The following is a 144,179-nucleotide window of genomic DNA, read 5'->3' as shown; positions in this document are numbered from 1 at the left end:
CTTCGAATGCTCACTTTCACAAAAGGATTTCAAGAAAGTTTTGCCAATTTGTCATTAAATATTTGTTGATTTCAAAAAAATATTTATTGCACAAAATTATTACTTCAGAATACCTCCACTATTACTTCCGAAAGGACAATGCTTTCACGAAAAATGATTCAAAGTTCAAAATCTTTCTATTGGCCAACCAAAAGGATGAAGAATAAATCCGCGATATGGTCAGTAAAGAAAACTCAATGATGTTGCAAAGCCATAAGTGATTGATATTGATCGCAGTCAATGGCACATTTTTAAAGACCATTCTTGAAAAATAAAGCAGTCGAAATATCCTGGGTGATACAGAAAAATCCACTCAATCTCCATATCTCCTCAATCACCTAAGCTGCAATTAAATATCTGCAAAAGGGATCTCTCAATTGTCGTCAAGATTAAGGCGAATTAAGCGAGTCGACCCCCGGGGCCAAAGAAGATTTGGATCATCTCCAAGATGACGGAGTTTGTGACGGATCCTTCCAGGGAAAGTTCAGATCACCGTCGAGATGAAGGCGAGTGTGATGAGCCTACCGACAAACCCTAAAAGGTATTTAATTTTTGCTATCATCAAGAGATTCCCTACCAAAGAGCCAATAACTATCAAGATAATTCCTGAGAGAAAAGAAGGATCTGAACATCTCTGAGATGAAGAAGTTTGTGACGTACCCTTCCAAAAAAAAAAGAGAGAGACAAGTCAGGACATCTCCAAAATGAAGGATGATGTAATTCCCAAAAAATCCAAGAGAGCTCCAATCTGCTAAAAAGAGAGTGCAGAAAGATCATCATGAGAAAAGAATCCCAGGATATCAGACTGCCGAATCTATCAAGAATCTTCTTTAATTTTGTGAAATTCTTTTATCAATATTCTTTCACCAATAGCTCTCGCAATATCAAGAATACTTTCTTTCTCGTCCATATCAAGGAAATTGATAGCTTCCTTGAAAGAAAGCCAATCGCAAGCAATTTGAATTCGAATCTTGATTCTACGGAGTTAAGCCCAGTCGGAGGTAATACTTTAGGTAGAAAAGAGGGAATACTTTCAAAACAATGCGCATCACTTTCCATTATTTTGAATCAACAATAATTTTCAACATTTTAACAATATTTTCTAGATATCCTGGCGTGAAGCGAGAGCTTGAGGTTCATCTTTGGCACATCCTGACATCAGTTGTTATCCCTTTTAGGACTTGATAACGGGAGTTTTCAAGATTCCTTCCCTTCTTTAGTAATCTGAGTGCACGGGCTCTCAGATTCGCACACTTCCCTGTGTCCCCACTGTCCCACTATAGACAGTCCAATTTCAGCTTGAGGTTAAGCCACCAATTTCAGCAAAAGGCAATTTCAAAAGTTAATTAGTCTCAGTAATGAGGCGCCCAAAAACAAACCCTTTTCAAGCTTTAGGGACCCCAATTTCCTTCCTTTTGCAAAACCCCTATCGGATTCATTGTGCGGAAATCCGAAGGTTTCATCACGGTCTCTTCTTTCGAGGATTCCGTCCATTTTTTGCCCGATCAGGATAAGGGTATAAACCTGAGCCTCATTTGATGAGGTATTTCATTTTCTGCCCGATCAGGATAAGGGTATAAACCTGAGCCTCATTTGATGAGGTATTTCATTTTCTGCCCAATCAAGATAAGGGTACAAACTTGAGCCTCCTTTGATGAGGTATTCCATTTTCTGCCCGATCAGGTTAAGGGTACAAACCTGAGCCTCCTTTGATGAGGTATTTCATTTTCTGCCCAATCAGGATAAGGGTACAAACCTGAGCCTCCTTTGATGAGGTATTCCATTTTCTACCCAATCAGATTAAGGGTATAAACCTGAGCCTCCTTTGATGAGGTATTTCATTACCCGATCAGGTTAAGGGTACAAACCTGAGCCTCCTTTGATGAGGTATTCCATTTTCTACCCGATCAGGATAAGGGTATAAACCTGAGCCTCCTTTGATGAGGTATTCCATTTTCTGCCCGATCAGGATAAGGGTATAAACCTGAGCCTCCTTTGATGAGGTATTCCATTTTCAGCCCAATCAGGTTAAGGGTATAAACCTGGGCCTCCTTTGATGAGGTATTTCATTTTTCTACCCGATCATATTAAGGGTACAAACCTGAGCCTCCTTTGATGAGGTATTTCATTGCCCAATCAGGATAAGGGTACAAACCTGGGCCTCCTTTGATGAGGTATTTCATTTTCCGCCCGATCAGGTTAAAGGTTAAGCCTGAGCTTTGTTCCATACGAGGTATTTCTCGTCCCATCCAGGTTAAGGGCAAAACCTGAATCTTACTTTCTTTTGAAATAAAATTTTATCCTTATTCTTCATTTCATATCTATCATCATCACTTGGATTAATTCTTTCATACCCAGTGAGATTTATCTAACTGGGGCATTTTTATGGTTCAAATTTGGTATGTTTTCTTTGCCACTAAGCTCGACTTTCAACCGGCTTAGTAGCAAAGAGGGGCATCTGTAAACACCCCAAATTTTTATCCTCATCCAGTGTTTGTCCATTTCATAAGTCATTGCATGTCATTGCATAGCATTGCATGTCATTACATCTCATTTTCGAGATCCAGCACTCCTATTTCAAAATATTCAATCCAGATTTGAATTTTAAAGCTTTATTTCAAAATCAATTTCAAAACCTGGGTTTTTATTCAACACTCTGTCATTTTCCAACCCCAGGACTTTATATTTTGAAATATTTTCTCAAGAAAACAATCTGGATTTATTTCAAATTCAAATTTTAATCGATTTCAATTCACAGAGGAGACCCATTGAGGTGGTGTCGCTTCTGAATTCCTCTATTCATCAAATTTCTCAAATTTTTGAAAGTTTCAGTCCGATCAGGACTCTGTCTCGGAGTCCTAATCCGGTCAGGAGTCTAGTTTTTAAGTCTGTTTTACTTTCATTTTCAGTCTTTTTCGATTATTTTTAAAATTTAGATCATTTTACAGAGTCCAGTTAGTTCAGGACTCTATTTTAGAGTTCGGTCGAGTTAGGAGTCTAACTCTGACTGTGTTTTCTGACTTATTTCATCATTTCTTAATAAAATCTTTTGAAAATTCTTTCATTTGGCTTTTAAAATCTAAAATCTCAGAGTCCTAAGAGTTCAGGACTCTAACCCGGAGTTCCAGTTCGCTTGAGACCCTATTTTCAAAGATCTTGAATTTTAAATGTCGATTTTAACCCTTTTTCAAAGCCATTTTCAGTGTTTATTTCAAAATTTCTAAAACTCGATGTGGGCCCACTCAGTTGGCGCCACATCCAGAAGAGTTCTAACCTAGTTAGGACCCTATGCCATTTCAAAAATTCTAATTTTAAAATTGCTTTTGAAAATCCTTTTGAAAACTCCTTCAATTTCAAGTTTTAAAATCACTTTTTGAAAAACTCAAGTAGGGCCCACTCGGGGTGGCGCCATATTCAAGTCAGTCAGGGCTAGACTAGGGTTAGTTGATGTCTTGGTTAGTTTTAGAAGTTTAGAAGAGTCAAAATCTATTTTGAAAACTCATTTTTAAAGTTTGGTTTTAAATTGTTGTTTTTAAAAGTTTTAGTTAAAACTTTAAAAACCCAATGTGAGAAAATGCCAAGTGGCGCCACATTTGGGGGATTCTTAGGTTTAGTTAGGGGTTAATTAGGGATTAATTAGGATAATTTAGGTCAAGGGCATATAGGTAACTCCACCCAAAAATCGCCCCCCCCCCCCCCCCTTAGAGAGTCCAAAGTTTTCAAAATTGTTGATTTTTAACCTAAAAATTTATTATAAAAAGAGGCTATAGGGGGGACGATTTTCATTATTCACTAACCTTCAATTCTTGGAGCTTCTCTCTCCTCTCCAGCCCTTCCTCCATTGCTGCAACTCCAAGGTATGAATTCCTTTGCCTTTTTCATATTTTATTTAATGATTTTAATGTTTTAAACCTAGATCTAGGCTTAGATACCCCTCTTTATGGAAGATCAACCATGGTTTCACCTCAAGAACCATCAAGAAACAGCAAGAACAATCCAAGAAGGTGATCTAACCCTGTTTTGGGTGATTTACAGAGATTTTAATCTATTAGAATTGATTTTAATATGATTCTTTACATTATTAACCAATAAAATATATGATTTACCCTTTTTAATGGGTTAAATGTATGTTTTAAAGGTGAAATCAAATTCCAGCCATTGATTCCCTATTTTTATTTTATTTTCATGGTTTATTTATGCTTGTTTTACGTTCTATAAAATAGAAATAAGTTTTATTTTCTGTTTTATGGTTTATTTTATTTATTTACATTAGTTAATGCATGTTTTTTCAAGTTTCTTAAATTTTTGTGTTTTAGGTTTAGAACAGTAAAGATAATGTTATTTCGGATTGAAGTACTTATTGTTTATTTCTGATTTTTTTATATGTGGTGTATACATGAGTTATTGAGTTCCTGTAAAAAAATCAGAGGTTTTGGATCTCGGGAACCCTGTCAAAAAAATCAGACATCAAATCGGGTTTTTAAAGCTTTAAAATCGTGGTTAAAATCAAGAAGGTAACTTGCTGTGATGACATTTCTCTCATCTTATATCCGATTTTAGATCTGTAAAATGATATGGATTCACATTGAATAGATCTGTCTTCTGTGAAATTTTTGGATTTTTTGATCACTATTTAGTATTTGTTCCCCTTTTAGAGAATCTGTTTTTTAATTTAAAGTTCGTTAGGGTTTACCAAAACCCTAATCAGACTTGTGTTAGTCATAAATCCCAAACCACATATCCGATTTTAGATCTGTAAAAAGTGAGTATTGTTATTTTTTTGTCTACTATTCACCAATAAAATGTTATATATTTTTGTTTAGAATTTCTATTTATGTCTGTATTTTCAATCTGAAGTAGCCGTTTTAATCTCTGTTAAGAGCGATATATTTTAGCTCAGATTTCCGGAAGGGTTTCTCCCTAACCGGAGATGATTTTTCCGATCTGTAAATTGGGAAATCTCTGTTTTTCTTCTTAGTTAGTCTCTGTAAAATTTCATAAATTTTCATGGAGATTTGACCCCTGGTTCAGGTCTTGGACTGAAATTGGTTGGTGAATTATGTCAAAAATAGCATATTTTTAGGGTTTAATGCAATTTTCGGATTAATTTAATGTCAAAAAATTATTTTTATAATTCCAATTCGACATTAGGATTATAACAAGTGCAGGTACCAATTTTTATGGATTTTTTAGTCCATTTGATGGCTGAAGTAAGCAAATTGCAAAACCGGGTTCTTGAAAGATCCAAAAACACTGCTAAAATCACAGTTTTTGTGATATTATTGGATTTTCGTGCATAAGCATATATTTTTAGGGTTTAACCATGTTCATAATCATATTAAGATGCTTTAGGTTTAATTTTGTAGTTATTTGATTTCATTTAGTGCATAAAACCTAAATTTTTACCAAAAATCTATTTCTAAAAACCCTGATTTCAAGGCCATAGTCTTGCTATCGGGGGCAATTTGGTCATTTGACCTAAATTTCGAAATCCCTAACCTTAATTTTCATATTTTTAAGCATGTCATATCATATTTAGCTTAGTTTATTCCATTCAAATTTCAAAACTTGCATTTTATCAAAATATCTTTCTAAAAACCCTAATTTCAAGGGCATAGTCTTGTTATTAGGGGTATTTTGGTCATTTTGACCCCAATTTCGAAATTTCATATCTTATCATCCTTATTTATTCAATTTTATTTCATATTTTATCATTTTGATTTAAGGGAATCATGGCAAAAAGGCTTATATCTAGCAAAATCCAACAATTTCCTGATATTGTTGGATAAATCTAGAAAAGACAACATATATTCATTAACCAAGTTTTCTAGTTTTGCAGGTACATTGAAGACTTTATTTTTCATGTATTTAAATTTCAATAGTGATGTAATTTGTAATTAAACTTTGGAATAAGAATTTACATTTCCTGCTTAGCTTAGGTTGCATTGCATATAGTTTATTTTTATAATTTTATTGTGTGATGGATGATGATTCATGCATATTTTTACAAATTCACCATGGTCTACACGAATGGCACATGCACCAGCTTCTATGAAGTTTATAAACTTGGTGGAATTTGTATTTATGGCCATAGTCAGAATACGAATGATACTCAGATTTATAATCTTCACATTAGCCACATTCAGCCTACACTCTTAGTCTAACTTCAAAAATGCACTGCATTTCTCAAAAATACAAAAAGTATTTCTCAATTCCTCAAATCCGTATTCATTCATTTCATGCATTTGTCAATTCAAAGAAGTTCATTTTCTCAAAATCTCCTAAGCCTTATAGCAAAATCGATTTTCCAAAAAGCATTGAATTTCAAAGAATATTGCAAGTGTTTTTCAAGTTCATAAACTCAATTTTCCAAAGTTATGCAGTCAATTTCAAAGTTTGAAGTTAGGATTTTTCTAAGTCTTATTCAAAAGAATAGGGATTTGCCAATGATATTTCAAATATTTCCCAAGTTCCAAATTCAAATTTTCTAAGTTAGAATTTCAATTTCCAAGTTTGAATTCAGAGAAACCAAGTCTCTCAGAATCGATTTTCACCAAATGTCAAGGATTCCTCAAAATCGATTTTTATTTCTCTCAGAAGTATATTTCAAATCCCAATTCATGATTTTCCATATGATACCTATTCTAAATATTTCAATCATTCAAAGCAAATATCATGTTTTCAAAAAGCGCATTTTCTGAAAATTCATAGCACATGCCTGATTCTATGTGCATTTAGAAATTAGAATAAGATTTAGACAAGTTGAATAGAGTAGAGAATAAGATTGATCCTTGGTTCAATTACCCCTGTTAAAGGTGGCAGGAACGGTTGAACCTCGTACCGACAGGCGAGTCCCATTCTTCGGAATTTTCCCGCATTTTAAAAACGGAGGCGAGTTATTTTCAAAATCTTTTTCAAAGGTCAGTTTGATTTGCAAAAGTTAAAAATTTTGCGATGATAACACGTACTCAGAACTGAACCCATGATGGTAGAGAGTATTGGCAAGGATGAAATAGCGGGCCGACTTGCGCTAGATCACACGTTGCTCATTTCTTGGCATCTCCGATGGGAATTCACTGGTTTCAATAAAGTCTTTGATGTCTTGGTACCAAGGCTTCTCTTTCTGAGTGACTTGGTTTACTTGTTCAGCTGAAATAAAGGCAGATTGATCAAGTCTGCCAATCTCGAAGGAACGACATGATTCACTGTTTTTGAAAGACAAAATGGAACCCAGGCAGGCTAGGCCATCTGCGATATGATTATATTCCCTCTTGACTTGGTTGAGCTAAAATTCTTTAAAGTTGCCTATGAGAGCTAAGGCAATCTTCTGATAGGGGATCAATTTTGAATCCTTCACTTGTCATTCTGCATTAACTTGACTGACAACAAGCAAAGAATCACCAAAGACATGTACTATTTTGATGTTGAAGTCTTGCAAAATCTTGAGGCCCTGTATTAGAGCTTCATACTCGGTCATGTTATGAGTACACTGAAAGTTGAGCTTTAGAAAATAAGGGATCATCTCCTTTTCGGGAGTGATCAACAAGATCCCAGTCCCTATGCCGGACATATTTCTGGCTAGATCAAAGAAAAGGGTCCAAACTGGGGACTCCTGAATATTGCAAATGCGATCATCGGGAAAATCATCTTCCGCCTTGATCTCTTCTGTCAATGAAAAATCTGCCAACTGATCTGCTATAGACTTGCCTTTGACCGACTTTTGAGACACATACTCTAAGTCATACTGCATCAGGAGGACTTGCCACTTCACAATCCGTCCAGCAAGGAATGGCTGCTCAAGGATGTACTTGAGAGGATTGAGCCTTGACAAGATTTTGATTTCTGACGCCAACAGATAATGCCTCAGCTTCTAACACATCCACACCAAGGCTAGACATGTCTTTTCTATCTGAGAATATCTCTTCTCATAATCGATGAAAGTCTTGCTTATGTAGTAGATGGCATGCTCTATCTGGTTGCCTTTCTCGTACTGCGCAAGAAATTCGCCACAAGCATTCTGGTTGACAGAAATGTATAAGAGAAGTGGCTTTCCAAGTTCTGGTGGCTTCAAAACAGGTGGATTAAGGAGATACTGCTAGATGCGTTCAAACGAAAGCTGACATTCTGGTCCTCACTCAAATTTCACTTCTTTTGTCAACAAGTGATTGAAAGGCTTGCATCTCATGGCCAAATTGTTGATGAAGCGACGAATCGACTGAATGCGCCCTTGAAGGCTCCTCAGTTCTCTGAGATTGTTTGGAGGCAGCATATCAATTATCGCTTTTGCCTTAGCAAGATCCACTTCTATACCTTACTTGCTAAACATGTAGCCTAGCAGTTTGCCTGACTCCACTCCGAAGACACACTTTTGTGGGTTGAGTCTTAGCTTGTAACGGATGAGTCTTTCAAAGACTTGGCCGAGAGCATCGAGATGATCCTCTCCTTCTTTGGATTTAACCAGGATGTCATCCATATAAACATCCATGTTCTTGTGCATCTGGTCATAAAAAATAACCGCAATTGCTCTTTGATAGGTTGCCCCAGTATTTTTTAGCCCAAATGGCATGACTGTGTAGCAAAAGGTACCCCAAGGCATGGTAAAAGAAGTTTTTGATTGGTCACGAGTGGCCAATTTGATTTGGTTGTAGTCTGAATATCCATCCATAAAGGAAAACATGGTGTGGCCCGCCATGGTGTCGATCAAAATATCAATATTGGGGAGTGGATAATCATCTTTTGGGGTGGCCTTGTTTAGATCCCTAAAATCAATACAGATTCGGACTTTGCCATTCTTTTTGGGAACTGCTACGATGTTCGCCAACCAGTCTGGATAATCAATAGTCCAGATGAATCCTGCCTTTAACAACTCCTCAAGTCCTTCTTTAACTTTCGGTGCTACTCGGGAATCCATTTTTCTTAATTTCTGCTTGACTGACTTAAAATCTGGCTTCAGCACAAGACGATGCTCAACCAACTTGGGATTCAAACCTGGCATATCCTCATAAGTCCAAGCGAAGACTTTTTGATGTTTCTTGAGAAAATGGATGAGCCTTTCCTTCTCATATGAACTTAAGTTAGAGCCAATCTTGAGGATTTTTGGGTCATCTTCTGAACCAATATTGACATCTTCCGTCGGATCCTGAACCAATGGCGATGGTTCATCCTGCTTCTGAATACTGGCAAATTCTGGGAACTCTTGAATTGTTGAGTCAAACTCTGCTACCTTTTCAATTTGTTCTACCATCTTGCTGACTCTTCCCCCTGCCTTTGCCTTGCAGATTCTGGTTGGTTTTGAATTACTTCTGGAAAAATTTTGATTGATAATGAGCCTTTTGAGCATTTTAGGAGCCATGATTCGACAATTCTGAAAAGCGCAAAGAAGGTTTTTGAGAAAAAGGTAAGAGATTTTAAAAATAGCATTTTGTACAGAAGCAGAGAATGATGCCATAGACAAAGATATAAGCAAAGAACCAGGTACGCCAAGATGTGAAGAGGAGATCAAAATTTCATTGATTGAGCAACTTTGATATTTACATATGATTTGAACGAAAGGACTGGGACTGGGTTGTCCCTACAAGATGATAGAAAAACAAGAAAAGAGAATAGAAAACAAAGGCATTGTCTTCACTCTGCCTCTTTGATGAAGGTAGTTTCTCTGCCTGATGACTGACCTGTGAAACCCAGACCTGCACTGGTAATCTGTCGAGCGGGAACGATCGGTTCCATTATGTCATCCTCATTCTTTCCAAGGCCCCTGAAGGGCTGGTAGCCATGCTTCATTAGAAGATCGAACCCTTTCTTGGCTTTTGAGAATTGCGGGAATAGAGGGTGATCTTTAAAAGAAGCACAATCGAGGTGCCCACTCAGCTTGAAGAAGTGAGGTCCCTGCCACTGGATCACTGCTGTGACATTCTCTGATGGCTGGACTTTTTTTAGTTTGAGCATATCTAGGCTTTCACTAATATTGATTTCATTAACTTCCTGAATGCTTGGGATGTCTGCAGTGAAAGTAGGACGAGGGATCATCGGTTGCGGGAGCCTCTCTTCAGGATCTTCTCCCAAGACTGTGGTAATCATGCCTCCTTTTGACCACTTTATGCATTGGTGAAGAGTAGAGGGAATAGCTTTGGCATTGTGAATCCAAGTACGTCCCAACAGAAGATTGTATGTGGGTGGCACATTCACCACATGAAACAACACAGTGTACACCAAATAATTGATGAAGATTTCAAGAAAGACCTTCCCCTTGGATGTCTTCCTGTGATTGTCAAAGTCGTAGATTGTTATCGGATCTGGGGTATATTCTTCTTCTTTGAGGCCCAAGGCCGTAGCCGTCATTTCTGGATAGATATTGAGGCTGCGACCTCCGTTCACAAGCACATGAGAGATAGTCATGCCCCTGGTCCACACCACTATGTAGAGAGCATTGTTGTGGAATGTGTGAGGCTTTGGCAAGTCCTCATCTGAGAAAGTTATTGGTGCGATGGTCATTGCTTGATTAACAATCTGAGCCATGTCTTGCGGGGTCGTGCTTGGCTTGACCTTGATCTTTCATAGTAGATCATCTAGTACTTGTCGGTGCTAAGGAGAAGCATGAGTTAAATCTAGGATGGAGATGTTCGACAACGTCGTGATAGGCTTCTGAACTGATTCTGACATTTCCCCCTTCTTTGAAGCTGACTTAATGAAGCGTCTTGGAATCCTGGGAATCTGCCTGGTGGCTTCTACTGTCACTTTTGCCGGCTCACCGAATGGTTTCTTGAGAATTGAAGTGATATCCACCCTCTTGATGGAAGACTGTGCCTGACGCAACACGAGGACCTGATGATGATCATAAATGTCCTGGCTGGAACATAGCTAAATACTGCCTTGAAGGAAAACTGCATGTTCTGAAATTACTAAAACTGAATGTTTGGGGAAAGGCTTGGACAAAATCTCAGGCTGCTCTTCGTCCTCATCCTTGATCAACAGATTTTTGTCGATACAATCCTGGATGATATTCTTGAAGACAAAACAATGCTCTGTGTCATGTCCTACAGTCCTGTGGAACTTGCAGAATTTTTCTGTCCATTTACCTATAGCAACTGGAGGATCCGCCACTTTAGGGAGTTTGACCATCCCTTTAGAAAGCATATATTCTAGGATATCCTCGCGGGATTATTCTAGAGCTGTGAATTTCCGATCATAACTCCATCCATCATGCTTTGGTTTCTCTTGTTGCCTGGCTTTAGGCTGTTGCGCTGGATGAACAGACTGCGGCTTGACGAACTTTCCCTTATGGTTTGCAGAGTTTGTTCTTTCAGCCTTGGAGCTTCCTAAGTTTTTGAGGTGGTTCCTTCTATTTTTCTTGCCGCTATCATTGTTGTTACTTCCTGAAAAATCGTTGGAGTAAGCAACGTGTACCTTCTTTTTCTGCTCAGGGTTACCTCAGACGAATGGGTAACCTTCATAGAGACCATTGTCCAATCCTGTTTCGAGCCATTCGTCTCTCTCGATCAATTTGATGAACGATTTTGCAGGAGACGTGGAGATGAGATTCCTTAGAGGTTGGGAGAAGTTATTCAGGATGATCTATAAGGTGTGTTCCTCTAGAATGGGAACCTTCATTTTGTTACAGGTGCTTCTCCACCTGTGGATGAATTCTCCTCTTCTTTCATTTTCATTCTGCCTTAGATTATACAAATGGTTGAGAGTCGGCGAGGCCTCAACATTGAACATGAAGCTCTCGATGAACAAGTTCACCACTTTATCGAACTCTCGTAGTTCGATAAGGTTGATGTGGTCTGCATACCACCTGGCTGCTACTCCTTCTAGACTACGGGGGAAGCAGATAAATAAGGCCCAGTTATTTTTTCTAAAACGGCCACATTCCGCATAGAATGTGGCTAAATGAGCTTTTAGGTTGCCCGTTCCATCAAATTTGAGGAATTTTTTAGGAAGATTTTCCATATTATCATCCCCGTCTAGGCCATTATAAAAATCTTTGCCTGAATAGGTTTGTTTGCCCTTGCTCTTAGCCTGAATATCTTTGATTGCTCGAGTCATCTCCTTCAATTGCTCGTGCATTGGGTCCTCAGTTGGGATCCCAATTTTGGGCTTATTCATAGACTCAGGTTCTTCAATGATCTTTACGAATTGTCGCGGAAGATTTTGACTAAAGACAAATTGTTCTTCTTCTTCTAACTCTTCCTCTGTTGATTCTGTGTCCTCAGAAGTAGTGTCTGGCTGAACTTTCTTTCTGATAATCTTGACTTGTTTTTTCACAGCCTTCTTCTTCAGTTTGCTTTTTGGAACGACCTTTTTCAGACTGGCTTCAGCTTGTCCTGACATCATCCTTGCCATCATCTTATGAAACAGACCATATATGGCAGGATCGATATCATCTCCCTTGTACTGACTCTATTCTCTGACTGACTTGGGAGAATTCATTCCTTCCGCCTCATTGTCACTATGCTGAGGAATTGTTTCTTTTTCAGTTCTTGTCTGAACCATTCTGACAATGTTAATGCTTTTCTCGGGAATAAGAGAATGGTTTAGAGCAAGGAAGAAACTTTTTCAAAACAACAATTTTAGAAAAAAATGGAAGACTTGGTAGACAATTAAAAGGACTATCCCATTGCCAGGGATTGGGTCGGCATAAGATTTGTGACAATTGCGTCATCATTTTCATGACAACAAAATGTGCCTTGTTACCTTGGCGAGGTCGTCAACCATGATAAAAAGATATTGAAGAAGAGTGAGGAGAATATTTAAAAGAACATCCCCATTGCCGGAGATAAGGTTGCCACAATCATCGTGGCTATCTACGCTCAAAATAATATTTGGCCCAAAAATGCTTGTCAGCAAAACAAAAAGTAAATTTTATTAAAAATAAATTCAAAGACAAAGAGGGGGTTGGCAGACAGTTTGCCACCACTCTTGATATTCAGCAGCTACATTGGGTTCAGAAAATATAGATAGAGAAATGAAAGAATCCCAAGTGTATTTGGTTACATGGTATGCCCCAGACCACTGATCCGACTGTAGATCGAATTCTGGCATGTGGCTCGTCGGGAAGTGAGTGTTGACACGAACTTGCTGCTGCGAGAACTGTCTAAGACACCTCTCTATCTGATAGTCGATACAAAAGAAAGGACCAAGCAATCTGTAGCGCTTGCTACGAGCATAAGTGTAGCGAGGAACTGATTCTTGCTTGTCGAAGTAATCCCAAACGATCTCCTCCTGATGCAGACTCTCGATCAAGGCTCGACACTGAATGGCAGACTTTCGCTTCTTACTGTTGAATCTGAAGGAACTGGCTTTTGATGGCACATGTTGCAGGAACCAAGATTGCAAGGCATAAGTACATCCTTCCACTAGAATGGTTTCTCCAAGGGGAAGCGAGCTAAGCCTCGGTAGAGAAAGGCTAAAGCTGCCATGGAGACTGAAAGTTGACGGGTCTGCTTGCTTCCCCATCTGCGAAAGAATTGGGCGACTCTGACATCGTTGAAATTCTGACCGTTCTGGAAGAATGCTAATCCCACTGTGCATAGGACCATGACATGCTGGATTCTGTCTTTTGCTACTCAGAACAAGGTGTCAACTTCCTCGTAAGCTCTGTACTTGCGATATAGCCCAAATAGGTCAATGAACTGACTTTCGTTGATCTCAGTGAGAGGCCAAGATCTGCTCCATGTTGCTCTGGCTAATGCTTCTCGAACATTTACCCCCTTGACGTTGATCAAGAACTGTTGCTCGACCGGATCATCTAGCTGACCAGTTGGTTCTGGCAATCCTATGATGTCACTGAATTTGTCCATCAGCAGAGTCATCTCTCCCCATGAAAACCAAAATGCGCAGGTATGTGGATTCCACCGCTCTGCCATAGCCTGAATCAGACTTCTGTTGATGATTTGTTTGCCCATTGTCGATGCCATCTCCAATCCACAGTCATCCAAGTGGTCTGGGAACATACGCGATAAGGTAGCGAACCAAGAATAATACCACCGAGGGAAGAAGAGATGAGTCTGGATAACCCAATGATCTAGGGATCCATCATTTATCTGATAGAAGACATGATCTCTGGGAAAGACAACATCAAGGGAATTGGACGCCATCGAAATGATATTGGGGCAAAGAAGAATAAGGAGAATTAGATAGACTGCAGGACATACAGATAGACTCCTGAAGAAAAGAGAATAGACACAAATCCTGAAAATTTTGGAAGATCAAGGGAATAAAAAATAAGAAGAGATTTCCAGGGTTTTTAAAGAAAATTTGACACAAAAGAGAAAAGCAGGTAGGTAGAGGAAAAATATACACCTGGGTTTATGAAAATAAGAGGAAATTTTGAATAATATACTCAGGGTTTTAAAAAGGTTTGATATACATAGGAGAAATACAAAGTATTGCATAATCACAGTTGCACAAACAAGGATGCGCAAACAGCACTCCCTAAAGGTTGACTCTAAATGCAATATTTTGAAATGGCTTGTAGGACCTTAATCCTAACTCTATGGTTAAGATCATCTGATTCCAATCAAGGTACGCCGATATACTCAAGCCGAAGCTCGAAGTATGTGGCATAGAAATATTTCTCCGGTTCTAAGGTAATGGCTTCCCAACATCCTTGAGCACCTACTGATATACCTTGGACTATGGCCCTTAGGTATGTGGTATGAGGGCGCAAACCCAAATAAGTGGTCCAGTTGTGTGGCTCTCTCCTGAACTATGGTTCAGTGAGACAGCCCAACAATGTGAAGACTGGGACAATATAGGTAGGGATGTTTTCAAAAACATGTTCAACATGCAATAAATCAGAAAGCTCTAATGCAAGTTCTAAAGAGATAAACTTTTTAAATGAAGAGAAGCATACACTTGCATACATTATTTGCATTCAATCCCTAGAATTAAGGAGAGTTGTATTTCAGACCTAAGTCTAAGTGAGCATGAAATAATCTCCTCAATATGGTCCTACCGAACCATACTTAAATCCTATATGTCATCTAGGACAGAGTCTAGGCTCCTAAGGTTTGTATGGAAATGAAGCTGACATTTGGAAGAATAAAGATTTAGATAATATCAAAGCAAAGCAAAAAGGCACAAATTCGACCGGACGAAGATGGGTCCCATCACGATCGTCAACTTCTGTGATCATGCAAATTTTTTCCTCTCGGTTCTCCTCTTTTCCTTCTCTTTGTCTTTCTAGCCTCTATTCCCTTTTGAAGGGGAATAAAACATAAAAAAGAAGAGAGAGAAAAAGAGAGAGAGAGAGAGAGGAACTCTTTTGCAAGGTCTCATTTGACCTAAGAAATGTTTTGAAAATCACTCACCTCCGTTTTGAAAATTTACGGAAAAAATGGAGAGACGGGATTCGCTCGTTGGTACGAGGTTCGACCGTTCTTGGCGCCTTTACCAGGGGTAACCGAACCAAGGATTGAATTTATGCCTTTTGTTTTGCTAAAATATCATCTAAGAATTTATTCTAAGTCTAAAATACACAAAGAATCATGCTTGTGCAATTCAAATGCAGAAGTGTATGCTTTTGAGAAAATACTTTTGGAAATCTGAGATTTTTCAAGTGATTCTAAAGTAAATGTGATAATGGAATGAAGGAATGATTTTTGAAAGTTGAATCTTACTTAGAGCTTTGAGATAGATTTGAAAAGATATTTGAAGTTCTAAGTTTTTGAAATAATCAGAGTTGGGAAAATAAGTCTTGAATTGAAAAGAATGAAGAGAAAGGGGGATTTGAAGCTGAGATAGAAAAAAATGAAGTTTCAAAGTTAAAATGGACTTTGAATTTGAATTTGGAATCTGGATTTCAAAGTGGAGATGGAATTTGAAATGGAATTGAATTTCAGATTTAACGGTCGAAATCAGGATGGAATTTTGGATTTAAGAGATCCAAATAGAATAAAAAATAGAATTGGATTTTAAGAAGTCCAGATGTGATCTGAAAATGGAATGGGTTTTGAAATCTAAAATTGGGAATGGAATTGGATTTGAAATATGGATTCCAAGATGGAATTTAAATCCGAAGTTTGAATCTTAAATGGATTTGGATCCGAAATCTGAATCTTAAATGGAATTGGATTCGAAGTCTGGGATCCAAGATGGAGTTGAGTCCAAAATATGGAATCCTAAATGGACTTGGATCCGAAGTCTGAAATCCAAAATGGAGTTGAATCCGAAATATGGAATCCTAAATGGAGATTGGATTTGAAAAATCCAAATGAGACCTTGAAAATGGATTTGGATTTTGGAAATCCAGATTTGAATTTAAAAGTGAGCTTTAAACTTTAAGGAAAATCAGATTTTGAGATTTAGAATCAATCTCAAAACTTTGATTTTGAATTGAGAATCAAGACTCAATTTTTAGATAGAATTTTGAAGATTTTTTTGAAAAAATAAAGAATAAACTTGAATTTAAACTTTTAATTTTGAAATCAGGAGATGAATCTGGAAATTTTAAAGTTGAATTGAACTTTGAAATTTGATTTTGAATATTAAATTAAATTTTGAAATTGAATCCTAATCTTTGAAATGAATTTGGAATTTTAAAGTTGAATTGAACTCTGAAATTTGATTTGAGTTGGAAATTGAATTTTTGAATTTGAAATTTTAAAGTTAAGTTGAACTTTTGAAATTGGGATATTTAATTTTGAATTTTGAAGTAAAAATAGAATTTAGAATATGAAGATGAATTTGAATTTATAAATAAGAATTGAAGAAGATATTTGAAGAATTGTCTCAAAATTACTTGGACTTTGAAAAGAATGATGAAAATATGATACAATTCTATCCTAAATGATAAATAAATTTAAAAGAATTTGAAATTGGGTTTTGAAAAGCATATTTCATTCTTTAAATAAATTAAAAAATGATTAAGAAGATAATACATCTTTGACTATGGTCATAAAACGTATTATATAATAATCATATTTAAATTCAAATGAAGAATAAAACATATTTTGGTGTCTTTATGAAATTAACTCTCAATATATTCTGACTGTGGCCATTAATATATATTTTGAGTAAATTTTAAGTAAAACTTTGATAAAGAAAGAAAATATTTAGAAAAATATGATGATTTTTGAAAAGGATCTAGTGTGGATCCAATGTTATTCCATAAAATATGAAAATCTTAAGTTTTGTTCACATCCTGACTATGCTCATTGATGCAAATTGTCAACTTATAATTTAATCACCTTTTATTAGAAAGATGCATGTGCCATTCGTGTTTCCATTCGTGAAATTTTAAAAAATAAGGGTAAGATAGTATTGAACAAGCAATTGATGATATTTATAATGCTCATTCATTCTATCTAAAAGCTGGAAATGTAACATTTAATATCTAGCTATTACAATTCTGAGATTGAAACTTGAAGTTATAATTCTTAAACTAAAAGAGAAGAATGACACTTTCCACATGTTTCCTGCGAAAAAAAAGGGTGAGTTAGCCATAAAACAAAGTATCAAACATGGAAAGAAGGTGTTAAATTGAAACTAAAGGGATATGTTGACAAGGGGACATATATGGTAAGCTAAGCAAATAAGAAAGTAGGTATAGATATGATATCCTAAACTGAATGAAATAAACACGCATATGTATCTAAGCATAATATTTACACTAAATGAGGCAATGCACATGTATTTAATTGAAATGCTTATGAAAGGGTACCTGTGAGAATACATGAATGATGTTCATGCTGGGATACACATGATAACATATGTATAAGATGCAGGAAAATATAATGGATAGTGATGGTAAATGTACAAAAAATGAATCTTTAACAAATGCCTATGATGATGTGATGAAATTCCAATGATATTGTGCATTATAAAGTGTAGGAAATGTGTGTCAGGGCATAAATGGTAAGTGCAGGAATGAATGTGGCAGGATGTTACTATAGTGTATAGTAGCTGAATGTAAGTTTGTGAAGGTGTTCAACAGAGGTGTGACTGTGGGTGAAGATTGATGTGTTGTGCAGTGGTGATAGGTGAATTAAGATATAAACAGGTGAAGATAGGGTACATGGTAATGTTGTGAAAAACAGTGTAAGCTAAGCAATGTTGGGCCGGTTTGGTCATTTTTATCACAATTTCGAATTTCCAACTCTTTATTTTCATATTTTCATGCATTAGTATCATTTATTTCTCGTATTTATATCAGGGAGGTATGAATTGGGTTTATATCTGGATAAAATCCGATAATTTCTCGATATTATCAGATAAATCCAGAAAAACCTACATATTTGTACTAACCCATTTTCTAGTTTTGCAAAGATATTCAAGTGGAAGATTTTATTCATTTATTTCTTTTTCTTATTTATTATTTGATGTAATATCAGATGTAATATTGGAATAAGAGTTACATTTCTGTATAGAATAGGGTGCATTGCATATAGCTTATTTTCGTATTTTTCAATATCTGATGAATGACAATTCATGTAACTTTTTGGAATCCACTATGGTTGACACAAATGGCACGTGCACGAGCTTTTATGGAGTTGAAAAACTCGGTGGAACTCGTATTTATGGTCATAGTCAGAATACAAACGAGACCCAGATTTGTCATCTTCGTATAAGCCACATTCAACCTACACTTTTAGGCTATTTTGAAATCCACTGCATTTCTCAAATGATTTTCTCAAATTCCTCAAAAGATATTCTTTGAAGTTACATTCATTCATTCATTTCAGTTATTTCACATCATGAAAATAATTTATAAGGCTACATGCCTATTTTCTTGCATATATTTTCCAATTTCATCAATTTCCTCAAAATCGTGTGATATTTTCCTTGAAAATCAAATTCTCTCAAAATTTATATCATTTTCCTCATAAAGTGGATTTCTCTATTTTCCAAGGAATGTTTTCTAATGAGATCCAATAAGAAGGCATTAACATTGTACAGGGCACAAAAGTAGGCCACACTCAAGCTATCAGATGAAAAAAAACAAAAGAAAAGAATCTGAAAGATTAGAAAAATAAAAAATCCAATGAAAAAGAAAATGAGAGCTTAATGAAAAAAATTCATTACTTAGACAAAGAAGGAAAGATTGTGCAGAAAAAGATACAAGTGATGAAAAATGAACAATAACATGACAATACACGATGTTCTGAGAAACAAGCATAGATAAATACAATTTTTAGAAGAGTGTAAGAAAACTTTTTATCATGGAGGCATATAATCTCTAATCATGTTCTGAGAATGAAAACTTTAGGAAAATGTCTGCTAAAATTGATTTCTGGAATTGCCTAGCCTTTTAAAAGAAATTTTTGAAGTTCTGCATGATTTCTGATGTTTGTGGGTAGCATCTCTGCAAACACTCACAAGACCTTGCTCGTCCACTGAAGTAACCTAGGGGTTTAAAGGGCTTGTTGCATGTGCTAAATGCAACCGTGATTCCTACGAAAGTGAGTTAGTTGTTTAATAAACTTGCATTTTATTCGGGTAGTCCATATCCTCATTGCAAGGGTAAGGTATATTGCTAGGGACTAGCAATTATTCTAGCATTGGGGTATTTGATGATGCATTAATTACTCGTAAATATAATATATTTTTATTTCATAAATGCATTATTTATAGGTTTAGAATACTCACTTAGATGCATTTAGGTGTCATTGAGCTATGGTTCAAATCTCGTTCGAATCGAACTTAAAACGAGAGAGATATTGCATTTTTAGTGAAATGGGTCGGATCTCGGGGCGAAGCGGGTCAAAAACGGATCCAATTGGCCCATCTGGGCCTTGGATCTGAACAAAAACTCTAGGATCCAACCCACTCCTGCCCCAAATTCGTTTTTTGAAAAGAATTTCTAAATACCCCCTCTCAAAATGGCACCCAGTAAATACTTTCTTTTTAATCTCCTTTCTGGAATTTCTAGAAAGTATGGTTTTGCATAAAACGCATAAGCAAACCCTAGGCAAAGGGTCTCTTGCCTGGGAAACTATGACCCTCAGCCCGATTCATTTTCCAACAGATCCAAATGGATACCGAATGGATCGATCTGAGGCTGTCAAAATTTATTTTTGATATTTTTGTAAATTTTGGTTTAAAACTTGGATAACGAAGCTCACATGTAGATTTTGACACTGGATCCGGATCTGAAATTGAGTTAAATGTAGAAAACAGATTTGATTCCAGTAAATCTGAAGAATAACTGAAAATTAGATTGAAATTGACTGAATTTTTTCAGAAAAATAGGGCCAAGGGCAAAAAGAAAATATTTGTAAACTTTTGAAAAATTTGGGGTGTTCACACATATGTGTTCAATGATCTAAATATATCATACATGAATACATGCATCATGTATTTCATTAAATTGGATTTATGCAAAGACTTGTGAGTCAATGCATAGGTGCATACATGCTATGTGATCTATTAAGTTTGAGTCTACGTTAACCATGTATGAATATATTTTTGCGAAATGCAAGACTTACATATGAAATGTCTATATTTATGCCAAATGCAATATGACAATTGCACATGAAATATCTATGCTTATGCCAAATTGCAATAGAACATGATTGTTTATGAAATGTTTATGCTTATGCCGAATGCAATATGATAAATTGCATATGAAATGCCGATGCTTATGCTGAATGCAATATGACATGAAATATTTATGTTTATCCCAAATACAATATGTCAAAAGTGCATATGAAATATCTATGCTTATGTTGAATGCAATATGACATGAAATGTTTATGTTTATACTAAATGCAACATGACAAATTTGTATATAAAATGCCTATGTTTATGCTAAAATGCAATAAGATAAAGTGCATATGAAATAAAGGTTATACTTGTTTTGAAAAACTTGCATAAGCTTACATAAATGGCATATGATGCATAAAAGCATGTGATAATAATGTTTCTTGTTATTGATATGAATTGTTCATGTAATTTGTTACCTCACGAATTGGCCATAAAGCCAACATATATATAAAGTACATAGCATGTTGTAGAAATGCATCGATATTCATATGAAAGTTATGTTTCTTTTGTGCTATGACATGAAATATTGAGTAGGGGTGGCAATCGGGTCGGGTTGGCGGGTCGGGTTGGCTGGTTGGCGTGTCAGCATACCTCAACCCGAACCCGACCCGTTTATTAAACAGGTCGGTTGTGGCAAACACGAACCCGACCCGTTTAATAAACAGGTAACCCGACACGACCCGCCAACCCATTTAATAAATGGGTTGGGTCGGGTAAACGGGTTTTCAGGTTCGCGGGTCAGGTTGGCGGGTTGACAGATCGAGTTGGCAGGTTGGCGGGTCGGGTTGACGGGTCGGGTTGGCGGGTTGACGGGTCGGGCAGGCGGGTTGACCCACCTGCCTAACCCGTTTATTAAACGGGTCAGCCGGGTTGGCGGGTTGGCATACCCCCAACCCGAACCCGACCTGTTTAATAAACGGGTTACGCGGGTCAACCCGTTTATTAAACGGGTTGGCTTAAGCCCAACCCGAACCCGCCTAAGAGGCAGGTTGGCGGGTCGGTTGGAGGGTCGTGTCAGAAATTGCCACCCCTAATATTGAGGCATAAGTGAACATCATGGACTTGTGTGTGGACATTGTCTGATATATGAAATAAATATTAAAATGCATAGCTAGATATAGCTCTCTTGTGAGCTTGGGTGGGCTTTGAAGCCACAATTGTGAGAGAAAATCTCGCTTTGCATGCATACATCTACACATTAAAGATCCTTATCATCGTCGGCACTAACGAGATGCTCATATAGGCTAAAGGCACCAAAGCACGTGAATTGGCTTGGACAAAAACCATGTCATGACATGTATATTGCTTTGAGGAAGGTATGCAAGCTATTGAGCCTATATGTCTCATGAAGTGAGGGCACAAAGTATTAACTACCCTAATAAATATTATATCATTCATGTAACCCATCCTCAATGTGGTCTACCTTAGAGAGGGTACAATAATACAACCTCGAGTGATGATGTCACATGTAGGTTTGATTTATATGTCATATCGACTTGAATTAAGCAGCAAAGGCATCCATAGACCTCTAGTAACTCAGAGTTAGGGAGGTCAGAGTTGCCCAAAAGTGGTATACCTCAGTTACTGTAGTAGTAAGCATTGCAATTTGGTTTATCCTTGCTCAGAAAGTCTCTCAGTCATGGACCATTCACCTAGGTGTGTTTATCTAGTCTGTAGGTACTACAACAAAAATATAATTGGCATAATGAATATCGTAGTATACTCTAGCAGACACGATGATAATTACCTCTGCATACGTAGAAGTATAATCAAAGAGAAACAAAAGTTTACTAACACTGCTAATTGTCTAACTTGATTACTGCTTATTCATGTTATCAATGATATTTATTTACTTGAGATTTCATGTTATGATGTTCAATACTAAGGCTCATATGTTGAATTATCCGCATTTATATGATTGTTAGAAAGCATGTTATGATATCTATGATAGATGCTTGATATTTATCATTATGCATATGAATGTGGATTTGCTTACCGGCTCGCAAGAGTTTTGACCTCGTTTCATAGGGTGTAGATGATGAATGAAAAAGCGGTGCAAGAGAGCGATGTGACGGCGAGGCTGAGAACCATTATTTTCTAATAGTCTTGGCGATCTTAGGACAACTCTTGGGTGTCTCAATCCAATTGAGATATTTTTTTTACAAAACTTGTATTTTCATTTTCTGAACTATGTTATAAAATTGGAATGAGATTGGTTTTCTTCATTATGTTAGTAGGGGATGGATCTGGTTCTAATGGAAATTGAGTCCAGCCTTATTCAATTATTTCATTTTTTAAACCCACCATAATTGTTAGACTTTTTAAAACCCAATTATCTTCGTTGTGCTATCGCTATTTAAAAAAAATAGTTAAAATTTTATATTTTCCAAGTTAAAAATTTTGGGGCGTTATAGTTTGAGTCATGAATATGGGAATGGACTGTTTAGTCATGCATGAGGGGCATGAACTATTGAATTATGCATGAGGGCATGAAAGGGTTATCATGTGAGATAATGGCACTGGAATGTGTCCTATGACTTAATAATAAATATAACCCTAGGTCCATGGATCCAATTGAGGTGTCAATGATGTTGGGCTCTTAGAGATGGTTGGGTTCATCCCAATCTCTTGTCTTTCTTAGAGAGGGAAAGGCAGTATAAACCTCATGGGATATTTTGAGAGTTGAAGGACTATGTATGCCTCATCCCTGCTCCACGGAGGTTAAGGAGACAGGCCTACCAGGAGGATCCAAGGGTAGGGCCAAAAACTATGTAGAGTATAGGAAGACGTTCCCTTTTGTTTTAGGCTCAGAAAGCATACACGAGCACCTGTATAAGGACTATGTGTTCATCAACTAATTAATACATTATAGGATTAACCATCTGGGGTAGACCCAGTTAAGTCATAGGAGAGAAAATAAAATATATAAAATAATAAATACTCTTATGGTTGTTTCTAGGAGGCTATACTCTCTTTTGTACTAGATGGATCTGAATAATCAAGAGAAATAATGCATTAGATTTATAGAATCACTGCTATCATGTGCATAAACATATAGAGGTATACATGTAGGATTTTCTAATGTTTACATATGTCTTTACATATGAATTTATATGTGAATGAAAAAGATATGTTTAGGGTCATGTGTTTGACATGTTGATTCAAGTCATGGACTTGATTGTTGCATGTAAGGTGCATGTGTGTGTGTGATACACGAGAAAGATCGAGAGTTAGAGTCTATTTCACATTTGTTTAAATGTAAAAGTGCATGAAATGTCCCAAGAACAAACCTGATGATTTGATAAATGCAAGAATGCATAACATAGTCATGAGATGGACATATGTATACTCTTTTTGAGAAAAGAATGTGAATGTTTACATTTTCATAGATTGTTATGCCTTATTCACTTGAAAAACATGTGTGTATCAAGTACACTGGAATGGTCGAATGAGACTTCGACCTGTTTATCATATGCAACTTTTTAGAAATATATGCTATGCTTGAGAGGTACTATGATGTCTTGAATTGTTTAAAAAATGTGCGTATATTTCATGCTGAACATGGTCGAATGAGATTTGACCTATTTATATTATGCAATGATATGTGGATTGCTTAATTAATATTCATTTTTGTAAATGAATGTCATTGATGTAAATGAATGAATGAATGCCATGGATATGAATGAATTAATTAATGTTATGTGAATGATTATTGTTGTGGATTTCCTTGAACCATCATTTTATAAATGATGGGAATCATACTTTAGTTGTACCATTATAAACTTAATTTATATTCTTCAAGTTTGGTTTTAGGTTTTCTACGGGCACGTGGTTAATGCTTGCAATATTATAGATATTATCTTGGAGGACTGAGCGAAGGATGGGTTGCTGCACATTTGGAGGGACCACTCTTACATATGTACAATACTTTGGGGATTCAGACATTTTGATTTTTATAAACTTGTAAACAATTAAACTATGTTATTCTAGATCTTTACTCTTTAAGGACTTGTAAATATTTTATAATAAGATTTGCTTATAAATGTTCTCTTTTCTTTTATGTAATAATTGTGCTTAAGATTACAAATCTCAAACTTTTACATAACTCCTCAATTGTCTTAACCCTTAAATAAATTTTGTCTTTCACATTTTTTATATGTGATGGTCCCTAGAGTAATCACTTTAATCAAGTTATGTCTAAGGTTGATTTATTAGTGTATCTGATACTGGGAGGCTAATATATGTTTGTGCTTGTACTCAAGTGGGTCGTCCAATATTTAGAACGATTGGAATATGGTTATAGATGAACTCGTTGACACATTACCCTCGGGAGTCATTTAAAACTTTGTAATAATTAAAAAATAATAATTTTTTTAAACATTTTGAGTTTTGATAAAGTTTTAAAAGTGTTGGATATTTTATGGATGCTACTACCTTGGAGAGGGTATATGGTACAAACTTTGTTGGGTTGTTATTGTTGAAACATAAAATATTCTTATCATGCTACGAGCGGTAATGGCTTGATGGTCCTTCACCCACAGAATTAGAGGACCCAAACTACCAAAACTAAATCCTAAACAGGTAGGTCATGAACCTTCTGCAAAAGTTGAATGCATCATGTTATCTAGGCCTTTAGGGGTTCTCGAACATTATACCGCCCCTTTTGGAGTCCGATTTAGATAGTTAATTAGGGTATTAAATCACTCAAAGAATAATAGATCTCTAGTTGATCTCATCTGTCTCAACGTATTCAAACTGACATACTCACATGGGGATAATCAAGTGAAACATAATCGTTAATGCACAGTTTTACTTTTTGCACATAACAATATTTACGTGAATGAAAGTGATTTCTGTTAGGTGTGTGTTAAATATTGTTTTCTGAAATCAAATGTATTACTGTTTATATAAACTCCATCATGCACTTATGTGCTGGCACATTACTTATGTAACTCCCCAAAATCCCAACTTGGAAAATTCTTTAGATTTTTAGGGTAAATGTTTTTTTTTAAATAAGTTGTGCAAAGCGGAAAAACCAAAAAGGGAAAACAAGTGGAAACTCTGGGCGGGTTACAGAGTGAGCAACAAGGAGAAACATTTTATTTAATCATAGATTACAAAATGATAAAACATTTCCCTTTGTAAAGGACAACTGCCAAGATCTCCAGGTTCTAGAGTGTGGGTTTAGTCCTCCGTCGCACATCGAGCTCTATCGCACACTCAGAAACCAACATCTGCATCCAAATAAAATGGGTTCACTACTTTTGCGAGCTGGTGAGAAATCAACTACGATAATCCATTTGCGTAACACAACATTTATAACATGATATGCATCTATTTACATAAATAATCAAAGTAGCAGGACAAGTAAACATATATGTGTGTCGTGGTGAAACTGTTATATCATCTGAAATGATAAAACAAAAAAAACTACAACAAGTGAGAAGCAGTAAAGGACAACACTAAGAATTAAATGACAATGCCAAGAACTAACCTACTTACGTAGGTACATCAATCATTTAAGCAAAAGAGCAAGAAGATACAACTCTAGTATCATAATCAAAACAAGCAATAAGATCATGTTCAAGATTAGCATGATTATGGAATCATCATTAACATTTAATGGCAACAACGAATATTTCAACGAATATATATATTCAGAGTAAGACATCTCTAGAACCATATCACATGAGATATGAAAGTACGTGAGACACCATATTTCTGACATCAGTGAGCTTAACTCAAGAGGTGGGTCTATTGCCTACAATAATTAGCCAAGGAGTTCTATCAACCACGAGTCTCTATGACATGGGTATTTCCATTTCATCGACATGTCTAATACGTAATCAATCATCGCCACATGCCATTATCCCATGTTATCTTACATTTGAGATTCACTGAATCTACACAACTAGAAATCATGTGCGTTGAGAAATGTGAAGTGTCAAGTGGCATGGACATACGTTGGGAAACATAGTACACAGATTATTGAACTATTGATTTCAAATAATTCCAATTAAGTGAGAAAACATTAAGCAAGTGGCTTCCTTGTGTTCTTTGAATCGTAACTTTGCATATGATATTAATTTGTTATTCGTAATTGCAAGCCACACAATCGCATCTTATCGCGTGTATGGGAATGAAATTAGCATTTTTATGGCAACTAGGGAACATTTGCTAAATTATGTCGTGGCAAAAGTCGTCGTGCTTTGAGATGCGTTACTAAACCAAATGGCTATTGAGGCCACAACATGGGAAAACCGCAAAAATAACGAGGATGGAGGCCAGCAGCATGCTGCCCCCAACAGCTGCAACAACACCACAAGGAGGGTTGCACCATGTCCATGCTACGGCCGTGAACTGAACATCAAAATCCCAGGCCACCGACCAAAACACCGCAACTGATGCACCCGGCATAGTTTGAGAGTGACACCTCCCAACTGACCCTCATAAAGGGTGCTGCCACATACCTCGGTCCCACAGTCCACTGGTATGGACAGAGGTCCAGACCCACGCAGCTGAACCAAAAAGGCTCACAAAAGCTTGGCTGAAAGTTTGGACTTTCGGTCCAAACTTGCTCACACGCCGACACCCGCAGCATACCACTTGAACCGGACTCAGTTCAGGTGTTGTAGCATCTGACTCAGGCTTGTCACAGGCCTGAGCCCCCCCCTCCTCGGGTCCTGAGCTCGGGTCTGGTCAAAGATGGCCAAACCAGCAAGGGTGCAGGCTGCACCACTCGCACAAAGAGGGTGCTGCAGGCTAGCACCTGCTACCCCGGGTACTCGAAGCCCCAACCACCCAAGTGCATAGCTAGCACTCGGTGCTGGCCTCGGCACGACTAAAGATGCTCCCCCCCCTGTCCAAGCCTTGAGCTCAGACCGGGGGTACCTCCAGTCCAGTCTGAACCATACTCGGTTCAGACTGAGACAGGCCGAGAGAGAGAGAGGTGACGGGCTCAGTCTAGGTGCTAGCCCGAGCCATCACATGAGCTCACCAAATGGAAGGGGGTAGGGTTGCTGCCAACCCTTCACCCATGAGTGGTGGCTGCAACACGGCAGACCACACTCACAATGCCAAAACCTCAACGGAAAAATGAAGAACAAGAGTTCCAAAAATGTAGCATCGAGAAAAAACCAAACATAAAAGGAAACAACATGCTACTCTCACATAGAGATGTTGAACAAAAACCTACAATGGGGCAACCGAGAACTCCCTTGCACTCCACGAAATGGAGAGAGGTGGTTCCGGTGCTCAGGCTTTCTTAAACCACTAACACTCTCATATCAAAAAAGAAATGATGAAAGTAGGTATGAGAAAGCATTTCTAAATCGTAAAACAAGCATGCAATATCTAATCCGCCGAAAACCTCATTGCATGCCATAGATGTAAGGTGGTTCGGCATCATGGAAGAGTCTCAAACTTCACCTTCAAAGATAACACCGTACAAGTGAAAGAAAATTCCAGATTTATATTCCAATCCACCGAAAACCTTCATGCATATCATAAAATGCATATTAGGGATTCAGTTTCATGCCTTTAAGAAGGAAGGTACAAACATATACATCTTTTGAAAGAAAAACAAAAACATGCAAATGGAAGATGGTCAAAATCTCACCTTGATGCTTCCAGAAAGATGGAGAGGATCTCCTCTTGCTTGGGCTTGTAGGGTGGAGTCCCATGTGGTACCCAACCCTACACACTAGTAAGGAGGAGAGGGATGAAAGAGGGTGTACGGTCGACTAGAGGAAGAGCCCCACGATTTTGGGTGAGAGGGAGAGAGAGAAGAGAGAAAGAGAAAGAGAAAGAGAAAGAGATGAGAGAAATGAACTCTCTCTCTCCTTCTTAGGGTTATATAGGTTAGGGTTTTAATCTGACAGTTGAGACTTAATCTGGAAAATGGATGGATATAGATCATTTACTTAAGTGTCACTTTTGTAAATGACCCTTCCCTCCCAAAATGCCCCTATAGGCTCCTTTCTTTTGAATTTGTTTGAAAATTCTTTCAATGATACCCCTTACACAGCCCCCCACACACCCCTCTAGGGTTGAAAAACTTTCAAAAATGCCCCCACACACCCACTAGAGTGAAAATACTCTTATGTATTTTATTTATTCGAAAATAAACCTAAGTTTTAGAGAACATCACTCTAAATCACCAAAAAACCCAAATTTCGATAATTCTCTCATCTTAATTTACTCAAAGTGGGTTGAATTTAGCCAATTATAACTAAATTTTGCAAAGCATATCTTAAAGTTTTCATCTCTTGCGAAAATCGCTCTTGTTATGACTAGTGTTCTATCGATATACGCTTTGCAATAATTTACATGAAATAATGAGCTTTTTTCCTCGTTTGGGTCTCAAATTTGAGGATTGACTAATCTAATGTATTATGAATTTAACTTAAGGTTTTTAAAAATTAATGTATTATAGATTGCCATCAATCATGCCGTACATCTTACTTACGCAATTTAGGGTCTCGTATATTCATACTTATATACATATACATATGTATAATGCATAACTATATGCAAAAACCTCATAATTAACACAAGCAATTTTCCATCACTGAATCACATCATGCATTGCCTCTTCTCAGAAAAAAAACTTGGGTCTTACATTCTACCCTCCTTAAAAAGGATTTTATCCGCAAAATCACAAACATCAAACAATGATAAAATGACCAGATCTCCTCTGACGGTGCCTAAACGGTAATAACTAAGTCTCTTGTAGACTTCCTCAGACAAAACTTGGCGATATGCCTTGGTTGTTCACACTTGAAATATTTGCCATCATAGAGAGGGCAAACTCTGAAAGGGTGATCTTCGTCGCACTGTCGACACTTTCGCTGGACATTTGGTCATTGTGATTGCCTTCACTGGCGGTTCTGGTAGCCTTCCTGACGCTTTCATTTTTTTGTAAGTGGCAAGGAATCCTTCACACTCAGATTCTTCTCACTAGTACGCACATGAATCTTGTTCTGCAGCTCGGTCTGATCTTCTTTCAATAGCGTTGCCACCTCGATGGTCTCATCAAGTGACTTTGGCCTGCTAGTGAACACTTTGGTTCTCAGAGTAGGCCTCAAACCACGAGCGAACTTCATTGCTCGATCCTTTTTCGCGACGTAAACATTTGGACAATATCGCTCCAAATAACGAAACTTAGTGATATAGTCGGACAGGGTCATCGTCCCCTGTTGTAGGTCTAGGAATTCTTGTATTTTCTTACTTTGTTCATGCTTAGGAAAATATGTTGAGTTAAAAACTTTGACAAATTCATTCCACGTAACATTCTTGTCATTGAACTTAACCGAAGAGATCGTGTCCCACCATTTCTCAGTGTGGTCCTTCAAATGATAGGTACTGAAGTTCACTTTCTATTCTTTGAGAACATTCAAAACATGAAAAATATGTTCTATCTCACGTATCCACGACTCCACAGCCTCAGGGACCGTCTTGCCCTCAAAAGCAGGAGGATACAATTCCATGAAACGCTTATAGGTAACCATACTTATGTTTTGCCCACCTTGGGCTACGTGTTGAAGGTTCGCACCCATCTGTTGTATTGCAACCACTTGTTGTTGCACAACCTCTGCAAAGTTGCTCACAGTGCCCATGATAATGTCGCACCTGGCCTCCCATGCCATCTATCAAGACACAAAGATATAATGATTAATCGATAGGTTTGATAACTAAGCTCAATAAATAATGATCACAACAATCTTTTAAAAGCCAACGAGCTTACTACACACAACTCGGGCAAATGCCACATCGCAACTCAATTGTGTAGCAACACCATCTACGAACATGTTCTTCAAACAACCTCAAGCGACACCACACAAGGCCGCTATCGCTAGAAAATCACCATTCTAGATGACTAACGTTAGAGAATCACCACTCTAACTCACCATACAGGGGATCACCACTCCGACAACAAAACAAAGAGCCACCGCTCGAAAGACATCGTTAGAGAATCACCACCCTAACGACATTATTGAAGAATCATCACTTCAACAACATCATTAGGGAATCACCACCCTAACGACATTGTTGGAGAATCACCACTCTAACGGTATTGCTGGAGAATCACCACTCGAACAACCTTCATTAGAGAATCACCGCTCTAATGGCATCATTAGGGAATCACCACCCTAGCGGCATCATCGAAGAGTCACCACTCTAACGACATTGCTGAAGAATCACCATTCCAACAACCTTCATTAGAGAATCATCACTCTAATGACATCATTAGAAAATCACCACCCAAGTGGAATCGCCAGAGAATCACCACTCTAACGGTATCATTAGAACATCACCACCCTAATGACAATGCTGGCACTACCAGGAATCACCACCTGAGCCAACACAACACCACAATCCCTTCGATTGTGGTTGAGAAACAAGAATTCCCATGGCGCTTCCTCAAAAGCAATAACACCCTGAAATTCGGTTTTATGTAGTCCCCAACAATGACCCTCTCAAGAGTCAATTGCCATCACCGGCAACACAAAAGTCACATGCTAGGCTTATAACTGAATGTTCTCATAACCAAGAATAATTGGGGATCTACAACATCCTCCAACGAATAACTCAAAGGCTCAACCAACATAGACAAGGCTTTCGCCTTCTGTCCAAAAATCACACTCGGAGAGGTACCCTTCATCACTGACAGGGTCACAAACATCTCCAACGAAGTTGGAGAAGGAAAAACACTAACTGGGAGCCACATCTGACGGTTCTTATCAAAATGACATCGTCTTCCATATGATTAGGATAAAAGCTCGATCGTTGCTACGATTCATCAATCGTCCTCACTCAAATAACGTGGAATGAGAAGGTGAAATATACAAGAGGCCTCTGGGTTAGATGAATGACTCCCACTCTCGCAGGAGTTGACACAAACTATCTTGGGAAACTATATCCGCAAGTATAAAAGCACTATCGTTCGCAAACTCCATACCGACTTCAACTGACACTTAAATTTCTAAGTGTCACCTCAAGCCACAATAGGTGCAAAAGGCTCAGCACACTGAGACCAATTCATCTTACGAATTCTATTCACGTAGCAGTCTGAACCTCTTGGTTCTGACACTCGATACCTTGAGCCAATTCATACAAGGCTTTAAGCATAAAATCGTGTCTCCCATCGAACGACAACCGAAATATTATTCAAATTTATTCAAACATGCAGAAAAACCAATAAAGCAACAAGAACTCAATTCTACTAAATTAGGCATACTTACAGTGCGATGGACGATGCGTGCAGAGACTTGAACCACACTTCTAAAATACAGCTCTGATACCAAAACTGTAAAGCCCTAGAATCCCAGCTTGGAAAATCCTTTAGATTTTTAGGGTAAATGTTTTTTTTAAATAAGTTATGCAAAGCGGAAAAACCAAAATGGGAAAACAAGTGGAAACTCTAGGCGGGTTACAGAGTGAGCAACAAGGAGAAACATTTTATTTAATCATAGATTATAAAGTGATACAACATTTCCCTTTACAAAGGACAACTGCCAAGATCTCAAGGTTCTAGAGTGTGGGTTCAGTCCTCCGTCGCACATCGAGCTCCATCACACCCTTAGAAACCAACATCTGCATCTCCATAAAATTGGGTCAGTACTCTTGCAAGCTGGTAAGAAATCAACCAGGACAAGTGAACATATATGTGTGTTGTGGTGAAACAATTATATTATCTGAAATGATAAAACAAAAACAACTACAACAAGTGAGAAGCAATAATGGATAACACTAAGAAGTAAACGAAAATGCCAAGCACTAATGTACTTAAGCAGGTACATTAATCATTTAAGCAAAGGAGCAAAAAGATACAACTCTAGTATCATAATCAAAACAAGCAATAAGATCGTGATCAAGATTAACATGATTATGGAATCATCATTAACATTTGATGGCAACAACGAATATATATATATATATATATATATATATATATATATATATATATATATATATATATATATATTCAGAGTAAGACATCTCTAGAATCATATCACACGAGATGTGAAAGTATGTAAGGCACCATATTTCTGACATCATTGAGCTTAACTCACGAGGTGGGTCTATCGCCCACAATAATTCGCCAAGGAGTTCTATCAACCATGAGTATCTATGACATGGGTATTTTCATTTCATAGACATGCCTAATACATAATCAATCATCGCCACATGCCATTATCCCATGTTATCTTGCATTTGAGAGCCACTGAATCTACGCAACTAGAAATCATGTGCGTTGAGAAATGTGAAGTGTCAAGTGGCATGGACATACATTGGGAAACATAGTACACGGATTATTGAACCAATGATTTCAAATATTTCCAATTAAGTGTGAAAACATTAAGCAAGTGTCTTCCTTGTGTTCTTTGAATCGTAACTTTGCATATGATATTAATTTGCTACTCGTAATTGCAAGCCACACAATCACATCCAGTGCCAACAAGAACGCACATAAGTGACATAATGTGCACATGAACTATTATCGCGTGTATGGGAATGACATTAGCATTTTTACGACGACTAGGGAACATTTACTAAATTATGTCGTGGCAAAAGTCGACGTGCTTTGAGATGTGTTACTAAACCAAATGGCCATTGAGGCCACGACATGGGAAAATCGCAAAAATAACAAGGATGGAGGCCAACAGCATGCTGCCCCCAATAACTGCAACAACACCATAAGGAGGGTTGTACCATGGCCATGCTACGGCCGTGAACTGAACACCAAAATGCCTAGCCACCGACCAAAACGCCGCAGCCGACGGACCCGACATAGTTTGGGAGCGACACCTCCCAACTAACCCTTACAAAGGGTGCTGCCACACACCTGAGTCCCGCAGTCCACTGGTCTGGACAGAGGTCCAGACCCACACAGCTGAACCAAAAAGGCTCACAAAAGCCCGAACGCAAGTCTGGACTTTCGGTCCAGACTTGCTCACACGCCGGCACCCAAGCGTACCACCTGAACCGGACTTGGTTTAGGTGCTGCAACGCCTAACTCAGGCCTGTCACAGGCCTGAGCCCCTCCTTGCTTGGGCCCTGAGCTCGGGTCTGGTCAGGGATGACCAGACCAACCGGGGTGCAAGCCGCACCACCCGCACGAAGAGGGCGTTGCAGGCTAGCACCTGCTACCCCGGGTACCCGCAACCCCAACCACTCGCGTGCATAGCTAGCACTTGGTGCTGGCCTGGGCACGACTGAAGATTCCCCTCCCCCTATCCGAGCTCTGAGCTCAGATCGGGGGTACCTCTAGTCCAGTCTGAACCATACTCGCTTAGAGTGAGACATGCTGAGAGAGAGAGGTGACAGGCTTGGGCTAGGTGCTAGCCCGAGCCGTCACATGAGCTTGCCAAATGGAAGGGGGTAGGGTTGCTGCCAACCCTTCCACCATGAGTGGTGGCTGCAACACGACAGACCACACTCACAACGCCAAAACCTCAACGAAAAAACAAAGAAGAAGAGTTCCAAAAATGTAGCATTAAGAAAAAACCAAACATAAAAGGAAACAACATGCTACTCTCACATGGAGATGCTGAACCAAAACCTACAATGGGGCAAGCGAGAACCCCCTTGCACTCCACGAAATAGAGGGAGGTGGTTTCGGTGCTCAAGCTTTCTTAAACCACTAACACTCTCATATCAAAAAAGAAACGATGAAAGTAGGTAAGAGAAAGCATTTCTAAATCATAAAACAAGGATGCAATATCTAATCTGCCGAAAACCCCCTTGCATGCCATAGATGCAAGGTGGTTCAGCTTCATGAAAGAGTCTCAAGCTTCACCTTCAAAGATAACACCGTACAAGTGAAAAAAAAATCCAGATTTATATTCTAATCCACCGAAAACCTTTATGCATATTATAAAATGCATATTAGGGATTCAGTTTCATGCCTTTAAGAAGGAAGGTACAAACATATACATCTTTTGAAAGAAAAACAAAAACATGCAAATGGAAGATGGTCAAAACCTCACCTTGATGCTTCCGGAAAGATGGAGAGGATCTCCTCTTGCTTAGGCATGTAGGGTTGAGTCCCACGTGATACCCAACCCTACACACTAGCAAGGAGGAGAGGGATGAAAGAGGGTGTAGGGTCGGCTAGAGGAAGAGCCCCATGATTTTGGGTAAGAGGGAGAGAGAGGAGAGAGGAAGAGAGAGAGAGAGAGAAAGAGATGAGAGAAATGAGCTCTCTCTCTGCTTCTTAGGGTTATATAGGTTAGGGTTTTAATCTGACAGTTGGGACTTAATCTAAAAAATGGATGGCTATAAATTGTTCACTTAAGTGTCACACCCTTCTAGGTGGTGGCACTTTTGTAAATAACCGTTCCCTCCCAAAACACCCCTATAGGCTTCTTTCTTTTGAATTTGTTTGAAAATTCTTGCAAGGATACCCCTTAAACAGCCCCCCACACGCCCTTCTAGGGTTGAAAAACCTTCAGAAATGCCCTCACATGCCCCCTAGAGTGAAAATACCCTATGTATTTTATTTTATTCGAAAATAAACCTAAGTTTTAGAGAATATCACTCTAAATCACCGAAAAACCCAAATTTCGATAATTCTCTCATCTTAATTTACTCAAAGTGGGTTGAATTTAGCCAATTATAACTAAATTTTTCAATGCATATCTTAAAATTTTCATCTCTTGCGAAAATCACTCTTGTTATGACTCATGTTCTATCGATATACGCTTTCCAATAATTCACATAAAATAACAAGGTTTTTTCTTGGTTTGGGTCTCAAATTCGAGGCTTGACTAATCTAATGTATTATGAATTTAACTTAAGGTTTTCAGAAATTAATGTATTATAGATTGCCTTTAATCATGCCGTACATCTTACTTATGCAATTTAGGGTCTCGTATATCCATACTTATATACATATATATATATGTATAATGCATAACTATATGCAAAAACCTCATAATTAACACAAGCAATTTACCATCTCTGAATTACATCATGCATTGCCTTTTCTCAGAAAAAAAAACTCAGGTCTTACAACTTACGTACCTCAAAAAGATTTTCCTACCGGGGCTTATAGAATCTGACCCCCAATATTTACCATCTTTCAGGTTAGCATGAATGATTGATAGTTATTGCGAGATGTTAGGACTAGACTCATGGTGCTCACCTCTTCGTTGCCAATCTGGGATCCATTTTGATTTAATTTAATATTCTTATTAAATTGTGAACTGCTTGATGTAATAACTTTTGAAATTTGATAAGATGGTCTTATTTTTCAATAACTTTAACCCAAATGCACTTATATGTAATTGCCCAAGATTTTTCAACTTCACCTTTTTTACAATTCCGCTATGTATTTAAAAAAAAATCTAAAAAAAAATTAATCAATTTTGGGTCATTACACAACTTGCCCCCCTTGGAGGCTTCTAGAGGAGAAGCCCCTTGTGGGTCCCACTTGACATGTATGAGGGGGCACCCAAGAGGGTCCCCTATGCTAAGGTAGATAGCATGGATGAGGTGGCATGGCTTGCAATAAGTGGAGCTTGGATAACAGATCTAAATCATCATGTAGGAGATCCATTTGCAATTTTTGAATTGTAGGAGCTAAATATGGGTCTGTAGATTTTGACATCGCATCATTCCCTCCCCCTTGAGATTTGCCTAGTCCCTTAGGCAAAAATCCTTCTTCTCTTGCTTTAGTTTGAGCATCCTCTATTTGCAAAGAGAGCATTCATGACTTGATTTTTAGGCCCCTTGTTGGCTAGAGCTCGTAATCGTAACCCATCATCTTTGTGACCCACTTGTGCTAAAGTGGAGTCATGATCCGTTGCTCTATGAGGTATTTCAAACTCTTGTGGTCGGTGCAAACCACGAAGTACCTTTCGAGGAGGTAGGGTTTTTATTTTTCGAGATCTAGGATGATAGTAAGCATCTCCTTTTCGTATGTTGATAAAGCCTTGGCTCAATTCGTGAAGAATCCTAAGAAAGAGAAGTTTTTTGGGCTTATTGAAGAATCCCATGGGGTCCACTTTGTGGAAGGGTTTGTAACCGGGTTGAAAGCTGATTGAAGTGTTTCTCTTGCCGATTAGAGATTAGAGATGGGGTCTTCATGAAGTTTTGGATGGATCCTTGGAGGGGGCTACCCTCATTTCATTTATTGATTCTAATGAGAGCGGTATTTTGAACCGGGTAAAGGGTACGATTGTCGTAGAAGGCAAGTTTGTTTTTTGTTCTTGCTCTGACCCTCCATTTCCAGCTTTGGACTAGGTATGACACCGTATATTCTCATTTTCTTTACCGAATGGTCCAGATTTGTTGCTTTGGACTGTGGATGACGTTTCTCGTTAAGGAAATTTTGAAGCCTATCCTTAAAGAGGGGGCAACCAGATTCCTAGCTGAAATTTGTGTGGGCCAAAGGAGTTCTCCTGATAGCTTGTTGGGTGGTTTATCTCTCTTGCTTTTATGAACTTCTAATTCATGATAGACTGAAGAGATTTGGGATGTCTTTTCCGAATAAATGTGTTATGTTGCAAGGCAAGAGAGGAGCACAATCACCTCCTTTTCTTTTGTCCTGTAATGCAATCAACATGGCTTGTGATATACAACAAATTTGGAAAGAGGAGGGTGCCTCATACCTCAGTCGTTTGTGAGTTATCTTGATGGTTTTCCGCATCATGTTTGGTTGTAAAAGTGCTGGAACTCGGTATTCCATATAGTTTTTCAAATATGAAAAATAAGGAATGCTATCCTTGATGATGATGATGAGATTTTCAGGGGAGTGAGAGTTATATATGGTAATCATGACTTATTAAAAAATTAGAAGATGCCATATAACTACCATTTATTTTTGGAAAACTGCATAAAAAAATAAGCAAACAAAACTTTATTGACATTGAACCAAAACATGGCAATAATGTTAATTTAGAAAACGTAATAAAACATTTATTTTTGTCATATATTACCCTAATTATGCTTTTTTGATATTTAGGATTTAGGATTAGGATAAGCTGTTGTCTTATGCAAGCAGAACCAATGAGTAAAACAAGACACCCCACCCAAGCCCATTCAGAAAAGAGTAAAAACAAATTTCCACCCTTTTGTTCTTTATTTACCTTTATTTTTCTAATAAAAAGGAAAACAAAAAACAAAGAGGAGAAATTTACAAAAGGCCCAGTCACTTGTCATATATTTACCAAAAGTTCAGAACACTGCTTTTATAATTTACCTCAAAAAGATACCCTTGGTAATCAAATTACTTGGTTGATTTTTGTTTGTCCTAACAAACTGAATAAAATGCCATCATTTTGATTTCTTAAAATATGACGAGTTGTTGCTAAAAGAAAGGCAACGCTAACACCTTATACCTTAAGGCGTTTGATTGCTCGGGTGGCAGGGCAGGGCAGGGCAGGGCAGCCTCATGCGCTCGACCCAAGCGGTGCGTGTAGCGGAGCACCTTTTAGGGCACGTTTGATGGCATGGGACAAAAAAGACGCCAAGAACTTCATTTTTTAATTGGCGAACGCACTAAACACCATCAACCATCCGCCATGTTCATAAAAGTGTGTTATTTTCGTTCCACCCTTGTTATGAAAAGTAAATGAACGAAAACAAATTAAAAAAAAAATGCATTTGATGGGTGTGCCAGAGGAACGTAGGCGAGACATCGAACAAAGACCCTCATTTTCTCTCTCTCCTGTGCAGCAGCTAGAAGGGCGGTAGACAGGCCAGGGGGTCGGTAGAGGTGAGGGCGGGGATGAGGAACAGGTTAAACAAGGAGAGATCATCCTTCACAACCCCTCAAAAGAAGTAGAGCGCAGGGCGATGCCTGCGGAGAGGGGAAGATTTGAGCTTGCATCCAACTGTTCTTGGTGGCCGGGATAAGTTGATCTTCCTCTACAATTGGAGGAATCGGTCCAGCCGCAAGGGGGGATGGTTGTTTAGGCGCGTCTTCGTCTCCCCTTCATCCATGTGATGCACCTCGCCGCTCAGGCCGACGTCCGCTACGCTGTTGAGAAGCTCTCTTCTTACGTTCACAACATCATTAGGCTCGTCACTATCCTAGAGGCCTGCAACCGTCATTCATGTGGGCATCTGATCGAACCGATTGGCCAACGAGCTTGTATGCGGGGGTGAATAAGGCCGACGAAGAAATCATTGGCCTTCAGTTCTTCATCGTTTATGTCCCCCTGGGGCAGGCCAGTCCTGGCCTACTTCTTCTTTACTCACAACATTCTACGGGGGCAGAGTTCAGTTTCTTCTTGGATCGCTGTCGCTTCTCTCCTCAAAACCCTAGGTTTTTGCTAAAATTCGTCAATGGTGAGGTCGCAGCAAGCCCTTGGCAGAGGGAATTTTTGGTCGGTTGCTGGTGCGAGCTCGATTGCCAGTGGCATGGTTCCCGTAGCATCGGCAGTGGGCGTGGTCGGGGAAGAAGGTGCCACGACGAAACTATTCCGGACGAAGTTTCGAAGCGAGTCCATATGGGTTTGGTTGAACTTGTATGGATCTAAATAAGATCCAATTCAACCATGGACCTAATTTAAATATTTTTTTCATCCAGTTTTATATTTAGAGCTAAAATTCATAATTTTTTTGATAAACTTTTATAATTAAATCTAATAAGACATTGATTAAAGCATTTATATATAAAAAATATCAATTCTTATATATTTTTTTAAATTACTTACATTTTAAATATTTTTTTAATTTTAGATCCAAACCAATGTCTATATCTAAAGTTAAAATCCATAATACACATGTTAAAACACTCGTATCTAAGCTCTAAAACAAAATAATCTTACATTATCCATGCCAAGTTATGCACACATCATCATCTAATAATGGACATTTGGAACACATCCCAATACAGTTCAAACAAATGTTGAACACGGTACAGGAACAAAACAAGTATTTTGTTTTATTTTTTTTGTTCAATTCGTCCAACCATATGCCTTCAGGGTATGTTTGATGGTTTGTTCAGAGTTGGATGAAATGAACAAAACAGATTGGTTCTTTCGTTTAGGTTCTGTTAGTTTCATAACAACTTTACCAAGTTCAACGTTTATTTGGACCGTACTCAGATGCTGTGTTTTAAATGTCCGTTGTTTGATGACAATGTGCGGACAACTTAGACAGTCATGGATAATGGGTTAGATTAGTTCAATTTGGATTGTATGACATGATCCATCCACCATTTTACATGTTTTAACAAGTTTATTATAAATTTTTATCCTGAATATAGATTCAATTACAAAATTATGTCTAAAATCATGGATTTTTGCCCCCAAATATCGATCTCGAATTGAATCCAAATACCAAAACATACAAAATCACATGTAAAACAACTACGCTAACAACTTTTTCGATATCCCAACATTATAATTCGTATCGAATATGAATTTAATACAAACATACATCTAAAATCATGGACAATGGGTTAGATTACATCGTTTTGGATCGTATGACCCGATCCATCCACCATGTTACATGTTTTAACAAGTTCAATCTCGGACAAGCCACCAAACAAGCCCTAACATATGTCTAAAATTATGCATCTGATGATAAAGTCATTTACATGAGAAAGATGAGTTTCTGAAAAATTCCATATTGGTACAGATTATAGCATTAGCAATTATCACTATCAATAAAGCAAAGTGACCACTGAGAGCAATTTCTGGTCATTGTTGGCATATGTTTGACACAATGGATCCATTAAAATATGTCATGAATTAATGTGTACAGAAGACACAAAAAACAAAGCAATTGAGTACCAGAAAAGAGGCTTTATTAACACACAATATGTAATTTAAGATTTGACAAGAAAATGTAATGTCATTTATCTGCTAATACATGGGGAGCGACTAGTTGACATGGTTCAGGGCTCAAAAGCGTGCAGCTATGTCACACAGATACTCCATTTGTCTTGTGTTCCATATCACTTTATATGGTAGTCATATTGAAAAGTTGATAAAAATGGTTGTATCCACATATGCACATCTGCATCCATGTGATGTAGGTGGGCAACTGCATGCTATTCACAGAACTCAAGGTGAAGCGTTGAGCAAAATTCTTATGCACCAATAACAACCTGTCATTATGTTATTAATACGAGGCACTGGGAGACTTACATACAAACGTTGCAGAGACAAAAGCAAAAGAATTAAGCAAGAGGAGTTCCACCATTTTGAATCTCGTATATTCTTTGATTAGAAGGAAATATATTTAATTATTCTACATATAAGAAGCTCAGAACATTTATGTAGTCTAGGTGATGACCATCTTTAAATAAACATCCAAACAAAAAAGACAAGTGTACCTTCTACTGAATGAAAGATGATCCCTTCTGCTTGTCTCTGCTTCAATTCAAGCTTTTCATCAAGCAGGAAAGTTCTACATGGACGAGCCATCTACAAGGGCATCAGTTGTCACTTCGGACCTACCCAAGGCGTTGATACTTGTGGATGAACATGTAGGTGCCTCACTAAAACCTCTGACAGTAGAATAGACAAGAGGAAAAACTGTCACTTGGGAACCTGCTACATTCACCAAAAACAGACAGCCCAATGCCGTTGTCAACTCTCAAACTAGATGTCCGACTGAATTCTTAGCAGATTTCTTTTGTCCATCAGTAGATATGACTTTCTCCGCCTCATCCACTGAAGGGCTTGCAGATGAAACCTCAATCTCAATTTTGGTACATTGTTTAGCTATTGACATTGAAGGCCATGAAAAACTTACTTATATATCACAATCACGTGATTCAAAATCTATTTTCCATAAAATAAACGAGATAGATCACATCTATAAGGTCTAATCTGCAAAAAAACTTGGAAAAACTGATATATTTGCTGCAATTTAATGTATGTATAGTCAACTTGTGATCTCACAATGCAAGTTGTTTTGACTTGATCTAACATCAAAGATGTGTTCAACATGGTCAATTTGTTAAGGGCTGTCTCTTAAATTATATATTTTAATGAAAAATATGTTTATTTTCATTTGAAAAATATCTGTGGCATGGATTAGTTGTTACAATGATCTCGATGCAGAGCATCTGATGATCACTGCAGGTTTTTTATGGGATCACTTCTCAGAAAGCAAACTTTAAAATGAGATCTCCATAATCCCCATGTTTGATCTCCATTGTTACTTGCCTCCCTCCCTTTTCTTGCACTGTTCCAAATACAATCTCTTTGTTTGATTCACAGCTTGGTTTGTAGTCTGAGCCACCGATGAGTAATGGCACAAAGGATGAATTCAGTCCGGGTGGTGATGCTGCTGTTGATGTTCGGGTTCCCAATTGTTGTAATAAGGCCGATCATGGCCGTTTTGAATATGACGAGTCTTCTCAATTTCCTTAAACATGTTCTGCATTTCGAATATGATGAATTTTCTCAATTTCCTTAAACATGTTCTGCACAGAAACTATGGTTCAAGTGATTTTCAAGAGAAGAACCAGAAGTTATGCACAAAGACTAAACAACTCTCAGTGATTACATATAAGGAGGTTCTTGGATGTATACCATTGAATTTTCTTAGATACTAGGATCAATTTGGTGCAAATGGAACAGGGTACTCACATTCTGTAGTGAAAGTATGGTTCCAACTCTTCTTTATAGCAGAGCCAGCATGTAACCAAAAAAACCCAGCTCCGAGAAGCACAACAATCCCTGCAACAACAATTCACAACTTCCATTATATTTAAGCTCCACCAAGAGCCAACTAATAGAAGAGAATCTAAACTATAAACATGAGAAAAACAAAAGGTGCTGCAATTTAATCGAATTACAATCATCAGAGTGAAGTTGAATCTCTCTAATTGTCTGTTTGCCATGGTCTACAACAAGCAGAGAACAACTACTTCCAATATATATTACTTTAAAATCATTTGAAAACTTTGCATCTTCACTTGGCCCATCAACATGGTCACCTATGCTCCATTTTCCTCCCGCTATAGTTGTAACTCCTATAACAATTAAGAGTAACCACACTGTAATTTCTTCTACACTTAGAATGAAACAAACAACATCATAAACTACCCAACAAAGATTGACATCACTTATCTTAATACACTTGCATGATTATTCAGAACATTCAGAGACACTGTTCTACTAACAGAACATACATGAGAAGAAAATTAGAGAATTCAGTGACACCAATAATCTTTCATTTTGTTCTTAGCAGAATGTAGTGAAAGCCATAAGATGATACAAAATAATTATTTTATTTTTCTTTCTATCAAAATTTTCCTATAACGGTTGGGTTATATCAAGGATCTGCATTAAGGTCTTTCCTATTTGCTATAGTGATGGATGAGCTTATGAGATCAATTCAAGAAAATGTATGTTGTTTGCTGATGATATTGTTTTGATTGATGAGTCTAGAGCTGAGGTTAATGCTAAGTTAGAATTATGAAGACAAACATTGGAAGCAAGAGGTTTTAAGTTGAGTAAGAGTAAGACATAATATATGGAATGTCGGTTTAGTAAGCAACGAAGTAGTGATGGGAGTGTAGTGAAGCTCGGTGAGCAAGAAATACCGGTGAATGACTGTTTCAAATATTTGGGATCTATCATTCAAAAGTATGGAGAAATTGATGGAGATGTAAATCATAGGATAAAGGTTGGGTAGATGAAATGAAAAAGTGCAGTTGGACTGTTGTGCGATCGTAGAATACCATTGCGGTTGAAGGGAAAGTTTTATAGGACGATAATTAGGCCCACTTTACTATATGGTACGGAATATTGGGCTGCTACGAGACATCATATTCAAAAAATGAGTGTAACTGAGATGCGTATGCTTAGTTGGATGTGTGGAAATACAATAAAAGATAAGATTCGAAACGAGGAGATACATAAGAAGGTAGGCGTTGCATCCATTGAAAATAAGACGAGAGAGAATCATTTACGGTAGTTTAGACATATTCGACGAAGGCCTAATGATGCTCCAGTTAGAAGGATGGAGAAATGAAAAAATATATTAGTTAAAAGAGGTCGGGGTAGGCCTAAGAAGACTTGGATGGAGATGATAGGAAATGATATGAATGCTTTGAACCTCACCAAGGACATGCCATTGGATAGAAATGATTGGAGGAGAAGGATTCATGTGGAAGACCTAGAATGATTTTCTTTTTTGGTTCATATCGCCGACTCCAATTGTTTTGAGATGAAGCGTAGTAGTAGTAGTTGTTGTTGTTTCTATCAAAATTTAACAAAAATCTAATGTGTGCGATAACAAAACAGTTTTAGTCATTGTTCCTCTCATGCATTGGTGGCTATAACAAAAGAACAAGGATGACACTTCACCCACTTACAAAAGCCCAAAACCGCTAGCCATTTGAATCAGGACAGCCCTTAAAAAACCATAATAAATTAGCCACCCCATATCCGATAACTAAGAAGGGTCCGGCTGTATCCGGCTAAGAGAGTGACTGGAAAATGAGGTGGAAAGGTGCTATTTGACATGCATGACACTTAACCCACCACCCTATCACCGTAAAACCAACAGAGGGCCTTAGAAAATAAAAAAGCTTTTCCTGGCTAGACCTAACACGACCGCAACCCTTCCGGCCATGTGGGTGGCCAGAAAAAAGTGGTGTTCAAGTGTCATCTGTTTTACGACGGCACCCCAAGACCGTTTTCCACTCTATGTGGCCGATAGTGGTATGGTAGGGTCATGGTGCCGCTTCGGTCCCCTCATGTTTTCCTCCACCCAACCAAATGGGGCGTGGAAGAAACAAGGAAACAAGGAAGAGAAAAAGATGACCGGAAGTTTGCCTACCTTGGTGCAGTGGAAGCCGGGGATGGTATCCGGAGAGATGGTTGGTCCTCCCCCCTCCGCTAACTCTACCAAAGGCGATCCCGCTGCAAAGGAAAGAAAGAGAGAGTTGGGCGAGACAAGGGTGCGCCCATCGAGGCATTGTTTTTTTTAAAATTTGTTCCTCCCGTCTCCGTTCGTTTTATAACAGGGGAGGGGTGGAACGAAAATATCACAGTAATATGGATGCGGCGGACAACGTTCTGCGCGCGCATCCGCCGCGTCCCTTGTTAAAAAATATGTAATTTTGAGGCTTTTGGTCCCCTGCGACGCGCAAGATGCGCCATCAAACATATCCTAGGTATCCCGGGTGTTTCACCTATCCTTTGGAGCAGCTGTGTTCGGAACACTTGAGACAAAAAACAAAAATGTAAAAAAAAAAAAAAAGAGTGGAAAACCTAAGATAAACTCGACTCGTTTAGCGAATTTCTGTGCTCAGCCAAGGGTGTTCAGACAGGAATTTTAAATTATTTTTAAAAAAGTAGCAGTTGAATGTAATAAGCCAAATTTGTGGCAGTCTTCTATAAATTGACAGTATTTTAGAGATGCGAAGCTCTTCCATATAAATCCAGTAAATCCCCACGACATCTCTCTCTCTCTCTCCGGGCATTGGCATGCCCACTGCCTTCAAACCCTAGCATCTTCTCACCCAAACAAGCAAGTGATAGATAGAGAAAGGAGGGGAAGGGAGAAGATTTTGTCCTGTATCTCTTGGATGCAGAAACCCTAGACGCCTTTCTTTGGTTTCGCTTTGTGATTCGGTTTCGTTGGAAGCCATGGAAGGTGGTGGCTCATCTCCCTTGAGCTCCGCGGACGCAGTTGCCGATATCTACTCGAGATATTCCGGTAAAAGCACCTCCTTTTTTTCTCGATTTCTTTTTCTTTCTTTTTTTTTTTAAAACCCTTTTCGGTCTCGTTTCAATTTTCTCTGTTTTTCTGGGATCGATTTTTTCTTTTCTTCTCGAGATGGAGTTGATTGGGTGTCTGTTCTGTGTAAAAGGTGTGTTTTTGGTGTGTTGTGGAGTTCAAACTCCACCCATCTTTGTGGTTTGTTCAATAGGCTCTGTTTACAACTGGGTTTCTCCGTAAAACATGGTTTAGTGACAATGCTATGGATTGAAATAAGTGATTTCTCAGTGAAATTCACACTTGTTTGAAGCTGCATGGGTGTCTATTATTGGAGTAGATGGTAGGATTGCGGCCCTGTATTAGTGGTTTATGTGGCTTGAGCAATAATTTTGGATTGAGATATAATTTTTATCCTATTGAGCGTGGAGGCTAAAATGCACCGTTTGCAAAGATGGGCGTAGATAACTACCGCTTTATTTGGGTTGTCCCAGTTTTCGTGATGCATAGATGTATAAAAACACCTTGATTTGATGATGTTATGTTTATAAGATGGATCAAGTGGTAGCAAAAGGTTGTTTCGCATCCCAGTTTTGCAGTATAGATTTTTTAGTTAAAAGCTTGGCATCAACTGTAAAAGACCCTATGTTTTTGAAGGTGGAGTTTTCATGTGTGGATGGATGAACCACTGTGTAGTAGTTGGTGCAGGTTGCCCACAGATCCTCCGTGATGGTTTCTTCTTTACTTGGCTTAGCTTCTTCTGGTACCTATTCTTCTTTTATATTTGAATGGTTTTACCTATTCCTTATGCCATGTAATATTATAGTTGAAGACCATAAAAAATTAGCTTGTGTCTGGGGCAAAGGTGGGAAAACGTACTAGTTCTCTGCTTTCCTTTGGCTGCATGACGTGCTGCATCCATGGAGCTTTTTCTTGCTTAGATTGAAGTGATGACATAAGGGGATGTGAAAGATGGTGGAAAAATGGGTTTGATACGAGGAATTTTGCTTTTATAGTCTGCCATTGCTCATTTTCACTAAAACAAAAAGAAATTAAAAGCTGCCAAAAAATTTTAAGCTACTCATCTAGTCATTATTGCTCGCCATTATTGAATATGATAGTAACTACACAACTGCAACAACAACTACTATGATGATAATTATGTGGATAATGACCCTTGCATTTTGTCACGCTGGCCTGAATCATGTGGTAGTGAATGTGGATAATTGCAGTTATTTTAAATTTCCTGATGAACTTATATGAATAGACATGCTTGGGTACGATGCATATCTCTCCCTTTCTTCTCTTCTCTATCTACCTATCTATGTGTCACTCACATATCATGGTTGGGAATATTGTTGATATTTCAGAAATATCGTATCATTTTTGGGAGATATTTGAGCACAATAACTTTTAGACATTCGTTTGAATTACTATGCTTCCAAAGTATCTTGAAAGTATAATAATACTATCAAGAAAATATTTGGAATTATTAAGAAACTGTCATGATGTTCTCTTTTCTGTTTTTCCAAGATAGAACATTTTCATTGGTTACTTTTTTTTTTAACAATATAGATTCTTTTCTAGCTCTGTTTTCAAATTTTTGTAAAAAATTTGAAATTTTGTGGAGATCTATGTTAGACACTAATAGATACATGGTCTTTTCTAGCTCTGTTTTCAAATTTTTGTAAAAAAAATGAAATTTTGTGGAGATCTATGTTAGACACTAATAGATACATGGTCAACGACATAAATTTCCTGGTTTTGCTTCTTTTCCTAGTCTCACTTATTTTTGCTATCCATATCTCATTCCTTCTAGATAAATAATGTCATTGAATTCAGTGTGATTATCACCATAAAAGATCATGGGGGTTGGGTACCTCATTCAAAATAAGGGATCACCATTTTAAGCATAACTGCATCTTGGTTTTGGCAGTTGAGAATCACCAAATTGCAGAGGCTTTATTGATAATTCTTTTACACAATATGAGTTGGCAATCACAGAAGATGACTAAGAAGTCTGGGCTTGAAAGGCCTAGAGAGATATCACCATCCACATTCATTAAGGCCTTTGGAATTCATATTACCATCTCTAGGATTCTGAACATAGATTCCATTATTGTCCATGTAATTTCCACAAGTATTCCCAACATGGACATTCAAGAAGGTTACCATCTTATAATGTTGAATGAGTAATCATGCTAAAAAATGGGGGTTGGCAAAGAAGGCACGTTGACTGCTTCAAGTTTATCAGGGTGACGTGGTTACAACCTTGAACTTGATCAATCTTGATATGCCAAAGTGGGGGCTGCCCATAATTTGCTGTGAAACATATAGTAATTGCTATTGTCGGATCGGGCATTGTAAGATCCGGATCTAATGGGAAATGAGCATTAGGCTAAATGAAGGAGATGAATTGTAATTAGAGACTCATCAATGAAAATTTAGGAACTTGTTTTGGAGGTTCCCTACCCACTAAGTGACTCTCTCTCTCTTCTTCTTCTTCCTGAATTGTGAGCATGTCATAACTTAGGCTACTGTTTTTGATAGCATCCAAACTAAATGCTATCAATTGGTATTACAACCATCTAGATCAAGGATTCCGAACATCATGAAGTGTTGTAATTGGTGACAAAGATGGTTAAGATCATTGATTGAATTGGGGTGAACATTGAGGGGCACAATGTTGGAATCTAGTTTTGATCAGATTGATGCGATATGCGATCACCTATCTGCAAGGTTGAAGGAACTTGGGCAAGGTTCCTCTGTTGAAGTGCCATCCTTGTCCGAAAAAGATGAGTTCATAAACAATACCTAAAGTGCTTGCTGCCCTCACCACACCCAGTTCATAAACAACATTGAGGGGTAACATGTTGGTCTTATGCATGGTGCAGTGGTGGGGCTGTTTGTGACACCCACAACAGCAACCTCTTGTGTTTGCGTTGCCCAAATCCTTGCAAGACGTGGTGCTTTGATCTGTAATGCCCTGAGTGACTCTTGTGCTGCAACTATTCACCTTATCTCATCAAAATACCATGGGAGGTGATACTGGCTACCTGCATTCATAGTGTTGCAGAGTTTTTTCTGGCATCTTCCGGGTGATTGCCAGATTTAGGGCAAAGAAATTCTGGAAGCCATTTTTTGAGGATGGGAGAAGGGCACCTATGACCTACCTCTACCTTCACGTTTGAGGTGGTGGTGGTGGCAAAGGTTGAAGTCACAGTTAACATCCTAACCAAAATGGATTCAAGTGTTCGATCCAAGAGGTACAAGGAGAAATGATCTCTATCTTTAGAAATGATCATGCTCAGCTACAAGGAGAAAATTCAACCTGTGAGAGTTTCCAACATTCATCAGATGCTCAAAACTGTGGTTCACAGAGTGCAGGTTCACACATTCTTTGACTTGTCACTTTATTGAAGGCATGGACATAAATCAGGAAGCATCTGAAGTGCTGACCTCTGATCTTATCCTCCATGTTGTGTCATCACGTGTGTGCCTAATGAACAGAAGCATAAATGCTCCACCGCTTCAAGTGATGGCACTCAAGTTGATAAGGATTTTCTTGCTAAAGAGGCTACAATGAAACAACAAATAAAAGAAAAATTATGTAACAAATTAAATCAGAAACTTGGCGAGAATGCCTATCCAAGTAGATCCCCCAAATTTTGCATCACAATATTCTCTCAAATCAGTGGAGTTAGAGGATAAGAACCTGCCAAAATATGTAGTATGAGTATCTCTCACATATCTAATGATCTTTAGAACAACCAGATTAACCTAACTTGGATAAGTCATAAACTGGCTCACTGCATGCACGACAAACATGATATCTAGTATAAAGATAGTCAAATAAACCACACTGCCCAACAACTATCTGTACCTAACTGGATCCTCTATCATCTTTCCATCTTTGAGTCAAAGTACTATTGGAGTTGATTCTCCTAGTATCATTTGCCAACCTTGCTTTAGCAACTGACTCAGTTGTATACTTATGCTGAGACAAGTAAAATCCTCTCTTAGATTATGTAACTTCAAGTTCAAGAAAATAGCTCTAGACTCCTAAATTTTTCATTTCAAATAAACTTGCTAGTCTCTTCTATGTCTCAATCCTTTAAATGTCTTTACCCGCTATAATCATGTTATCCACATATAGTAACAATATACATCTCCCACTAGTTGATGAAGACACAAACAAGGTTGGATCATGATTGTTAAGATATGCATATTTGCATACACATATATGTATATAAATATATATAGAATGTGTATATACATTATATATATATACATTTCATCATTGTAATAGTTAGATACCTAATAGGGGTATTTTAGTCTTTTTACAACCTTGTAATATGCTGTGCCCATTAGGGGCACAACAGTCCTTTTTATTTTATTTTTATAGAATAGGATTTTTATCAAATGTTGGGGGCATTTGTGTAACAAGCAAATAGAGTCATTGGGACCTCCCCAACAACTCTATTTCTAGCCGTTGGGGAGTGTCCCAACGGCTCTATGGGCTCCTTGTTGTGTATAAATAGAGAACTCCCCCTCATGTAATTCTAATGCTTTCTCAAGCATTTTAGCAATACAATTTCTTATATTTTTTGTTGTGCTCTTGGCCCATAAGTGGCCTATGTGTATGTGTTTATGTGATTGACCCATAAGTGGTCCTTGTGCTTTTGAATATTGTGTTCTTGTAAGCCCATAAGAGGCACAGGGTTCTTGTTCTTGTTTCATTACAATGATGATAATGTTCAAATCTTCACAATGCTTTTGATATTGAAAGCCCCTGAAACATCTCCATTTAAACTTCTTAATCCAGTTTTCCATTCAAGAAAGCATCCTAGACATTCCATTGCCACTGGTTCCAATTCTTTATTGCTATAATAGCTAATAAGGTCATGATGGTTGTCATATGCACTACATGGGTAGATGTGTCTGCATAGTCAATTTAAAACTGTTTAAAACTGTTGACTACATTGCTTTGCCATGAGCCTTACTTTATATCTTTCAATAGAGCCATCTGCTTTTGTTTTAATCATGTAGACCCACTTGCAGTCAACTGCATTCATTCATTTCCTCATGGAGTTTCACCAAGTCTTATGCTTTCATCATTTTGATGCATTAAGCTCTTCAGCCATAGCCTTCCCTATTCCTAAGAAGTTCTATCAACATAAGATCTAGGCTTATTATAAGAATGGTTCAAGCCAACGAAGCATGGTGGTTAGACAAAAAGGATTCATATAAAACAAAACGAGTAGGAGGGATGGAAATATAAGTGCTATATTGTACTTGAGGAGAAGATGGTTCATGTGATTTTGATTCATGATTAGTTGGTGGAGCATTGAGATTAGAGTCCATGGCCTCTACTTGATCTAAGAAAGGGACGAGTTAGACGCTTTCCTTTCTCCTGGTATACGTTTGAACAGGTTTGTCTCTATGCACGTGAACTTCATTTTGCATATCTGAACCCTTAGGAAACTGATCTTGTAATGAACCCAACTGACCCTCGAAAAATAGTGTTTTTTTTTTAAACAATTGCGGAAAACCTTCCAAGGACCTAGGGTACATTAAAGATTTAATATAACCATACCACAAACCATTCCATGAATTGAATCAATTAGAAGTAATAAATTGAATTTTATATAATTAATCAATAAGTTACAACAACAACAACAACAACAACTACGCCTTCATCCCAAAACAATTGGGGTCAGCGATATGAACCAAAAAAGAAATTCATTTTGGGTCTTCCACATGAATCCTTTTCCTCCAATCATTTCTATCCAACGCCATGTCCTCGGTGAGGTTCAAAGCATTCATATCCTTTCCTATCATCTCCATCCAAGTCTTCCTAGGCCTACCCCGACCTCTTTTAACTAATATATTTTCCCATTTCTCCAACCTTCTAACTGGAGCATCATTAGGCCTTCGCCGAATATGTCCAAACCACCGTAAACGATTCTCTCGCATCTTATTTTCAATGGGTGCAACACCTACCTTCTTACGTATCTCTTCGTTCCGAATCTTATCTTTTATTGTATTTCCACACATCCATCTAAGCATCCGCATCTCAGCTACACTCATTTTTTGAATATGATGTCTCTTGGCAGCCCAACATTCCGTACCATATAGTAAAGCGGGTCTAATAGTCGTCCTATAAAACTATTCCTTCAACCGCAATGGCATTCTACGATCGCACAGCACTCCAGTAGCACTTTTCCATTTCATCCACCCAACCTTTATCCTATGATTTACATCTCCATCAATTTCTCCATACTTTTGAATGATGGATCCCAAATATTTGAAATAATCATTCACCGGTATATCTTGCTCACCAAGCTTCACTACACTCCCATCCCTACTTCGTTGCTTACTAAACCGACATTCCATATATTCAGTCTTACTCTTACTCAACTTAAAACCTCTAGCTTCCAATGTCTGTCTCCATAATTCTAACTTAGCATTAACCCCAGCTCTAGACTCATCAATCAAAACAATGTCTGTCTCCATAATTCTAACTTAGCATTAACCCCATAATTAATCAATAAGTTGAATGTTCAAAATATGAAAGTTGTGTTAAAATGTAAAACTGTACATTTATGTATATATAATAATATTATATATATATATATATATAAATACATTTTTAATTTCTTTCTTTTCTGTATTTTTTTTTCCTTTATTTTTATTTTTTGTCTTTATGTCATCTAGTTCAGTTTGAACTAGAATGACTGTTGCTAGTCAAGTCCTGTCCAGACTTGACTAGCAATAGAGCTGTTGGACTGACACAGTCCAACAGCTCTTAATAGAGCTGTTGGACTGACACATTCCAACAGCTCTAAATAGAGCTGTTGGACTGTGCCCAACAGCTCTATTGAGTCCTCTTTCAGCTGTGTATATAAAGGGGTGCAGCCCCTCTTGTATTTCACTCCAATGCTTCTTAAGCAATTGGTTTTTCATATCAATAAAGAATACATTTTTATTTTTATTTTGTTTCCAGTTATACCCTTTTTAAGGGTTATGCTTTAGTGTCATTCTTGACACTTGCTCTTGTTAATCAAAGCTCGTGTTTCGAAGATCCCCATTTCATTTCATGGTATCAGAGCCGCGGAAGTACTAAATCTTGAGGAAAAGCTGCCTCGGTTTCCGTGCCCGTTTGCAAAAGTGTTCGCCACTTGAAGAGAAGTGTTTTATCACTTCATTGGAGAAGATTTCACATCTTGTTGTATTGTTTTTTTTTTTTTTCTTTCTTTCTCATTTTCCTTCTTGTTTCTCTTCTATCCCTATTCTTTCTCTCCTTGTAATCGATGGATGACAATGATAAAGTCACCATCATGCCTATGAAACTAAGCGATACGAACTATGTAACATGGGCTTCAATCATGAAGCACCATATATGGGGAAAAGGCTTATGGGGGATTGTGGATGGTTCCGATTCGGAACCTAAGCTATCTCTTACTAAAAAGGAGGGAGATAAAGACGTCCCTCTATCGGAAGAAGAGAAAATCAAGGCTATTGCCTCATACGAGAAGAAATGGAAAGAATGGAGAATATCTCATGCGAAGATAATGTCATGGCTTATCAATAGTGTTGACATTAAAAAATGCTCAAGTCTTGCCAAATTTGATCATGCCGATAAGGCATGGGAATACCTTAAGAATATGTATTCCCTTAAAGATATTGCACACGTGTGCAACCTCCAAGAAAAAGTTCGAATGATGACACAAGGAGACAAAACTATTCGTGAATATTACAATGGGTTGTCCGAACTTTGGGAAGAACTTTCCCTTTTAGAACTAAAGTGGCATTGTGCCGAAGACATCGAGCTTCGTCAGAAACAACTCGATGTTGAACATTTTTACCAGTTTATCACTGGATTAAGGCCGGAATTTGAAACCACTAAATCGGCCCTACTTCACCGGGGAAAAATTCCTTCTATTGTTGAAACTATTGAAGAGTTAACAATGGAAGAAAATCGTCTCCGGAAAGGTTCTTTAAAAATTGAAGATGATTCCGTTTTAGCCGTGTCTAGACCAGGGAATCATGTTCGATCATATAGGCCTCCTCACTTTAACCGACAAAATGGTGACTATGATAAGAAGAAAGTTATTTGTCATCACTGTCATGAACCGGGACACTACAGGCCACAATGTCCCAAACTTAAGGAGCTGAGAGAAAAAAGAGCTGCAATTGCTGGATCGGAGCCTAAAGATGAGGATGCACCAGTTTCCCTGGCCCAACTAATGGATATCCTTCAGCCTCTCATCAAAGGTGCCTCTTCCTCATCTGAAGCTTCAACCGACGCAGCAGCCTCATCTTTTTCTGATTTAGGTAAAATTTCTTGGCTTCTTGACTCTGGTGCATCTTTTCATATGACCCCAAATAATCAAAGTCTATCCAAATGTGTTAAAAATAAAACAAGTGTGTCAAAGGTCTTTACTGCTGATGGGACTTCTCTTGAAATAGAAGGAATAGGAGATTTTGAAAAAATTTATAAAACAAAATTTTTTTTTATTCCAGAAATTAGACATGTTCCCAAATTAAATCTAAATCTTTTATCTGTATCTCAAATTTCTGATTATGGGTGTAATATTTCTTTTTCTTCTCATGGTTGTTGGGTACAGGATCGCCAGTCAGGCAAGCTGATTGGGGAAGGCCATAGAGAAGGAGGACTCTATTACATGGATTTTTTGGAAATGCCGAAGAAAGCTTTTTGTTATAATATTCAAAAAATAGAGTTGGAACTGTGGCATAAGAGACTTGGTCACCCACATATAGCTAAAATCCAACATTTTCCAAATCTAGGGAAATTTTGTAACTCTGAATCATTTGATTGTAAAGATTGTATTCTCGGCAAAATGAAAAGATTACCATTTCAGAACAGAACCTTTTTCTCTTCAAGACCACTTGAATTAATACACTCGGATGTTTGGGGTCCTGCACCAGTAATTTCTAAAGGAGGATTTGTTTACTATGTTATTTTTGTCGATGATTTCTCCCGACATACGTGGATGTACTTTCTTAAACATAAGTCTGAAGTATTTTCATACTTTCAAACTTTTCATAATATGGTTAAAAACAAATTTCAAAATGATATTACTATTTTTCGCACAGATTCAGGGGGAGAGTTTTTATCAACAGATTTTCAAAATTATCTTAAATTGCATGGCATCACACATCAAAGATCTTGTCCTTATACACCTCAACAAAATGGACTGGCAGAACGAAAACATCGCCATATTATAGAAACCACTAGAACTTTATTAATAGCAAATCAAGTCCCTAAAGACTTTTGGGCAGAAGCTGCCTTAACTGCCACCTATCTCATTAATAGGATGCCATCTTCTTCGTTACAAAATATCACTCCCATTGAAAAACTTATGAACATTTCTCCAGACTACTCTAGATTAAGAATATTTGGGTGCAAATGTTTCATATTTACTGACAAAAATGATAAACTTTCCCCTCGTGCGATTCCCTGTGCCTTTTTAGGATATGCTGAAAACCAGAAAGGTTATAGATGTTTTGACTTCAAAAATAATAAACTATATGTGTCTAGAAATGTTTCCTTTCTTGAAAAGGAGAGCTTCTTTGATTTTAGAAAATTAAAAGACGTCACTGAGTACTCCTTTTTGCTAGATCTAACATCAACATCTGATGAATATGACCTTGATTGTAACTTTGATGATGATCCAAGAATTATTGATCTTAATGTTGAAAATGAAGAAGTTCATAGAGATACTAGTATTCAATATTCCAGGCGACAAGAGTCTAATACTCCATGTGCACTTGAGAAATATTCTAACATTCCAACTAGACAATCATCCCGAATCTCGAGGCCTCCAGAAAAGTTTGTATCATACGAGTCTTTCTCACCCACATATAGGGCAGTTATTGCATTAATTCACTCATATGAAGAACCATCCACATATTTTCAAGCAAAAAATGATATCAAATGGATAGAAGCCATGAAAGTTGAATTAGATGCACTTGAAAAGGCTTCTACATGGAATATTCAAGATCTTCCTCCAGGGAAGAAAACTATAGGATGTCGATGGGTTTATAAAATTAAAATCAAGAGTGATGGTACTCTTGAAAGATATAAAGCCCGTTTAGTAGCCAAAGGTTATGCCCAAGAATATGGGATTGATTATGAAGAAACCTTTGCTCCGGTGGCTCGTATGACTACTGTCCGAACCTTAATTGCCTTAGCTTCTATCAAAAAATGGTCTATTTTTCAAATGGATGTCAAAAATGCTTTTTTAAATGTAAAGCTAGTTGAAGAAGTATATATGGAACCCCCTCCTGGTCTAAGTATTCCTAAGGGTAAAGTCCTTCGCTTAGAAAAAGCTCTTTATGGACTTAAACAAGCACCAAAAGCTTGGTATGATAGGTTTAGTCGTGTTATGATTGATATTGGTTTTCAATTCTGTTTAACTGACACTGCTTTGTTTATTAAGAATTCTGATGCAGGGATCATTGTGCTTCTTCTCTATGTGGATGATATGATCATCACCGGAAGCGATAAACAGGGAGTTGAAACAATCAAAACACTTCTTAAATCTCATTTTGAAATGACTGATTTGGGCTTGTTGAGATATTTTTTAGGCATTGAAGTTGCTTATTCTCCTAGAGGATATTTATTATCTCAGACTAAATTTGCTTTTGATATTGTTTTCAGGTTTGGTATTACTGATGATAAGAAAGTTGACACTCCAGAAGTTGTTAATGTTAAAATGAAGATTGATGATGGAGAACTTCTTGCAGACCCTACTCCTTACAGACAGCTTGTCGGGGCACTTTCCTATCTATCCATTACCAGACCAGATATAGCACATGCTGTTCATACAGCAAGTCAATTTCAACATGCTCCTACTTCTGTTCATATGGGAGCAGTCATGCGTATTATCAGATACATCAAGTCCTCTATTTCACGAGGACTTTTCTTATCTTCCTCCTCTTCTCTTGATTTAATTGCATATACTGATGCTGATTGGGGAGGTGATCCCAATAACAGACACTCAACCACTGGCTTTTGTGTCTTTTTAGGGGAATCATTAATCTCGTGGAGGTGTAAAAAGCAGCAGAAGGTATCTCTCTCATCCACCGAAGTTGAATACAGAGCCATGGCAACCACGACCATGGAAGTAGTTTGGCTCCGACGACTGCTTGCTGACATGGGAGTTGAAGCAACAAAGGCTTCACAAATGTGTTGTGATAACAAAAGTGCGATCTACATTGCCAGTAACAGAACATTCCACGAACGCACCAAACACATCGAAATGGATTGTCACTACGTCAGAGAGGAATATCTACACGGGATAATTGATCTGCCATATGTCACTTCAGAATATCAGTTAGCATACCTCTTTACAAAGCCTCTCGCTGCTCCCCGATTTCACTTTCTCTTAGACAAACTTTCGCTCATTGTACCGTAAGTTTGAGGGGGAGTGTTAAAATGTAAAACTGTACATATATGTATATATAATAATATTATATTATTATATATATATATATAAATACATTTTTAATTTCTTTCTTTTCTGTATTTTTTTTTTCCTTTATTTTTATTTTTTGTCTTTATGTCATCTAGTTCAGTTTGAACTAGAATGACTGTTGCTAGTCAAGTCCTGTCCAGACTTGACTAGCAATAGAGCTGTTGGAATGACACATTCCAACAGCTCTAAATAGAGCTGTTGGACTGTGCCCAACAGCTCTATTGAGTCCTCTTTCAGCTGTGTATATAAAGGGGTGCAACCCCTCTTGTATTTCACTCCAATGCTTCTTAAGCAATTGGTTTTTCATATCAATAAAGAATACATTTTTATTTTTATTTTGTTTCCAGTTATACCCTTTTTAAGGGTTATGCTTTAGTGTCATTCTTGACACTTGCTCTTGTTAATCAAAGCTCGTGTTTCGAAGATCCCCATTTCATTTCAAGTTGACTCAATCTACTCTTGCGCACAAGTCAGAACCCAAGCACCAAGTCACAAGCCTTGAGCCTTCCAGCCAACCTGTCCCACGCATCACTGAGCATCTGTGCCTGTAAAACAGTTTTAAAAAACGGGTAAGAATCGAAGTCTTCATACAAATTCCTCTAAAAATTCAACAATACAGAAAATAACATAAATTAACTCATGCATAAATTTATGAGAAAATCACAATTTATCATTTACCAAAATAACTTACCATTCACACATTTCACAAATTCATGCAAAATCAAATATTCAGAAATGCATGGAGCTAATGCTGAATAGTAAAATATGTGTGATTCAATGCACATACATGAATAACTTCTTAAGTTATTTATCAGAGTTGCTTTTGCATGCATGTTCCTGTTAAATGCACACAAATTTAATTTTTACTTTTCTTTAAACCCGCGGATACTCAAAACGAGCATAATTTTCGAGGTTCAAGTTAGTTTTCAAGTATAATTTAACACACAATTTGTATTTTAATTATTAAGTTTCACACTTGTTCTTTGATCGATATCAAGAATCAACACCATCAATCGGAACATTAGGAATCAACACCTAATGCCGAGACATCAAGGAAATTAACATCCATTGATGTTACTTTCTTGGTATACTAATAACTACAATCAAGTTAACACCACCACCCCAGGCAAAGTGGTCGAAAGCTTCCTAAGGCCATAGCTGGGAACATGAAACCTCATATTGGGTTCTGGCGACATAATTGCATATAGAGTTTTAGTATCCTCACGGTCCCCCATGACCGTTATCTAAGATTCTAACACTGGAGAAGGGACATCAAGGAAAAACATAATTACACTGTTTAATCTCTTTTACCATTTAAATCAATTTCAAGCTCTTTACACAAGAACCGTTTTGCAAATCAACATGCAATAACAATTTTTTAGCCTTGACCTCACAATTTAATAGTGTAATCAGTGTTATTAAAAACGCGCCTCAAGGCGCAAAAAGCACGCCTTGCCTCAAGGTGAGGGGCTTTGTGCCTTGAGGCGCAGGCATAAGGTGCAAAAACCTTGAGGCACATGCCTCAAGGCGAGGCCCGCCTCAAGGTGAGGCATACGCGCCTCACCTTGTTTTGGTCAAATGGGGTCGCTATCCAAATCTACTGCATCAGCGAGTTCCGAAACGTCGACACCATAGGAAACATCGGCAATGGCCTCATCGTTCGAGTGTAGAGAACGGCGACGTGGTTGTTCCTGCTGCTGAGATTATGCAAATGGATCGGTCGATGGTTGTCGACAACGAAAACCCGAGCGAGTGGCCCCAGATTTAGAATCCACCGCAGGTCATGGTGGCACCCCCCCCAATTAATCAAGAGGATGGAGATGGCTGATCATCAGATCAGGTCTGATCCATAAGAAACCAGGTCACAAACATAAGCCCCCCCCCAAAAATCTTCCAGGGGGCGCTGCCTCCCTACGGCCCCCCATGGACCCCCGTCCGTTGACCACGTAGCGGGACTCGTGCCGGGGGGAGCTCTCGGACCCCCCTACTGCAAGGGCAAAAAATTTGAATCAGGCTCCACAACTCATCATTTAGACGAACCGACGTACCTTGAAATCTGAAGGGTTTTTGGGAGAAGAAAATGATTTTTCGGTTCTTCCTCTGTAGAAGAATGGCGAGTAGCCGAGACCCAGAGAGAGAGAGAGAGATTTTATCTAGATTTTGATAACACTTATGCTTCGGTTTTGCATCAGTTAACTTCATTACTTGCTGAAATTTGATTGAACACAGAAAGGGCCCATGCTTTCTCTACTACATATGGCTATTCGCTGGATATTTTTTTAGCTCGGTTTTTTTTTTCCTGCAAATGCGGCAAGAGATCAATTTAATTGAAGAGAATTTTGGTTTCTAATGTATGAAAAACAACATAAATAAGAAGATCTCGTGCTGTGAGAGAATTTTGGTTTCTTAGATACTTAATTAGATCAAGTTGTTGCATTAATGTTACTTTTACATGTTAAATTCATATTTTTTCAGTATTTATTTGAGATTTTTTATTTCTTGTTGGTTGTTGCTTCATCAATAAAATATTTTTTATTTATTTATAATTTTAGATATTTTTTATAGTTTTTTTTAAGTTTTAAAAAAAAAAATTTGAGGCTTACGCTTTACGCCTCGCCTCAGATTTTAGTGGAGCGCCTCGCTACGCCTCAACGCTTTTCACAGCACTGAGTGTAATTAAATTTTTGGAAAACCAATAGTTTTCATAAATTATTTTGCAATGCAAAAACAGTTCAATAACATTGGAGCAACACATGTTCCTAGCCTACATAGGCCCACAAGTGGTTCACACATAAACACTAACATATTCTCAAAAAGGGATTATTAAAGTCATTCATATGATCACAGACATGCAAACATCTAATTAAAATCAGATTCATGCGTATGAACAGTAAACTGCAAACTGATCTGTTTAGGATCAAATTTAGGTACCTAATCGGTTGACAAGACTTCAGCTGACAATAAAATATATATGAACAAGAGTAACAACCCCAACCTTAGAAACAAATAAGGATGATCCATCTTCTGTGCAGAGAGTACCACTACAAGAATAGCAGCTGACTAAGATGGACTTATGTAATCATATATGAACCAACCAGTGGAAAGATCAAAGATTCCTGCTAATGGAGTGGCATAAGAAAAAGAGTGCACAGAAGAGAAAGGTAAGACAATAGACTGGGCAAGAAATTGCTGAATCTGATCCAAGATATGAGAATATGGTGGAGGCATATTATCTAAAGAGTTCATTACAATGAATGATGATTGTTGTGTATTGCCATTCCCTGATGCTTCATCTTTAGGCTTCACAGTCTTTGCACTAGAAAATGCCATGAATGCCCAAGCTTCTTCTTTAGGATCGAGCTTGTATTCTTTATGTGCCCAAGGTCCTTGTAGCAGTGACAGTGAATCAAACTCATACACTTACAGGCCGTTCTAGCCTACCACCTGGCCTCCAGACTGCTTCGTAACAACTAGAATAGTCTCCTCAGAAGGGTGAACATTGATAGACTTTTTCTTAGTCCCTTCAGCAATAACTCGCTCAAAGTTTGCGCCAATGTACGGAGAATTGGACAATGCAGTATATATCCTATTGTGCACACCGTTGAATCCAAAGCAAAGCTATAAGTCTATAACTTGTATTTGGTTCTTGCATTACTCTCAAGCCTTCTACATTCAGAATATCCTTTGTACTTGGTACATTTTACATTATGGAGCAGCGGGACTAATGCATTCAATGTTTGCTGACATTTCCTGAGTAATACTTGAATTGTCTCATTTTCTTGCCTCAATGCTTTAAGGTTCCACACTACTTGATATCTTCTAATCCAATTAGGCTGCTCATAAATTTGCTTGAGGAAATTTTATGCTTTTACTTTAAATTTTTCAATATGAAGAGCAATGCTTTGCTCCAGTGACACCAAGAGCCATGCCTTTACCTTGGCATTCTCCTTCTCTCACTCTACTATAGCTGGGTCATAGTCTTATTATCTTTGGGCTTGCGTTTCGACCCATCCAAGTGTCGCACCATACACAATGCCTTCAATTGCGGTCTTCATGAATTCTGCCCAATAGGTATACTTAGTTTCATCAAGCTTGAGTCCTTGACTAGAATAAGCTGAATATTCTTGAGTCCTTGACTAGAATAAGCTGAATATTCTTTCTCCTTTCCATACTCCAAATTCTTGTCACACCAAAATACAAGGCCAACAATGCAAACAATCTCAACAACCATGCAGCTGCAACTCACAAGTCACAAAACTAGCCAAATCTAGAATAAACTAGCAGCACAATCACTAATACTTGGGGAGTTTACCATCCCATAGTTCACCACCAAAAAATTGTCTTAACTCCTAAAATACTCTACAAAAAGGCCCCAAATTACTTTCACTATCTTCCAAAATAAAAAGCGATCCAGACAGGTTTAATTTATGGGCATAAAACAAGAAAATATGACCAGAAAATCAAGATTTCTCAAATCTGGACAGAATAACACTCTCAAACCAGAAAAAATGGAAAATCTGTAGAATTCCAATATTTAACAAAATATAATGAGGTTTCATTTGAGAATCCTCTAAAATCAACCTCTATCCGATCCACAAATCAACCAAACCAAAATCCAAAGTACCTAATTGTGTGCGACTCCCAAGGTTGAAGTTATCCCATGCTGGTACATTGAGATTCAAGAGTAGCTTGCAATTGATCTTCTCGCCCCTCTGGAACAGATTTTAAGCCCTCTCAATGCTGCAAATATGATCTATATGTGTCAATGCATTTTAGGAAACACACACACACACACACACACACATATATATATATATATATATATATATATATATATATGGATCCCGCACCCATGATTTCTTAAATTCCCATGTTGCACCTGCCGTGTCTGCACCTATGTGACATATCAGTCACATGTTACAACAACAACAACAACGCCTTCATCCCAAACAATTGGGGTCGGCGATATGAACCAAAAAGAAAATCATTTTGGGTCCTCCACATGAATCCTTCTCCTCCAATCATTTCTATCCAATGTCATGTCCTCGGTGAGGTTCAAAGCATTCATATCCTTTCTTATCATCTCTATCCAAGTCTTCTTAGGCCTACCCCGACTTCTTTTAGCTAATAGATTTTCCCATTTCTCCATCCTTCTAATCGGAGCATCATTAGGCCTTCGCCGAATATGCCCAAACCATCGTAAACGATTCTCACTCATCTTATTTTCAATGGATGCAACGCCTACCTTCTTACTTTTTTTCCTCGTTCTGAATCTTATCCTTTAGTGTATTTCCACACATCCATCAAAGCACACGTATCTCAGTTACACTCATTTTTTGAAAATGATGTCTCTTGGCAGCCCAACATTCCGTACCATATAGTAAAGCGGGTCTAATTGTCGTCCTATAAAACTTTCCCTTCAACCGCAATGACATTTTACGATCGCACAACTCCAGTTGCACTTTTGCATTTCATCCACCCAACCTTAATCCTATGATTTACATCTCCATCAATTTCTCCATTCTTTTGAATGATAGATCCCAAATATTTGAAACAGTCATCTACCGCTATTTGTTGCTCACCAAGCTTCACTACACTCTCATCACTACTTCGTTGCTTACGAAACCGACATTCCATATATTCTGTCTTACTCTTACTCAACGTAAAACCTTTTGCTTCCAAAGTCTGTCTCCATAATTCTAACTCATCAATCAAAACAATATCATCAACAAACAACATACACCACGACACATTTTCTTGAATTGATCTCGTAAGTTTATCTATCACTATAGCAAAAAGGAAAGGGCTTAATGCAGATTCTTGATGTAACCCAACCATTATAGGAAAATTGTTTGTCACCCCGCCACAAGTGCGAACATTGGTTACTACTCCTTCGTACATATATTTAATTATACTAATGTACTTGAGAGACATACCTTTCTTCATCATTGTCCATCAGAGAACATCCCTAGGTACTCTATCGTATGTCTTCTCCAAATCAATAAAAACCATATGCAAATCTTTGTTCCCCTCTCTATATCTCTCAATAAGTTGTATAAGAAGATGTATAGCTTCCATAGTTGATCTTCCAGGCATAAAACCAAATTGATTCTCCGATATCATGACAACCTTTCTCAACCTATACTCAATCACCCTCTCCCAAAGTTTCATAGTATGACTCATGAGTTTTATACCACGATAGTTTGTGCAATCTTGTTTATCACCCTTATTCTTATAGAGAGGCATCAAAGTACTCTTCCTCCACTCATTAGACATCTTATTTGTCCGCCAAATCTTGTTAAAAAGATTTGCCAACCATACTAAACCTTTCTCCCCCAAGCATTTTCAAGCCTCGATAGGTATACCATTCTGGCCAACTGCCTTTCTGGATTGCATTTTTTTCAAAGCCTCTGCAATTTCTTTCTTTTGAATCTTGCGCATGAAGTCTGATTCATCTCATGAAAAGGAATGGAGAAGTCTCCAAGATCCTAGGCATGCCTTCTATTAAATAGCTTATCAAAATAATCTTTCCATCTCTCCTTAATCTCCTCATCTTTAACTAAAACCCTTTGCGTTTCATCTTTGATACATCTAACCATACCCAGATCCCTCGATTTCATATCTCTTATCTTTGCAAGCCTATAAATATCCTTTTCGCCCTCCTTGGTATCCAACTTGTCATAGACCTCCTTATATACCTTATCCCTCGCGTTTCGAACTATTTTTTTAGCTTCCTTCTTTGCTACCATATACTTCTCCAAATTCTCATTATCACGACTCTTACTTAGATTTCTATAACACTCTCTTTTAACCTTAATAACTAATTTGACATCTTCGTTTCACCATGATGTATCCTTACCTAGCGGTGCACCTTCTTTAGACTCACCCAAAACCTCCTTCGTCACCTTTCTCATGCAACCCACAATCTTATTCCACATTGATTCTGCATCCTCCTCGAGACACCAATTAGCTTCCTTAGCTACCTGTTCTACAAACATTCCTTGTTTAGCTCCTTTTAGTGCCCACCACTTAATTCTAGGATCTATCCTATGTCTATCCCTTTTGTGGCATTTTCTAATTTTAAGATCTAAAATTAAGACTCTATGCTGTGTAGCTACACTTTCTCCCGGTATAACCTTACAATCGATGCAACAACCCCTATCTCTCTTTCTGAGTAGGAAAAAATCTATCTGACTCTTATTAACCCCACTTTTAAATGTTACTAGGTGAGACTCCCTCTTCCTAAACCACGTGTTGGACAAACTAAAATCTAAAATCCTTTCTCTGCTTTCATTTCTTTCTCCTGTACTATAGCCTCCATGGATACTCTCAAATCCATCCCTACTAATCCCTACATGTCCATTAAGGTCTCCGTCGATGAAAATTTTTTTTCCATGAGATATCCCTTGTACCACTTCGTCTAAATCTTTCCAAAATTGACGCTTAATGGAATCGTCTAAACTGACTTGAGGTGCATAAACACTAATAAAATTAATAATATCCGTACCTATTACTAATCTAATAAATATAATCCTATCCCCCTTTCTACAGACCTCAACTACATTATCTATAAACTCACGACTAATAACAATCCCAACTCCATTCCTATTCCTATGTATTCCTGTATACCAAATCTTATATCCCCAAGGTTGTATCACTTTTGCTTTCTCACCTACCCATTTGGTCTCTTGTAAACATAAAATATCAATCTTTCTCCTACATCTACTAACTCTACCAACTTACCAGTTAAAGACCCTATGTTCCAAGTGGCTAACCTAATTGTATGGTCTTGAACTATCTTTTTTACCCTCACCCGTCCAACAAAGTGCAGGAACTCTTGCTACACATCGCTTCTGGGCAATGTCCTAGCTATCCTTGCCCACTTATCATTGCCTCCGGGCCTATAGAGTACAGAGCGTCGCTTAGTAGGGAACGCCCCAACGAAATTCGCATATTGGTTCATATTCATAGGGTGTGACTAAGTTTTTACGCTGGCTGTCACTGGCCTACCACAACCCTCCTCCGTTATCCGGGCTTGGGACAGACAACGTATAACTAAATTATGCACAGGATAAAAAACACGACCTAAAAATGTATAAAAAGCAAGGTTTTTTTTTGAAAAGAAACGACATGAAAACGCCAACAAAAGGAGAATTTGGCGGAAGTACATAAAAAAAATACCTTGAATTGTCGCTCATCGATGAGGGCTTCCTCCGTCGCCCGTGTCGGATCTCTCAAAGCGTGAAAACCCCTTCCCTGCCGCTGAGAGAGAGAGATAAATGTGTGGTGGGTGCTTCGTCTACCTCCGGCGACCCAGGTTCTGACGAGCTTCCTGAGAGAGAGAGAGAGAGAGAGAGAGAGAGAGAGAGAGAGAGAGAGAGAGAGAGAGAGAGCAGTTAATCGAGTTTGAGGGTTGGGGGAAGGCACCGACGAGCTTCGTCTGCCTCCGGCGACCCAAAGAGAGAGAGAGAGTATCCGGTAGTCAAGGGTTTCAGATTGCGTCCCTGCTTTGGTTCAAGCGACCCCAAAAAGAGAGAGAGAGAGTAACCGTTAGTCGAGGGTTTTGCTTCACTGTTAGTCGGCGACCCAGGTTTAGTCACATGTTAACAACCAAATTCTCAAATTCCTCAATAATTTGTGGTTCTTGATTATCATTAATTATATGTAACAGACTAAATCTAGCAAAGTATATTACACAAGGTTGTTTTTATACTCTTATTGTATAAGGTTAAGGTGTCATTGGTTAGTTTTTTAGCAGTTCATCAATATTTTTATTTGGCTTATCAGACTGAACTAGCTACTGGTGGTAGCAATATAAGTGTTCACTGGTATATAATTTTCTATTTGCATGTCATGTCATGGAGGATATCCATAATCTATAGATTTCAGGAGCATTTTCATATCATGTTCTATTGTTTCTATATTGACAAAATTTTCTGGTGTTACCAAGTAGTTATGTAGTTCTTGGAAACTACTATTCTTCTGGCATGTGAAATTTTCATGAAAATTAAGTCATGCCCTTTTTGCTGAAATTATAATTGCATAAATGTTTTGTTCTGAATGTGGTGCAGCCATGAAAGCATGAGACCTATGTCACATGGGTGCGGGTCCAGGTACAGGTACGGGTGCGACACTGGTGCGGAGCAATTTCAAATTTTTTGGACACGGGGACACGACTATATATATATAACAATAATAAGATCCGACCCCGATACCGTCTTGGATCCGGGTCGACCTGAGTCCAAATTAATTTTAATAAATGAACAAAAATAGACTCAGTCAAAGTTGACCGAGTCCAAATGTGGACGGACTCGGCCCCGGTGCGTTGACCAAGTCCGACACTTAGTTGACCGTGTCCGCCCCATGTCCGTGTCCGCACCCGTGTTGGGGCGTGTCTATGCGGGTGCGTCGACCTTTTAGCCGAGTCTGTGTGACTTAGCATGAGACAGAGTGATGATTCTTTCAATTCTTCCTCTTTTTAACTATGTATATAGCAACTCCATACATTACATTATGAATGGGGTATGTGCAGTGCGTTGCAATTGGAGAAGTTGGTTGACTTAGAGCTGACTTGACCATTGCCACGCTCACCTAAAAGAACTGGGAAAAATCAATAAGAATTTATCTCTAAAGATTTCTATCTTGCAGCTTTCTTCTTTTCTTGCCGTTGTTATTTTTGGTGCTTCTGTTACGGGGTAAACTCTAGGACCTTTTTGTGTTCCATGGAATTTTATTTTTCTTGAAAGCATGATGCTAATTAGTCTTGTTATATTTATATTAGAACTATGTTACTTGAACACTGACATGGATGTCGGTGTATATATATAAAAGAGAAAAAAGCGAGATTTAAAGAATTATGCAAGCAAAACCATAAAATATGAAATGCACATTCCTTTCTCATATGTAATGAATGTCTGACGTAATATGAACATGTAACTTTGTAAGTACAAAAACACAACCACTCTTTCAAGGCAAAACATAGAGCAACAAAAACATATACTCGACATTACTTGTTCAGCAAGGATCTGTCCAAAAAGTTGGACACCCATGTTCATGATGCACGGAATAGGACACTCGAATGTACACATTGTGTCCAAACACATTTTAACATGCGTGTCCAAAATTTTGGACACTCCTAATTTTAAAAATGACGTGTCGGTGCCATGTCTAGGATCCGACACCAATACTTCAGCCTGGGAGAAGTGTCCATGTAACATAGTATTAGGTGTGCCTTTCTCCTTTTTGTATATAAAGAGAATTTGAACTTATACGCTCATATATATTTTTTCATTTTGTTAATTTGCTAATGTTATAATTCAATTTACTTATGGGCAGATATTAGAAGAATGAATGAACCTACGAAGTGCAAGGATGCTTTAGCTTTACTATCAAAATGGCTGGAATCCAAAGAATTGACAAGGTATATAACAATGATGGTTATCTCTTTCAGTATGGTTTTGGTTTATGGATAATTTGTTTTCTCTTGTTCAACATTTTGCTCCTTTAGGATCATGATGTATAGCTAAGCCCATATGTGCATGCACAAGGCTCATTAAACTTAGGATGCATATCTATGGTTCTATTGCGATGGTGAGAATTCCAACTGAATGATCTTTTAAATTCAAGAAAGGCAAATTTACAAAAACTAGAAACTTATCAGACATTTGTTATTGGGTGGTTGCTTCAATCAAGCTAGTAAATGTTTTATAACTTTACTTATATGACACCAATGCTGTTTTACATGTTTAAAGTGCAGGAGATGTGCATGTTAGAAGAATGGATAGAATGGTAAATATATGCTAATATGCATGGCACTTGTGAGTGGCAAGGTTATAAAATCAAGTATATATGGGACACCACATTTAAGTGACACACATGCAATATTGATGTGAAAAGGGTCTTTTTATGTATTAGCCTTAAAAAAGGGTTCATATACTCACACACACTAGTTGAAAGTAGGGGTGGGCATCGGGCTGGCCCGGTCAACGGCCCAGCCTGTTTACTAACGGGCCATGTTTTGGCCCGGGTTTTAACAGGCTCGGGTTTGAAAAGAAGCCCATGGTCCAGCCCATTGGCCCAACGGGCGAATGTGAAGCGGGCCGGGTGAGGCCTAACCCAATCTTAAACATTGGCCCATTAGAAGAGACCGTGGCAATTAAAGGAGCTGCTCGAAAAGGGTCATGTGGGGCCCAATACATGCTAAATTCATAAAATTGCATAACAATGAACACAAGAACAACATAGTTATGAATTAAGCAAAATAGTTAAAATTTAAAATTTCATAACATTGAAAATTTAACTAAGTTAAAATGAGTAAATACATACATACATATATATATATATATATATATATATATATATATATATATATATATACATATATACATGTATTTGTGGAAAACAGATGCTAAATCGATTGTATTTACAATCGACTGTAGCCCATTAGTTCCTTACCTTCATGGATGTGTTCAACTTATTTATTTGAGAAGTCATACTTTGGATCATGGTTGCCAGTTGAGGAAGCGGGAGCGGGAAGCGATACGGGAAGCGGGAGCGGGAAGCGATACGGGAAGCGGGAAGCGAGGCACTTTCAAAATTTTAGGAAGCGGGGAAGCGTGGGACCACTTAGGAGCGATTCGGGAAGCGTCTCGGAAGCGACCTAGGAAGCGTCTCGGAAGCGACCCAGGAAGCGTCTCGGAAGCGAGGGGGAAGCGAAAAAAATAAAAATAAAAAATACAAAAAATTTGAAAAAACAGGGGAAGCGAGGGAGAAGCGTGGGGGAAGCGTGGGGAAGCGAGGGGGAAGCGTGGGGGAAGCGTTGGGGAAGCGTGGGGGAAGCGCGCTTCCCATTAAAGGGAAGCGCGTCCCCCATTAAAGGGAAATGCGTCCCCCATTAAAGGGAAGCGCGCTTCCCAAAAAAGGGGGACGCTTCCCCCCACGCTTCGGAAGCGCGACGTTTCGCGCTTCCGAAGCGCGCTTCGGGGAAGCGCGCTTCCCCTTTTAGCTAGGCGCTTCCGGTAACTCTGCTTTGGATCATGTTTTTTGGATGTAAAAATACATTTCTTCCAGTCATGCATTTTTCATACATTATACATAATTGATATCATCTACGTAAAAACCATCAGTCAAAATGATTAATTTGAATGAAACTTCAGTTAGTCTTATTTTATTAGTTTAGTTCTTTTATCAATGATTCAATAAATGAAAGGGATTACAATTCCAAGTCTTAAATGAAAATCAATTTATCAATTTATTATAGAAAATATTTAGTATAATATACATTGTGATAATTATCACATAAAAAATATATATATATATATCACAAAACAATATTATATATTTTAGAAATATAAATGGAAAAATATTATATATCTCTTACGAGAATACAGTATGGTGTGGTGCAACAAGAACGGGAATCTTATGATATGTTGGAATCCCTTATGATAATCATCCATGCATGAAACAGATTTTGATGTCTAAAAGTTGGATTGGTTGCCCTTACACAAGGATTGTATTGCCCCTAATTTTTATGAACTACAGGGTGCTCATTGAATGATAAGAAACTAATCTTAGAATACATGACTTGAGATATTGAGGGAACATTTTTACATTCTTTCTCCTCTAGGTAGAGTAACTGGATTCCCATGTCATTCTTTATATATATAAATATAATTTAAGTAAACTAATATTACCCAATCTGGAAGTTATCATATCCATTGGCATATGAGCGGATCCAATAGAATGAATAAAAAGGATGCATCATGAACAATGTACTGTGCACATCACTTAGATAGGCGATCCAAGGACATAGACGGAGGTTTTTTTGTGGTCCTTCGTCTACTAAGAAATAGGCCAGATGCATGATTGTAGCCTATGAAAGAAAAAGGGTTCTCCTTCTGTGGGTGAACCTAAATGAGATTTCATTGCTACAGTGAAATCCAAGGCTAGATCTGTTGAAGTGTCCTCTCAAATGAAGCAGGAAGCCAATAACCATTTTCGGATTCCCAAGGGGATTATATGTGCATGTGCGTGGGTGTCTCTCTCTCTCCGCCCCTCTTTTTCTTAGAGAGAGAGAGAGGCTGGGGGGAGGGGTATGGCTTTTTAGGCCCCCTCCTATTTTCGTAAAAGTTACAAAAGTTAAAAAAAATAAAAGATAAAACCTGCTAGGTGAGGGCAGATTAGTCATCCACTAGGTGCCATAATCGGCACCTATTCAGTAAAACAAGGCCCTTTTAAGTCCAAGGTGCTTAGAAGCCGAGGGCTTGGTGCTGAGCTTGTGCTCAGGGTGGCTAGGCATAGTTTTTTACTACATAGTGTTAAAATACATGTAATTCATATATATATATATATATGTTTATATATATATATATGTAATTGTCTAAAATACTCGATAGGGGTATTTTAGTCATTTCACAACTACCCGATAGGAGTACTTGTTATTCTTCTTTTATTTTCCCTTTTCTTTTTTGTAATTTATATTTTTTATTTTTATGTTTTTTGCTCACACAAAAGGGGCCCCACCATGGAGTCGATGGGGCCCCCAACGGTCACATTTGTGACCGTTGGGGGCTCCCAACGACTACATGGGGAGCCCCTAGGTGGCTCTCCTTTTAAGGCCTTATGGCCATCCCCCCTCTCCTTCATTTGTGTATATATAGGGGTGAACCCCTCTTGTATTCTTCACTCTTGAGAGCTCTCTCTCTTTTTCAATAAGAGACATTTATATTTTTATGTTGTGCTGTCTCTTGTGGGTTTGGGTGTTAGCCCTTTTGTTTGTTCATTAGTGAATGTTGTAAGTGCTTAATGCACTCTTAGTTTTTCCACATATTTCATTACATGGTATCAGGGCCTTGTGTATGCTCTTCTTCTTAATATAGCTAGTTGAGTAGTTATATTATTGGTTTTTGTATCTCTCTTCGTTTGTTCTCTTGTGAGTGATTAAATGGAAGGGGAACAAAAGATTGATTTCTCCTTCAAGCTCAATGGCTCCAACTACATGATGTGGGCCGCCGCCATGGAGAACAACCTCAAAGGTAAAAAACTTTGGGATATGTTATGGGCACCATTCCGGAACCACAACTCCAACTCACTAAGATGGATGGTGATCAAGAGAAAGCTCTTGAAGAAAATGCTCGCATGAAGGCCATTGAAGATCACCAATCTAAAGTGGAAGATTGAGAAAGTAAGCATGCGAAGATTCTTGCTATGTTCATGAACAATGTGGAGCTCAAAATTTGCGCCAACATTGCTAAGTTTCAGATGGCTAATGAAGCATGGTTCTTTATGAAAGGTATGTTTACTCAAAAAGACCTTGCTCGTCAATTCTTTCTTAAAGAAAAAATCCGCACTATCAAGCAAGGAGAAATGAGTGTAAGAGACTACTATAACACTCTTGGACCCTTATGGGATGAGTTATCTTTACTAGAACCAAAGTGGGTTTCTAGTGTGGATGTGGAACTAAGAAGAGAACAAATGGAAAAAGAAAACTTTTTCCAATTTCTACACGGACTTAGGTCCGAATATGAACAAGTTAGATCTTCCCTTCTTCATAGATCTAAGCCTCTTCCCTTGGAAGATGCCATAGCCGAAATATGTCAAAAAGAAACTCGTCTTGGCATGATTAAAGGAGGAGATGATGTTTTGGCCGTATCTAAACCCGACAATCATGTAAAAACCTATAAGCCTCCACACTTTGGAAGGCAAAATAATTATAATGGCAACTATAGAAAAGCCATTTGCCATCATTGCCAAGAACCGGGTCACATAAGACCTAATTGCCCTAATTGCCCTAAGTTGAATGAAGCACCTAAAAACAAGGTTGCCTCCGTTGAAGAAGCTACTCAAAAGAAGGAGGAAACTATCAAAGGGAAGGAGTCTTTTTCTCTTGCCCAACTATCGGAAGCACTACAAACTCTACTCAAGATTCCATCAACCTCGGGTGCTGCCATAGCTTCTTCCTCTCCTCCAGGTATGTCTTCTTGGATCCTTGATTCTGGAGCTTCTTTTCATATGACTCCTCTTGAAAATGAGCTTTCCGATTTGTGTAATAACTCTAAAAACTCCTATGTTTCAACCGCCGATGGTACATCTTTACAAGTGAAAAGTTTTGGAACCTTAAATTTTTCTAAAGATTTTTTTGTGCCAAACGTGAGAGTAGTACCTCAACTTAATTTAAATCTCCTCTCTGTTGCTCAAATATGTGATCATGGATGTGAAATCTCCTTCTCAACTACGAATTGCTCTATACATGATCTCCGGTCTGGGAAGCAGATTGGGCAAGGCCATAGGAGGGAAGATCTCTATTACATGAGCAACTTGAAACTTCCCACCAACTCTTTTTGTAACCATGTCCAAGATAAAAATATTGAAATTTGGCATCAAAGACTTGGACATCCAAGTTTCTCAAAAATGTACTACTTTCCATTTGGAAAGAAATTTTGTAATGAGAAACATTTTGTTTGCAAGAGTTGTATTTTTGGCAAAATGAAATCCACCCCGTTTCCAAATCGAACCTTTGTGTCCAAAAGACCTTTTGAGTTAGTCCATTCCGACGTTTGAGGTCCTTCCCCGGTCATGTCTAAAGGAGGATACTCCTATTATGTTACTTTCATTGATGACTACACTAGATATGTGTGGATCTACTTTCTAAATTTAAAATCCGAAGTCTTTGACTTCTTCAAAAAATTTCATATGATAGTCAAAAATCAATTTTCAAGTAATATCTCTACTTTTAGATCTGATTCAGGTGGAGAATATCTATCAAATGAATTTCAAAATTATTTAGAAATAAATGGAATTTGTCATCAAAGATCGTGTCTTAGGACTCCTCAACAAAATGGTTTAGCCGAAAGAAAGCATAAACACATCATGGAAACCACTAGGACACTCCTTATTTCCAAAGAAATTCCAAAGAGTTTTTGGGCCGAAGCGGCCTTAACCTCAACTTACTTGATTAATAGAATGATATCTTCATCCTTACAAAATACATCTCCATATGAAAAACTATTTGAAAGAACACCCGATTTCAATAGATTAAGAATTTTCGGGTGTAAATGTTTTGTCCTTACTCATAAAAGAGACAAATTATCTCCTAAAGCTATTGAATGTGTTTTCTTAGGATATGGAGAAAATCAAAAGGGTTTTAGATGTTTTGACTTGAAAAATAACAAACTTTATGTATCCAAAGATGTAACCTTTTTGGAAAATGAAAATGGTTTTATGAAAACTAAAGATATTAACGAAAGTGAATATGCTTTCTTATTTGATCTTCTTTCCCAAGAAGATGAGACTCTTCAAGAAGAGGAAATCTCTAATGAGTCATTGAATGACCTAGAGGATGTTCCTCTTGACAATATTGAAGATGAAAGTGATAGACCAATCCAAACCTATGTTAGGCGTGGTCAACAAGCTCAAATGAGCGCCTTAGAAAAATACTCTCAAGGGTCCAACATAGAAGAAACTTCTTTAAGGAGATCCGGCCGAATCTCCAATCCTCCTAATAGGTTTGTTTCCTATGAGTCCCTAACTCCAAGATATAGAGCATGTCTAATTGCATTACACTCATTTCATGAACCTTCACATTATAATGAAGCCAAAAACATTCCCCAATGAGTTGAAGCCATGGACTTAGAACTTAGTGCCCTTGAAAAGGCAAAAACTTGGGAAATAACTTCATTACCCACTGGAAAGAGATCGATTGGATGTAGATGGGTCTTCAAAATTAAAACTAAAAGTGATGGTTCATTAGAACGCTATAAAGCTCGATTAGTAGCAAAATGATATGCTCAGGAATATGGTATAGATTATGAAGAAACTTTTGCACTCGTAGCTAGGATGACCAGTGTTAGGACTCTTATCGCCGTGACATCAGTCAAAAAATGGCCTATCTATCAACTAGATGCTAACAATGCTTTCCTAAATGGCGAATTAAATGAAGAAGTTTATATGAATCCTCCACCAAGAGTGTGTATTGGTAAAGATAAAATTCTCAAACTCAAGAAGGCATTATATGGTTTAAAACAAGCCCCAAAGGCTTGGCATGATAGATTTAGTAATGTAATGATAAGTTTGAATTTTTGTTCATGTTATACTGACACTGCTTTGTTTGTGAAAAGTGCAGGGTCTTCAGTAGTTATTTTACTACTTTATGTTGATGATATGATCATCACTGGAAGTGATGAGCAAGGCATTAATGATATTAAGAAGGTTTTGAAAGAAAATTTTGACATGTCTGACCTTGGTTTCTTAAGATATTTTTTAGGGATTGAAGTAGCGTACTCTCCTCGAGGGTACATTCTCTCTCAGGTGAAACTTGCTGCTGACATCTATTCCAAATCTAGTATCTACGATGATAAGAAGACAGAAACCCCAGAAGTCATCAATGCAAAATTAAGGTTGGAAGATGGAACACCTCTCGAGGATCCTACTCCCTACCGGCAACTTGTTGGGTCTCTAACCTACTTATCCATCACTCGGCCAGACATAGCTCATGCCGTCCACTCTGTCAGTCAGTTTCAACATGCTCCTACAACCGTGCACATGAGTGCAGTCTTAAGGATCGTCAGATATATCAAAAACACCATAACTAAGAGAGTTTTTCTTTCCTCTGCCTCGCCACTTGATTTAATTGCTTATACTGATGCTGATTGGGGAGGAAATTCCAATGACCGGGTCTCAACTACGGGATTTTGTGTTTTCTTAGGTGACTCTATGATTTCTTGGAGATGCAAGAAGCAACACAAAGTATCCTTGTCTTCAACGGAAGCGGAATATCGTGCTATGGCTACTACAACCATGGAACTTGTGTGGCTAAGAAGTCTCCTCAGTGATATGGGCATTGTCATCTCCACTCCTTCAAAGATGTGTTGTGACAACAAAAGCGCAATCTATATTGCAAGCAATCTCACCTTCCATGAGCGTACTAAGCATATTGAGATGGACTGCCATTACGTACGTGATGAATACCTACGAGGAACCATAGCACTACCTTACGTCACATCTGAGTACCAGTTGACGGACTTCTTCACTAAGGCCCTTGCTGCTCCTCGTTTTTTGTTTCTCCTTAACAAGCTTTCGGTTATATCCCCGTAAAGCTTGAGGGAGGGTGTTAAAATACATGTAATTCATATATATATATATGTAATTGTCTAAAATACCCGATAGGGGTATTTTAGTCATTTCACAAGTACCCGATAGGGGTACTTGTTATTCTTCTTTTATTTTCCCTTTTCTTTTTTGTAATTTATATTTTTTATTTTTATTTTTTTTGCTCACACAAAAAGGGCCCCACCATGGAGTCGATGGGCCCCCCAATGGTCACATTTGTGACCGTTGGGGGCTCCCAACGACTACATGGGGAGCCCCTAGGTGGCTCTCCTTTTAAGGCCTTATGGCCATCCCCCCTCTCCTTCATTTGTGTATATATAGGGGTGAACCTCTCTTGTATTCTTCACTCTTGAGAGCTCTCTCTCTTTTTCAATAAGAGACATTTATATTTTTATGTTGTGTTGTCTCTTGTGGGTTTGGGTGTTAGCCCTTTTGTTTGTTCATTAGTGAATGTTGTAAGTGCTTAATGCACTCTTAGTTTTTCCGCATATTTCATTACACAAATGATGTCCAACATTGACCTTGGCACCTACACTTCTTAAACATGGCTTGAAGACAATTGTTTTCATCTTCAAAGTGGCCAACACTACATGCTAGACACGACATGTTAAGTATCGGATTCTTCACATTTTATGTATGAACATTTAAAAAATAAGTATCTGATGCTTCATAACCTGCTCTTTGTTTTCTCAAATATCGACTATATAGTGAACAATGATGACTTCTATCACCCAATGGCTATTTGAGTTTTATTTTTAAAGGAGCCTCACAATTTTCGTTCATCTATTTCTTCATTTTTTCATGCAGTGTTGTTTTTCTTGGGATTGGACATGTACTCCTCCCTCTCTCATACGTCACTTGCATATCATTAGAAAAGGTTTGCTTGATCCTTTAGCTGAAAATCAGTGGCCATTTTTTTTATCTTTGTGTCTTATCTTAGAAGGAGGTTGCTTGATCCTTCGGCCACCATCTTTATCTTTGTCTCTCTTGTTTTACCTCTTTCCTTTCTCTATCTTGTCACACTCTTGCCTTCTCCTTTTTCATCCCTTTTGACTATAAAAAGAGGCTGTATATGTATATATAAATATAAATATGATAATAAGCATAAATACTATATATATGTATGTATGTATATTTATATATATGTTGCCTTCACATGTCTAATCTTTCAAAGCTTGAGATGTTTGTTGCTTTGTGCCAGTGTTTGACATGAACACTTTATCAATGTGCAGGTAATTAGCCATTAACTCATCTTTCTTGTTTTAATTGAATTAGTGGCCTTCAATTAATTAATATATAAGCTGCAAATAAGTCCATTTATTAAAAGCTTGTGCTTAATGAGTCAATTGGATGTATCTAATTCATGTCTTCCTAGTTCATAGAAGAAAATGTGCTCAAGAAAGAAAAGGCTTCATTTGCTACTTTTATGCCAAACCAGGGATATTGACATAAATGACGAGACTTTGAATCTTGTGCTATGCATCTTAAGTCAATTCCAAGGCAGAAAAAGAGGGGAGTGTCTGATACTTGAATTAATCAAATATCATTGGGGATCAATTGGCACTTGTAGGAATGCTCATGTAAGTTAGATTCTTGTGGGATTAGGATATGAATATCAGTTCTCGTGATTGTCAACCACAGTTACCCACTTTCCAAAGTATGCAACCAATCCTTTACAATATGAGGCATCTCATATCACCAACAAGAAGACACATCAACAAGATGCAATGATGTATTGAATTTGTCATGTGGTTAAATATAGTTACAGGAAACATCCTTAGATGTGGGGAAGTGTGCTTTCTCAGAAGCACACTTCAAAGGTGGAAAGCACCACACTTCCCCCAAAGAGGTGGAAGCATGGGTAAATTCTCTTCCCATGTAATGGGAAAGCATGCTTCCACATCCCTTCCCATTCGCTTCCCCTTTGTTTCCTCTTCGTTTCCCCCTCATTTCCTCCTTATTTTTTGTGTTTTCATATTAATATTTTTTTTTGCTTCCCCCTCGCTTCCCCATTGTTTCCTCCACGTTTCCTTTTTCACTTCTCATACACGGCTGCAGTCGCTTCCAAAACGAATCCCACTTCATGCTCCATACTACTTTTTAACACTTGCTTCTGCTTAACGCATCACTTCCCACATCCATTTTGCTTCCTAGTAACTATGGTTAAGCTTGAGGTCAATCAAATAATGACCATGGAGGAAGAGGTCAAGGACAAGCAATTTGGTAACTGGTTATGGGTTGTTTCCTCTCCTTCAAAATAATGGATCCAATGGCCCTATTTAAAGCACTTAGTGCATTTGCTCTTGTTTATTTGGGTGCATTTTGCTTCCCATTCCTTTATGTTTGCTCACTTGTCTTTGTATCTTTGTTCACAATTTGTTACCCACTGTCAATAGTTCAGCTAATTTTAGTCTAGTCATTTTGTGGTGTAATATGTGATGGTATGACATGCCGAATCTCTCTCATTTCATTGACTTTCATTTTTTTGAATTATATTCTAACAACACCCATTTGTGCTGGATTTTTTAATCAAATGATAACCTTTTTTCGTGGAAATTGTAGACTTCAACATGTGAGGTATATAGTTCCTTTTTTGGTTTGTGAAAGTGGGTAAACTTATTCTTTATGAAGATGAAAGCATCTTGATTGTGTGGTTCACCTTTTTAAATTGCAGTCAAATGATTTTTGATGGACTGTGCAAACTCATGATGCAGCTAGATTTATTGGTGAGTTGTTTCTCTTTCAGCCAGATTGTTGTACTCCTTTCAAGCTTCCTGGTGTAGTTTTGAGCTAATTGTTATCACAGTTTGCCATGTTTGGGAAGCTTTTTAATCTCTTTTTCTTTTCGCATGGAAAAATTTCTTATCTGGACTAAAGTTTTTGTTGAACTTGGAAGCTTTAGCATCATCAGTAGCACATGATTGTGGCTTTATCGTGATCCCTAGGCTGAATTTTGTTGCTTGAAAATTTTATGTGACTTGAACTTTTGCCATTTCATGTGTTTCCAGATTTTCCTGTTACACTCACAATAGGGTGTCTCCTAACCTTTGGTGATGGTTTTATTTCACGCTCTATTCTCATGCTTGTTGGATAACATTGACAAACAGGCATGTTTGTTTTTGGCACAATGATCTTGGGACATTGTTACTTTAGTTTCTACTGGAGCAGAGATCAATCCTTGAGCTGTCTTATACAATTTATTTAATAGAAATACAGTAAAGTATCAGATATCCATGGGAAGATGCAAGAATACCACATAAGGTGGAATGCTAATGCAGTTGAGTCCATCTATTAACCGACTATTTATAGAGCAATGCCTAACTTACATGGATGCTGTAGATATTTACCCAGAGCCCTTGCTGAATTGATTGCACAATCCTTCTTAAGCATGTCAAGTATTTAGTCAAAAATCAACTCTTTCCATTGGCCAGGTCCAATATCTGTACCATTTTTTCTCTTCCATAGTAAAGGATTTGCTCAAATAACATCCAAATTAACTTTCAAAGTCAGTTCTTTCCCATGCTAGTTGACTTTTCTCCATCTGGAAGTACGCCATAAGGAGTCAGCAAAGCATGCACCCAGTGTTGTGAAAAGCGTTGAGGCGTAGCAAGGCGCTCCACCAAAATCTGAGGCGAGGCGTAAGCCTCGAGGCGTAAAGCGTAAGCCTCAAAGTTTTTTTTTAAAAAACTTAAAAAAACTTTAAAAAAATATCTAAAATTATAAATAAATAAAAAAAACTTTATTGATGAAGCAACAACCAACAGGAAATAAAAAATCTCAAAAAATAGTGAGTTCGTAAAAAATAATAGTGAGTGAGTTCATCAAAAATAAAACTTTAAGCCTTAGGATTTTTCTTCATAAGCTTGAAAATACAACACACATATCTCCAATATTTAAGCCCAAACAAGAATAGTGAGTTGATCAAAAATAAAACTTTAAGCCTTAGGATTTTTCTTCATAAGCTTGAAAATACAACACACATATCTCTCTAAATCAAAATATATATGCATGGTAAAAATTTAACATCTCCCATATCAAGATAGAGATCTAAAACAGATCATAACTGGGTCAAAAAAGTTTTTTTATCAGATCCAACTAAGTTTATAAGAAACTACATATACCAACTTGATCCAATTAAGATCCAAACATATTTGGATAAAGTTTTGAGAGGTATTTTACAAACCAAAAGCACTTTTCTATAAAAATCAGAAAAATCAAAAAATAGTTTTGAGCAAAAATAATAAATCGGAACAATGAAACATAATTTTTAATACTTTTTGAGTTAAATAAAAATTATAGGTGCTTTTCTGTAATTTTAAAAAAGAACCAATTCTGAAAAAATTCTCAAACTACAACTCTGTTTCTATATTTTTCACAGAACTGTTTATTATTTTTTTGAAAAATAAAAGCCCTCTTTCTGTAAAACATAGGTTGAGATCAGGGTAATATCGTAATTTTATCTAAAAAAACGTGCAAGGGTTCTCGACCCATCTCAGACCCCTTTTTTTTCATTTTGTTTGTTTTTTTTCCTCTTCTTCTGCAGGTTCCACCACCGTCGCTAGTTTCGGCACAACTCCACCATCTCCGGTTACTCGTCGGTGCTCCACTGTTCGGCCATCCTCCGCAAACCACCACTACAGTCAGAGACTCCGACACGGCCATCTAACGGAGGGGGGTCTCCTCCATCCTCCCTGCTGCTTCTGTGTCCCGACCTCCACCACCGGGATGCCGCCTTCTCCCTCCTTCACGAGCCCTCCAACGCAGTCGGGGTAGGAAAGCGGTTCCTCCTCCGTGAGCTCCCCCAAGGGTGACTGAAGCGTCCCCTCCGATGCCTTTATCTTCCTCCCTAATTTTGGCTGACCTGCCGGATTCCTCCTCTTCCTCCGTGGTGGAAGAAGTGGTGGCGGTTGTGGTGCTTGGCGTCGTAGTAGCCCAGCGGGTTCTTCTCATCCCTCCTCTGACAGCAGCCCAAAGAACTCCGCCACGTCGGCCTCCACCCTGCGTCGAAACTTCGGTGGGACCTCGTGGTTCACCAACTGAAAGAACCCCCACTCCTTGCACGCCTTCCCCACCAACTCGGTGAGTTTGCCGGAGACTGAAGAGGTGTCAAAGAGCGGCACTTTTAAAAAATTGGGGTGCGTGGTTGCGGGAGGGTATAAATTTGTGCGATGCAGCACCTTCACTAAGGGGCTTATGGTTTTCCACATTAACTGAAAACAAAAAGAATAAATTAGAATACATGAACTACAGCAAAAAGAGGCGTGTACGCCTCAGTCCGAGGCGCGCCTCGCCTCGCCTCAAGGCCTATGAGGCGCACGCCTCATGGGTGTTGCGCTTTATACCTGCGCCTCAAGGCACAAAGGCCCTCACCTTGAGGCGAGGCACGCTTTTTGTGCCTTGAGGCGCGCTTTTAATAACACTGCATGCACCATTAGGTTCAAGATGACGGAATCATAGAAGTGTACAAAGAAAGATTTGGTACCAAGGGATGTTGAGCAACCTCCTTGATCCACGGTAATAACTCAAAAGTCAAATTCCCATGGTGAATGCTCAAATTACTAGACAAGATAAATGGAAATATGTTATCCTAGTATCAGTTAAACAAAACTATCCTTGGAAATGATGGTCTCAGAGGTCTGGAGTAGGGGAAAATTCTCCCAAAGGGCCTATACAAAAGGATGTCTTATCCATAATCATGAGTTCTTATTTTCCAACTTCTTTAACAATGTATCAAATGTTAAAATGCTTTTGCTAACTTGATGAATTTTATTAAAAAATTAAAATTCACTTCACGAAAATATCCCTAAAATAAAACATAAAGGACAAGTGTGTTTCAGATCAGAATCAATTGTTTGAAAGGGGCTAGAAAAAGAGCTCATATCCTATTGCCTGTGCAGCCTTGGGTTCTTGCTTTACCAGTTCTCTATCAATTACACATTAAGTCTCTGTTTAAGCAGCTGGGAGTTGGAGGGAGTTTATGGACTTGGAAAAGTGGAAGTGACTGGGATTAGCAGTTACCACCTCCAGGAGGACATTGTTACCAATTCCTGTTTCCAATGCGAATGCAAATGAGGGACAATCTGACCTCCTTTCTCATTTCCACAAATTGCCTTCTCAATGTCATTCTCCCAAACAATGATGACTTTAGGGTTAAGAATAGCCATAGAGTAGGGTGAGCTCATGTAATACATGGACATGGGGGTTGGCCAGATCCATTGTGAAGGGTCCTAGAGCATTTTGTTGTTGTAGAAGGGAATACTGGTAATACAAGCCATGGTCATTAGGGTTGCTATAGAAATATATAAAGGAAAAACAATGGGATTGCAATTGTTCCCTTGCGACTTACAGTGTACAGTTGCGCTTAGAGTCTGTTTTGCTTTTGTTGAGTCTGATGTAAGCTGCCCGGTTCAGGTGAATCAATACCCCGAAGGGGCAACCCATATACTTGAACTGTAATCGCCTGCGGGCAAAATTGTGAATGAAGTAAATGCGTTGAGCTTTCTTTTGTTCACCCTCGTTGTGATTGCTTCTTGTGATTGCAATTTCTCTCCCTTTATTCTCTTTTGCTCTCTTGCACTCTGATTACAAGCTTCCGCAACCGGCAAGCGAGCTGACGAGTAGGCTTGCGGCGGTAAGGAAGGACCGTCGCGCCGCGCTGGCCCATTAAAGGAAATAGGCCCGTGACAAGTGGTACCAGAGCCTGTTTTCGTGCTGGGGAAGGGACTCCGGAGTCGGTGTCGACAGACACGCCGACAGACTGTGATTTGTGAGCAAGACATCGTGGCGCCTTATCAACATTTGCGCAACACTAATGGCAAGGCAGTTGCCGAAGCTGAGGAGATGGGTTCACCTCGGGGCCAAGAAGAGTTGGCTGCAACTGTTAACAAGCTGGTGGAAGATGCGACTTCGCATGATGAAACGATTTCACGCGCATGTGAATCATTCAATGGATTGAATGATGTGGTGGCGAGCCTGCAAGAGCAGGTGAACTTACTAATGGGGCAGGTTGTTAGAAAGTGACTTTGAATACATTAGGTTCAATAATGAACCCATACACATGCACATGAAGTGCAAATAAACCCATTAAAGGGAACAACACAAGCACATAATGTGCTAACACATAAACCCACACAAGGGGCAAAAATATGACATAAAGTCATAAGTTGAATATTATTGAAGAAGAGGAAGAAGAGGGTAAAAACCCCTTACAATGGAGCAAGAGCTCCTCCAAATCTTGGGAAATACAAAGGGGAAATCCCCTATTTATAAGCACAAAAAGGAGCCACCTTGGGGGCTCCCAAAGGAGACGTTGGAGAGCCCCCAACGGTCACATTTGTGACCGTTGGGGGCTCCCAACGTCTCTATTGGGAGACCCCCAATGGTTTATAAAAGCAAGAAATAAAAAAAATAAAAACAGAAAATTTAAAGGAAAAATTACAATGCATATTCCAATTGGAATATGCGTAAAATGTCAAATTACAAGAATACCCTTGAGGGTATTTTAGGAAGATAAAATATATATATTTATATATATATAAATAGAGATACGTATACATATATATATGTATACGTATCTTTATATATATATAAATATATACGTACATTTAAGGATTATATTTCAAAATATGTATACGAGTACACATATTTTAACACCCCCCCTCAATCTTTGCGGGGAAACGAAAAGATTGAAAAAAGGGGAAGACTCCAAGAGGCTTCGTCAATGATGCAATTGAAACTTGAAAATGCCTTCCTCCAATTGTCTTCTAAAGGGAACACATTTCCCGAAGCATCCAGGGTACTTCTCTTTGTCCTATCTCCAAGATCCTGTGGAATAACAACAAAGAACAAGTAAAAAATATCTTTGCACTTTACTGAAATGGAACATTCCTACAAGGTGCAAAATTTATGCATAATAGGATAATTACTCTAGAAAAGAAAACCAAAAATTAAAAAGAAACAAATATCATGTTAAAGAGTGAGCGAAAACGAATTGCAAGAATGCATAATGCATTCATAAGGTCCAACATTGGACACACACAACCCCATAATGGGGAATTACAAAAAAAGTCCACTAAGGGACACCACAATAAGCCTACGAAAAGGCATAAGCTACATATGCTTTATTGAATGAGGGCCCAAAAGGCCATAATGAGCATATGCATATACTATCAAAATGAATTAACGCTTAAGAAATCATCAATGAATATGCTCCAAACATATTTTAGTCAAAATGAACACAAGAGTCCAAAAAGTTTTAAATGAACATGGATACTAATGTCCAAAGGCATGTCGAATATTTTCTTCAATAAGCGAGGCTTTATAAAGGTATAGTTAACATGCATAGATCAACAATAGAGTTTTTCACATCTTTAGGAAGAAGATCTATGTCAAACAAATGTCATAAATATGAAGCATGATTTGACTAAATATGTTAAAGCATCCACCCAAGATTCAAAAAAGAATATCATTTGAGACAAAAGACTTATTTTGCATATCAAATACAAAAGTCGTCGAAGAACTGTAAGCACTTAATATATAGATTAAATGCTAAAATATCAATTTTAAAAACATATCATAGATATGATTCATTTGTATCAAAAAACACAATAAATTTTGTAATTTTCAAAAATAGTTTATCTACTACAAGCAACTACCTCATTAGTCCTCAAAAACTCGTAAATCAAGTGTATAAGCTACTAGATCAAGAATATAAATATAATGCCATTAAAGGCCAAATGACACACACTAAGGTGTGTAAAAATACCTCTTGTTTACATATAATAATACTTAAAATGAGTGCATCAACGACAAGAACAAGAGAATACACGCCAATATGGACAAAAAACATCTCCTGTCTACGTAAAAATACACTCAAGATCAAGTGTGTTCAGCTACTAGAACAAGAGTATTAAGCCAACCATGGGCTAAAAACACAATACATCTCTTGTCTACATAAAATGACACTTGAATTGAGTGAAAGAAGCCAACCATGGGCATATAACTCAGCGACTAGAACAAGAATACAAATGCCAACATGGACTAAAGATCACACACCATGGTGTGAATCAACGTGCCTTGTCTACATATGATAATACTCAAGACGAGTGTGTTTAGCTACTAGAACAAGAGAAACAAAGCCAACAAAGGGCTATCAACACACAAAGGTGTAATAAAATTCTTGTCTACATATGATGACACTTAGATAAGAGTTATAAAAGGAGAAGACTTTTGAGGTAATAAAACTTGTAATGACAAACATATATATAAATCAAACCTTGAATCAATAGAACAATATTCTTCAAAAAGAATACACATAAAAATAACATTTTGGAATAAACTATGTAAAAGTATCTTCAACAAGATACAACAACCGATAGAATAATATTCTTGAAAATAAATGTGTGAACATACACACAACAAGAACACTTGGAACACTTGTGCACAACAAGCACAACACACAGAATCACAAATGTGCAAATGCACTCATAAGATTCATAAACAACTAAAAGGTTGGGCTATAATCCCAAAACCCTTGATTTTAATATACCTTAAAACATTTTAAGGTTTCAAACATCATATATTCATCACATTTATATATAAATAAGAGCATCCATAAGATCATTGGCCAACATCAAACTAGTGACACACTCATATACCAAATCATTCTAGAGTCCCAAGGTGCCCATAACTCACCTCAACCACCATCTATAATATGGCAAGTGGACAATCTAAAATGACATAACACAAGGTGCCCATAACTCACCTCAAAAATCTCTAATATAACAATAGGGCCATAAAAGAATTGATGCATCATATAACTTGTGATGGATAAGATAAGTACCATAAAAAAAACTTTTTCAAAGAACATAATGACATAAAGAAATCATCTTGGGATAATCAAGAGAAGAAAATCAAGCTTTTAACAAAAAAATCACAAGAACCGTAATGGTTCGCAAGGAGAGCTTTAACACAATACCTAAGAAAAGATATTCAAAAATACTTGAAAATTTATAGAATTGGGATTAAATCCCATACAAGTTTTAATATTCTTTGATTGAGATATGCAGAAACGTACAAAGTGCTATAAGCACTTACAATGTTTTATAATGATTCAACAAAAGAATCAATATCTAAATTCATTATACTTTCACCAAAAGAAATGTGCACAAAAGCTCCACAATGTAAAAATATCTACGAAGAGACAATACGTATATGAGTACAAATACTTTAGAAAAGATGTGCACGAAGGCACTCTCACAACACTTGAACAAAGAATACGCAAAAAGCGTAATAATATCAAACATGCAATAATGCATGTATTTCATAAAAGATGCAAATGCTTGAGACTCTCAAGCTTCAAATATGCAATTTTATGCTTGATAAATGCAATTTAAAAGAATACCATATTATGGCCAATGTAGGCATCCTTAGAGATACAATCAAGAGGGTTTTGAAATCTTATGTGAAAAAATACAAACCAACAAGTTTGTAAAGTTGCATCAATAAATTTAATGACATCTTTTATAGCAAAAAGATGTAATAGATACACTATGCATTCTATATAGTGTGAGAAATTCTTTTAAAAGATCTTTTACAACGGTTCGAACAACCTATTTATCACAAACAATTTTTCAAAAAACCTTTAAATAAACCCAAATCATTGAAAACATCTTTAGGAGTTCTCATAAATAGTTATCATTAACGAGAACTACTTAGGATTCATAACAAGGATTTAGATGTGAGAGATTCTTATACAAGAATTATATCAAGATTTTCCAAAAAATGCACTAAAATCCATAAACAAGAGAGGAACTCAAAATAAATTAGACTTTATATGAGATTAAAGAGTTTTTAAACAAAGATCATTAATTTAGCAAGAAATCGTATTTAAAAAGTTAACTTATATGTTAATCACGAAATTCTTATGAAAAATCATAAATCTCACATAATTGAAAAACAATTTTGCAAAACATAAATTACTATTATATGTGATGAGAAATCGATAACTATATAACCAAAAATTATATATTTGAACAATAAACAAATTTACCAAATTTAAAAGTAGATATTTTAAAATATACGAACACGCGAAATGTGAAAGGAAATGATTCAACTATCAAAAACACTAAATGTGCAAGGAAAATAGTTTCATAATGCATAATATGTTAAGAAAAGAGATACATACCGAAAACTTCTAAAAAAAGGGAGGAACAACGAATACTTCACCATTTCTTGAGCACCACGCTTTCCGTTGCGCCAAGAGACAACCCCATCGTAACCGGGCTCTGATACCATGTTAAAAAGTGACTTTGAATACATTAGGTTCAATAATGAACTCATACACATGCACATGAAGTGCGAATAAACCCATTAAAGGGAACAACACAAGCACATAATGTGCTAACACATAAACCCACACAAGGGGCAAAAATATGACATAAAGTCATAAGTTGAATATTATTGAAGAAGAGTAAGAAGAGGGTAAAAACCCCTTACAATGGAGCAAGAGCTCCTCCAAATCTTGAGAAATACAAAAGGGAAATCCCCTATTTATAAGCACAAAAAGGAGCCACCTTGGGGGCTCCCAAAGGAGACGTTGGAGAGCCCCCAACGGTCACATTTGTGACCGTTGGGGGCTCCCAACGTCTCTATTGGGAGACCCCCAATGGTTTATAAAAGCAAGAAATAAAAAAAATAAAAACAAAAAATTTAAAGGAAAAATTACAATGCATATTCCAATTGGAATATGCGTAAAATGTCAAATTACAAGAATACCCTTGAGGGTATTTTAGGAAGATAAAATATATATATTTATATATATATAAATAGAGATACGTATACATATATATATGTATACGTATCTTTATATATATATATATAAATATATACGTACATTTAAGGATTATATTTCAAAATATATGTGTACGAGTACACATATTTTAACACAGGTCACTTTATTGACGACTACAGTGACCGATCTTGAGTTGAAGAACCGTACGTTGCAGCGGACGGTGACCCTAAATGGCGGAAATGGTGAGAGACCATCAAGGATTGATGTACCTAGACTCGCAAAATTTAATGGTTCTCGCGACAGCAAGGCCATTGAGAACTTCTTGTTCCAAGTAGAAGACTACTTGGATATCCAGAATGTGACCCTCGAAGATCTGAGGATCAAGGCTGCAGCGACCTTACTTGATGGGGATGCTATCGCTTGGTGGATGCGGAAGCGCAATGACATAGAGAGGGGTCAATGTGTGATAGACACCTTTGATGACTTCAAAGTAGAGTTGCGCAACTATTTCATGCCAAGAAATGCGCAGAGACAGGCTTACCGGATGGTTTGTGAGCTCAAACACACTGGTTTGTTGCAAGACTATGTCAGAACGTTCCAGAAGCTTATGCTGGAGATACCTAACATGCCAGAAGACGACATGCTCAACTGGTTCATTGTGGGACTTCAACCATGGGCACAGTCTGAAGTGGAAAGGAGCAACCCCCGTATTTTGGAAGATGCATATGTGGCGGCAGAGCGCTTAGTTAACACTCAGTGCAAGCCTTTCACCCCATCAACCAAAGTTGGGAAGAAGCCTGACCACGGAGGCAAGAAGGATGAGCAACACAATGATAAAGGTGAGGCGTCGACACGCCATCAATCCGAAAAGAAACAGAACTTCACAAAGCATAACAACAGCAACAAGGGTGCGGTTGTGACATGTTGGTTCTGCGGCGATAGACATATCGCTAGGCAGTGCCCAAAGCGCCTTGTAAAGGACGACGGGCAAGCCAATGCTGCACGGGAAGAATGCAACGATACTGAATGCAGTGACACTGAGACCATACAACCAAGGATGAGGGCCATGCGATCGATTAACGCAGCTAGAAGTTGCGCAGCTAAGAACATGCAGGTCAGTAAGGAACTTATGTACGTAGAACTCATTATGAATGTAAAGTCTACTTCAGCAATGGTAGACTCGGGGGCCACACACAACTTTGTCTCGCGGGAAGAGGCAGAGCGGTTGGGCTTGAAAACTGGGCCAAAGCAGAGGACTATCAAAACAGTAAACTCTGAGGCCAAGCCCATCCTTGGGGAAGCAAGAGATGTAGCTACTCAAGTGGGGAGTTGGGTCGGCAAAGCCAACTTCTCTGTGGTGCCCCTGGACGATTTCAAGGTGATTTTGGGTATGGAGTTTCTGCGAAGCCAGAATGTTATGATGCTGCCAAAGTTTAACACGTTGACGATCATGGGGTCAGACCTGTCACACACTGTGCAGTGCCTTACACAGAAAGGCAAGTCTTTCGTGTTATCGGCAATGCAACTGAAGAAGGGTATCAAGCATGGGGAGCAGACATTCTTAGTTGCAGTGCGTGCCGATGAAGGGAAGGTAGAAGCAGCAGTGCCGCCGACCCTAGTCCCACTATTGGAGGAGTTTCGGGGGGTGATGCCCCCGGAATTGCCAAAGCGTCTTCCGCCAAGACGCGAGGTCGACTACAAGATTGAGTTGACCCCGGGAGCGAAGCCTCCTGCAATGGTTCCATACTGTATGGGGCCAGCTGAGCTGAAGGAGCTGCGCAGGCAGCTAGACGAGATGTTGGACGCATGCATTGTTCGTCCATCAAAAGCCCCATTTGGTGCCCCAATCTTTTTCCAGATGAAACATGATGACTCTAAACGGTTATGTGTGGATTACCGTGCCTTGAACAAGGCCACGGTGAAGAACAAGTACCCATTGCCATTGATAGCGGACTTGTTCGATCAGCTAGGCAGTGCTCGTATCTTTTCCAAGCTAGATCTGCGATCGGGTTACTGGCAGGTGAGGATTGCCGAAAGTGATGAGCCGAAAACAACTTGCGTCACCCGCTATGGTGCTTACGAATTTCTAGTAATGCCATTCGGGTTGACAAATGCTCCAGCCACGTTCACGACTTTAATGAACTAGATCTTCTACCCTTACTTAGACAAGTTTGTGGTAGTCTACCTGGATGATATCGTGATCTACAGCAGCAACATGGAGGAACATGTCGAGCACTTGCGAACAGTGTTTCAGGTGCTGAAGGAGAATGGCCTCTGTGTCAAACGAAAAAAGTGTCTCTTCGGGCAGGAGGAGATCAACTTCCTTGGCCACGTTGTGGGGCGTGGTGTGCTGCGTATGGATGGGCAGAAGATAAGGGCCATCCAGGAATGGGTTCCGCCAAGCAAAGTGCCAGAATTGCGGTCATTCCTCGGTTCGACAAACTATTATCGACGTTTCATCGAAGGTTATTCCCTCATCGCTGCGCCCCTCACAGATTTGTTAAAGAAGAATCGAGTATGGCTATGGACAGGAGCGTGCCAAGATGCCTTCGATGGCTTGAAGAAAGCCTTAGTGAGGGAGCCAGTGCTGCGACTGCCTGATCATTCGAGACCCTTTGAAGTCCACACTGATGCCTCAGACTTTGCCATTGGCGGAGTTATTATGCAAGATGCTCATCCGATCGCATATGAGAGTCACAAGCTGAAGGATGCAGAGAGGCGCTACACAGCGCACGAACGTGAGATGACCGCCATTGTGTATTGCCTCAGGACCTGGTGGCACTACCTTTTGGGTGCCGAGTTCGTCGTCAGGACGGACAATGTGGCCACGAGCTATTTTCAGACACAAAAGAAGTTGACGCCTAAACAAGCTCGATGGCAGATGTTTTTAGTTGAGTTCGACTTTGCCTTGGAGTACAAGGTTGGAAAGACCAATGTTGTGGCGGATGCCTTGAGCCGTAGGGCTGAATTGGCAGCTGCGCGCGCAGAGTTTTCTGAAGTGCATTTGGAGGGTGCATTGCTGAGCCGCATCCGCAAGGGTACGCAGCAGGATCCGACCGCACAACACCTTGTTTTTCTAGCGCAGGCAGGGAAGACTCGACGATTTTGGCTATAGGATGGCCTTCTCGTAACAAAAGGGGGACGCATCTTTGTACCACTGTGGGGAAGCCTTCGCCGAGAGCTACTCAATGAGTGTCATGATACACTATGGGCCGGCCATCCTGGTCAGGAGCGGACCTTAGTACTCCTTGAGCGCGGCTACTATTGGCCGCAGATGAAAGACGACGTTGAGGGGTATGTGCGGGCATGCCTCATCTACCAGCAAGATAAGGGGACAAACCAGAAGGCTGCCGGTCTCCTTGAGCCTCTACCAATTCCAGAACGTCCTTGGGATAGCATCTCCATGGACTTTATTGTTAGTCTGCTGAAGGTAGAGGGCCTCAGTTCTATTTTGGTTGTGGTGGATCGTTTCTCAAAGTATGTCACCTTCATCCCAGCTTCCAAGGAGTGCCCTGCAAAGAAGACTGCAGAGTTGTTCGTAAAGCATGTCGTGAAGCACTGGGGCATACCAAAGGGCATTGTGAGTGATCGTGATGCTCGCTTCACGGGCAAGTTCTGGCGTGAAGTATTTCGGCTACTTGGCTCTGAGTTGCTGTTTTCAACAAGCTTCCATCCGCAGACAGATGGGCAGACAGAGCGTATCAACGGGATACTGGAGCAGTACCTTAGGCACTTTGTTAGTGCCAATCAGAAGAATTGGGTGAAGCTCCTTGATGTGGCACAGTTTTGTTATAATCTGCAGAAGAGCGAGTCTTCAGGCCACCGTCCGTTCGAGATAGCCACGGGGCAGCAGCCACTGACCCCGCACACTCTTGTCACACAAGAAAAGGGAAGGCCATCATTCGCCTATCAGTTTGTTCGCGACGGGCACGAGCAAAATGAGTTGGCGAAGACATTCTTACACAAAGCGGCCAAGAGAATGAAGAAGTGGGTGGACAAACACCGTCGGCCCGCAGGGTTCCAAGTTGGGGACCAAGTGTTGGTGAAGTTATATCCTGGTCGCACAGGCATCTTTCGTGGGCGGCACCGCGGACTACTCAGAAAGTATGAGGGACCCTTCACCATCACAAAGAAGGTGGGCAAGCTGTCATACAAGCTGAAGTTGCCCCCAGACTTCAAGGTGCACCCGGTGTTCCACGTGTGCAACCTCAAGCAGTTTCATCCAGATGATGGAGACTCGGAACGCAGTGTGCCACAACGCGCTCCCATCATGCAGAGGGCCCCGACAGCACAACGGGCCGAGAAGCACCTCAGTCAGATCCTTCGCCACAAGGTCAACTACTTGGGACAAACGAAGAAATACTTGGTGCAGTGGGAGGAAACAACGGAACCAACGTGGGAGCCTGCATTTCGAATGAACAACTGCTACCCGGCTGAAGTCAGGGCTTACCACGAAACAGATGGCGCCGAGGACGGCACATGATTTGAATGGGGGAGCATGTTCCCTTGCGACTTACAGTGTACAATTGCGCTTAGAGTCTGTTTTGCTTTTGTTGAGTCTGATGTAAGCTGCTCGGTTCAGGTGAATCAATACCCCGAAGGGGCAGCCCGTATACTTGAACTGTAATCGCCTGCGGGCAAAATTGTGAATGAAGTAAATGCGTTGAGCTTTCTTTTGTTCACCCTCGTTGTGATTGCTTCTTGTGATTGCAATTTCTCTCCCTCTATTCTCTTTTGCTCTCTTGCACTCTGATTACAAGCTTCCGCGACCGGCAAGCGAGCTGACGAGTAGGCTTGCGGCGGTAAGGAAAGACCGTCGCGCCGCGCTGGCCCATTGAAGGAAATAGGCTCGTGACAGCAATAGAGTAGTGAGAAATTAATCAAGAAATACTTGGAGGTCATCCCCCTCAAAGTGGGACTTTCCCTTCGCATCTCACACCTCTTCACCATCTTCCTCTATTCACCCACCAGAACTGTACATCATCTGCCTGTGGGCTGACTGGACTTGAACTTCCCTTCATTATGAGCACCTAGGTACAACAATCCTTATATGAGAATATAGTTAGTACATTAAGCATGAACTGTCATGTGGTATTGCTCAGTGTTTTCGATGAAGGATGCAGATGGCATCTTGAAGTCTTAAATCAGAATTTCAGCAAAAAAAATCTTTGAACCAATGGTCATTATGAAATTATTAATTCTATTACCGTTTAAGGTCTGAATTTGCTAGTGGAAATCTTATGTCTTTGTGAAACCAAAAGCAAAAATTCTAAGTTAATTTGTAAAAGAAGTTGTAATTTGAATGAGGGTTGTAATGTAGTATGGGACCATGGCCCATTGTACATTGTTTTATGAATGCCCTTGGGTAAAATCTATTGTTACAGATCAAGGGGTTATGTTGACATCTTATTTCTGATATATCGAGATAATGCTGCATGCGTTCAATAGTTGCAAGTATATTACAAAAAAGATAAAAATGATTGCAATTTGTTGGTGGATGTTTGAATATGAGCTCTTTTTAGACACATTTAAGGCAGTTATGTAAGTTCTCTTAGAAGTGGTTGGGAACTCTAGGCTAGATATTACCACCAAGTTGGCATGGTTGACATCTTACACAAATTTTAAGGGCAAGATCTTAATGATGAGGGCAGTTTGACCATCTTCGTCATTAGAAGTTGGTTGTGTTATTGTGTAGTTGATTGAGGTCATGTTCCTCACATGCATTTGTTAGATGTAGTTTAGCTACCTTATATATGCTTTTTAGGAAGGATAGCCAGATCCTTGACAACTTTTTGACCCATTCACAAGGGGTTTGAATATGTTCTGTTGCTTACATCTTTCAGGGTTATTCTAATTAGTTTACCTTATGCTACATGTGTCAAACTTCTGAATAAGTAGGGTTAATGTTTATGCCATACTTGTATATTCTTGATTGCTGTTTGGTAGTTGAATGTTAAGATTAACATTTAAATATTATTTTTAGCTAATTCTGTCGCTTATTCTTCTGTAGGCAGATTCTCGTGGATTTGTTATGTTCTACGATTTTGTGTTTTTTGTTTTCCGTGAGAATGGGCAAAAGAATATATGTAAGTTTTTTATCTGCCCTGGTGAATAGCATTGGCTTATCTTTTATATCAACTGCAATTGGTCTGGTTTCATTTCACTACAATTATGCTCTTCTTTATCTTTACCTTTTTGGCACATGTTCAGCTGTAACCCGGGCGATTGCTGGGTGGAGGTTGGTCTTGAGTGGACGATTTCGGCTTCTTACACAGTGGTGCTATTTTGTTGAGGTATGTCTGAGTAAATTTAGGACTGTGGAAATGTTTGTTTATTTCCCAGCTGGTTAAACTAGCAGTGCGCTACTAGCATGCTTGAAACTTGGCTGTACGTGTTTTCTCCATGCAACTTCTCTTATGGATGCGTTTGGTGATGAAAATTGCACCCTTCACAAACAAACCACCATTCTTAATGGGGCCATGGTAGCTATGCAATTGTTGGAAGGAATTTCCATGTGGAACTTTAATTCCACCAAAACATGGCTCCTTTTACACAAATTTGATCACAAAATTACCTTTTTGATTGAAAAAAGGCGTATTACCGTATTAGCATATTCCATGATGATCTTGAATGGATTGCTGTTATTTTCAAAACCAGCTATTTGTTTTTTTTTCCTGGAAAAGAAGGCATACTTTTGTTTTCACCTATGTCACACGGACTCTTCTAACAAGGCACCACACCCGCACCCAGGCGGGTGCGACACTTGGAAACAACTTCCTTTATGTTAGGTCAACCGCACTGAGGTCCATTTCTATCCAAAAGTAGATTCAGTTAACCCTAATCAAGTCCATTTTTATCTATATTATATATATAAATACATAAATGCACACAAATACACATAGTGTTAACTTAAAACTATTAAAAATTATATATATATACTCCCCACACCCCCACACCCAAGTTTTTTTAAAGTGCCGCATCCGCACCCGAACCTATGTGACAGGTTTTCACAAAGAAATTGTCTCTTTAAATTTGCTAACATTCAAATGTTATTTAAAAGAATGACTTTATTTGTTTGTTTTCCTGGAAAAGAAAGCACATCTTCATTTCATGAAGAAATTGTATCTCTTCATGAAAAAAAAGTTCAAATCACCCTGCTTTGTTTGCCTACTCAGAAGCATCAGCGACATAACATTTCTGAAGATACATGGAGGCAAGTGTATGAGTTCACCCGATGTGTTCATGAAGATCTTGAAGGATATGATCCTGAAGGTATTTATACACACAACCTATTTTCAGTACTTCCATTTTCTTCCCAAAGGTTATTATGTGTATGTATCTTGTGATTGTGATGATAAAGTAAATCTATTGATTATGTAATGTATTTAGAATTATAGTATTAATAGTCACTTTAATGTGGTGAATAATTTTTGTTCTGTTACATTGCTCATTGTTTTCTCACAATTGCTCTCATACAACTTATGAAAAACTGATTTTGAGATTTTTTTCCATAGTTCTTCGTCTCATGCTTAAGACTAAATCACTTGATAAAGCTTCTAGAGATGCATCTAAAAAATGAAAACTATGCCTACAACAATTTTTTGATTGGAGGCATCCCCACAGGCTAGAGGCATACCATGGCATGTGCCTCTATTGGCGATGGTCATTCACCTTGGATTTGGCCATTGTGTGTGTGTGTGTGTGTGTGTGTTTCTTTTCTCTGATAACACCTAAACTTACAAGAGAGAGAGAGAGAGAGAGAGGTTGGAAAGAAACTTAAACTCAAGAATGGTAGAGAGCAGGTGTACTGGAAATGTTGTTCAAATGGTATCAACCATAGTTATCAAAAATGCGCCTTGAGGCGCAAAAGGCGCGCCTCGCCTTGAGGCGCGGCCCTCTGTGCCTCAAGGTGCAAGCCTGAGGCACATTTTTTTTTTATACTTTCCAACAAGATTTCTGAGACATAATCAGCAAAGTTTTTGTAGGTTAATCTCATATATTTTCCAGTTATTTCAGTTATGTAATAAATTTCTTAATATATTACTATATTTTAACTTTTGTTGGTTAATCTTGTATATTTTTCAGTTATTTCAATCATGTAATTAGTTTCTTAATATATTTTAACTTTTGTTGGTTAATCTCATATATTTTTTAGCTATGTAATCAGTTTTTTAGTTACTTTTATATGTTAATCTCATATTTTTTAGAATAATCTCATATATTTTAACTTTTGTAGGTTAATCTCATATATTTTCCAGTTATGTAAACAGTTTCTTAGTATATTTTAACTTTTGTTGGTTAATCTCATAGATTTGTCAGTTATTAATCAATTTTTAGTTACTTTTATATGTTAATCTCATGTTTTTTAGAATAATCTCATATATTTTAACTTTTGTAGGTTAATCTCTAACGCCCCAAAATTTCAACTTGTGATTTCAAAAACATTATCGAAAAACCTTTCAAAGATTTAAAGTTTTTACTTTTAAAAGCGACAGCGGAAGACATTTAGAAAGGAGCACAAGTTAACAAATCTTTGGTACGTTAGCTGAAAAACCATCATTTCACATGAACAACTACTTAGAGGAATTGAGGAAATAAAACAATAATTAATAAAATCTGCAGTTTATTACAAAATGAGCATTTTCTCAATGTCTAATAATTTAAAGAAAAACTCTTAAACTCAGAACCAAGACGCCAGCGGAAAGAAGAGAAATCTTGAGCCATGATGCATCACGCCATCGGTCGCCTGTGAAGTCTTACTCATCACTTGCCCATGAAATGGGTCAGTTTCATAACAAACCAGTAGGTGGACGAATGGACAATGTAGAATAAAATAAAGCAGGACATTCATGAGATAAACAGTTTATTACATCAAAACGACAAGTAGAATTGTAATCTATTCTAGCAAGTGTAACATATGCAAAGAGCTACTGTTTGAAACATGTATACCGACAACATTTCAAGCAGTATAAGTCTCAGTCATCTACAACTATTTAAAAAGAAATATTCTTTAAGTTCTGATATTAACTGGCCTGTGGGTACGCACAGACGCGAAACGTAGAAACAGCCGAGTCCGATCCGGGGGTTTATTATGTCAGGTGTTTTCGTTAACCCGAATGGCTGACTGAGTCCGCTCCTAAGGGGACGGTCAGTGACCAAGAGAGTAAATCTCCAAAGGCATTCGTGGCCCATGGATGCATCCAACTTCTGCAAAAGTACCTGAGAGTTACCACGTAGGATAACTTATTGTAATCCCAATTCTCCTAACTTCGATTACTAGGGAAGCCAAGTCTTTTGCCCGTGGGGTGGTTGTTAACAACTTGTCCATCAGAGTTTTTGTACCATCCATCCTCTTCCTTGATGAACCATGAAGGTCGAATGAGCACGACGAGGGTTTCTTAACCGCCGCCCCATTCTACATGCTCTGGTCTGTTAGGCCTACTCGAGCATCTTGTCTATGAAGGCGAGTTGTCACCTTTTATATGATCTCAGCATTGTGCTGTATGCACGCTTCGAGGTTGTCACAACCTCATTTTCCAAACATCATAACACTCAGGGATATACTTGTCCAAAAGTACGGTCGTACCTACCTGGAGGCACGACTACGATGAGAGAGCAGCATATAAGATCCTGTGATTCTTTTAATCCATACATGACATGTATTGCTCTTTGAGCATTTGGCCTGTGGAGGCCGAGATTATTTCATTTATATCAATAAAGTGTTGATTGTTCACTTCGAGGTGCTCAATGACCTCTTGTACTATTTGTATCGTACCTGTCTTGAGGTCCGGTTACGATAGCAAAATCGTGGGTTTCTCGATGGATAACCCATCACAATATTTCATAAAATCAGTAATATACTTGGCATGTTCAAATACTAAGAAATAAGAAGTCTCAGAGAAGTCCTGAGATCGCTGTGGATCCAATCATTTCTTCAGAGTAACCAACCCGGGATACACTTAGTTGCATCTAGCAACACATAACTAGCTCGCAAGCTTTATAAGCAGACATTCATTCTCGAGGAGTCAACCTTGCACGAGGAGTCAGCCTTGCACGAGGAAACGCCTCCTCTCAAGATTTTAGTGTTTGTACCCCATTTCACACCTTTCCAAAATGACAAAATGTGGCACGTACACCTGCACACCCTACGAGGCTTGCCTGGGGGCGGCTACAAGTTTCACCATGTAATAACAATACGACATCTATAGTAAAATCATAACAGTGAGCAAGTACAGAGACACAGTCATAGGCATTTCTGTAAAAATGAGTCCACCCGTATCCGCATACATCAAACATTAAATTCTACAGAAATAAGAACGAGGACAATTCAAAACAGATAATCACAAGTTAGATAATTCTACAAGTAAGCAGGTATGCAAAATAAACCATTCTACCTCAGAATCCTTATATTTTATTTCATTTATCAAAAATCCCCGTGCGACTTTCCCCTACCTCGGGATGTCGTGCAACTGCGTACATCTACGAGTGTAGATGATACGAGGCTCAGGCCGCGAAGCCAGAGCGGGGTTCGATGCGAAGTCTGCAAAAGTGTGGGCATTCAACGCTATATTATTTATTATGCCAAGAAAAGAAAGTTAGGCAGGGCATCGCTCCCTGCCTGTCAGTCGAAAACAATGAGGCGGCAGGGGTATGCCCCTGCTTGCAGAAATCAAAGAAGCGACAGGGAGTGAGCCCCTGACTGCCGACGACAGCGAGGCGACAGGGGGCGAGCCCCTGCCAACAACACTGAGGCGGCAGGGGGCGAGCCCCTGCCGACAACACTGAGGCGGCAGGGGACGAGCCCTTGCCGACAGCACTGAGGCGGCAGGGGGCGAGCCCCCTGCCGACAACAACGAGGCGGCAGGGGGTAAGCCACTGTCGACAACAGCGAGGCGACAGGGGGCGAGCCCCTGCCGACAACACTGAGGTGGCAGGGGGCGAGCCCCTACCGACAACACCGAGGTGGCAGGGGTCGAGCCCCTACCCACCGGTGATCGAGCGATGGCAGGGGAACGAACCCCTGCCGGAGAGAGAGAGAGAGAGAGAGAGAGAGAGAGAGAGAGAGAGAGAGAGAGAGAGAGAGAGAGAGAGAGAGAGAGAGAGATCGGGGCGGCAGGGGCCACCGACCTCTTGCCGACCTCTTGGCAAGTCACGGAGGAAACGGGAGGGCACGACACGGTTTGTCGGCCTCCTGTCGTCTTCTCTACGAGAATCAGAGGGGAAGGGAGGAGAATGGAAGGGCGTACCTAGGAGAAGCTTGGCGGCGTCGGCCGTCGGCGGTGCTGCCGCGCTCCGAGAACGAGGGGATGGTCGGCACGAGGAGAGCGAGGAGGAAGAGGCTCGATAGGGAGGTGTGCCTCCCCTTGCCCTCCTGCGATGCTCTTAAAGAGCTCGAGGGGGGCGAAAATCGGGGAAACCCTGTTGGGTTTCCCTTATCCGGTCGAAGGCGCGGGTGGGGTGCGGCGCTCGGTAAGAGGATTTCTTTTAAAATCCTCTTCCTGAGTCGGGTTTTAAAACCCTAACGAGAACAGGCCTGGGTCGGGACCCGACCCGGCCCGGGTCCAATAATTTTTTTTTTTGACCTGGGTTTTACATAATCTCATATATTTTCTAGTTATTTCAGTTATGTAATCATTTTCTTAGTATATTTTAACTTTTTTTGGTTAATTTAATATATTTTCAGTTATGTAATCAGTTTTTTAGTAACTTTTATATGTTAATCTCATATTTTTTAGTACTTATTTGAGATTTTCTATTTCTTATTGGTTGTTATTTCATCAATAAAGCATTTCTTTATTTATTTGTATTTTTATATATTTTTTTTAAGTTTTCAAAAAATTTTTTTTGAGGCTTATGCTTTACGCCTCGAGGCTTACGCCTCGCCTCGGTTTTTGGTGGAGCGCCTCGCTACGCCTCAACTCTTTTCACAACACTGGTATCAACTGAAGTGATGTATTCAATCTAAGACAGGTTAGCGTCTTTAGTTTCTCCTAATGTTTCCATAAAATTTTCATACTTGCTGGCTTTCATGGAGTCAAAACATGGATGAAGAGATTTCTGTAGACAAAAAAGGGATGATCAACACTAGACTATGTTTGATTAATGTAGCAACTTATGACTTTGTTGTTGAGGATGCTCTTATAATGTCACCCGTTTGGGATATTAAAGCCTTCAGATGGATATGCAGTTTTATTTTTACAAAGCGATGCAACAATTGATATGGAAAGGGTGCTTGTTAAAACCATGGATCTGATATCTGTGTGTTGCTTGTCCCATGAGAACCACCATCAAATGAGGAATTTTAGGTTCATGAATTGGAGATTCCAAAAGGGCTTCAAATCCATGAATCTCCGGTCCTGGGGATGGGTGGGTCGAGCCAAAGATACACAGATCTCTGACCTGTGAGAAGACTTGATCTCACACTGTTTACGCCTTTATACAAACCAGTGTTCTACCTTTATCTATTCTCCCTTGTACCATCTTCCTCATCACTATCTTCACTACCTTTATTACTATAATCGCCACCATCAACTACATCATAATCTGCTATTATGGGCATGCTTCTCCACATCGTCTCCCTCTATGCTGGTGTTTTTGATTGAGGACAATGAGGTTATCTTCTTTGCCCTCCATCAGTGTCTAGATCTTTAGATGGTTTCTTTCAGAAGGCCACGCTTTGGAACGAGGCTGGTAACATGGAAAATTCCTCACCTTGGTGTCATTGCCACATCACTTCTCTTGCCCCTGACCCTTTTTTACAACATCCCTCAACTCGCCATGATGTCCATTCAGATTTAGAGCAGATGGTTGTCAATTTCTCATTGTAGGAAAATTGCCTTTGCTTTCTCCTAATGCATATTAGAGAGAGCGAGAGTCTTCCCTCTTTCCTTTTATAGCCAAGACCAGTCAAAAAAGAGTTACCGGAAGCTTCTTATGTAGGTGGGAAGCGCACGTAGAATTGTCTTTGAGGAGACAATATGCATACAAGCACTAAATCCTCACAAGCGATGTGCACAAAGGCACTCAAAGAACACTTGAGCTAATATGCACAAAGGCATAAAACAATACGAACATGCACAAAGGCATGAAATGCCACAATATATTAGAAAATAGGAAAAGCTTGAGAGAACAAAGAGAGAGAGCCCCTGGAGGGGCTCCAATGTAGTTGTTGGAGCCCTTCCAACGGTCACAAATGTGACCGTTGGAGGGGTCCAACGTCTACATTGGGCCCCCAAGGTGAAATAAAAGAAAAAATTTAAAAAAGAAAAGATAAAAAGAAAAGAAATAAAATTACAATCATATTCCAAATGAAATATGCATAAAATGTGAAATTACAAAAATACCCTTTTTGGGTATTGTAATCTAAATATATATATATATATACATATATACATAGTATATATGTATATGTATCTCTCTATATTTATACGGATATATATATACATATACAACGAAAAGCTATGTCACATGAGTGCGGGTGTGGGTGCAGGGATGCGGCACTTCCAAAAAACCCGATTGCGAGGGTGCGGCAAAAAAAAATATATATATATATATATATATATATATATATATATATATATATATATATATATAGGACTTATAACCAGTTTTTTTTTTTGCTGGTGTGTTTGTTTGAAGACTTGTTACCCATGTTCTGCTTGTTGTGTACTTTGGCGCAATGGGACAAAATTGATGAACCGAAAGGATTGGCAATCTGATCGACCCAGTCTGCTGCGTTCTGCTGACTGTCATGATTCAATCATGTTTGAAACTCCCTGGTCTTCACGAAAAAAAATATAAGCGAAAGGTTTGATGTGGTTTGTTGGAGAGAGAGTCTTCACGAGGCCTACGGCTCCACTGCCACTGCCACGCCAGTGCCTAGGGTTCTTTAAATTTCATTTTATATACAGTTGCACACAGATCTCCGGTTTGGACTCTGGATGACAGCTAAAAGAAATTTATTGGATTTGACATGTGGAAAAGAGAGGTCTACATCAGGCTACAACTAGAGCACCCATCTCGTCAGGAGAAAAGTGAATACTAATAGCCACCAAGGCTACCACCACCATTATCATTTATTATGGAGAGAGAAAATCCTTGACGAAGAAAGATCTGGGATGGTTGAAGGATAAAGACTTCAAAAGGCTCTTGAATTTTGCTTTTAATTTTCAAGGAAGATGGATCATCATTTCCAAGTTAACAGTATGTTTTCCAACGCTGCGAATTCATTGTTTAGAGGCAGGTTTAGCATGGGATGCCAACAAAGCTTGTCAGATGTTGTGGACACAAGTGCCCCCTTTATAAAACAAGAGCAGCAGCAGCAAGCAGGTATCCACGCTTCGGTTGTTATGTCCTTTCATTCTCTCATCACTACCTGCAGGATCCAACAAGGGGTGGGGAGAGGTGAAGAATCTGAAAGTCCTCGTCAGGGAATAGGCAACTCTAAAGAGACCGAAGCTATCAAGGCCAAAATCAAAATCAAAATCAAAATCTAGCAAGGGCCGGGTCCCGCTGCGCGGTCAGCTGTCAGCAATTTTTTTTTTTAATTCTGCAGCCCATTTCACAGGGAATTTTTTTTTAAAATAAAAAATAAAAAATAAAAAATAAAAAAAATGGACCAAAATGACCCTAGGTGCGGTCAACGCACCCAGGGTCGGGTTGACCGCACCCGCGTCGCGTCGCGTCGACGCGGGTGCGGCACCTGTCTGGCCGAATCCTTGTGACATAGACGAAAAGTAGGATTACATTTTAACACCCTCCCTCAAGCTTATGGTGTGATGACCGCAAGTTTGCCAAGAAACTGAAATCTAGGCGAACACAGTGCCTTAGTGAAGAAGTCAGCCAATTGGTACTCAGACGTCACATACGGGATATCAATAACCTTCTTCAAGTATTCTTCCTTGACATAGTGGCAATCCATCTCGATATGCTTCGTGCACTCATGAAAAGTGTGATTCTTGGCAATATATATTGCACTTTTATTGTCGCAGCATAACTTTGTTGGCTCTTTAATACAAATTCCCATATCTTCTAGAAGACGCTGAATCCATACAATTTTCATGGTTGTGGATGCCATGACTCTATATGCAGCTTCAGTGGAGGACAGAGAAACTTTTTGTTGCTTCTTACACTTCCAAGAGACCAATGATTCTCTTAAAAAGACACAGAAACCAATGGTGGAGTGATGATTATTAGGGTCACCTCCCCAATCTGAGTCAGTATAAGCAATTAAATTTAATTATGAAGATAAGGACATAAATACTTTCTTATTTGTAGTTCCCTTTAAGTATCTGATGATGCGAAGAACTGCACACATGTGAACCGATGTAGGAGCATGTTGGAACTGACGGACAATATGGATCGCATGTGATATATTGGGCTGATGATGCTAAGATATATTAGTGAGCCTACCAGTTGCCTGTAAGGAGTAGGATCTGTCAGAGGAATCCCGTCATCAGTCTTGATTTTTGAGCCCACTATTTCAGGAGTTTCACAAATTTTGTCATCTGAGATTCTTGATCTGTCAATAATCTCACAAGCAAGTTTAGTAAGCAACCTCAGAAAACCTAAGTCTGACATTTTAAATTTCAAAGTCAAGACAAATTTAATGTTCTTGACTCCTTTGATATCATCACCTGTTATTAATGTATCATCAACATATAATAATAATATAACAATTCTTGCATTAATTTTTTTTGGTAAATAATGCAGTATCTGTATAATACGAAGAAAAATCATTTTTTAACATTACATTGTTAAATCTGTCATACTAGGTTTTGGGAGCCTGTTTCAATCTATAAAGAGCTTTTCGAAGACGAAAAACTTTATTTTTATGAATTTTCATACGTGGTGGAGCATCCATATAAACTTCTTCATTAAGGTTACCGTTTAAAAAACATTTTTAACATCCATTTGAAAAATATTCTATTTTTTAATAGATGCAATAGTGATAAGACATCTGACTGTAACCATCTGTGCTACAGGTGCAAATGTCTCTTCATAGTCAATTCCATATTCTTGACCATACTCTTTCGCGACTAAGCGAGCTTTATATCTCTCAAGACATCCATCACTCTTAGTCTTAACTTTAAACACTCAACGACAACCTATAATTTTCTTTTTAAATCGTAGAATTTGAAGTTCCCATGTGTTAGCTTTCCTAAGAGCTTTGAGTTCATTTTTCATAGCTTCTTGCCATTCTACGCATTTTTTGGCTTCCTCGAAATTTCTTGGTTTAAAGTAAGAGTGAATGACCTTGAGACAAGCTCTTTACTTAGGTAAAAATGAGTCAAAAGAGACAAATCTTGTTGGAGGCTTCTTATTTCTTTCAGATTGTCTGAGATCATGTGTGGGAATAGAATCACTATATTGCTCAATTGCATTCCTAAAAGTGCTTCTATCTCTACGTGAATAGGTTATAGGATCATTTGATGCCCTATCTTCTTGAACACTAGGTGAGTTAAAGTTATTAATGTCTACTTCATTATCACTATCGTGGTTTGATGACATTTCATCATCACTAGACATATCATCATTACTAGATAATAGGTCAAATAAAAAGTAGTCAACATTTTCGTGGCGAGAATCATTTTTTTCAAAACCACTCTCGGTTTTCAAAAAAGTCACTTTTCTTGAAACATATAACTTATCATTTTTAAAATCGTAATAGCGAAATCCTTTTTGAGTCTCGAAATATCTAAGAAAGATACATGGAATAGCTTTAGGTGAAAGTTTGTCATTCTTATCTGTAAGAACAGGGCATTTGCAACCAAAAATTCACAATATGTTATAATCAGGTTCCCTTTTATATAGTGTTTCAAAAGGAGAGATTTTACTCAAATTTCTAGATGGTAAACAATTGATAAGGTAGACATATGCAAGAGCTGCTTCGACCCAAAAAATTTTTGGAATATTTTAAGCTATGAGAAGAGTTCGAGTGGTTTCAATGATATCCTATGTTTTCTTTCGGCCAATCCATTTTGTTGAGGGGTTTTAGGACATGACCTTTGATGAACAATACCACTATCTTCAAGATACTTCTTGAATTTATTTGAAAGATACTCTCCTCCGAAATTAGTTTTAAATATCTTTAATCCGCTATTAAATTGATTTTTAATCATCACATGATATGATTTAAAACATGAAAAACTTCATGCTTATGTCTAAGAAAATATATCCAAGGATACCTAGAAAAATCATTCATAAAAATTACATAATAGGCGAACCCTCATTTTGAAACAACAGGTGCCGGTCCCCAAACATCTGAATGAACAATTTTGAAAGGTTTAGAAGTAAACATAGATCTTTGTTCAAAAGGCATACTTCTCATTTTTCAAAAAATACAATCATTACAAGAGAAAATATCTTTACAGAGATTTTTAGCAAAATGCAAATAAGATAACTTGGTGATATTAGGATGACCAAGTCTCTTGTGCCAAACATTTATATCCTTATTTTGGACAACATTATAAAAAGAATTTTTAGGAACTTGAAGAGAGTCCATATAATACAAGTCTACCTTCCTAGAGCCTTCCCGAATCAATTTTCTGTACCGGTGATCCTGTATTAAACATTTATCAGAGAAAAATTTAATATCACATCCAAGGTCCGAGAGTTGAGAAACAGAGAGAAGGTTCAAGTTTAATTTTGGTATAAATCTAATTTTGGAGATGAAAAGGTTTTGAGTTTCAAAATTCCCAACACCCTTAATTTCAAGAGAAGTCCCATCTACAGTAGAAACAAAAGATTGAGAAATATTTTTTGAATATCCGGAAAGAGAATGCATGTTTAGGGACATATGAAAAGACGCACCCGAATTCAAAAGCCAAGAAGTTTTATCTGGAGGAGAGAAAGTGGATATAACGGATCCCGAGATAGCTCCCTTGAGGAGAGGTTGAAGTGCCTCCACAATTTGATTTATTTGAAGGGATCCACTTGAAGAAGTCTCTTCTTTTTGTGGTTGAGAGGTGGTGGTTATGGCTAACAACTTTTTTCACTTGGGACAAACGGGTTTGATATGCCTCGGTTCTTTGCAAAAATGACACAATTTTGCTATAATCTTTTTTTTCATTTTGTCCACCATTTTCTCCTTGATTTTGATTTTTAAAATGAGGGGGACGATAAGCTCTTAAATTGTTTTCGGGCATAGACACCATTATTCTCTTCGGAATTGAAAGGAACCACAAGTATATTTGACCCTTTCTTATACCCATACAGGTTTCTTCCCTACTTAATTTGGTGAGAACATTCTCAAGAGAAGGGGGAGTGAAAGATGACAAGAGAGAAAACCTTATTTGTTCAAATTTGGGCCTTAACCCATTCAAAAAATTGAAGAATCGATCTTCTTCTAATTGTTTGTGGCGAAGTTCAATCGCCTCTTCACTCCATTTTGGTTCGAGCATAGCAAGCTCGTTCCAAATGAAAGAAGGTTTGGCGAAATATTCTCTAATGATCATTTCGCCTTGAAGAAGAGTTAGAGCATTATTTTGAAGATAATATTTATGGGACAAGTCCCTTGAGGTATACATTTTCTCAAGATACTCCCATGCTTGAGAAACCTTTTTGAATTTGATAATATTCGCGTTGATTTTTGTCTCAACGGAAGAAAAAATCCAAGACAATATTTTGAAATTCTTCATTTCCCATTCATCATGCTTCTTCAAATATTCCTCAAGGGCTTTGGTTATTTCCTCCTCTTCAAAGATTTTAATTTCACCTTTCTCTATCAAGGTGATTTTTGGTTTCGGTTATGAGATTGTGCCTTGCACATAACCCCAAAGACCTTTCCCTTTTGTATGAGCCTCCATGTTGCTGGCCCAAACGTGATAGTTGGAGCCATTGAGTTTAAATCCAAGAGAGAAATGAGACTCTTTTTCGCCCATTAGAGAGGAAAGATGAAAGAGGAAATACGTACCACAATGAGACTTATAAGTCTTACTTGTCATAAAGCCCTTCTAAAATATTGAAGGAAGAAAAGAACCCACTCCAATCTCCAAGAAGCCAAAGGCACGTTTTTCAAGGCACCCAAAAAACGAGGAATCACACGATCTTCAATCTTTAACCTTGCTCTGATACCATGTAAAATTGTCTTTGAGAAGACAATACGCATACAAGCACTAAATCCTCACAAGAGATGGGCACAAAGGCACTCAAAGAACACAACTAATATGCACAAAGGCTTAAAACAATAAGAACATGCACAAAGGCATGGAATGCCACAATATATTAGAAAATAGGAAAAGCTTGAGCTCACAAGCTTGAGAGAACAAAGAGAGAGAGAGAAAGCCCCTATTTATAGGGGATTGCATTGGAGACCTTGGAGGGTCTCCAATGTAGTCGTTGGAGCCCCTCCAACGGTCACAAATGTGACCGTTGGAGGGGTCCAACGTCTATATTGGCCCCCCTAAGGTGAAATAAAAGAAAGAATTAAAAAAAGAAAAGATAAAAAGAAAAGACATAAAATTACAATCATGTTTCACGTAAAATGTGAAATTACAAAAATACCCTTTTCGGGTATTATAATCTAAATATATATATATATATATATATCTATATATATAGAAGTACATATACATATATACATAGTATATATGTATATGTCTCTCTCTCTCTCTCTATATATATATATATATATATATACAACGAAAAGTAGGATTACATTTTAATAGCGCAATCCCCATAAACTCGCTTCGGAAGCGCCATACTCCTTGCTTCCGAAATTTTATGGGAATCTCGATTCACCCATGCTTCTTCTATGCTTCCCACACACATGGTTTATGCTTCCTATTTGCTTTTCTCACATTTCTTTTCATGTATTTTCTCTCACACTTCCACTCACTTCCCATGTACTTTCTCTAAATTGGTATCCATCATTGTTAGATTTTAACAAAAATTTAACTCTTTTACTGAAAAATCCTGAAATATAAGAATAATCAATTTTATTTTAGTTTTTATTTGCTTCTTGTTTGATTCCTATTCAGTTACCATATTGTTTCATTTTTTATTCCTATTTTGCTTTCAAATTGATACTTCACTTTCCGCTTCCTATAAATTTTAAAATGCCTTTCCTGCTTTCACTTTCCGTATCGTTTCTTGCTTCCACTTCCTAGTTTGACAACCTTGAGTCAAATATTGCATAATGAATGCAGTTTCAGGTGGTGTTTTGAGTATCAGAACCTTGAGAGGGTTGTTTTATCATTGAGGTTGAGATCGGATACACCCTTCTTCCTTCTTCAAGGTGATCATGTCTTGCAGACCTTGGGAACTATTTTAAAGCAAACTTAACAATGACTAAAAGGAAATCAAATAGTATCGATAATAAACCAAGTAATCATAAATCTAATGTTGTAAAGAAAAGGAAACGAATAAAGGATTGAAGTTCTCGCCTAAGATCTTAATGCGAGGCATTCACATGTGCCTTAAGGGGAGAGGCACCAACAGTGCACTTTAAAACATGTATTTCTTTTGCTAACTTCTTGTTGTAATGAAATATGCGGAAAAGCAAAGAGTGCATTAAGCACTTACAACATCCACTAATGAACAAACAAAAGGGCAAACACTCAAACCCACAAGAGACAACACAACATAAAAAATAAATGTCTCTTATTGAAAAGAGAGAGAGAGCTCTCAAGAGTGAAGAATACAAGAGGGGTTCACCCCTATTTATACACAAAAGAAGGAGAGGAGGAGTGGCCTTATGGCCTTAAAAGAAGAGCCACCTAGGGACTCCCATGGAGTCGTTGGGAGCCCCCAACGGTCACAAATGTGACCGTTGGGGGCCCCATCGACTCCATGGTGGGGCCCCTTTTAGGTGGGCAAAAATACAAAAAATAAAAAGTAAAAAGAAAAAAAGAATTTACAAAAAATAAAGAAAAGAAAAACAAGTACCCCTATCGGGTACTTGTGAAATGACTAAAATACCCCTATCGGGTATTTTAGATAATACATATATATATATATATATGTATATAAACATATACATATATATGAATTACATATATTTTAACACCCTCCCTCAAGCTTTACGGGGATATAACCGAAAGCTTGTTAAGGAGAAACAAAAAACGAGGAGTAGCAAGGGCCTTAGTGAAGAAGTCCACCAACTGGTACTCAGATGTAACGTAAGGTAGTGCTATGGTTCCTCTCAGGTATTCATCACGTACGTAATGACAGTCCATCTCAATATGCTTAGTACGCTCATGGAAGGTGTGATTGCTTGCAATATAAATTGCACTTTTGTTGTCACAACACATCTTCGAAGGAGTAGAGACGACAATGCCCATATCACTGAAAAGACTTCTTAGCCATACAAGTTCCATGGTTGTGGTGGCCATAACACGATATTCCGCTTCCGTTGAGGACAAGGATACTTTGTGCTGCTTCTTGCATCTCCAAGAAATCATAGAGTCACCTAAGAAAACACAAAATCCCGTAGTTGAGGCTCGGTCATTGGGATTTCCTCCCCAATCAGCATCAGTATAAGCAATTAAATCAAGTGATGAGGAGGAGAAAAGAAAAACTCTCTTAGTTATGGTGTTTTTGATATATCTGACGATCCTTAAGATTGCACTCATGTGCACGGTTGTAGGTGCATGTTGAAACTGACTGACAGAGTGGATAGCATGAGCTATGTCTGGCCGAGTAATGGATAAGTAGGTTAGAGACCCAACAAGTTGCCGGTAGGGAGTAGGATCCTCGAGAGGTGTTCTATCTTCCAACCTTAATTTTGCATTGATGACTTCAGGGGTTTCTGTCTTCTTATCATCGGAGATACCAGATTTGGAACAAATGTCAGCAGTCAGTTTCATCTAAGAGAGAATGTACCCTCGAGGAGAGTACACCACTTCAATCCCTAAAAAGTATCTTAAGAAACCAAGATCAGACATGTCAAAATGTGCTTTTAAAACTTTCCTAATATCATAAATTCCTTGCTCATCACTTCCAGTGATGATCATATCATCAACATAAAGTAGTAAAATAACTACTGAAGACCCTGCACTTTTCACAAACAAAGCAGTGTCAGTATAACATGAGCGAAAATTCAAACTTGTCATTACATTACTAAATATGTCATGCCAAGCCTTTGGGACTTGTTTTAAACCATATAATGCCTTTTTAAGTTTGAGAATTTTATTTTTACCAATACATACTCCTGGTGGGGGATCCATGTAAACTTCTTCATTTAATTCGCCATTTAGAAATGCATTCTTAACATCTAGTTGATAGATAGGCCATTTTTTCACAGACGCAATGGAAATAAGAGTCCTAACACTAGTCATTCTAGCAACAGGTGCGAAGGTTTTTTCATAATCTATACCATATTCTTGAGCATATCCTTTAGCAACTAACCGGGCTTTATAACGTTCTAATGAACCATCGCTCTTAGTTTTAATTTTGAAGACCCATCTACATCCAATTGATTTCTTTCCAGTGGGTAACGAAGTTATTTCCCAAGTTTTTGCCTTCTCAAGGGCACTAAGCTCTAAGCTCATGGCTTCAACCCATTGGGGAATGTTTTTGGCCTCATTATAGTGTGATGATTCGTGAAATGAGTGCAACGCAATTAGACACGCTCTATACCTTGGAGTTAGGGACTCATAGGAAACAAACCTATTAGGAGGATTGGAGATCCGACCGGATCTCCTTAAAGAGGTTTCTTCTATGTTGGATCCTTGAAAGTATTTTTCTAAGGCGCTCATCTGAGTTTGTTGACCACGCCTAACATAGGTTTGGATTGGTCTATCACTTTCATCTACAACATTGTCAAGAGGAATATCTTCTAGGTCATTCAAAGACTCATTAGAGATTTCTTTTTCTTGAGAAGTCTCATCTTCTTGAGATAGAAGATCAAATAAAAAAGCATATTCACTTTAGTCAATATCTTTAGTTTTCACAAAACCATTTTCATTTTCCAAAAAGGTTACATCTTTGGATACATAGAATTTGTTATTTTTCAAGTCAAAACATCTAAAACCCTTTTGATTTTCTCCATATCCCAAGAAAACGCATTCAATAGCTTTAGGAGATAATTTGTCTCGTTTATGTGTAAGGACAAAACATTTACATCCGAAAATTCTTAATCTATTGAAATCGGGTGTTCTTTCAAATAGGTTTTCATATGGAGATGTATTTTGTAAGGATGAAGATATCATTCTATTTATTAAGTTGAGGTTAAGGCCGCTTCGACCCAAAAACTCTTCGGAATTTCTTTGGAAATAAGGAGTGTCCTAGTGGTTTCCATGATGTGTCTATGCTTTCTTTCGGATAAGCCGTTTTGTTGGGGAGTCCTAGGACACGATCTTTGATGACAAATTTCATTTACTTCTAAATAATTTTGAAATTCATTTGATAGATATTCTTCACCCGAATCGGATCTAAGAGTAGAGATATTACTTGAAAATTGATTTTTAACTATCATATGAAATTTTTTGAAGAAGCCAAAGACTTCGGATTTTAAATTGAGAAAGTAGATCCATACATACCTAGTGTAGTCATCAATGAAAGTAACGTAATAGGAGTACCTTCCTTTAGACATAACCGGGGAAGGACCCCAAACGTCCGAATGGACTAACTCAAAAGGTCTTTTGGACACAAAAGTTCGGTTTGGAAAAGGAGTGGATTTCATTTTGCCAAAGATGCAATTCTTGCAAACAAAATGTTTCTCATTACAAAATTTCTTTCCAAATGGAGAGGAGTACATTTTTGAGAAACTTGGATGTCCAAGTCTTTGATGCCAAATTTCAATATTTTTATCTTGGACAAGGTTACAAAAAGAGTTAGTGGGGAGTTTCAAGTTGCTCATGTAATAGAGATCTCCCCTCCTATGGCCTTGCCCAATCTGCTTCTCGGACCAGAGATCCTGTATAAAGCAATCCTTAGTTGAGAAGGAGATTTCACAACCATGATCACATATTTAAGCAACAAAGAGGAGGTTTAAATTAAGTTGAGGTACAACTCTCACGTTTGGCACAAAGAAATCTTTTGAAAAGTTTAAAGTTCCAAAACTTTTTACTTGTAAAGATGTACCATCGACAGTTGAAACATAGGAGTTTTTATAATTATTACACAAATCAGAAAGCTCATTTTCAAGTGGGGTCATATGAAAGGAAGCTCCAGAGTCAAGGATCCAAGAAGACATACCTGGAGGAGAGGAAGAAGCTATGGCGACACCCGAGGTTGATGGTATCTTGAGTAGAGTTTGTAGTGCTTCCGATAGTTGAGCAAGAGAAAAAGATTCCTTCCCTTTGATGGTTTCCTTTTTCTTTTGAGTAGATTCTTCAACGGAAGCAACCTTATTTTTAGGTGCTTCATTCAACTTAGGGCAATTAGGTCTTATATGACCCGACTCTTGACAATGATGGCAAATGACTTTTCTATAGTTGCCATTATAGTTATTTTGCCTTCCAAAATGTGGAGGTTTGTAAGCTTTCATATGGTTGCTGGGTTTTGATACGGCCAAGACATCATCTCCTCCTTTTATCATGCCAAGACGAGTTTCTTCTTGGCATATTTCGGCTATGGCATCTTCCAAGGGAAGATGCTTAGATCTATGTAGGAGGGAAGATCTAACTTGTTCATATTCGGGCCTAAGCCCATGTAAAAATCGGAAAAAGTGCTCTTTTTCCATTTGTTCTCTCCTTAATTCCACATCCACAGTAGAAACCCATTTTGGTTCTAGTAAAGATAGTTCATCCCATATCGGACCAAGAGTGCTAAAGTAATCCCTTACACTCATTTCTCCTTGCTTGATAGTCCGGATTTTTTCTTGAAGAAAGAATTGACGAGCAAGGTCTTTTTGAGTAAACATACCTTTCATAAAGAACCATGCTTCATTAGCCATCCGAAACTTGGCAATGTTGGCGCAAATCTTGAGCTCCACATTGTTCATGAACCAAGCAAGAATCTTGGCGTGCTTACTTTCCCAATCTTCCACTTTAGATTGGTGATCTTCAATGGCCTTCATGCGGGCATTTCCTTCAAAAGCTTTTTCTTGATCACCATCCATCTTAGTTAGTTGGAGTTGTGGTTCCGGAATGGTGCCCATAACGTATTCCCAAAGTTTTTTACCTTTGAGGTTGTTCTCCATGGCGGCGGCCCACATCATGTAGTTGGAGCCATTGAGCTTGAAGGAGAGATCAATCTTTTGTTCTCCTTCCATTTAAATCACTCAAGAGAGCTACAACAAGAAAAAAATATAGCTTCACAACTAGCTATATTAAGAAAAAGAGCATACACAAGGCTCTGATATCATGTAATGAAATATGCGGAAAAGCAAAGAGTGCATTAAGCACTTACAACATCCACTAATGAACAAACAAAAGGGCAAACACCCAAACCCACAAGAGACAACACAACATAAAAAATAAATGTCTCTTATTGAAAAGAGAGAGAGAGCTCTCAAGAGTGAAGAATACAAGAGGGGTTCACCCCTATTTATACACAAAAGAAGGAGAGGAGGAGTGGCCTTATGGCCTTAAAAGAAGAGCCACCTAGGGACTCCCATGGAGTCGTTGGGAGCTCCCAACGGTCACAAATGTGATCGTTGGGGGCCCCATCGACTCCATGGTGGGGCCCCTTTTAGGTGGGCAAAAATACAAAAAATAAAAAGTAAAAAGAAAAAAAGAATTTACAAAAAATAAAGAAAAGAAAAACAAGTACCCCTATCGGGTACTTGTGAAATGACTAAAATACCGCTATCGGGTATTTTTGATAATACATATATATATATGTATATAAACATATACATATATATGAATTACATATATTTTAACACTTGTACACTATTTTTCTTTCTTATCTCAATGGAAATTCCTTTGTAGCGGGGCCTTGAAATATTGGGACAAAAGTTTCAGGTTAGAAGAAGAAAGGAGAGAGAGATTAGGGCTGTAAAAAGAATCTGCCCTCTTCTCCATAGGGCTAGATGTCTCCTAAAGGCATAATTGTATGACAGTAAGTATTACATATTGGACTCTTAAATCCTCTTCTAATTTACAAATTCCTTGCATCAAATACATTATCAAAACACGTTATATGTTCAACACTCCCCCCTAAAATTGTGCATGGTTGAATACCATGAACAGTTTGCCCTTTAAAGTCCAATTTCTAGCAATTATGAGAGGCTTTATCAAGAGATCAACAATCTGCTGATCACTCGAAACAAATATATAAGCTGAATCTATTTGTCCTCCACTTTTTCTTGAACAAAATGTTGATCTATTTCAACATATTTCATCTTCCAATCCCATACTGGATTAGTGGATATGGAAATGGCACTTCAATTATCACAAAATAATTCACCCTTTGATATAATGATGTCAGAAGATGTCTTAAAACTTCAGCTATTACTGCTGCCATGATGTGATAATCTGCTTCAGTGTACAACCTGGTTACTGTTCTTTGTTTTCAATTGAGAAAGAGACTAAATGTGATCTTAAATATACCTATAACCTATCATCAATCTCTTGCGCTTGGTTGCATGCCCAATCAGATGGCTTTTTGTAAACCTATGTCACATAGATACGGCTAAGGATACGAGGAGAGTGACATTTTTGTGAAGTTTCCAATATAACTTTCATATAAAGGGATACGAAACAAGAGTCAAAATGGAGTATCCATGTGACATAGTTGTAAACCAGGCCATCTGAAATAGTCCCTTTGAAATGCTTCTCTTAACAAATTCCATACGGGACCTCTCAGGGACGTGCATAAACTGAAAAACTTGATTGTCATGCATATATTAGATTTGGTCTAGTAAAAGTTATATATTGAAGTGCTCCCACAACACTTCTCAATTTCTCTGGCAGATCAAACAAAACATCTCCTTCTTGAGCCTCTTGTGATTTAGTACTTTGGGCCATTGGTGTCTTGGTAGGCTTGCATTCAAGCATCCCATGTTTCTAAAGAAAAAACCTGGGCATATTTGTATTAAGTAATGACCAAGGAATCTTGTTGTTGATCAACTTGCACACCAAGAGAATACTTTATAAGAGTCAAATCTTTCATATCATACTTAACATGAAGAATCCTCTTTAATTCTTGAATTCTAATTGCATTATCTCCTGTGACACAATATGATCTACATAAATAATAAGAATACTAATGCCATTTGGATCAAAATGAACAAAAACGAGGTGGTCATACTGACTTTGAGAAAAACCAAGTGACTTTATTACAATACTGAAAGTCTCAAATCATGCTCTGGAAGCTTGCTTCAACCTATAAATTTCTTTCTTGAGCTTCTTCTTGGTGAGAACCATAAAGAAATGCATTCTTCACGTTGTAGTCCCTACACATACAATTGGGCCAAAAGTCTCATTGAAATCTAACCCATGTTCTTATGTGTAGCCTTTGGCTATAGCCCTTGCTTTGTACTTTTTTACAAAGATTAGACCCCATCTATACATTATAACATTCTTATCTTTGGGTCTACTTACCACTTCCCATGTACTGCATTCATCAAGACCTTTCATCTTCTCATTCATTGTCTCCACCTAATAAAGATTTTGACGTGCTTCTTTGCGCTGATATGACTCTTCGTCATGAGAAATGGTAGCTGCAAAAACATTCAGTTACAAAGAAAATGTGTAGTAACTAACCCATATTTCTGGAGGATGACGTACTGGTTGAGACTTTCTGACCTATAATGGCGAACTTTCTGCCAAACCAGTAGGTTGCCAGAATTATGTGGCTCTTGAAAATCACTAAGATGTTGCAGTATATTTTTTTATATAGGCTGTTAAGCAATTCTCATGGCATGAGTGCACATTTGATTAGCCTTTCTACTAGAATAAATCATGCTGAATGATGCAAATCAGTGGTACTCCTTTTCATGCTGTGGAACAACACTAGAATATGCACATCATTCTATAATGTAAGAGCTTTAGCATCAGCTGGAGGATCGGTTGAACTGTTCCCAGCACTATCACTGTTTATCACTGCGTTTTCTTCACTGGTATTAAGGGCTTCATGCCGTCCTGTTGGCCAAAAACTAGAAAACATACTTGGCTGAATATATCCAACCTCTTCTTTGCAATTGCCTGCTCTATTATCATTAAATAAAACATACGAGATATGACAATAGGATTAGTGCTATAGGTGAAATACCGTTTTCCCTTGATTTCATCATCATATCCAACAAATTGACAAATTTGAGTGCTTGGAGAGTTGATTATGTGAGGAACTATGCACATGTACATAACACAGGCATCCAAAAATCCTTAGATGGGAATGATCGTGGTCTTTTCCAAACAAGAGGAAATATAGCATGCCCCCATCTGAAGAGGTTGGAGGCATTCAATTTATGACATAAGCAATAGAGTAAAAGGCTTAGTCGATAAATGACTTCAACTTTGATTCAGTCATCATGGTGAGAGTAATTTCTCTTTTGTTTGATGCTTACACTCTGCCACACTATTTTGTTTGGACGTACTAGGACAAGACATCTCATGCAAAATACTGGTATCATGGAGGTATTGGTTAAAGTTACTGGAGGTGTGGTCTATTCACCACCACCATTACTTCTCACTATGAGCATTTTGCGTGAAAATTGATTTTCAATATAATTCTTGAACCCTTGGAAAGTAGAAAATTTTTTTAAGGAAGAAAATCCAAGTAAATCTACTGAAGTTGTCAATGAAAGTGACATAGTATAGTGATTTGGAACAACACAAAACAGAGGCAGGTTTCCAAAAGGAAGCTTGTTGCTTCATACATGTGACAAGTAGAACATGAAAAACGAACTTTGAGAATCTTATTCATTGAATTATAAGGTTTCTATTATATAGCGGATGAATAAAACTTGAATTGCAATGATCAAGTTCCCTATGCCTTAGTGTGGTATCTTTATTATGACTTTGCATGGATAAAACAAGCGTGAATAAGGACTAGAGTTGGTAGGACAAGAGCTGAACATCTACGAGGACTAGAACGACAAGAGCTTGATTTCATTCATGATGTAGAGAACCCCACATCATCCTTTTATGAGCATTGACTTCATGTAAATATCCTTTACAAAAATAGAACATGAAGAACAAAACACATGAGAATTCATTTTATCACACAATTGAGAAACAAATAATATTTTTTTTAATATCATGAACAAGAAAAGTATCAGACAGTATCATTGTTCCGGATTTACGAGTGATGAGGTGATGTTTTTCATCACTAATAACAATTTTACTTAAACTACGATAAGTAATTGCATTAAAAAACATACTAAGGGCACTCATCACATGATGAGATGTGCATAGTCAATATATCAAAAACTAGAAAACTGACCACCACCTCTTTCTGCATGCTGAAATTGATGGGTTCTACCTATGAGCTGTGCATGCCCTATGACTCAATGCAGTGTTCATTTGTATCATCATCTTGAGACAAAGATTGAGAGGGTGCATAAGGAGCACAAGCAGATATTTGAGAAGAATAATAAATAAGGCTAGTTTCATATGAGGACCCAAATTTCCCTTTGGTAAGAATCAGTGCATGAGCGAAACTAGCTATAAGATTCTGAAAGCATGCTAGATGGTGAACAACAGGAGTAAGAACCATAGTTATAAAAAACGTGCCTCAAGGTGAAAATAGCCCGCCTCGCCTTGAGGTGAGGCCCTCTGCTCCTTGAGTTGCAGGTAAATAGCTCAACAAAAAAAAAGAAAGAAAAGAAAGAAAAGAAAGAAAAGAAAAGAAAAGAAAGAAAAAAAGAGAAGAAAAGAAAAGAAAAGAAAGGAAAGAAAGAAACAAATGAAGGAATAAAGAAATGGAAGGAAGGAAAGAGAAAGAAAGAAAAAAAGAAAGAAAGAAAGAAAAGGAAGGAAGAAAGGAAGGAAGAAAGAAAAAGAAAGGAAGAACAAAGGAAAAAAAGAAAAAAAGAAAAAAAGAAAAAAAGAAAGAAAAAGAAATAAAGAGAGAGAGACAGAAAAAAAGAAAGAAAACTATTTATATTTGCAATTTTCTGTAGAAGAAGAAAAAAATGTTAATTTCGCTATTTATTTGCAATTTTATGTTATTAATTGTTACTTTATCAATAAAGCATTTCTATTATTTATTTGTATTTGTAGATATTTTTAAAGGTTTTTTTAAAGTTAAAGAAAAAAAATTCTGAGGACGCCTTACCCCTTGTGGCTTACTCCTCGCTTCAGTTTTTGGTGGAGTGCTACATTACGCCACAGCACTTTTCACAACATTGGTAAGAACATATATGGCCAATCACAATCTAAACTAGTTTGCCCATGTTTTTTGTACATTTCATGTGATTCTCCAGATTTGGATACTGGGAGTGCGGAAAGAATGCCATTCTCACAACCATTTGTCTTATGGAGCTGTAGTAGTGGTAATGAGAACATCATAAATAGTGGAGTCCGATTCCTTCTTGGAGCCGGTAGAAATATCGAACATAGCCTCATGTTTAAGAAGCACGTTTTATAGCTCATAAAAAAAGGGACATGCTACATGTCAAGCATACATCATGTCAAATATATCACACTCCAATCCAAATCCACAAATAATTTTCAGGCGATGTCTTCATCGGAGATTGGTACCCCAGTAGCAGCTAACTGATTGGTGATGGACCTGATGTGACTGAGATACTCTATAATGGTGGAGTTCTCCATTTTTGATTCAGCAAACTCCCACTTAAAATATACCTTAGGGATGGAAATTTTCTTAAACTGCCGATGTAACATAACCCACAAGTCTGCCACTAAGATGCCCTTAGGTACTTGCAGTCTGTAGTTAAAATCTAGCCTAGGCCACCTAGGTTGGGGGAGGGGCACCAAGGTATTTTACATTTGTTTTATACTATTTAAAACATTATAATCATGTTTTGTTTGAGTATTTTGAAATATTTAAGTTTTTCAGTATTTTTTCTTATTTTTATGTTTATTTATTTATTTAAATAATTTTAATTTTTTGTGTTTCCTGGTGACAGCTAAACAAATATTTGTTTAGATGAAATTAAATGTTAGAATGTAATTATGTTTTAATTGTTTAAATTCATTCATGATTTTTTTTAAGTTTTAGTTGTTTAGCTTCATAAACTATGTTAAACATGTATTTTATATTGCTTTTAAGAATGTATTGTAATTATTTAATGTTTTATTTTTTTTCTGTTTTTGGTCCCGAATAGGTCAACTAGTCCTGCCTAGGCACCAACTATGCCTTTTAGGGGTTGGCGCCTAGGCACCGACTAGTGCTTTTGACTATTTAGCCTGCAGTAAAACCTCTCATGACAAGGTAGTAGTGATGTAGGCGACTAATGATTGATTATTCTTTATTCCATACCTCATATGCAGGATTTTTTACTGTAGAAAAACTCTTTATTCTTCCTTTGTCTCTTCCTGGAAAATGAACTCAAGTAGGAACCCCTAGAGTATCTTCAAGATGCTCCCATCAGATTCAGGCTGCCAATGAAGGCAAGGATTTGTTTCTTTCAAGTGATAAGGTTGATCAAATCAAACTAGTCCAGAACAGGTTTAAGGAAAGAAGGGTTCATGGTTGGATTTATGGAGGCTGTGACAGAGAAAACAGTAAGGGGTTCAGATCTAAAATCTCATCTGCGTATGAGGTGGAGTCCAAACCTTAGTTTTTATTTATGAAAGGAGAGAAAACAAATAAGAATAAAGGGAAGCTGAAAGGAATCAACTAACAATAAAAATAAAGCAAAATGATTAGAATGAATAAGGGCTGTCAAAATCATTCAAAAAAAGAAAGAAAAAAGAACCTGACAGTGAGAAAAAGAGGCACAAATGCACTCAGTTACAGAATTCTGATGTCAATGGCAAATTTTTTTGAGGATAGGAGATGTTCAGATCTGGTGCAATATTGAATACCTTGTCAGACCTAATGTGGCCTCTCTTTTTTTAAATGATGGCATATATATGTGTATGTATATGTATGTATCTATGTATAAACCAATGCAATAGAAGAGACAAACTTTTCTCCTTTATCTTTCAGAGATAATAAGGAAGAAAGATTGGAAATCAAGGAAGCAAGATTAGGAAAATATTGGGAGAACAAGACGACAAAAAGGAAAAGAAAATATTCAAGAAATGAGAGAATAGAGAAATATGTAGATAAACAGAGAGAAATGGAGTAAAGAAATAAAGCAAGATTAAGACAAGTATAAACCTATCCTGGATAAGAAACAACCTTGAATAGGCGAGTCTTGCTCTGGTACTAACTGGAAATGCCTTGGAAAAGATGCCCTGAAATATTGAGGCAAAAGTGATAGAGGAAGAAAAAAGGAGAAAGTGATTAGAGCTGTAAAGGAATCAGCACTCTTCTCTATAGGGATGTACGTCTCCCCAAGGGATATTTATATTAAAATCTTGACAAAAAATACCCCTGTAAGGATTACTGATTCACCTCTTAAATCCTTTTTTAACTTGAATGATGACAATACCCTTACATCAAATATAACACACACTTTATATGCTTAACAATCCCTCAATTAATATTTCCACTTCTTCTCTTCATAGTTAATGAAATTAATCTTTAAATAGATCATCAAAGTTTGACTTGGAAAATAATGCTAATATATTGCCGAAATAGGACCTTTGGTTTATCGCTTTTAGGAAAATCCATTTGCATCTGTATATGAGCAGTTTGTTGAGTACAATGCTGATACTCTTTAGAAGGTTAGTGTTTTCCTCTTTTCAAAATCTGGTTGAGTTCATATTGTATTTCACAAGCAAACTCTACTTTAGTATGTATCTAAAATTTTTAATGATTCTTAATGTAGTGCTACTTTTTGTTGCATCCCTTGCCTGCTTTTATTGAAACATGAAAATCTGATAAGTCAAGCTTTTCTGGGTATGTAATAATAGATAAATGATCCGCATAGTCTACTGAAAGAACATTCACCACTAGTTATGCACTATTGTATCTTAGAGGTAACTTCAATAACATCATCTTATCAAAAAAGAAATTTCATACAAATTCAAATTCTACCAGCAATTAAGACTTAGTATCCTTTACGAGCTGAAGGTCCCGTTTTTTACACGCATGTAGCTGAGAAAGATTGAAAGGATCATGTGCATCAATAACAAGGTTGCCAGAAAGGGAAACAGAAACGGAAAATGTCTTGGGAAACAGAACGGGAAACGAGGCTTTTCAGGCGCAAATTGGGAAATGTGTGGGAAACGTTTAAGGAAAAAAGGCCTTAATAACAAATTAATGAAATGAAACATGAGAAACATGTATCTCACGAAAGGGAAACACATTTCCTATAATCTTTTTGGCGTTTCCCAAACGTTTCGGAAATGCAGCTTTTCTTGTTTTGAAAATGACTTCCCGAGAAACATGTTTCCCATTCTGTTAGGGTGTTTCCGGTAACCATGATCATTAACCACTTTCTGTTGTTTGATACTTTAATATGCATTCAAATGTTTGTTTCCTGACCTACAGGTGCCTGGCCGGTCCTCATTGATGATTTTGTTGAACACATGTACAAGTATGGTTCTTTTTCCTATTTCTCAATTTAAGTGTAGATTGAACAAATTTGATATCTTATTACTTTTTTGCAAAATAACTTGTTGCATCATTATATGGGCCTTATAGTGTTTGTGCTTTTATGTTTTTACTTTTTAGTATTGCAGAATCTTAGAGTGTATGCTCTTGGCTTTTTACACACACACACGAGAGAGAGAGAGAGAGAGAGAGAGAGAGAGAGAGAGAGAGAGAGAGAGAGAGCGAGAGAGAGAGAGAGAGAGAGAGAGAGAGAGAGAGAGCTTACATTTTATTGATTGTCTCATGCTATCTAGTGGCTCCGTTCATTTTCTAATATTGCATTATGCGGTTCATACATCACTGCACAGATTTCATAGTCTTAGACAAAAAATACATAAATAATAAAAGAAATAAGTGAAACATGTAAAAGAAAGAAGAAAAATATATTTGAAATGTAAAAAATAAATAAAAACCATAAAACTAATTGATAATATCGCGATATTCTCATGATCATATAGCGATATTTTCAAAATATCAGGATATTTTACCTATATTATCATTTTCTGAATTTACTGCGATAATATCACTATATTTTGAAAATATTGCCGATATTTGTGACTGTTAAACACATCTGTGAAAAAGGATCCAACCCGGGATCCGACCCGATCCATGTAAAAAAAATGTGTATAATATACGTTATATTTTAATCGGGTCTGAATACACCAGACTCAGATCCATACCTCTGTAAAATTAAGTTATAAATGAATAGTTTAGGTCACGAATTCATACTGAAATCGTGACAGCCGCTCACCTCTTGCTTTCATCTCTTCGTCTCTCTCTCTCTCTCTCTTTCTCAACGCAGGTATGGGTGGATTTCTAACATGGTATCAGAGCTAAAATCTGTCTAAGGGCAAAAAAAAAAGGAAGGAGGTTTCCAGCAGGTGTGACCATCGGAGTTTTTAGGTTTTTCCCCTTTTTCTACTCTTCTTCGTTTCCTTCTCTTGTTCTTTCCTCATTCTTTTCCCTTTTCGGATTTTTTTTTTGTGTACCCACATCGCACGTGGGCTTGCTTCTCACTTGGATCTGAGATTCACGTGAATCCTGTTCACGTGAACCCAGATCGTAAAAAAAAACAAAAACAAAAATGAGTGGCTGAAACCCAAACCTATCGAGTGCCCCATTTCATTTTTTTTGTTGGATATTGCTTGCGTGACTCCTTTTTATTGCTATCGTTTGTCCAATCTCCTCCACGCATATATTTCTACATATTCAAATATATTTGCTGTGAAGTTCCCTTTCATGTTTCTCTTTTGCTACTTGTTTGAAAATATATTTAACGTGGGAAAGTTTCAATATCAATTTTCTCGAGTGTAAACAAAGGGGTTCAGTCTCTCTATTCTCTGAATCTAACAGCCTCTCTATTCTCTGAATCTGATAGTCGTAAAAAAAAAAGGAGAAAGAGGGGCTGAGCATTTCATGAGCATTCTTGCTGAATTTCATTCTCTATGGATCCTTATTCCTCCCAATCACATGTTTCTTCAAGTTTTCTCAATCAACTCGTTTCTGAAAAGTTGAATACCTCAAACTTCTTGATTTGGAAGAGGCAAATCATTCCTTTTATAAGGAGCCAAGGTCTCTTAGGTCACCTGGATGGAACCACCCCAGTCCCACCAGAATTTGCTCCGAGAGAAGAGAAAGATGATCAAGGGGCGAGTTCGATCGTGTATGTCAAAAATATAGAATTTCTCAATTGGGTAAAGAAAGATCAATCAGTTGTTGCATACATCACCTCAACCCTGTCTCAAGAGGTCCTTGTTGCCATTCCCGACAATTGTACAACACTACAACTCTGGGAACGACTGGTTCAGACGTATTCGCAGGTTTCTCAAGCAAGGATGGTTTTTCTGAAAAGAGAATTTCAGCTGTTAAGAAAAGACTCCATGACCATCATGGAATATTTGAACAAGATAAAAATCATTACAGATCAGCTTGCAGTTATAGGATGTGCCGTAAGTGACAATGACATGGTGCAACAAACTCTGAGTGGATTGAGATCTGACTACAATATGATAGTCACTTCACTATTGTGCCTTCCTGTTCTTCCTAATTTTGATGAGCTACGAGCCAAATTGATCCAGTATGAAATGACTCTGAAGGGATTCTCTGAAGAAACACACATTCACCCAAATTCTCAAGAAGTTTTTGCCACAGACGTGATTTATGGTAAAGGAAGGGGACGAGGAGGACAAGGGCGAAGTGGATACGGAGGGCGTGATCTGCTTCCCACTCCAAACATATTAGCTCATGCGCAAGGACCAAGATCTATCCCTACTTGCTTCCTTTGTAACAAAAAGGGGCATATCAAGGCGAACTGCTGGCATAATCCAGAAAATAAAGGAAAGGGTCCACAGACAGAAACCAAAAGAAGATTCACAAATACCAGAGACAGTGGAGAGATTAAAGATCTGTTGATATCTACCTTGTCAGAGTTGAAATTGAAGCAGAATGACGAAGGCACTTGGTTTGTCGACTCAGGGGCAGCAACTCATGTGACAGGTGATGCAGGTAAAATTTCTAACGCTATTCTTTATTTTGAAAAAAATAAGATTGTCACTGGAGATGGATCCCACCATCCTGTTTCTCATGTTGGAAAAACTGTCATTCCCATGTCATATTCTATTCTTACTCTTTCTGACGTTCTTCATGCTCCTGACATCAAGAAAAATATTGTCTCTGTTTCCAAACTTATTGATGATAATAATGCTTCAGATGAATTTACCCCCTCTTCTGTGCAGGTCAAAGACCTACGCACGAGGGAAACATTCGCTGAAGGAAAGAGACGAGGCAATATATATGTCTTTGAAGAAGCTCCATGTTATGTTGTCCGCCCTGTTCATCTGAATTCGAAGCCTTCATTAGATTCATGTTCACCCTTTTATGCTAATGTTTTTAGTATTTCTGAATGTAATAAGCCATTATTATGGCATAGTCGATTAGGACATTGTGGGGGTCATTTTATTGAAAACTTGTCTCTAATAATCTCATTCCAAAAGAAAGTCTCAATGGGGATGAGAGCAGTCATAAGTGTTCCAGTTGTCTTTCATGCAAGAGTCATGTATTGCCTTTTCATTCAATTAATAAGAGGGCTTCAAAACCTTTTGAGATTATTTGTTCTGATGTATGGGGACCCACCCCAATTGTCTCTGGATATGGAAGCAGATACTACCGAATCTTTGTTGATAGTTATTCTCGATACACTTGGATATATTTCATAAAAAATAAGTCAGAAGTCTTCTCTTTGTTTCAAAATTTTCTTTCCTTGGTCAAAAATCAATTCTCTGAGTCCATTCAATTTTTTCAATGTGATGGAGGTGGGGAATTCTCATCCTGTGATTTTATTTCTTTTCTTCGAAATAACGGAATAGGAAGAAGGGTGTCTTGCCCTCACACTCCTCAACAAAATGGAATTGCTTAACGAAAACATAGACATATCGTTGAAAGTGCCATGAGTATGCTTCATGACAGTAATCTTCCCATCAACCTCTGGACAAAAGCTTTTCATTCTGTCGTGCATGTGATAAATACACTGCCCATGGTTTTGAAAAATAAGTCTCCTTATCACTGTCTTTTTGTAGCTCATCTTAGTTATCATGATATGCGTGTTTTTGGATGTGTTAGCTATGTGCATATTGATCAGTCTCTGAGAAACAAGTTTCAGGACAAGGCCCAGAAGTGTAGGTTTGTGGGATATGCAGATCACTACAAAGGATATAGGTGTTATGATCCCACCAACAAACGTATCAGAATCTCAAGAAATGTTGTCTTTGATGAACAAAACTTTGATGACAGAGCTGACGCAACGAACATGCCAACTGAAGTTTACTATCCTTGGCTGAGTTCAGAACTTTTTTGTTGGCTCCAATGAAGCATGTTCCTCAGATTGCGTGCAACAAGAAGAAGAGATGTTTGAGAACATTGGGACGCCGGGATCACAGAATGCAGAGGAAGTACCGGGCAGATACAAAGGCATTGTCTATTCTAGACAGAGACCGACAGCATCAAGTCATTCAGATCATGTCTCAATCGCCAATTCAACTCCTTCTCATACTCTTGAGGTCAGAAAATCAAACCGCATACGACATCCCTTTGACAGGTGGGTTAGCTATAACAACTTCTCCTTGGATCTGCAACTCTTTTTAATTGCACTCAATAAGGAAGATGAGCCCATTATGTACTATCAGGGAGTCACTTCTACCAAATGGGTAGAAGCCATGAATGATGAAATGCAAGTCTTACATGAATGTGGAACCTGAGAAGTTGTTCCCAGACCACCTGACAAAAATGTTGTCAGATGTAAATGGGTCTACAAAATAAAGCACAAGCCAGATGGAACCATTGAACGATATAAGGCAAGGCTTGTGGCAAAATGATTCACTTAAGAAGCAGGGCAAGACTATGATAAGACCTTTAGTCCGGTTGTAAGAATGGGAACAATTCGAATTATTATTTCTCTCGCTGTTAAACATGGATGGAACTGAGTCAGCTCGATGTGAAAAATGCATTCTTGCATGGAGATTTAAAGGAGGAAGTATACATGGAGCAACCCCCTGGATATCCAGAACAAAATTGTAAAACCCATGTGTGTAGGTTAAACAGAGCTATCTATGGTCTGAAGCAAGCATCTCACTCTTGGTTTGATAACTTCTCGCTAGAGATTCAGAAACATGGATTTTCACGTTCCATGTTGGACCACTCATTATTTATTTTTAAAAGTCAGACTGTGACCACTCTATTATTATTTTATGTCGATGATATTATCATCACAGGAAACTCTACCGCTCACAGTCAAGAAGTAAAAGGCTTGCTAGGTCAAAGGTTCAAAATGAAAGATCTTGGAGTTCTACGTTATTTTCTTGGTGTAGAAGTTGATAACCAGACTCATGGTTTGACACTCACTCAGCATAAGTACACCGTAGACGTTCTCAGCAAGGCAGGTATGAAAGACTGCAAACCTCTAGGAACTTCGAGTGTGCTTCATCAAAAACTTAGCGCTGATCATAGAGATCTGTGTGATAACCCCACCAGGTATCGAAGCATAATAGGAATGTTACAGTACCTCACATTCACTAGACCTGACATCGTTTATTCAGTCAATCAAGTGTCTCAATTTATGCATGCGCCACGTACTGGACACATGGAAGCGGTCAAGAGAATCCTTAGATATCTGAAAGGAACTATTGGGGATGGATTGATATATTCACCACAGTCATATGGCAAAGATGAACACGAACTTATTGTATACTGTGATGTGGACTGGGCAGAAGATCCTGACGAACGAAGATCTACATCAGGATATTGTGTCTACATTGGAAGAAATTTAGTCTCTTGGAGCAGTAGAAAACAAAAGGCTATCGCTAGATCAAGCACTGAGGCTGAGTATAGATCCATGGCTGCTGCTACTGCCGAAGTCACATGGATCAGGCATCTACTAACTGAAGTAGGATAAAAGATCTCTCACACTACCTTGCTACGTGACAACCAAAGTGCTATCAACATGTCATTCAATCCAATACATCACAGTCGTGCTAAGCACATTGAGATTGACCAACACTTTGTGAGACAGAAGGTTGAAGAAAAAGACATGTTGCAGACATATTTACCAAAGGGTTAACAAAGGATCGTTTTTGGATGCTTAAAGGCAAGTTGTTCATGGTCCAAAACCATGATCAACTTGAGGGGGGGTGAAAAAGGTGAAAAAGATCCAACTTGATCCATGTAAAAAAAATGTGTACAATATACGTTATATTTTAATCGGGTCTGGATACACCAGACCCGGATCCATACCTCTGTAAAATTAAGTTATAAATGAATAGTTTAGGTCACGATTTCATACTGAAATCGTGACAGCCGCTCACCTCTTGCTTTCATCTCTTTGTCTCTCTCTCTCTCTCTCTCTCTTTCTCAACGCAGGTATACTGTTAGATTTATCATTTGGTGGCTAGATATATGTGAACAAGAATGTGTACCATTGTATTGTATCATGGTACAAAACCACCATATATTTTTCCTATATATATATATAGAGAGAGAGAGAGAGAAGTAACATTGGACGAGCGCGCACTATCATCAGCATGCTGCTGCTGCTAAAGGCCCTTTTTTGTGCTAAATTGATGTGGTGAGTGTGTCTGACCCTCGTTCGATGAGATGGCCGTCCAATGTTATGCCCATCTCTCTCTCTCTCTCTCGATATATATATATATATATATATATATATATATATATATATAGGAAAAGTTGTAGCTTCCTACTGCCAGCCTACTAGACTATTGAAGGGTTTTCCATGTTTTCCTTAAATCTGACCATGCAGATGTGTTCTACATGCTTGATTTTATAGGAATAGACTCTTGGATCGTCCGATTCCGATACACAAGTAGGTTTTGATATGGGTTAAAATCGATGGTCTACAATTCTCATAAATATTGAAGGCCTAAAGAGTAATGTTTTCTATTAAAAAACATGATCCAGGTGTCGTTTACTAGCAAATCGGCCATGTTGAACACATCTGCAGGGTCAGATTTGCAAAAAACAACCTGAAAACACCCGTTCGGATGCGGTAGGCTAGAAAAGTGGTAGGCAGCTACTGCCTACTCTCTCTCAATATATATATATATATATATATATATATATATATATATATATAGTGTCACAGCAAATTGTCCGTACATATATAGGGTGATGCTAGTGTGCAAAATGTCTCTCAATATATATGTTGCAAATTGCACCATGTCTATTTTGCCCAGTTTGGAAGTGCTATAGGTGTTCTGTGCACCATTTTTCATAACAAGGGCATATTTACTCTAGGTGTGCTGTGCATTAATTTCATCACAAACGGCATTTTAGTAAACTTACACAAAATACACATTATACGATTCCATAAATTCCTGAAGTATAATTGGTAAATTAACCTATAAAATTATATAATGATCTCTGCTGCATACGATTGATATATTGAGCTGACATGGTGTTTCAAAATTTGATTGGAGCAAAAGGATGTGGCGAACATTTCAGCCACTAAAAGCCATGTGTATTAATGTGTCTGTGTCAATGCAAATTCTTCTGAGAAACATGCTTTCCCTTGTTACATTGCAGAACCACTCATTCAAATGGTTGCAGCCTTTCGAATCTTGAATGTGATTGTGACAGCACGCACAGAGAATATGGCTTCTCCAATCCTCTTCCCGGTGAGCTAGGCGATGGTTCTGATTCTCATATTTTCTTAGAAACAACTATTTCATATTCTGCGGAACCCATACTTGGCATATCTTGGTTGCACTTTATAGCATTCTCATGCATGATAGTGTTCTGACCTTGTCGATACTTCATCCATCTTTTTATGTGGCTTTGATAGGGTTGAATGTTTTCCCGGGCTTCAAAAGGAAATATGCTACTGCTGTCGATGACTCCAAAGTTGTACCAGGGCATTTTTCCTCTCGAAACTTATGCAATACAAATGATATGAAATCAAAGAGAGCTAGGATTCTTTCACTTGATGAAAAACTGGAATACTGGGATGCTGCTTGTGAGTCGAACAAGCAGAACATGTTGGTTGGGTTGAGCAGTTCAGCATGTGCCATTGAACGTTTTCTTTCAAAAGGATTCAAGGGACAACTGTCAATTGGCTGTGGCATACAGTTTGATCCAACAAGAAGAGTTTCAAGTGTATAGCTGTTTCATATGCCCATTGATTGGACTGGCTGCTTCTAAATTTGCTCTGGTTTCAGTTGTGCAATTCGTGATTCTTTTGTGATTTTGATTGAATAGATGGTGCCTGCTATTGCAAGGCAGGTGTTCAAGATATGCTTCCACACAGTTACTGGGGCACCTATGCCTTGCACACACAGATAAGGTCTTATGTAATGTCTATCTGTGACGAGGCTTTTTCCATTATTAGTGAAAAGTGGGACGCATCAAACGGTAATCTTGTATCCGTCTTTACTAATAGTTGTGCTTAGTCTTAATAAAACCTGGTTTATGTGAAGTAAATATTATCATATTGAAGTTTTAATTGCAGGGAATGATGGTGTTCTTGGCAAATTTGTTACTGATGATATCAACATAATCTGTTTTAGTCTACCTTAATTAATCTTTTATTTGGAACAACGGAAAAACGAGAGAATTTTAATCATCTCCTCAGTGTAATGCATCTAGTTTATGAATGATATGCAGTCAAATGTCACCTTCCATAGTAACTTCTAGCCCTCATCTTTTATTGCTGAAAGAACGAAATGTTCTGACAATATTCTTGATGGACTCGATGAGCTACGATTACACTTAAGATGGGTTGCTCTAGTGAGTAGATAAATCTTGCTTAAACGAAAAATATTTGGAAACTCATGAAATGGCCTTATTTAATGGAGCTTTGGAAGTTTATAATATCTGGTTGCACTATTATATTTAAAAAAATGGAAGGACATTTCATCTAAAGCTGTTTACTTTTTTTTTCTCCCTTTTTTCTGATGATGAATGCTTTGGTGATGTCGCTAATTGTTGGTGTATCATTTTTTTGATATTTACACAGAGTAACCACCCACCCCAAGGAACAGAGAGGCCTAGCCGCGCTGACCCTGCCTACCGTACTTACCGTCACTGTCCTGACAGCGTAAAACTTGATGGGCTTACCGCTTACCCCCAGGGAGTTGCCAGTTGGTGTATCATTTTGGTTTTGCACAATTTACGGTTGAGTTGATTCGATCGGGGATTCCAGTGTGCATGTTTGTCATTCCGGAATGTCCTCTAGCCTGACAGAAATATGAAGCAATTTAGACAGTGGGACATGCCAAAAGACAACGTTAGGTCATCCTTCTCCTAGGGTATGAATGAATTTTGATTGAGAAAAAGAAGGGTACGGCCCTTTCCTTCGATAGGAGTCCTCAGCGCCGCATGCCATCTCTTGTTATTTGTCTGAAACTTGAATGAAATGCCGACCCTCAATACGTCTTCTAATTGCTGAATAACCTAACATCTCGGGTAAGAGCAAGCCATTACCGTGACCAGCACCAACAAGCAAAGATCTTCCCTGCGATCCTCACCTAGACCCACTCTGAAACTTATTCGCCGGCAAAACTCATCTGAAATTTGTTTACAGAACCGGAATGGGCCTGCTTGCATTTGGTGCGGAACCAAGGGGGGTGGGCAGAGGCCAGCCCCCCCTCCAAGAATTTGAAGAAAAAAAAAAACTATGTACAAGTAGGGGTGAACGGTTGGGGTTTGGTTCAGACCCAGGTGGAACCAGACTTGGACCCAATTTTCAGGTATGATATCAGGTCTGAACCCGGATCTATTATAAGAGATACCATACTAGAACCTGATAAGAACTACATGATCAAGACCCAGGCCATAGCTGAAAAAATAATATATTTTTTTATCATTTTTACATTGAAAAATTGCGGATCTTAATTGGAACTCAGGTGGAGCCCGGGTCTTAATCGGGTTTTCTTATTTATCACCATACCCGGACCCTATAGGGTTTGGTCCGGGTTCAGGTTAAGCCGACCGATGACACCCCTACAAGGATGGTCATCTGGCTTATCTAGGGCCCTGTTTCAGGCTCAACCTCAAATTACAAGGCCTACGATATCTTGCCCAACCCACCTCAATCCTTAGGTGGTGCTGAAAACAGTTGAAATTGGAATAAGTGAAAGTTCTCAATACTTATAGTTGGCAAATACTTTTACAAATAGTAGTTGTCAACTCTGCTTTTGAACGCAAATACAAATGAAATTGTCAAGACCACCTCCTTGATTCCTCAAATGCTTCCTCAATACCGTTCTCTCAAGCAACCGTTCCTACTATATGGCAAATATGATGCATTTTTCGAAATGCCTTAAATTTTTTGCTATTCTTTCCATGTCCACAATCTCAAATATCGGATTTTAAAAAAACCTTTTTACTTTTCATACATGTAATTTTAAAAATATATGCGATTTTCTCTCAAATATATGACTATTTTTTGCATAACAGTATCTATTCTCAGCTATGTATCTTTCTGATCCGATGTTGAAAACTTACGTTTTTACAATCGTTAAAAAATTGAAATATATGACTATAACTTTCTTATTTTGAGTCAGAACCAAAAACCACTCTAGGGTTCCTGCTTTTGCATTTCAAAACCAAAATAGAAGCATTTTTTGTAAATTGGAACAGGCCTGACTACCCCTTTTCTATTTGTTTTATTCTATTTTTTTAGCCACATGCTAAAAATCAAGAAAAAGAAGAAGAATAGAGATAGATCGCCTCAGAGGGATTTTTCAGCTCTAACTCAAATAAAAAAAGTTATAGGCCTATGTCTCAGCTTTCCAAATGACTATAAAAATACAAGTTTTTGATATCAGAGCAGAGAGATACAAACCTAAAAACATAGACCATTCTACAAAAAATAAATATGAAATTTTTGCATATATTTTATGCTATTTACTCTTAAATATATATATATAGTTCCTCCAATTTTCTTGTTATATATGTGATTTTTTTCTTAAATAAGTGATTTTTGCATATATTTTCGGTGATCACTTCTTAAATATATGCAGGGTTCCTTCTATATATGTGATTTTCTCCTAAATATATGCAGAGTTTGTAAGACTCATAAATTTTTGAATTTTTTTTAGGTAAATAAAGTAATGTAAATCCAATTTTTTTATTAATCTATTGAAAAGCTAATATAATCATCGGTTCAAATAAACTAAAGGTTGGTAAGAAATTTAAAATAAAAAATTTAATTTCACAGATTTAAATCTATTGGGATTTGGATCTTTGTCCAATATCTAAAATATATGAAATCCAATATCTAAGGTAAACAGATCCAGTACCTGGATCTAATTATCACATCATCAGGCAGTAGAACGATTGCTCAAAATTATTTACCGAGGTAGAAGTCTTTATTACAAAGAAGAGTCTTTCTGCTAATCTAATCGTGTTAGACATGACTGAGTATGATGTGATTTTGAGAATGGATTGGCTATACGAGCAGTACGCTTGTATGGATTGCCATGAGGGACATATGCATTTCACACGTCCCAACCAGCTTATCATAGATTTCAAGGCTAGTAGGTTAGAAAAGTAGGGAAGGATGATTTCAGTACTAAAGGCTCAACATTACGTTGAGAAGGGGTGTGTAGGGCCTTTTTGGCCAGTGTCTCCTTAATAAAACTCGATACAAAACCTATAGAAGAGATAAGGGTTGTAAAAGAATTTGAGGATGTATTCTCTGATGATCTACCCAACACATGTTTTTGGGGCACATGATCTCAAAGGATGGAGTATTTGTGAATCCTGCCTAGATAGAAGCAATTATGGATTGGATGCAACCTAAGAATGTCTCAGATATTCATAGTTTCCTAGGGCTTGTCAGATATTACAAAAGATTTATCTAGAATTTCTCTAAGATAGCAACTCCTATGACTAAGTTGCTTCGCTAAGGAATCAAATTTGAGTGGACTCAACAATGCAAAGAAAGTTTTTAAGAGTTAAAAAAAAAAAGCTAACTTCAGCTCTAGTACTTACACTACCATCAGGCTATAGAGGATTTGTCATATATAGTGATGCCTTTGGAACAAGCCTAGGATATGTTCTAATGCAATATGGTAAGATAATTGTGTACACATCTCGTCAGTTGAAGGTACACGAGCGTAACTACCCTACCCACAATTGAGAAAAGAATTGTTTTACACTTAAAAGAAGATGATAGCATTTGGTTTAGTCAAAGATTATGGGTACCTAAAGATCCACAATTGAGAAAAGAATTGCTAGATGATGCCCACTGGTCTAAGTTTACTATTCACCCTGGAAGTACTAAAATGTACAAGGATTTACAACAAAATTTTTGGTGGAATGAGATGAAATGTGAATTTGTTAAGTACATTTCAAAATGCTTGGTATGCCAATAGGTTAAGATTAAACATCAAAAGCCTGGAAGTATGATGCAAGCTACGGAGATACCCCAGTGAAAGTGTGAAGACATTACTATGGTATTTATGGTAGGTTACCTAAGATTAGGCATTAGTACGATGCAATCTAGGTCATTGTTGAATGTTTAACAAAGTTAGCACACTTTCTACCAATAAGAATGAACCAAACCTTAGAAAGTCTTGTAGATCTATATATAGACGAAGTCGTTAAACTGTACAAAAATTCATTATCAATCATTTCTGATAGGAATCCAAGATTCACTTCAAAAATTTTGGGGGCAGCTATAAAAGGCACTGAGAACAAAACTCAAGAAAAGATGATACAAATATTGGAGGACATGTTACGTGCATATGCTTTGGATAAGAAAGGAGAGTGGAGCAAACACTTGAAGTTAGCAAAATTCGCCTATAATAATAGTTTCTATTCAAGTATTGATATGACTCCATATGAGGATTTGTACAGACGACCCTGCAGATCTCTTGTTTATTAGAGTGAAGTTAGTGATTGGACTATAGAATCACCAATTGTACTTTAACACTATACAGATCAAGTATAATTGATTAGAAAGAGACTTTTGACAACTCAGAGTTATCAAAAGAGCTATGCTCGCTAGAGACGATGAAAAATTTATTTTGTTATAGGAGAGCATGTGTTCATCAAGGTTTCACTAACAAAGAGTGTATTTAATTTTGGCAAGAAGCGTAAGCTCTGCCCAAGATATGTGGGACCCTTTGAGATTTTCAAAAAGATCAGAGAAGCAACGTATAGAGTGACACTTTCTCTTGATTTTTTCAACATTCATAATGTGTTCAATGTATCAATGCTAAGAAAGTATGTGCCGGACCTGACACATGTCATTTAATATGAGAATCTTGAGATATATAGAGATCATACGGTTGAGGAGTGACCTATAAAGATTATCGACTGACTTGAGAAAGTACTATGAAAGAAGACTATTTTCATGGTAAAAGTGCGATGATAACAATACAAAATTGAGGAATGCATGTGGGAACTAGAGAAAGAGGTGAAAGCAAAATACCCAAAATTATTTGGTATGTAATCATAACTAAATTTTGTGGGCAAATTTTTTTTTAGGAAGGAAATAAGGCCCACAATTTTTTTAGAAAGTTTTAAGTAAATAAACTAATGCAAATCCAAATTTTTTATTAATCTATTAAAAAACCAATAGAACCATCAATTTAAATAAACTAAAGGTTTGTGAAAAATTTAAAACCAACAATTTAATTTCGCAGATTTAGACCTATTGGGCTTTGGATCTTTGCTCAGTATCTAAAATATCCAAAATCCAATATCTAGGGTAAACGGATCCAATACTTGGATCTAGTTTATAGGAAAATCCAAGATCCAATATATATATATATATATGTTGGATTCTAGTATTTGGATCTGGATCTCAAGATCCAAAATCCATAATGGTTTTGGATATGGGTGTGAGTCGATACAAATAGGATCGGATCCAACATGGATCCAAAATTTAATGATAGAAAAAAAAGTAAGGTAGGATTAGAAATAAATTTAATATGATAGGGTTCATGTTAATAAGATATTATATGAAAATAGCATATATACATAAATAGATATTAGAAGATATGTATGGTAGTTAAAAGTATGTCATAAAACGCTATAGGGGTAAGGCATTAAGAGTGAGACATCCTCTTTAGTGGACCCGACCTAAACTAAGAGGAGATTAAAAAATAAAAAATAAATACCTAATCATGAGGCCTACATGTTTTGACATTATGAAGGGGGGTTACAATTAGAAGAGGGAGGTGGGTTAAACCCACTCTCCCACTTCTCAAAACTCGTGAAGGAGGGGAGTTACAAAACCCAACCATAAGTTATAAAAAAAAAAGAAAAAAAAAAGTGTAACTCTCACCTCCCTTTTTCCCTCATTTAAAACCCATCTATACGTGACCCTTTCTCCCATCCAAAACTCTCTCCCCGCTACATAATATATGACCCGTGCTTATGAAACTCCCAAATTAAAACCCACTACTTTCACTCCATAGATTATAACTCCCATCTCCCTCCCTCTCTATAGGCAGCCTAAGTAATTCCCTTTCTTCCCTACTTCCTCTCAATCTCTCTCCATCTTGCTTCAATGTCCTCACAGTTGGAAGGTGGTGACTTCCATTAGAAGTAGCAGTAGATAGAGCAATTTTTGGTAGACTACTATAGCTCAACCAATGCCACAATGTGTTCCCAGCCAGCCTCAATTTTCTGTTGGTGAGGAAGGTACTTTGAATTAGTATATGCGTGTAGGTCTAGGCCGCATGAACGATAGTTTTTTTCATGTTGTGGATTTCCTGTATTTTATATTTGATAATCTAATGTTGGTATTTGTCGTAAAGGTCTTATTAGCCTTTTCCTTTAGATTGATATGTGTTGTTTTTGTTCGGTCGGATATATAGGTACTTGATAGAGTATAAGTATGTAGGCATAGACTGCATGGTTTAAATTCATTTCATAATAAAAAAATTTCCTAAGTGTTTATGGACGACTATGTGGATGTGAGAAAATAAGATTTTTTAATTGATTCTCTTTAAGATGGTTAGGCGATTTTGTTGATTCTCAAATCAAATGGTGATCAATTTGGTAATTGGACTGGTTGCATTTCTTTCATTAACTGCATTTTTTTTGTCTTGTACATAACGTTGTCCTGCCGATATGTTATGGGTCTGATCACATAGGAAAATCTATGACAATGGAATTGTATTATTTTCCTAGCATATTTGGTTCTTGAGTCAGGTCTATAAAAAAAATGATATATGTGTTTTATGATTTAAATGGTAACATGCAGTTAAATCTAAGTTTTTGTGTAAAACAATATTTGTGTTTTGGTATTCAAATTAAATTCTGTGATTTAATTGATGTTTTATGAAAAATGATATATGTGTTTTAGGTTCAAGTAAAAACTATGATTTAACCCTATATTGTATGTAAATAGATGTATGCAATTTATGCTCAAAAGCAATATGCGGTTTAACCTATGTTAAATGGTAAACATCGTACGCATTGTAGTTTTGAATGTAAATTTGTGATTTAGTCTTTGTTTATGTTAAGTATTACTATAAGAAAAATCAGATTTTTGATAAAATGTGTGTGCAGTTGCAAAAATCAAATATTTATAATGTGTGGAGTGTGATGCATGTGTTAGTTGCATGATATCCTACAGATGTATGATTAATGAATGATGGATGAAGTATGTTTATAGTGGTAACTACATCATGATAGAAATATGATCTACATGCATGTTATTGACAAAATGCAAATGAATTGTGTGCTAATGCATTGTTTTGAGATATTTCAAGCATGATATTGAAATTGTGGCTCACATGATAGTGAAAAAAACATATGCAATCAAAGTGTATTGTTTTGTGCCCCAAAGTGGTGGCCAACGACTTTATGATGAGTCAAATGAAAATCGTATGTACTTGTGCCCTGTGGAGTCTATTGAAGCTTACAAAGACATGAATAATGTTTAAGTACTTATGACACGAGGATTAACTAATTAAGAAAATGAATGTTAATTCTCATGTTGCTTACAATGAGAGAGTAAGCAGGTACACCGGGCTCTGTGGGGTATTGTTAAGCACAGAGGGTTGCTTTTCCAGCCATAAAAACAGGGGATAGCTACCACTAGTGTCGTAGGATGGTAGTGAATATGAGTTTGACTGAATGAAATTCTGGTATATCAGGTTAAGGGTGTTAGAGTTTCTCTCTTGATAAGTTTTGTCTCTAACCTAGGGCCGGAAAGGAAGTATAAATTCAAAGTAATAAGACACAAATTGTTTGAATATACCCTTTGGAAGTGACTTCGATCTGGATATTGTCTGTGTTGGACCTATATAGATTGTTAAAAAGAGAAACAAAAATGTAATGCCCATTTAGTGAAGCATATCATGCATCATTTAAGAAAGACTACCTAAATGAAAGAATTATAAGCCACTCATGCCATAGATGGATGATCTACTTGCATTGGTAAGTCATGCATAATATACTTGATTATGCATAAGATTTAAAATTTTGTCTTTCTGTGGTTCTGTGATTTGTTTATGCAATGATAATTGTTTATGTATGAGAAGAATGATGCTTCATGTATGCCTGCTTCTATACACATGAACTTTGTCATTGTATTCCTACGAGAGTATGGTTATTGACCCCCTACAAAATTACATGTACTGAATGATCTACCAGAGCAGTGACGGGAAGCTGAGGTGGAGTCAGAGAGCCAAATCATTTCCTTTCTTGGAGACTAGATTTTTGGAATTCATGTTATTTTATTTTTGAGAACCTTAGAATTGTTTATTTACATAGACAATATTCTATTGGTGAAAATGAAAGTTTTGTTTTAACATGTTTCTTTTTATAAAAAAATCTAGTACTAGTACGATTGACCGATCGATAACTCACCCAAGATTTTGATCCAAGAAGTTGAAAAATGTTTCTGCTGATGAAAAAAAAACAAATTTTTCGTGTTAGAAATCTTGGGGTGTTACAAAATTCTTCCTATAGATGCAATTTTTCGTTTATGAAAATTATATATATTTAAGAAGAAAATCACATATAAAAATGATAAATCACATATATAAGAAAAAATCACATATATTTAAGAGAAAATCACATGTTCAGAAGAAAAATCATATATAGGAGGAAACTTATATATTTAGGAGGAAATCACATATATAGGAGGAACTCTGCATATATTTAAGAGAAAATCTTATAAAATATGTGCAAATGACTCAAAAAAGTTATAAGCCTACGTCTTAGCTTTCTAACGACTATAAAAGCCCAAGTTTTTTACGACAGATCAAATAGATACAAATATGAGAACAAAGACTGTTATGCAAAAAACAATCACATATTTGAAAAAAATTTACATATATTTAGGAAATCACATGTGAGAAGTGTAAAAAGGTCTTTTTAAAACCAGATATTTGTGATTTTGGAGATAAAAAGAATAACAGAAATTGTAAGGCATTTTGAAAAGCACATCATATTTTTTATGCAATACAATTATTTTCCATTGATTGAGTTTTAACTCGGGAATACCGTAAGTACCAACTTTGAAACAGAAGCTTAACTTGGTGCAAGCACCCTGATATGTATACAATCATCCTTATAGTACAAAAACTATATCCTCATAGGCTAATTGTCTTTTGTTGGCTTTGCTCGAGCTTGAGCTTTGCATATGCTGCGAACAGGTGAGGGATCTAACCCATCTGGACATATTTGAATCTAATATACATATCCAATTCGGGTTGAGGCTATGGTAGGTTTAACGTATGAGTGTCGAAACCTGGCCTCAAACATTATTGCATTTTCCACATTAAAGTTTTGACAGAAAGATACATGATACAACTGCGTTGAGTCAGACCAAGCACAAATCATTGCTCAAGCCTGAGTTGGTTTTATTTAGATTCACATGGATCTGACCTGAATTACATATCTGGGTGACTGTGTCTAAGGTTGGGCGGGTACATGGATTTTGTTGACTGTATTGATCCTAATGTATGGGTGTTAATGTATCGATTATGACCAGATCCAAACCTGTACTCAATCTAAATAGGATCCGAGTTTGGTAATAAGATAGAGGTCTAATTAATAATTCGGGTCAAAACAATAGGATTCAATTAGTATATGGAGCTAAGTTAGCCTCAAAGGGGTTTGGCATAGTGGGATGGGACCTAGGCCTCTAGGCAGGTGGTCTAGGTTTAAATCCCATGGGTGTCACCCCTTGCACAAGCTGAAGCGAGACGACTCCCTGGGGGCAAGGGGTAAGCCCATAGAGTTTTACGTTGTCAAGACATCAACCATAAGTATGGTAGACAAAGGCAGCATGGTTAGGTCTTTGATCCTGGGGTTGGTTTCTTTGTGTAAATATGAAAAAATAAAAAATGAACATACTGTGTGGCAAAATGGTATGTTTACTGAAATGCCCTATAGTTTTTGAAATATGCTCCATGTTTGACTTGTTTAAGACCATTTTACCCTTCACACAAGCGAACCTCCCGGAGTTCGTATGATATATCAGTATGTTCTCCATGTAACACAATAAAAGGTAGATTCACACACTTTTTTTGTGAACCATACGATGTTCGCATAACAAAATTTGCAAACTTATTGTAACTAAAACCTGTTGAAACTTCACAAATAGTTCACTAAATTTTGCATATATAGTATGAAGTTTGTATGACCAAATTTGCAAACTTCTTGTAACTGAAACCTAAAAACTTTTTAAAAAATTCACTAAATTCACATATATAGTATGAAGATCGCATAACTAAATATATGAACTTCCTGTAATTGAAATATGTTGTAGCTTCACAAATATTTTACTAAATTTGCATATATAGTACGAAGTTCGCATAACCATATATGCAAACTTCCTCTAACAGAATCCCATCAAAACTTTACAAACTAATTACGCATATATAGTATAAAGTTCGCATAACCAAATCTATGAACTTTCTATAATTGAAACTTGTAGAAACTTCATATATATAGTACAAAATTGGCATAACAAAATCTATGAACTTTTTGTAATTGAAATATGTCAAAACTTCACAAATATTTTAAATTCGCATATATAGTATGAAGTTCGCATATAACCATGTGTATCTCGTAGTAACAGATCCTCAATGAGATCTACAAATATGGGGCGATCTATGCAAATTTTTGGCATGTCAATTTTCTTACATTCACATGCTTGTTGAATCATATATAAAGTTATTTTTGTTCATTTTGTTTCCTTTTCTCATTTGTTTTTGGAAAGAGCCCTAACCCTTTTGCATGTTATTTTCATAGATTTTCTAACATTCACATGAGTGTAAGGTTTATTTGAATTCACCTGGATCTCGCAAATCTCGAAGATGGTCATCTATAAATATTTGACTACATTCTCATATAAGGAGTTAACCTTATCAATTAGATCACATTCACACATTAGAATGTGTGAACCTGAAACTATATTTGCAGATGTAGTAAAATATTTGCGGATGTCCATCTTCAAGACTTGCAAGATTTGCATGAAGATAATACATGAAGGTCCCCACATCCACAAATATATGACCACATTTGCATATAAGGACTTAACCTTATCAATTAGACCATATTCACACATCAAAATGTGGCAAACCTAAAACGATATTTGTGGATGTTCATCTTCAAGACTTGCGAGATCAACACAAAAATAACATGTGAAGGTTCTCACATTCACAAATATTTGATCATATTCGTATATGAGGAGTTAAGCTTATCAATTCAACCACATTCAAACATCAGAGTGTGTGAATCTGAAACCATATTTGAGAATGTTGTTAAATATTTATGGATGTTCATCTTCGAGACTTGAGAGATCCTCATGAAAATGACTTGTTCATACAATAATTCATTAAATTCATTAAAAAATGAACCTGATCATACATATATTCATTTCATTCATTAAAAAATAAACTTGATCATATATATATATATATATATATATATATATATATATATATACATTTCATCATATATTCATTTCATTCATTAAAAACTAAACTAGTTCATACAATCATTCATTCAAAAATTAGATCACCCGCTCATACAATCATTCATTTTATTTACTAATTAAAAAATAAACCTGTTACAAACATTCATAGTATATACATTCATGTTACAAAGATTCATGGTATATGCATTCATGTTACAAACAATATATATACAAACAAAAGGATATATCTATACAAATTATATTTGTTTGTGAATGTATATATACAACATAAACAAATAGGGGCACCACATTGTGGAGGCTGCAACTACTACTCTTGTGCTCTTATCTCCTCAAGCTCCCTATCCTTGCTAGAGATAATGAAGTCATTGCTAGAGATGAACATTTTTTGAGTTTGTGAAAACTCTTGTAAACCTGAAATAATGAGGTCATTGCCAAACAACTCTCTATCCTTGGATTCAAGCAAATCCTACAGCCTATGGATTTTAGCTCTTGCAAGAGCCAAGTCTTCATTCTCTTCACTTGAAGTCCTTCGTTGCTTTTGTCTCCTTTCCCCTATTTTCTCCTCATCCTTTCATTTATAATTAATATATATAAGTGTATAAGGTAATAAATTTATAATGAAAGTAAATTTGTAAAAAGAGTTATATATAGATGTTCATTACCATATACTCGAGACCTCTCTTCACCATGGAATGACTTGGCAACTATTGGGTGTCAACAAGTATGTTCTCATGATGATGGATTTTCATAGAATACAAGCCAATGTCATCATTGCCATCATGATAGATTTCCAATTTGAAAGAGAACAATGTGGGGGTAATCATTAGACCCATTCTTCAAATAAGCTGACCCGCTTATGCTAATGATGTGAGGGTGACAAGGTTATTGCTAAGCATACTCACATTGTCAGACAACTCGGTTGGCCATTTGACATTCAATTTTATTCATGTTGTACAACCAAATATCCTTTCTCGCGAGGTCCATGACTTGGACAACCACATCTTCTTCGTAGGGGCACCATTTTACCTACATAATAAAGTTTCATTCATGGTTAGTCCTATATTGCATTATTTATAAAAATATAACCATTTTTTCAATGTATACTTACATGTGCTTCGTTCAACATGTATAATTTTTTCTCCTCTTCCTATCCAGTGCGTGATCTGGTCCATATAGAAATACATAAAAATTGATAGACTGGATAATGTCTAAGGAACCTTCCAATGAATATGTGCTCCCATATCCAAACTAGCAATGATCAATACATAGATTAATGCATAAATTAGCAAATAAAGATAACAAAATCATGTTTTCGTATCAATTAGCTCAGATCAATATTCATATATCCAATGACACCAACATGCCGATCAGTTTTTTTTTACACTCTTCACTTGACTCAATGTTGCATACAAGTGTACAAGTGAAGCTGCTCTCCATGCTAATTCAATGATGCAATTCACAGGTCTTATAACAATTTCACATGTGATGCATGTATTAACTTTCCTCCACTATCGATGAAAAAATAGGTGCCCAAAAAGTAGAGGAAGAATGCTTTCATCTCCCTCTCTACCTATTAGATTTATGATCAAGAGTGGAATCAAGTAGCATTAAGAAATAAAATGCAATGTAATAATGCATAGGATAACAATCATGACTAAAAGTAAAAAAATATGTAAATTAAAGAGAGAATGCCAAAAAAATGTGCTTACCATAAAAAAGATGCCAAAATAACTTAAACTTGTAAAATATAAAACAATTTTTTAGAGCTATATGTTTATCTATTCATTTAACAGGAAAAGAGAATGCTGAAATAATTTATTTGTGATAAAGCTCAGTTAAAAAACTAGATTTATGTCATAAATTTTAAAAAATATTTGTTTCAGCTGTTAACGATGTGCTTACTAAAATATCTTGTTGCCGATGATATCCTAAATGGTCAAAAAGTTATCGATGAAGTGCCAAAGAAAATACTTGCCAAAAAATAGTCGTTGAAAAAAAAATTGTCAGGGGAAACACAGTGGAGCAAAACGGGTTGTGTACCACAAACATAGCCCTAAAATGTGAACCATCACTTTTTAAATATTGAAACATTGTATTTAATGCTAGTACAAACATTAAAAAAAATAGAGCATTTAAACTTTCATAAAATTTGTGAATCTTATATCCAATGTAAAATTGTTCAAAAAGTCTGCAAATAAGGCACAATATTTGCATATACTGATATTTGTGAATGTAAGCATACATTTGTGGATCTCCTCGAAGAGTATTTACTTAACAGAGGTTCACAGGTTATATTTGAAAAGTTTGTATTATAATATGCAAGATTCTTCACACATTTGCTGATCACCTGAAGGATCATATCCTAAAGGGAGTTTCGCATGGTTCCTCTAGAATTTTGTACTATATATGTGTTACTCATAGGGTATTTGCGAAAGTGAGCTGGTTTTTATCTAAAAAATTATTGTACTGTATGGTAAAAATGATGTGTTTCCCTAAAAGCCCTATAATTTACCAAAATCTGCCTGATGACCAAAAACTATAAATAGCCAACTCTATTAGGACCTTTTTACCCTTCATATGTGTGAAACTCATGAAGTTCATGCGATATATTTCTTCACTCAACAGGTATCACAAACTCACACTTAAAAGAAGGTCAACACTTTTTTTTTGCGGACCTTAAGAAGTTTGCATAATAATATTTGCAAACATCTTTTTAAACCTAAACCTCAAAACTTCACAAATACCAAAGTGGGCATATATATATCCTCCTAATATGCATAGTTCCTCCAAATATGTGAAGTTACTCCAAATATGTGTTGTTCCTTTCAAATATGCAAGTTTCCTCTTAAATATAAGAATTTTCTAAGAGATTTGCAAATACATATTGATATATGCAAAGTTTTGGCATGCAAACCTGCGTAACTTCTTATGCTATGCTGAATCATATATAAAGTCATTTTTGTTTATTTTGTTTCTTTTTTTCATTTGTTTTTGCAAAGAACCATAAACCTTTTCCCTCTAGAACCTTAAGCATTTTTCCTCTCTCCTGCTGCGAGTCTCGTGAAAGTTTTTGCTGCATTTTGATAAGATTGCAGTATCATCCTTCTCATCGACTTTTTCGGTTAGGTCAAAAGCTGAGTTCCATATGAACAATATATATATGCATATTGTTATATTTTATTTTAAACTTTTTTTTGTAGATATGAGCATTTAATAGCCCCATGTGTATTTGTGTCTAGTTGTCATTGTGAATATTTTTCGTATGTTTCTTGTATTTTATTTAATATTTATCATTGGATTAACTATGTTTAGGGTCTTTTTCATAAATATATATTTGTTTATGTTGTAACTGATTTATGTTTGTTTGCTTATCCTTTAGTTAATATTCAATATTTTTGTATTGGTGTAATAGGGCTAGGGTTTACTATGCACAACCATTGAATAGAGGTTAAGGGGTTATTATGAGTAGTTGGTTTTCAGAGTGGTTGTTGCAGGTAATTATGTCAATTGAGTGCATGAAGTGTATATGATGGTCTTTTTTCACATGCTATTTTCATTAGATGAATGATATATTGTGTGATTCATGTAGACAATTAATGATGGACTCTGAAATGGTTAGAGTACACTACCGTAGCACTAATCACTCTATTTGGAGATCTATAATCGTCTCTAAAAATAGTAGTTATAAAAAAATTATGGCTTTGATGTCTCGTAAAACCGGATATGTGAAAGTGTCAATGATCCTTTGATACAGTTTTTCTTCGAATCTAAATAGTCAACATATATGGATGACTGTGTTGGATGATGATGATGTGAAATCAATGTTATTTCGTAGTAACATTTACTTAGTTGTTCACAAAAGCTAAAGAAGTTGTTTATGAATGAAATGATGACATTCCTTTAGAGAATGTTCATCTATTTTAGGAACCATCAATAGAGCTCAGTCCTTTGGCGAACATCTAACAATCCCAAATAGTGAATGATATTGATGTCCTAAACATTAAGCTCAGACACGCGGAGGGCATGCAATTAGCCAAATCAATTAGGAATTAGATTTTCAATGTGCATTTAATAAAGAACTTCCATGAACAATTAATGTTGGTCGCAGTAATGTGAATAACATCCAGCCTTCTAGAGCAGATGACAAAGCTAGGTACAAGTTGTACAAGTTGTTGAACCTTGTCAATAATTGCTTAAGATATAGGTGTGATGATAGTTGTTATATTTTTATGGTTAATCTTGAAAGTTAAAAATGCAAGATTGTTGCATACATGTAAGGAAAAGAAGCGATAAATATAATAAAATTTGATTTAGTTTGTGCAACATAATAATCAATTAGTGGTAGCAATGATGACGTAAATAGTAAAAAATTGAATGATATCGATGATGATGACTATACCATGTCTGCTCAGTCGTACTCTGAAATGATATGAAAGGACCAAATGGCAATTAGGAAGCCTAACTCTATGTTGTATAAGCTATATGAACATTTTTTAGGCAGTAAAACTATTTTTTGTTTTTACACTAATGAGTCGTGGTTGAACATATTCTCATTCAATGGATTCTCATACAATGAAAAGCAATTGAAAATCATCGAAGTAGAGGCAACTTAGTTGTATGATGAGTTGCATAACGAAAAACTTAATGATTGTGAACAACAATCTCAAATGATCTAGAAATTGCTTTTGGCAAAAGA

At 37.6% G+C, this 144,179-nt stretch overlaps 1 protein-coding gene across 2 annotated transcripts; it reads left to right on the top strand.

Annotated features, from left to right (window-relative positions):
- The first annotated feature begins 44,876 nt into the window (after nt 1–44,876).
- AAR3 (defective in cullin neddylation protein (DUF298)) lies at nt 44,877–128,046 on the top strand. Of its 2 annotated transcripts, XM_089986612.1 has the most exons (9): nt 44,877–45,162; nt 67,002–67,086; nt 77,446–77,497; nt 92,573–92,648; nt 92,773–92,855; nt 93,738–93,834; nt 119,962–120,007; nt 127,153–127,244; nt 127,412–128,046. In XM_089986612.1, exons 1-9 carry the CDS (start codon nt 45,093–45,095, stop codon nt 127,726–127,728), a joined length of 918 nt encoding a protein of 305 aa, XP_089842738.1. In that variant the 5' UTR covers nt 44,877–45,092; the 3' UTR covers nt 127,729–128,046. The 2 variants fall into 2 exon arrangements, with proteins under 2 accessions (XP_089842738.1, XP_089842739.1); XM_089986613.1 differs by lacking the exon at nt 119,962–120,007 and having other exon boundaries at nt 44,911–45,162.
- Nucleotides 128,047–144,179: the final 16,133 nt, after the last annotated feature.

Source organism: Nuphar pumila, chromosome 14 (assembly GCF_984573655.1).
Source record: "Nuphar pumila chromosome 14, dmNupPumi1.hap1.1, whole genome shotgun sequence".
Classification (NCBI taxonomy): Eukaryota; Viridiplantae; Streptophyta; class Magnoliopsida; order Nymphaeales; family Nymphaeaceae; genus Nuphar; species Nuphar pumila.
This window is presented reverse-complemented; position numbering and strand designations above follow the sequence as displayed.

Excerpts from the sequence above, each read along its gene's own strand:
- AAR3 (XM_089986612.1), top strand. The coding sequence starts at position 45,093 with ATGGAAGGTGGTGGCTCATCTCCCTTGAGCTCCGCGGACGCAGTTGCC. Across the intron at positions 93,835-119,961 it reads TGAAGGATATGATCCTGAAG|GTGCCTGGCCGGTCCTCATT; the intron begins GTATTTATACAC and ends CCTGACCTACAG. Across the intron at positions 120,008-127,152 it reads TTTGTTGAACACATGTACAA|AACCACTCATTCAAATGGTT; the intron begins GTATGGTTCTTT and ends GTTACATTGCAG.